General features: G+C 37.6%; 1 protein-coding gene and 2 long non-coding RNA genes across 6 annotated transcripts; all 3 read left to right on the top strand.

Moving 5' to 3' along the window:
- Nucleotides 1-85,826: 85,826 nt before the first annotated feature.
- On the top strand, nucleotides 85,827-90,251 carry LOC144253000 (uncharacterized). 2 transcript variants are annotated; one of them, XR_013343095.1, is made up of 4 exons: nucleotides 85,827-85,911; nucleotides 87,888-87,981; nucleotides 89,971-90,049; nucleotides 90,167-90,251. It is a non-coding gene; the product is annotated as an uncharacterized LOC144253000 (long non-coding RNA). The 2 variants fall into 2 exon arrangements; XR_013343096.1 differs by lacking the exon at nucleotides 85,827-85,911 and adding an exon at nucleotides 86,414-86,442.
- Nucleotides 90,252-93,993: 3,742 nt separating this feature from the next.
- On the top strand, nucleotides 93,994-99,452 carry LOC144252999 (uncharacterized). The gene is made up of 4 exons (XR_013343094.1): nucleotides 93,994-94,110; nucleotides 96,637-96,812; nucleotides 97,509-97,633; nucleotides 99,307-99,452. It is a non-coding gene; the product is annotated as an uncharacterized LOC144252999 (long non-coding RNA).
- A 186-nt stretch (nucleotides 99,453-99,638) lies between these two features.
- Nucleotides 99,639-143,766, top strand: LOC144253009 (ubiquitin-conjugating enzyme E2 E3-like). 3 transcript variants are annotated; one of them, XR_013343098.1, is made up of 9 exons: nucleotides 99,639-99,714; nucleotides 100,044-100,151; nucleotides 103,619-103,712; nucleotides 105,718-105,932; nucleotides 107,687-107,736; nucleotides 125,778-125,840; nucleotides 126,621-126,779; nucleotides 130,168-130,333; nucleotides 143,713-143,764. XR_013343098.1 is itself a non-coding variant. In XM_077794987.1 (7 exons), the coding sequence occupies exons 4-7, from the start codon at nucleotides 105,742-105,744 to the stop codon at nucleotides 143,732-143,734; spliced, it is 378 nt and encodes a 125-aa protein (XP_077651113.1). In that variant the 5' UTR covers nucleotides 99,639-99,714; nucleotides 100,044-100,151; nucleotides 103,619-103,712; nucleotides 105,718-105,741; the 3' UTR covers nucleotides 143,735-143,766. The 3 variants fall into 3 exon arrangements, 1 of the variants encoding a protein (XP_077651113.1); XR_013343097.1 differs by having other exon boundaries at nucleotides 125,726-125,840; XM_077794987.1 differs by lacking the exons at nucleotides 126,621-126,779; nucleotides 130,168-130,333 and having other exon boundaries at nucleotides 125,726-125,840; nucleotides 143,713-143,766.
- The last annotated feature ends 413 nt before the right edge of the window (nucleotides 143,767-144,179 follow it).

Genomic DNA, 144,179 nt, shown 5'->3' with positions numbered 1-144,179 from the left:
TAATAATGTATTGAACACAACTATATGAAAAGCTACAATTAAGTTTTAGCAGTGGAAAAGATGAAAACATAAAATCACTCTAGCTTACAAGTTAGTGCAAGAATAAGAGAATATAGGTAAAATATAAAATAGATAGAGATATTATAACAGCTATGGCTAAAAATTAGTGTTGTGCAGAAAATGAGAAATAACTGATAGCTCTGGAATCAGGAAGGAACTTATGAAGAAAGTGATAATAAACCTGTGTCTTGAAGGAAATTGGAAATGCAAAAAATGAAGAACTAGAATTTAAGAAGAGAAAGTCATAGGAAGACAAGGACTAGGTTGGTAAATCTTGAGTGTAAACCTGGGCAGCAGCCATTTCTTTACTTCCTGTGAGCTGGATTTCTCTGTGCTCAGCAAGCTCTCACATATTTAGCATCTAAGATATTTTCTGAAATTTTTTTGTGTGTTTTGGGATTGATTCTTATGTCTGTTTCCTCAGCTGAGAGAATACTACAGGATCAGAATACTTACAAGTTTCCTCTGGTTCAAAACTCTGACAATGTAGGTCATTTAAAAACTGACTAAATAGCCTAGCAAATAATTAAAGAATTTTTGATATCAATAAATTCTTGGAAGTCAAATTATTCATAATTTGAGGAAAAACTACATAATTGTTGTGAAGACTTCTGTTTATTTAAATTCTGAACAGCTCTGAGGCCTTATCACAACTTCCAGTTGTGATCTGATTTATATCAAAACCTGTGACCAATGTCTAAACTAAAACATCTAAGAAGAATAAATCTGCTGGAAAAAAGATTTAGAATTGCACTTCTATGCAGAATGTTATGCTCCTCTGTCAAAAAATCAGCATTTTATGATTAAATTATTACCATTTCAAAAATCTTTTTAAAGAACTCTTTTGCCCATCCTGGGGATGAAGAGGCAAGTGGGAGAAAGTGTAGAGTTAACGTTGGCATCATTCCTAGACCTTGTAAAACCTAGAAATAGAAATTAATGTGGCAATATATATGTTTTTCCTATTTCTCTTAAATCTAGGAATTTGTGACTAAGTTCCCATAATGTTGTATAGAAAAAGCAGTGAAAACCAACACACAGAGAATGTTATGAACAGTGTATCACCACAGTCAGTGAAGTACATTAACAAATGTCTTGATGCATTCATTATCAATTGGTGAATCTAGCATGATATGATCTATGCAATGAGTACATACTTAACAGTAAAAAGGACATTCATCATCAATTGGTGAATCTAGCATGATATGATCTATGCAATGAGTACAGACTTAACAGTAAAAAGGAACAAAATAATAACATACTCTGTACAACATGAACAGAGCTCAAAGATACTAAGTGAACAGGTTTTTTTAGGAAACCAGACAAAAAAAGATGACATATGTATTGTATAGTTCCACTAACTTGAATTTTTGTGAAATGGCAAACCTACCAAAACAAAAGCTAAGTTGGTTACTTGAGGCTAGTTGTAGGATAATTGGATTGTAAATGAACATAAGAAAATTTGAGAGTGACAGACACCCTTTTCTAAAAGATGAGTATTATGATGGACCTATAACTCTATAAGTTTACTAATACTGATGAAATAAAAACATTTTATGTGCTAAATTTAATCATATATAAATTATGTTTCCAAAATTGTTAAGAATTCAGGGTCCTTCCAATTGATAGAAAATCTAATGTGGAAATCTAATCTTTTGTAAGTCTTCCAAATAAAAATAATTTCAAATTTGGCTAGAAAAAGTTGGGTGTGCTTAATTATAGGAGTCTTTGGCATGAGCTCTCATTTTTCCTTCTACAAAAACAGGAAACCATCATAAATTTGTTTTCTCATTTAATATCCAATTGCAGTTCTTCAGAAATTAATGATATATTAAAGTAAATTCTCTACAGTAGTTATCACTGGGGTCTGAAATTTAACTGGAGGCATTAATTTGAAGGTTTTACAATACCTACTTCTGTATAGGTTGAATTTTACTTTGGGAAATTATGACTCAATGAAATTTTACTTAACTAAAATGTTTAAAAGTATAGCTCTACAATTCAATACAAGAAATATTTATTCAGAGTCTACTTTATGATCAAAGAATTAATTTGAATAAACTTTAAACCATTGTTCAATTCTTGATGGCATATACCTAACCATTTTAAGGCTCCATGTGATAACAGATTTGTAAACATCTACATGAGGTTGTTTTAATTTGGGCTTTACTAAACATAGCTCTGTGTTGCCTGAGCTCAAGTAGGTGCTCTCCCTTAGGAAGTGTATATACTGATTTTGTGGCATGGTTATAATAAAGAGATGAGATTTTTTTAATGTCAAGTATAAAACCTTGTCTCTTCATGTTATTATCTAAACTACAATGTTGGGGTTACTGTCCAATTCCTTCCTCTTCAACCTTTTCTACCCAGGTCAAATTCAATCAGCCACTTAAAGAAAAAATTTAAGATATCGGGAGCTAGCATTTTCATCCAAATTGGTGATAGTAGTGCTGAGTGGTTGCTCAAAATGCCAACTTCTTCAGCTTTCAATTAAGTGGCTGCTTCTAAGTAAGAATCTTAGATAACAGCTCTATTTTGCTGACCAAATAGGGATTATTGTCTCTGCAGTCATCTATTAATACTTTTCAACTTTCTCCAGGATCCTTTGGATATATTCATCTTTTTCTTCAATGTAAATGGAACTTGTATTTAATTTGGGAGTAAGGCATTCATAACCTAGTCAAATATATGATTTTTGCAATAAAAATATACAATTACTAATTGTGTTAGATATTATTTAATAGAGATTAAACAAGCAACGGACCTTCACTTAGTCCTCTCTTAGAATTCACCAACTCAGTTTATAATACATGATGAATGTTAAGTAATGTATTCCTGACAACCATAAAAATATTGATGGACTTTTATATCCCACTCAGAAAAGAAAGGTAAGTACCATATATTATTAAGGGTATATACAGTATAGAATACATTATAGTATAGAATACATATCATACATATATAAAAGTGTGCTTATATAATAAAAGGGATTAGAGAGAACTTAAGAACTAGAATGACTCAAATTTATATCTTGGAAGACATTGTGACTATCAAAAAGAAAAATATCATTAATGACACAGAACAGAGGCTGAAGCATACACTTGGCTGGAGATGAGAGCAAGCAGTTTTGGTGGATCTTCTTAGTTTCATACCATTTTAATCGGGGAACAGTAGGACAATGAATTAAATTGATGGCATTGATAGAAGAAAAGTTATTGAAAACAGAACAGAAATTTGGATGAAACCAGAGTGTTTTAATCAAGGAAAAGTTACTGAGCCACAGAAACTGCTGCCCCAAGTTGAGCACTAAACAACACAAACGTCACAGCTCACATCTTTTTTATATTTGTAAAGTTCAAGAAATTCTTAACCCATTTATGAGTTAACCCACACATTGAAAAAAGAAAACATTACTTTGTATGTAGGTAGGTGGCAAAGAAATCTCACAATGCCAAAGAGCCGACGTGCAGTTTGTTAAGTAACCAAAATCAGTTGCACAACTCATAAGGTGTATGTTTTAGATATTTACCTATTGTGGTGGGTACGTGTTCTAAGAAGAATGTGCATACTGTTATCTCTTTAATCTACAAACCCAATCTCTCTTCAATAATCACATACATTCATTATTTAAATTGTAAGCGTTTTAATTCAACATCAAAGTTTTTTCAAGAAAAATTTAGAACTGCCTCCCCGCCTTCTTAAAAGCAATGTTTCGAACACAATCCAAGTATGCCTGATAACTCACTGTAGGTGACCATAAAGAACACAAATAATTATATCCCTTAGCAAATGATGATGTCCTTTGAACTTCTGAGTGTATAGAGTCATTTTTCCACTCTTAATCTCTTGATTTTCTTCCTTGTCTTACAATTATATTTGTTATGATTTTTCTGTTTCATCTATTGCAACCAGCTGATATTCGTCTCAGCTCTCACTGTTTTTACCTACAAATGATAATCTTCTTACACATCTATTAATTTACAGTTTCATGTGAGTATGGAGTTTGAAATCTTATGTAGTCATGGAAAGAAAGGTGTACATTAGCTATAGACACTACTGGAATGATAAAGCGTGTATAATTTCTCTCAATGACTCTGTTAATTTTAGTGGCACAGTAACCTCCTTATTTACTTCCTTATTTATTCTCTGTTCTAGATGCATGAGCTTACCAGATATTTTTAAAATACCATTCTATTTAGAAATAAAATTATATATTAAATTTGTAACACTATGATTAGTTTCAGCAAACAGACATTTGTAACATGATACAATCTGAACTGATAATATTCAAATAACTTTAAATCTAAATTCATGCATCTGTTTTTTTTAATATTTGACAACCAATAGCTGAAAGAATGAATTCAATTGCCTCCTCTTCATGCTCTAGCCAAAATACACATAGCCCTATTGATGTTTGTTTTCATTCAAATGAATAATAAGCTTTTGGTATTAAAAAAGAACACAAACACACATTTATTAATTTAGAAAGATGTAAAATAAAAGAGGAAAGTCCCTGGTTCCTTACCCACTCATTTCCATTTTTTTTAAATTAAATACTCTTAACACAAACTTATTTTTAAAAAGATATTGACACATAAATTGTTATGCAATTTTCATATGATGACTGAGATATTTTGCAAAAAGGAAAAGTTTTAAAACTCTGGTTGGTAATTATGGAGTTAGTTTATTTATCAAATATAGTTTAGGACTAGCAATAGCAGCTCAGTGTTGAGATGGTGGATAAAAATTCTTCCAAATTTTGAGGTGGAAAGCTGCTATTCTATTGAGAGTATGCGTGACCCAGTTTAAAATGTCTTCATTTTGAATTCTAGTAAGGAACTGAATTTCTATTAAGGAAGAATGACATACACAGTTTGCTTTTTATTTGCAAAAGGGCTTTCAATTGAAGTTCATTGAAAACTAACATATTAGCCTATGAGGCTAAAAGCATTTGGTATATATTCGTTCATTTGTTCATTCATTCATTTATTCCTTTGATAAATATTTATTGTGTACTTCACATGCGCTGGGCGGCATTCTAGGCACTTGGAAAACAGCAGGGAATAAACTACAAAATAATTCCTGCTGTCAAATACCTCATATCCTAGTGGGAAGAGAAAACAGAAAAGATAAGTAAATATGTAATATATTTGATAGTAATAAGAAAAAGGAAAAGTAAAATGTAAAAATAAGGCTAGGTAGTGTCAAGGACAGTATACTTTTTATCATATGATAAAAATAAGGCCTATCATATGGTCAAAATAAGGCCTTGTTTAGAGGACATTTGAGAAACTATACATAGAAAGTAAGAGAGAAGCCAATCAGACATCTGAGGAAATACAGAGGCAGAAGAAAAAACAAATGCTGGCATCCTGAGGAAGGTGTGTGCCTAACCTGTTTTAGTTATAAAATAAAGGAACACTGTTTCAGGAGAAAAGCAAGCAAGGGGGAATGGTAGGAGAGGTTAGAGAGGTGAGAGGTATACCATCAGCGCAGTTCCTTGTAGGTCCATTTGTTGATTTTTATTTGGAGATAAAGGAAGCTGTGGAAATTTTTGAGCAGAATGACATAGTATGACTTGCATTTTAATATTTTAGATATTTTTATTAATAATGGACTGAAGATGGTCAAGAATAGAAGCAAGGAGACACAACAGAAGACTATTACAGTAATCCAAGAACTAGAAAAGGATAGTTTGTACAAAAGTGGTGACAGTAGGGGAATTAACTCTAGCTATGTTTTAAAGGCAGAATCTCAGAATGTTTGGTATTTCGATGTGGACTGTGATGTAAAGAAGGCGGGATAACTCCCAGATGTTTGACTTGAGCAACTGGGAGAATCAAATTGTGAACTATCGAAATGAGAAATAAATTTAAGTGTCATCAGTACATGACATTAAAAAATTGCAAGGCTGGATATGATTATAAATAAAAAAATATGAAAATTATGTCCTAAAACCAAGTTTTCTGCGGCATACCAACATTTAGAGTTTTAAGAGGTAAAGACCAATGAACAGAAGAGACAGAAAACCAAAAATACAGAAGGAATTTGGGGGTTAGAAAAACCATGATAAGAAAGTGTTCCCAGAGAAAGAATGATCCTCTATATTGGATGCTGCTGACAAAATAAAAAAAAAGATGAAAACTAAAATCTGAGCATGCAACATTGCATGCATTTTTTTTTCACTTTTTTCCTCGATAAAAACCATTATGCTAAGTGGTAAGGTCAAATGTCTGACTGTAGTGACTTCAAGAAAAGATGGAGGAGAACAATTGAAGATAGTAAAATTAAGCCATATAAGAAGTGTTTCTTCTTAGAAAAGAAAGAAATACAGGGGACTACCTGATAGAAAAGCAGTATGCAAAAAAGAATTCTTGAAGAGGGGAAAAATAAAATATCTTTGTAGGTAGATGATACTTCATAGGGAAGAGAATTATGAAGCTAATGTCTATGAGAAAATAAAAAGCAATGACATGGACTATTGGATGATTGACAAAGGTCAAAAAATGGAAAAGCCATCTATGACTGCAGAGAAGATGACACATAGGGGTACAGATGGCAGTAAGGATATAGCTGTGGTGGTGCGATGGTGGAAGATTCTAGTCCATTATAGATATATGTAGTATAGAACTCAAAAAGTTGAAAAGCACCACATTTCCTTATGGTATCAGCTACAGTAATGAAATACTCAGACATGTAATCAAAAAATACATTAATACAAGTAAGCATCTGTAAGACAATTTGCATAATAGTATTTGCATTTTTTCTAATACTCATGACAGTTTGACATCTACATCCTATGTTTACATTGGGAAAAGTCTTCAGTTGTATATTACATGTTTCATCAGCTTACTTTTCTTAGAATCAAAATGTCTGCAAATTTATCCTATTTAATGTGAGTAAATATCATGAGTTGAAGTTTCCGAAGTGACACCACATAATTTTATGGAGTTCTGGAGCCCACTTACTAATATGTTAAATTAAAACTTAATATAGGGTTCCCATTAGGTATCTCATTTAATATCTAGATTCAAAAAACACTTTAAACATAAGTGGGATTCGACCTAAACCTTTAAATAAAAATGAAATACTTAACAATGCCAAAGTAAATAAATTTCAAATGAACATCTCCAAATTCTGCTCAGATAATTATGATATTACCATATTCTAGTGAATTCTGCATCTCATTAGTTCTATTCTTTCCCATTGATTAAAAAAAAGACTTAAAATAGGTGAATTTGCTTCACTTCTCTATAAAAACTAGTGCTTCCTTCTCATATTTCTGTGTGCATAGAATCACCTAAATCTTGTTAAAATGCAAATTCTAATTCAAAAGTTCTGGAGTGGGTCTGTACCTCTGTATTTCTAGCGAGATCTCAGGTTAGCACAACATGCTTGGAGAAACAAGAACCTAAACCATTTTGCCTTTGTCATTTGCACAGCAATTGAGATAATAAATTAACTATTTCAAGCTTAATTGATAGGATTACTTTTGGGTCTCATTTTAAAAAATAAAGTGGGAGTATAAAACCATATTTTGTTTGTTGATATGTATATTTCAATAAGAATATATCAATATAGTATATTCAGACAGTTTCAAAGCCCCCTTAAAATATGTTACAGGCTTTAATTAAAAACAAATAAATAAAATTATTACAATTCTTCAATGCAAAAGGATTTGCTCCTTCTTTTATTTACCAGATTATTACCTGCTGCACAGAGCCTAATTTCACACCAATCCGCTCATTAAATAACAACATCAAAGAATAGAAATTAAGTTAAAATGTGGACATCTATGTTGGATCTGACACACTGATCACACCACAGAGAAAACAAACAAACCAAATAGCATTATTTAAAATTACAATCCTGTAAGTGGCAATAAATGTTTAGTTGAGACTCTGCTGTGCTGTTTTCCCACACCTGCTCCCACTTGCCAGGTTAGACTGGCTCAATCTGCTTTGCTGTGGGATTGCAATCATTTGAACAAACCCCCTCAGGGCAGCAATATCCAGGCAGCGAGTGCTGTCTCAGAAGAGCTCCTGACATGATTCCCCATGAATCTGTAATTTTGTTTATGTATATTAAAAGTGTGGCATGGGGAAATGATAGCATGCTACCAACTGGTGGGGAACTTCCTAACTTGCTTTCACAAAGATATATCTTTGAAATATGTGAAAATTCAGTCAGTGTTTATGCACTAAAGAGGATCAGGGGCATACTGTCAAGGTATGATTTCACAAGCATTGTCATTCAGAGGTCTAGTTCCTACAAAGCACCCTTGGAGTATATGACCTAAAGAAAGATTATATAATGAACTTTTGTCATATTTTGTTAAGACGAGGTACTTTGAGAAAGTTTCACTTTATTTCTATACTCAGATGCTATGTAAGGTCCCAGAAATTGTAGTTCATTCTACTTTAGATCATTTCATAGTGACAGGGATAAATCTCTAATTCACCTTTACAAACATACACACACATATCCATCACCATTGCTCAGCCTTTAATTGGGGTAGAAGAGATATTTCAATGTTTTATAATATTGCATTATGTCATGGCATCCTTCTTGTTGTATTGCAATGAGTATACTCAGGAAAATATTCATGTCACTAATTACTATTATTAAGAGGAAAGGAAATAAGATTAATGTTTTACTACACTGACCAGAAAGATCACTCTGCAGAAGATTAGAGAGAGAGAGAGAGAGAGAGAGAGAGAGAGAGAGAGAGAGAGAGAGAGACTGTGAGAGAGAAAGAGTCAGAAAAGGAGGAAGGGTACATATGAAAGTCAATCAGTCTGCTGGGGGTAAAGAAAAGCATCATTTACCTCTTAACTAGGTGACTAATTCAGCAAATTTTCATTTTGTAACTAATGCAACTTCAGTTTCCCAACCAAAATATTAGAGTGCAAAGGGTACATGCAATTCACTTAAACTGTCTTTCATTCTGCTGTATAAATAAGAAACCCAGAGAAAATACATGAATAAAATAATTACATATTTTTAAGACAAAATAGACTATAATCTCTTGGTATAAGAAATGTTTAAGAACATATAAACTCTTCAAATCAATGGGTCTGTACACATAGAGCATCTTGTGTCATTCATTTATTACAGATTGAATTTATGTACCAAGGAGCACTGGTTTCTTTCCCATACACTACTTCACTTGATTCTCAAAGTCATCTTAATACAATGATGAATTAAAAATTGCTTTGTTCACTAGCAATTTCAACTAAAATAAATAGCATTACTTGTTTTGGTTTCCTGAGTCAAACAATTTGTCTTCATCTTCTCCTTCTCCTCTTCCTCTTCATCAACATCATTATTGTATTTCTTAAGAATATGTCAGCTGCCTCTTATAGGACAGCAGAGCAGTGAGTTTGCTCAAGAAAATGAGTTTGAAAGTCAGAACTCAAGGATTGTAGGACAGAGTTATCAAAATAGGAAGGGGAAAGATAATAAAATTAGGTGCATTACTTTGGATATCTCATTGAAGGACATAAGGAGATGATGTGATTGAGGACCTACACTTACTAAATACTATATGTGCTTCATTTATACCTAATAATGATCTGAGGTCACCATACTTTTCCTCATGTTGTCCTCGGCTAGTGAGGAACAAACAGAAAGGAGACTCCAACCTTGATCTACATATTTCTAAAATAAGAATTTTTCAAAATTGGAAGAAATGTGTAAACTAATAAAAAATTAGCAAATTTCCCAGATAAAATCCTTCTTGCTTGTCATAGCCTGAAAAAATATCACAAATTTTAATATTTGAGTATAGATGGAAGAAGAACTCTATAGGAATCACTGTTCTAAATTTTAAATTGAAAACCTGTGGATTCTAGATTGGGGTTTAAACCAGAAGACTAAAACAGAAGAATCAACTAAAGATCTGGATCCATTTTTGTTATCCTTACAACGATAAAGAAACAGATAAGCTTGGAGTTCTGATTGTTTGGCCCACAGTTTCAGAATCCTGAAGTAATTAAGGTTTGCTTTTTCCTAGTCAAGATGAAGAATTTTTAATAGTTAATGAAAATTTAACCAACAATCCTTAACAGTCAGCAACCAATCTCTTTTATTATCTTGCATTTCATTTTTTACACTTTTGTTTTTATGATTATAAAAACCAAGCTTTACCTCCCATCTTCAGGGTCTTCAAAAGTATCTATTTCTATAACCCTAAAATGAGAGCTTTATTCCAAGAAATAAAATTTACTAAAACCTCAGTACTATAATTACTACAACCAAAAAAGTTAAACCACCTTGCTCAATGTTGCATAAATAATCAAGGAATTGTTAGGAATTCACTCTAAATGCGATGTCATGCTTCAAACATAAAATCCAATTCTCTTAATGAAGCAAACAAACAAACTTCTTTGTACTTTTTAATATGTATATGTTATATATTGTGGTAATCTAAGGAGAAATAAATTAAGTTCCCACTTGTAAACAGAATCTCATTAAATGCATGGATATGCGGAAGAAATGTGAAGAAATAATGGTCTAGTGGCTAAGGAACAATGATGGTCAGTCAATAAAAATGGTTCCCAATATGTCACTGACTCAAGTATTTGTCCTTGAGAAAATATCCTCACCATTCGGAAAGCTCTCAATTCATCCTGTTTATAAGATATTAACAAAAAATTTTGGCATTTAAATTTTACTTAACAATATTTCAAAACTCCAGTATATGAATCATATGTACAAAACTGTACAAACATATGTATAAAAATGTTATAAGGATGTCATTTTCAACATGATTAAAAATTAAATGGACAATTATGATACTCTCCTTATTTAATTATAAATTAGATTTAAAAAACAAAGCATTCTCAATACCATAAATTTTGGATAATTTCATATATTATCTGTATTTTTTTAAAAATGTGTAGTGCTCAGTATGGAGCCAGGGTCTCACACATGCCAGGGAACGGCTCCACCACTGAGTTAATCTCTCAGTCCCAATAAAACAATATTTGATATATTTTACTATTTTGAAAACTTTTTTATTAGAGGCTATTATTTAGATACATTACAAAAGCCAAAGGAAATAATTTGAATCTACAAATATCTACTGGAAGATGGAAACTGGGTTTTTAAATATAGATTATATATATATATATATAATATATATATATACATACATATATATACCTTTATTCTATTTATTTATTTATTTTTAATATTTATTTTTTTAGTTGTAGTTGTACATAATATCTTTATTTTATTTTTATGTGGTGCTGAGGATCGTACTCAGGGCCTTACACATGCTAGCGTGAACACTCCACCCCTGAGCCACAACCCCAGCCCCTCAAACTGTTTTCTTTATGGAAAGAAAAGTGACTCAGAATTTGAACACTAACAACAAATACCCTGCACTGTCTCAGGAAGAAATGAGAATCAAACAATACCTTATACTTTATGGGGATAAAAATAAATCTTTATTTCTCATCTTCATATTGTACATGTTTTTAGACAAATTGGCAGCTAGTATCCAATTCCCATTTATTTCTATCCTTGAATTCTATCACTCTTCTAAAATTTTCAAATAGAAGAAATACATAGATGTAGCTGCAAACAGTAAATAAATCAAGTTGTTAGCCCCAAAGTAGTTGTTCTAAGATATTATATCCTTAAATTATATGTTGATTATAAAAATAGCATAAACAGGTTTTTATTCTAACAAGATAGGGGAAATACTTGCCTTTTTCTCTTCATAAATAACTGGGTCTGCATAATAGTGTAGTGCCTAAATAAAATCTAGTTCCAAAAGTGCGCTTATGGTTATTACTTCATTTTAACTACTGTTTTGTTTAAGCGAATGTGGAACTCACCAATTGCATGTATGATTTAGGTAAGTAGTAAAAGCTTTTGTATTTTATGTTCAATTTCTTATACATCTTCCAAATGCCTCAAGCAATGATTATCTGAGAGGAAAGTCATAAGGGACATCATCATTAAAATCAAGAAACAAAATGGACTCAAATGAATGCTACTGGTATATTTACCATATTGTGAAACACATTGTTAAAAAGTAGATAATGAACTTGTACGTGGATATTAAAAGCCAATCATAGGAGAGCTGATCTCTAGAGATGCTTATAACATTCTGTCAAATTTAAGTATTTATTTATTCAAAGAAATTTTGAAAAAAAATTAATGCTCTTTATTGGGTCACTATGTAGTAAATGAATGTCAATATTACCTTTACTGTTATCATTTACCTTGAACATGCAATATGAATATAAACTAATGAAAGGATTTCTATTAACCAACACTTCCTCTTTCCACCTCACAAATTATACTTTAAAATCTATTCTGGGACAACTGCTTAGAAAGCCAGAGGGCCTCCTCCCAATACACACATACACTTTAAAGTGAGAAATTCCAGGTTAAGCCCATTAAATGCTCTGACCCAAACCTAAGAAAGCAGCACTTGTTTAAACAATGACTTTTGTTCCTATCCCTGAAAAGTAATAAGTCAACCATGAGAACATATTCATTAGCAGGAAGAAATGAGGACACAGTTTGGGTATGGTGTTTTAAAAATGCAATAGGTAGTGTAAGTGAAGCAAAAGAAAATTAAAATGTTTTCATTGAATAACAATCTAAACATTTAATCAGTTTAACAATTTTACTTATGAAACTATCTGCAAAAGTGGAGTGCGGGGGATATGGCATGCTGGGACAGCTAGAAAATTAGGAGACCAAAGGAATTTTTGTGCAGCAGTCAAAAAGAAACAATAGAGTTAGAAAAAATAAAATGGGTCCTGCTATTTACAATTTGTGAAGTTTTACACTTGAAAGAATTACTATTAGACATAGGATAAAGATCCAAATAAAGTTGGAATCTACCTCCTCTACAGAATCACAGAGAATAAAATTCAGACTCTCAGCACAAGACGGCTTTTAACATGTTCACAATGACATGGAGCAGATTGGTAGTGGTGACAAAATAGCTTCATGGCTTTACATGCTTTTATAATGGCTTTAAGTTGTTAAATAAAAGGGTGACAGAAAAACGAGACATTTTTATTTTAGAAGAAATGGGAGTTGTGCATATAGATCGAGATATGGACACAACTATACCCAGGTATATGGAATGAAAATAGAAATTAACTCAATCTGTATCCAGAGTGAGAAAACCTGGATTCTAATCCTGATTTTGTCTTTAAAAAAATCACATTTCCTCTTTGAAGTTTCTTTCCAATCCTGTAAAATTAGTAGCTCTATCCGAATGTTAATAAAGAGACTTTCTATAAAATTAATGTTCCTCTGACATCCAATAGCATAAACAATTTTTCTTATGGAAGAAAATAAGCAACAGGAAATCTGATGGAGAGAAAATGAGCTATTCTCCATGGATCAAAACCAAGAGGATAATGAGCAATTGATGAAGAGAATTGTTAGGTAGGATATAGAAAAGAAAATGTGAACAGAAAGATAAGAATGTAAAAACAAGCTAATAACTGTATCATCTTTGTATACCTAAAAAAAAATGTGGGGTGGGAGTGTGTGTGTGTGTGTGTGTGTGTGTGTGTGTGTGTGTGTCTGTATCTACAAAAACATAAAGATTTGGCAATAAATTGATATTATCTTTTAGAAAAAAGCAATCCCAAAATGGGATTCAAATCAACACCCTGTTTTTATTATAAAAATTAAAATAATATCTAATAATTCTGATCAAAGTCTACTGAAGGAAAAGAAGAAATAAGAGAAAGGCCAAGACAATCCTCATGTGATGACTGAATTCATGAGGGATAAAAAGGCTTCACTATTGAGATATTTTAATGACCTAAAGAAGTTAAGATGGGTAATAATAAAAGCACATCTTTGTAAAAGCTTTCTTTTTAATCTTATTTTGCAAAAGAAAAAAAAGAATCAAAATCTCTAAGTGGAATCTTTGTTTTACTTTGTTTTGTCTTACATAAGAAAAGATAAAAGCAGAATCAAATTCTGGTTTTATGGGATTTTAAGCTGATAAACTGTGGGGGACCTTTTTAATTAAAAATAATATAAAATTAATATTAAAAATTAGCTAGAAATCTAAGTATTCAGTTTTAATGAGAAAGTAAATTACAACAGATTATTTTGTGAATCTAACACGGACACATCACATTCCACAAAAATAGCATATCTTGAACAATTAACTGACTGATATAGTGTTATAATATTTTCCTTTTTTATGTGTAATCTGATCACTTGTTCATATGATCAAGTTTCCAAAATAATTTTCTACACAGAGAATAAAGAGAAAATTCTAATTTTCCTTCCTCATGCAAATAGTTTTTGTTTGCTTCTACTTCACAACTTGCTTTTGGTAATGCCCTGTAAATTGTCAGAATTGCTGTCAAACTTGAATAAATGAATAAACATCTCTCAAGGTTATTTCTATAATTTCTTGTTTTACACATTGCAAGCTTGCTTGTTTGTACCCTATTACCCACATAAATCCATAGCAGGTCCCACTGCATATGAATAACACTAACAAAACTGTCCCTGTGCTTTTGAATTATAAAGGTAAGTGTTTCAGAGGAAAAACCAGAATGGAAAGAGTCAGCAATGTTAATTAAATTTTGTTTAAAATATCTTTATGTCACAAACTTTACAAAACCTTATTTTTACAAAACCAGTTATGTGAGCCAAATGTTATGGCACTTTCAAGGGCTTTGAAAAATAGAAAGTGGCCTGCATGGATTAATCTCACAATCAGCATAACTCTGTGTGCAAAGAGTGATAGGCAGGATGAAAAGTAGAAAGAGTAAGGAACGAACTCATTTTAGAGACATATAACAGTGAGTATGAAATACAGTGGGCTTAAACAGTTGGATCCATAGACTCAAATATTTTGGCATCCAATTTTCTGTCTGTAACTCTATGGAACACATAAAACAAGAGGATTATTAGTCATTATTTACATGTAAAAGCAAGTCTGGAACTGTGTGTGTTTATCAAACAAGCAAAAAATTGATAATCCAGGAATATCCCAGTATGTTCATATTTTATTTGCAATTACCATCTATAGTGGGTTGAATAGTGTCTACCTTGAATTCATATGGTTTCATTTGGAATGAAGAAATCTGCAGATATAATTAAACATTAAGATAAGTCCATAGTGGATTAGGATGGACCCTAAATTCAAAGAGAGTCCTTATATGAAAGAAAAAAGAAGACACAGGAAAGGAGATATAAAGATAGACGCAGAGATTGAAATGATGTGTCTACAAGCCAAGGAAAACCAAGGATTCCCACAACCTCCAGAAGGTAGGAAGCATGGAACAGATTCCACTTGGGAGCTTCCTGAGGAGCCAACTATTATGGTTTGGATATGATGTGTCTCTGGAAAACACAATACAATAGTGTTGGAAAGGAGGTGAAATGATCAGATTATGAGAATTATATCTAATTAGTGGGTTAATCCATTTGATAGATTTATGATTTAAATGGATTACTGGGGCATGAGTGGCATGGCTAAAGGAAGTAGGTCACTGGGTGCATGCCCTTGGGAATAATATCTTGTCCAAGGTGATCTTCTCTCTCCCTATTCATCCCTCTTTCCTGGATGCCAGGAAGAGCTCTTCTCTGCCAATATATTCTGCCTCACCTAAGGCACAAACAATGGAGCCACACAATCATGGATTCAATCTCTGAAACCATGAGTCAAATAAAAGTCTCCTCTTCCAAATTGTTCTTATCAGGCATTAATCACAGCCACAGAAAGCTGACAGAACACCAACTCAGCTGACACCTTAATTTGGAGGCCTCTCACTTCCAAAACTGGTAGAGAATAAATTTGTATTGTTTTAAGTCACTTAGTTTGTGTAGTTTATTACAGTTTCAGCAGGAAATTAATAACACTATCTTCACAAGGAAATACCCCTGAATTGGTTAGCATACTAGTGGATGTGTAGAGCCAATGTTTATATGTATGCCTAAAGATCCACAGAAAAAAGGAGTTCCTCTTAAAACAGAAAAAGTTTCTCAGAGAATTGCCCTACGCCAAATGACTTCTGTGCAGTCACCTAAAGCTAAGAGTGTGTTAAATGTTTAAGCAACTGTGGAATTAAAAAGGGAAAATAAATTATGTATAATTTATGGGGAAAGCTAACAATTCCATGAAGTAAGTTCCTATTTTATGAACAATACCTCAAAAACATAATATAATCTTACATTTAATTTGAAATTTTCTCTAATTTTCAATGTATGTAATATTCCATAATAAATAAGTTCCAAAGACAATTTTAACTGCCTTTCCTGGGGAGAGGAACCAATAAAAATAATACATGATTACCAGAATCAAATCTCCATTTTTCCTTTTTCCTCTAATTATATTCCCTCATCCTCACTGTTTCTATTTTGAATTTTACAAATTAATTATAATACTAAGTGTTATTTAATAATCTTAATAACAGTACTTAATATTTATTATAATCACCTCTCGGATGCCACTGTGATTATTAGATCTTTTATGGCTTCACAAGTATCTATGGTCTATCTGCCCTACTAAATTTTAAGATTCTAGACTGCAAGTGCATGTTCTGAGCAAATTTTAGTTCACTCACAATGCTTGGAATAGTGCTAGAAATCTCTTAGATATATGTTGGATGTGTGTTACTTGAGGTGAATTTGTTACATGGACAAAAATGTTGACATCTCCATATGAAAGGACTCAGTTTCAGAATGTCCTCAAGAAAAAAAAAAGACTATGCAGCAATTCATCTGAGAATTGTTGCATTTCTGCTAGTTAGAAATTAAATCCAAATGCAATTTATTTATACAGGGAGCTATAGCAATGTTGGTAGCTTTCCTTTCACCATGGTAAAGTGATCATTGGCCATATTTTACTGAGCTGGTGGAAGGCCAAGGAAAAGCTCTTCATTAACATATACTCAGTAATTACCAAAAGCACATAGACACATCTCATTTCTACCCTGCCATTATGCTCACTGGCCTGGAAAATGGGACTGGGCCAAGTGGAACTGTCCCAAGCACATGCACTGCATATTCCTGGAAGGAGAATCACAGTGTGCCTTATAGACAAGGAGCCTGTCAGTGTCCGTTAGCAACCTCCTGTAGACAGGGCAAGGGCTTTTCTTTGTTTTCCTGAGCTAAATGTAATGAGCTCAGGACAATGAATACAGAGGTTTTGGTAAAATGATCAAGATAGGTTTACCTCTATGCATTGTCACTCTGTTTTAAAATATCATGATCACAGTTGGAATGTTATGTCAATATTTTTTTTTGTACCAGAGATTGAACTCAGGGGCAGTCAACCACTGAACCACATCCAGAGCCATATTTTGTATTTTGTTTAGAGACAGGATCTCACTTTTTCCTTAGCATCTCACTTTTGCGGAGGCTGGCTTTGAACTTGTGATCTTCCTGCCTCAGTCCCCGAGCTGCTGGGATTACAGGTATGTACCACCACACCCAACAAAAGAATTATTTTAAATTATTTATTTCATACTTATTGTGAGATAGAAATTACCATTCTCTCTCATATTATAGTTTATGCATGAATCTGAGATAATAAAAAAACCCTGAGTACTATCTGTAGAAACTTTTCACATTCATACCTTTAGTCCACTAAAATGAAAACCTGCAGTGGAGAAGTAGCTCGGTAAATTACCATGTAAATGAGCAAAAAGGTGTCTACAGGACATCTTTGTAAAATTTTTTATAAATTTTTCATTTATAAATTCCTTGTTTCAAATGAAAATTTGGGTAACAACCAGTTGTAAACTTTTCCTTTGCCATGTTTCCACTTGGTGAGAAAGTAAAAGGAGTGTCATGATCTGCCTCTTAATGGCTCCATGCTTCCTCTGGAGGATCAGTCATGTGGAGAGGTCCTGCTCAAGTCATTGTTAGCAGGAACGAAAGAAGCACAGAATAAAAATATGCTATCATTGTTCATTCAATGCTCATTACATTTAGCCCTTTCCCTGAGAAGTTCATAGTCTATAGGACAACACATAATACATAGCATACTTATTTTCAATGTGTCTCAGGGCCATGGTACATGTATCTACATGGCACCATGAGAACATGAAAAGATGAACAAATAAGTCAAGGCAATCATTGTATATTTTCTGAAAAGTTCATGAAAACCTATACAAAGGAACTGACCTATTACACATATGTGGATATCTCATTATGTCTAATTTACACTTTTAAATGTAAAATATGTACAATAACGATGTACATACTAACAGGCCTAAGCCAGTTGGTAACATCAATTCAAAATTTTTTTCAATACAAAAGAGTTTATGAGGGGCTGAGGCTGAGCCTGGGGCTCAGCGATAGAGCGTTCACCTAGCATGTGCGAGGTGCTGGGTTTGATCTTCAGCACCACATAAAAATAAATAAAATAAAGGTATTGTGTCCAACTACAATGAATACATATATAATGGAGTTTATGACATATTAGTGTAACGGATTCACATATATTTTGGTAAATAATTTAAGGAAGTTTTTTGTGTATTTCAGATAACAGATATATGCCCTGAAACATGGCTTCCTCTTGTCTTCCCACTTTAAACACCAAGATTCAAGATATAAGGAAGTGGCTTCAGTATGAAAGAGGCTGGGGCAGGGACCCTGGCCTCATGGCCTCTTCAACTAGCCTGGATAATGAAACACAGGATTTTCTGCTGAACTCCCGAGACTTATGTTAGTCAAAAGACTTGTGTGTGGAAAATTCAACCCAGTGTTCATATATGACAATGTTTTTGATGTTGTTCCAAGTAGAGGGTTCAACCAGAGGACATAGCCAACTGAAACATGTTTTCCCTCTTAAATGGCTATGTGTTCAAAAACTGTACAATATACATTTGCCTTATATAACAGTTTAGCAGTTCATTTACTTATTTTCATTTTAAAATTCTTTAAACTATCACTGTTAAGTAGATTTACAATTGTAGACACTTTTCCACAAAGAAGACTACTACCAAAAATCAAATCGATGAAGTAATCAATAAAGTCTTCGGGATCCTAATGAAAGCAATCCCAATGGGTACTAAGATATCAATTATTGGATTTCTTTCTTTCTAGATTTAACTTCATTGTAAAACAGAAGACTCCTTTCTAAAGCAATATATATTGTAAGCACTGACCACTAGAGTAAAACCGAAGTGGAATCTCCCATCAGTTGTGAGATCTCTAGTGTTTAAAATATAATTACATATTTCAGTTTCTCTCTTCATTGTTCAAATATGACACTGTCCTCTGAGTCCCATTCAGCATAAAAATGATAATTAATAGGTCCCAAAACTTATTAATGTAACTTAAAAGACAGGAAAAGCGAGACTGGAAACTCAATTTGCAAAACATATTCCACCATGCAAGAAAACCCACCTCTGTTTCCATTGTAAACCAATAGACTGCATCTAACCCATCAATTACTTTGTCTTTGTGAATTAGTTTAAAGTAGGTGGTGAATGATCAAACACATTTTAAGTATAATGCCAGCAGAGAATCACTAGTACTGATCTTAGTTATCCTTGTCTCACATGTCAATTAGAGTTAATAGATACAGTCTGTGAGACTAATAACAGTTTCACCATTTCCACAGGGCTTTCTTATACATTATCTTGTTTAATTCTGCCCCAAATCTTGAAAGGTGAGAAAGGTGATATTGTGATTCTGTTTTAAAAGATTCCCCTGTCCAATGTTACTCAGCTAGGAAATGATAGACTCTTTTCCTTTCTTTCTTTTTTTTTTTTTGGTGGTGCTGGGGATTCAACCTAGAGCCTTGTGCATGCTAGGTAAGCACTCAACCAACTGAGCTATATCCCCAGCCCCCTAGGAAATGATAGATATGGAATCAGAACCAGTTCTCTTGGTCCCAAATTTTGTGCTACTTATACAAAGCTATGATTCTATCTTGGGAAAAAAAAGGAATGTGGCTCTTTGAAAGTGGCTGAAATCATCCATTTTCAGTAGGGATGAACAGTGGAATTTTATCTTCTTTTAGAGCACTGGTTCTTATCCTTGGTTGCACATTAAAATCATCTAGGGAGCTTTTAAAGAATACCTTTGCTAGAATTTCACCCCAAACCAATTAAATCCAAATCTCTGGGGGTAGGCCTAGGCATCTGGATTTTTCAAAAGCTCCCTAGATGATTCTAATGCATAGCTAGGGTTAAGATCTGCTACTTTAAAGTAATAATCAACAAAACACTGATTGCATTTTCCCAGTTTTAAATCACTTTAGGAATATAGTAATGAAAATCCTAATAGCTACTTTGCTGATAGCCTCAGAAGATCAGCCCTAGCCTTGGTCCTTAGTAGGGACTCAAGTTTATCTAGTGATTGACTGACAGATGAAGGAAATACTGTGCTTTCACTGCCTTGACCTCTAACAACAGTGCAGCTGTCAATCTAGAAACTTTGTGGAGTAAATCAATTACATTCTGATCCCTTCACACCTTTTCATTTTGTTCTCTTAATAGTTTTACTACTGATGACCAGAAAATTAACTGCTATCATGAATAGTGCTATCAGCATCTAACAATTGTTTGTGTTTATTAAACAGTGAGTGGTTAGTTTTCCTTTGCTTTTTATTACTCCAAATAATTATGGATAACTGTATTCATTTCAAGATTATCTTAGGACTTCGCTTTTGAGTACATACAATAGGAAAATGTTATGAGTTAAAACTTCATAGAAACTAGGATATGTAACTGGCATGTCTTTATATGTCTTTAAAAATTAATCTATTACTGACAAATTTGTTCTAGGTATTTATCGGAAAATTTTCCATCCATTATTTCTTTTGCATAGAACTTTTTAAAACATGAATTGGCAAATGCACTTTTCATGTATCAATTATGAAAGGGTTCTGGGTTCACAAATAGGCATATACAATGGACCATCTCCTCTGAGAAATCCCATGACTCAGATATCAAATTGGAGGGATGGAAAAGGCAGGAAGATTTAGGGAAGAATTGATTTTTTTTATCGAGTCTGATTAAGCCATTTCCTTAAAAACACACTTTTTGTCTTGAATCTGTGAAATACCATATTTATTGAGTTCTAAGGCAAAGTTTTCCATATTTTATGTAAAATAAAAAGGGAATGTTTTAGAATGGAATCTTTATTCCTTTCAGAGCACTATGTTAAATGTGTTTTGTAATTGAAGGTATTTTACAGACAATAAAATATGCCCTATGTTTGCTGAATTAGATTTCCTTCCTGAAGTTTACCAAATACCCAAAAAACAGATCAACAATGCCTTTAACCAATCTCCCTTACTTGGTACTACAATTTGGAACACCTTTCCAAATCCCTGTACTTTATTTTCTATATGAATAAAACAGTGGAAAATACCTGATTTAATTTTCTCATATTTTTTGGAGAGAGCAAGTATGAATATCAACTATTCTGAATCTTTTTTTAAATAACAGATCTACAGGGCTAGTAGAAATATCAGACTCTTATAACACATAGGAATGCTATTCTAGTAAGGCCACTGAAGTCATTTCAGAGAATTGAATTAAAAATGTGACAGGTGGCCCATAACTTTACATAACTATCAATTAAATGGACTCTGTGTGCCCACTTACTAAGCCTGTCCTCAAATGTCAGATAGTGCCCGGTGGCCTTAATGCATTATAACCTAGTGGCCTGAAATAATTAATGTACCTCCCTAAGCAATCTACTCTCCATCAGAGCATGGCTGGGGCACCAAGCAGAATAGAGTCCAGTGAGTTAGAGGATCATTTTTCATTAATTTTGATTTTTTTCATTGTTGCAGGTGCCTTGAATATTAACGATTGTCCTGATCAGCAACTCACGCTGTTATGATTTAGGCATTTTTCACCTTTCCCCCTCATGACATATAAAAATGGAAAAATGTGACATTTAAGTGTATATACTTTTCTGGCTTTAGAATCAGACAATTTGGAATTGTTGTTTTACATTTCCTATATCATATTCAAAAGACGTTTGCTGAGAGCAGTCTTTGTGATGTGAACCATGCACATACTTGCAGCACTATTAATAGATTATATTATTAGAAAAATATGGAAAAACCTTAGACACAAAGACCTTCATAAGGCTAAGCAGCACCCTCAGCAAAAACTTTGTCTTTTAAGTGGCTTCATATTTCTGTATCATTTTAAGATGCAACAATCTTTAAAATGATGCTGTTTCACCCTGTACACAAAAGCCACCACTTCAAAAGACTTTGATTAATTTGAGCACAATCAAGGGCATATGAGATAGCTGCCATTTAGTGAGCCAAAGCAATCCAATGCCAACTGTAATAAACCTATCAAGCTGTCATCGAGTCAAGCTGTGAGAAAGACGACGGCGATTACAAGCAATAGTTTCCTTCAGTGGTTTCATAATTTCATTTTTTTTGTTACATTTCCAGATCTCCAATAGTTATAGTAAGAATGCCTTAGTAGAGAAATATTTTCCCCAGGGGTTACTATCAACAACTTAGCGTATTGGTTTTTTTTCCCCATCATTGATTCCAGTATAGAAGCTCATCAGGCAAGAAATATTGTGATTACAGTCATATATAAATTATTTAAAGGGCTTCAGCCAATCAAAACAGAGATCTAAGTGACTCTTTTTTTTTTTTTTTTTTTTTTTTTTGTCTTGATGCCTTTGGAACTCCTACTCAAAAAGCAAATTCCTGATTGACAGGAAAGTGCTGAAGTTACTTTAAAAAGGCCACTCTTTGGGATGGGAGGAGGCTCTGGATATGAATGGTTCATGTACTTCTACAATAGCTCTTTCTGACAACTTTACAGAGAAGGAAAGAGAAAGAGACCACAGAAACAATAAGCAGGGGAATAGGGAGTGGAGGGCACAGTGATAGAAGTCAAGGCAGGTAATTAAGGTCTATTCTAGAAAAAAAGATTCATGTATCCCATGCTTTCTCACTGATCCCTGCTCTGGCTAAAGATAGTAATGGCTGCTGAATAATGTTACCCATGCAACCCCCATTCGGTAGCCAGTTTTCACTCATGTCTTCCAGTGGAAACATTTGACACTCTGCAGACAGCTACTATCATGCTTGACTTCATACTTTGAATATCACCTGTAAGAAATAAAATGCTAATCGCTTCTCCCCTGTCTCAGTTAAACCCTTCAATGCTTCTTGAAATTTTTCTTTTTTTTTCTCTTTTTTGAGATAGAAAACTCATTGCCTCACTATTTACATGTAATTGTATGTCAGCTCTCTAATTAAAGCTAATAGCCATAGAAGAACTCATTTGAGATAAGAAAAATATCATTGCTTGACTTATGTAGGAGAATCATTAGTACAGCCTCTTTTTCCCCCCCACCCTAAAATTAAAACCTGGAAAACCTAGAACTTCCTAAGAGCTGGCAAAGATATTCTCCAAAGTTGCCCAAAGTAGATGACTTAAATTTGGAAATGCATTTTAAAGCATTATTACTTTCTCCTCAAAGGACATTCGGTGAGTGTCACCCATGCATTCCACACAGTTAAGTGAAGAAAGAAAAATGAATCTCTTGACTTGTGGTGTGATTGAAACAGTGAAAGAATACAGTATGCAACCATTCTGAACAATGTGGAGAAGGAATGGAGAAGTCTGGTAGACAAAGCTCCTATTTATACTTTAGTATAAATAAAAAGGGCCAATTCAGCAACTTCATGGAGTCTCAAAATTTAAAATATGGAATATAAGTAGGCATTACTACAATTAACAACACTGAATCTCTTCCCTTAAATAAATCTCTTCCCTATAAAAACTTATAATGGAGTATAACAATTCCCTTTTATTAAATGATCCTAACTCTGAATTCTTCACCAAAAAAAAAATGACACACACACAAAAACCTACCCACCAATCAATTATGCCATATTACAAAGTTTGAGAACTTTAAAGTATAAAAAAGAAACACAAGGTAATAAACTCACTATTGAAGCATTTAGGTTGGCAAGTGATTTATCTCTTTTCCTTTATCTGCTTAGGGTTTTTATTTCACTGTGTGAGCAATTTTTACTGACAAGTAATTTTTGGAGAATAGCCAGAAGTTTGGTGAGTAAGGGAGGGAGAAAGAACTCCTAAGATATCAAAAACCAGAAAAAAAAAGGAAAGAAAACACTGGTGAAGTGACATTTATTATTTCAAAAATATCACACCTTCTCTAGTCTCCTATCAATTGGTCAAAAAAAGCTCTTTGGTTCTTCAGCTCTCATTATGTAATGTGATGTATAAAATCATTCTGCACAAAATAATCCTGAACTCCCCAAATCCACTTAAGCAGCAGAGACATTATCTTGTGTTGTGGCCTTGTACTTTCAAAGATTCTCCTGGAGACACTACTACTGTGTAACTGGGTAGGAACAGAACCAAAAAGAACTTGCTTTTTAGAGTAGCCTATGTGGGAATGAAATGCTATACATGCATGAGTTGCTAATGTGTGGCTCAAATCTTCTGGGTAACTTGCAAATAGTAGGCCCTGCAGAGGTGGATTTCATTGAACTGACCTTCCGTGACAGTTCCTATGTCTCTGGTGTTTCAACACACTGATGCCACCCCACGGAAGCTTCCTATCCAGCAGCTGTATAAGTATCTCTTATGCAGAAACCACTTGTTGGCAAACATAACAAGACTGCTGCGAACAGCTAAATTGTGCCATAAATTCATTTAGTCTTTCAATTTATCAAAATTTACTTGGCGTTCACTAGTACTAAGTACTCTGCTAGGTGCTGTGGAATTTTAAAGAGCAATTAAGCCAGAGTTGTGTCTTCAAGGAGTCTAATTATAGACAAAGGATTATAATGCATGGTATGAAATGGGAACTGTGACAAAATGGTGAAGGGGACTCCAAGGAAGAAGAGAGGATTTCCTTCTAGAGTAATCTTGGAGGGCTCTATGGAGCAAGAGGCATTTCAGTTTATTGGAGGAACACGCAGGTAGGGGCTGGGGGGAGAGAGATGGGAATTCTTGGATAGCAGCCAGTTGAGATGTGAGAAAAGCCACTGAAGAGAGAAAGCCCAGAATCTGTTTCAAGAACAGAGAAGTCCAGTTTGGGGAGCATGCGGGACCAGGGAAGGAAAGCTGTATGGAGCATCTCCATGACAAGGACTATAATCACTCTAGAGGTAGCTGGAGTGATTTGTCCAAAATCCTCAGGGAATATTCCACTCGAATAAAAAGTAGAACTACCTAGCTGAGAAAACTGAAATAAAGACAACACTGTGGATATTTATGTTCCACTTCTCTTTAAATTTTAAATGATACGTGCATATCTGGCTGTCTTTGGAATTTAGGTTGTATTGAATAAGGTAAGTAATTCTACAGAGGGGAAAACACACACACACACACACACAAAAGAAGGGCAAAGATAGGAAATGCATAAGGGGGAAAAACCCCCATGATCCACGGAGCCAGATGTGCTGACACTGACATTCGAGAAAAACGTGAACAATAATAATCATAAGGCTCCAAATCCCTGTTCTCTATCTCTAGCATATAAGAAAGGGATATTGTTTTGTAGAACAACACTCCAAGGTCCCCATTAGAACGTGAAAATATTTACAGCGGTGATGCTTTCACTGTGGGATCGCATGTTTTCCTTGCAAATATTGAACTTATGCTTTTGTGAGCAATGGCACATGCTGTAAAAAAAGCAGTATGATCCAAGCTGATGTTGAGGGGTGAATGCATTTTAGTCCCAAACTACTATTGTTGTTTTAGCACATTTCTAATTCAATGTGCCTATCATCACAAATCACTGAGACCAAGAAAATTTTAACATTTTTTAGTACTTAATCTACTGTGAAAGCATAGGCTGAAATTAAAGTCACCCAGATTATTAGAGTTTTTAGTTCCTAATAAGTTTCTTTTTACACTACTTATTAGCTGGATTCTGGGAAATAAATCCCTTGAATGGTGGTGAACGCTTTCCCTGCCCAGTCTATCTGGAAGATAGAGCCAAACATAGGTGTCCTCGTCGTTGCAGATTACAAGAGGTTCTGAGCCTTCTACCCCTGGTGCCTCATACCCTCTGACAACTTCCAAGGATCTCAGCTCTGGACATAACACATTGGCAGAAGGATGTTGAGTTATGATGGTTTGACTTTTAATTTTTCAAGCTTACAATGATGCAAAAGTGACATGCGTTCATAAAATCTGTACTTTAAATTCTGATCTTTTCCTAGGCTAACAATATGTAGTAAGATACTCTCTGGAGAAGCTGGACAATGACAGCAAGCCACAGTTCCCAACTGACCCCACAGCTGTGGAACAACTTACAGTGTTCTGTCTTGCTAAACTGTGATGCTCACCAGTTACTATTGTCTGTAGGTGGTTTATCTCCAAGAGCATGAGTGTTGGAAGGCTGCTCTACAGGTGTCTTGCTGCTAACAGGAAGGGCCTAGTGGGGGGTGGTGCTTCAGATCATTGGTGGTGCTGCCAATGAAGGGATTAAGATAGTTCTATTGGGACTGTGGTTAGTTCTGCAGAGAGACCTGTTATAAAAGAATAAGTCTTTCTCCTCCACAGTCCTGCTGGCTTCCTGTCTTACCCTGTGGTCTCTCTGTCTCTCACCCATGCTCTTCTCTTTGTGATGTCATCTTCCATGAGTCCTCACCAGAGCTGCACTTATTATGCCAGCCATCATGCCCTTGAACCTGCAGAACTATGAGATAAATGAATCTCTTTTACTTATAAAGTTCCCAACCTCGGGTGTTTTGTTATAGAAACAGCAGACTAATACAGTATTCGGTATATTAAATAACTTTATGTAATGATATTTTCAATTTATAATGGTTTTACCTAGACATAACCCTGTGGTAAATCAAAAAGCTACTGTACTGAGTACAGATTCCAGTACAAATGAAACTCATTTTAATAAATGTGCTTTATATAGAAAGTAATTTGCTAAGTCATTGTGTTTATTAAGGGACATTTTCCAGTATTACTATTAGTAGAGGCTGGGATATTAAAAAGGCAATATTATTTCAAATTCTTTTTTTTGTTGATTAAGAATTCCAAGAACAATACTTGTTTCTATATGGACTATATAATTCTCTGGGGAAAACTATCAACAATCCTAATAAAGTGTTGATGGGATTATATCATATGTATTCTCTACAGTTAGAGGATAAAATTATCAAAACACAATAAACAAGCAAACAACACTAACTCCTTCTTTGCCTGTGTTATTTTTCTCTCCCAAGACTGAAACATATTGAGTAAGAAAGGGCTTTTTATTCTTTCTCTGAACTTCTAATCAATGATGTTTTTGTTCAGGTAGCACTTGTCCTTAGATCTCATTTGAAATCAGATGAGGGAGACTGAGGGTGGAAAGAACTTGAGAGTGGCCACATCCATTGTTAAGAGGGGGTGGTTTGAACAGCTCAGGAAGATAGGTATCAGAAGGCAAGGCCATTCAGTGTGCAGTTGGTATCTGGACATCTCATGGTAGATGACAAGAGGACCTGCAGGTAGGGAGGTAACTGGTTGGAGGGGTCTTTAGTGTCTACCTCTGTGAGCAAGTACAGATTCAGAGGCAGGATGGAAATAAGGAAATTCTTACAGGAAATAGCTCAGATTTAACCATGGACATGGATGATTCATGAGCAAGATTCAATTATTGGTCAGGTTCTACCAGAGAGAAGAATCTGCAGAAAATATATATTAAGAGATTTATTACAAGGAACAATATATGTGATTACACAGATTGGTTAAGCAGCTCTGACATCTATAGGTCAGGTCATCAGGAAAAGAAGGTTGGGAATCCCATACACAAGCTGAAGCTGTAGTGCACAGGTGGGATTTCTTCTGGAGGAGATCCTCAATTCTCCTTTTAAGGACCTTTAACTGATTGAATAAGACTCACCCAGATTCCCTGAAATAATCTCCCTTACTTAAAGTCAAGGATCTTGGACATTAATCACCTCTACAAAATACCTTCATAGCAACACTTAAGTGCTTTGAGTGAGTAACAGGGGATGATTTGTCTAGCCCAAATTGCCCCTCACAACTTGTATGGAGAACTGGAATATATCAGTTCTAGAGCAGTAGTGCAGCTAAGGTAAAATACCAAGTGATGAAGGAAGTAGGTCTTTTAGTAAGTCTGTTGAGTGGGGTCAAAGATACTTAAACAAGTGAATGAAGAAGATAATTTGCTAGAAGGCAATCAAAACCCATATATCAGGACCAACAAGCCCAGCAATAAACCACTCCCAACACTGGCATTCATCAACTCCTACCTAAAGGAAACTTGGACCCTGTCTTCATCTGTTTGTGCTGCTATAACAGAATACCTGACATTGGGCAACTTATAATGAACCAAAATTTATTTCTCACAGCTCTGGAGATCGGAAAGTCCAAGATCAAGGTGTATGTAGGCATGTGCAATGGCTGGTAAGAACCTTATCTCTGCCTCCCAGACGACATTTTGAACATTGCATCCTCTTGAGGGGAGGAACATTGCATTCTCACATGGCAGAAGGTGGTGGGGTAAAGAAGCAGGGAACTCCATCCTTCAAGTCCTTTATAAGGGAAACTAATCCAAATATTGTAACATTGGGGATTAAGTTGCCAATGCATGAATTTTGGGGAACATATCTAAACCACAGAAGCTCCCCCACCATCTTCATCTCTACATGTGATTTTTAAAAGCACAATCAATAGGGCTAGGATGACCTTAGGAGCAGGACAGCAGTTCTGAATCAAGAAAAATTCCATCAAAATACTTTGCAATGTCTGGAGAGATTCATTTTTGTCACAAATTTAGAGAAATGGATGTTATTGGTATTTGATGGATAGAGACTAGAGATGCTGATGAGACTTCTTACAGTGAAGAGTCTAACTCCCACAATAAAAAATTATCCATCACCAAATGTCAACATGGCCAAGGTTGAGGAACCCAGGAGTAGAGTGAAGAATGTACTCAGTACTCAGTCTAGATTGATTCCTCACCTCTATGTAACTTTAGAACCCGTGAGGAAGAAAGAAGTTGAGGAGAAGAGACAAATAAGTCCTCTTTATAAATATTTTTTCCTGGAAACAACATGCATAGTAGAAAGAGCTTGAATTTAGAATGAGAGAATGTGAAGTTCAGAGCCAACCATGACAAATATCTGCTACATGCACCTTGGGAAAGGTATTCAGCCTCTTGTAGCCTCAGTTTACTTATCTATGAAATAAAGGAAATCTCTCTCATGGGATTATGCCGAGTGTCAGTGATTGATATAGATACCTGTTAGTTTTGTTTTCCCCAAGAAAACATTTGGGTAGCTTTGGCAATATTATAGCCAAGAGAAGATAAGACCAAAAATGGAGAAATGATATTACAAATGCATAGGTTGATAAACATATTTAAAATATTTATTAGATCCTAAAAGACTTATTGGCCAGCAGATGAATAAGAAGATGGGAGAAGAAGAGCCAAGAATGACCATGACCTGAGATATAAAATGTGCAAAGAGGACTCAATTTATGGGAGACTATGAGTAACTAATATCAGACATGCAATGTCTTGGATGCCTTCAGGACAGCCACTTGGAGATATAGCAGGCATGCTTATGGTGTGCAACCCACTTTCTCATACATTGTTCCTGTTAAAATTTGATCCTCATAGTGATCTGGTCAAAGGCAAGCTTTAGTATCTATATTCTTTAGATGAGGAAATTGAGGGTCAGAGAAGCTAAGTGAATTATTCAAAGCCATAAAGGCAATAAGGGTGAAGTTTTGCCTTGACTTCAAGTCAACAGGATTAAAAAAATGGCATGTGTGGTAAGTGGCAAATAGGTATAGGGATGAAGGGTTGGCTTTTGCTGGTTCCTCTGTGAGGGTTATCACCTGCTCCTCATGGATGGTAGATTGTTGTGGAATGCAGAACAGTTAGTTTTGAGTTCCGGAGATGGGACCCTCCAGCTATGATGAGAAGTCAGGACTTAGTGGGGTAAGGATGGCGGGGTGGGAGTGGGAAAGACAGTAGAATGAATTGGACATAACTTTCCTATGTACATGTATGAATATATGACCAGTATAACTCCAGATATGTATGCTATGCCAAATCCTGTGGTCATATGTAACTAAAAAGAACAAATAAAAACAATAATAAAAAAAAGAAGTCAGGATGTGCAGTACAGTTTGTGGAGGCCATCACAGTGAAAGTGTTTTATAGTTCATTACATGAACAAAGGGGCTGAGAGAAATTTGAAACAGAAACATTATCAGGCATTATCAATTCAAAAAAAATGTAATGAGGCTAAGTCATCTGTGAAATGCTAATGCAAATGGATGGAAAGATATGAATGAACAAATTTTGATTTACCCATAAGTTTTTGGGAACACATTTACTGAGACACATTTTAATCTCTGAACACTGATGCTCTTTCCTTCCAATAGCAGTATCAGGCATGCTGCTCAGAGGAAGAGCTAGGAAAAGGCTTGGTTTTCACAGGTCTATTTTTCGCAGTTATAATGTTTCTGAAGACTTATTTTTTGGCTGTGAGACACATATTCAAAAGTGCACAAATGAGACCAATTTGATTTTTAATTTAGATTCTCTGACTCTGAGTTTCTGAAATGTTCAACCTGGCAACCTCCATCTGCTTCTGCGAGAATGACAGCCCTTGGTGCCTCAGGTGCGTGGCCAGGGCAGCAGCTCTTCCTGCACGGGGTGAAGCAGAGTTTTCAGAAGGGTCAAAGAAGAGGTGGGCTCTTCTTGAACTTAACTCAATATTTTTCTAATATTTTTTTTATATCCAAGTGTCCTTCATTGCAGTGTGTGTGGGGGGATCAATGAGGTCCTTTATCATTTTCTTCTGTTCCTTCATGAGGCTGCCATAAGTGTGTGTTGTATTCACTTAACATCATTTCATTCCAGTGTCTTCTGCACCTCTACCTATGCCTTTTAACTCATTTCTTCAAATAGACACTTCTCTCTTTCTCTATTCCAGTTTCCCTCATCAGACTCCTAAGGGGGCTTAATCTTACTTTATAGATATTTGTGAAATCTAATGATACTTTCTACTCTTCTTTTTCATTGAGTTAGCACAAGTTTTTATCAAATCTTTTAAAGACTTTTTCCTCCCCTAAATTTTGGTACTTTTTGGTTCTTTTTCATTTTTCTCTTTCTTTTCTGCTTATTCTCTGATTCTGGATATTACTAGATCTTAAATATTTGGTATGAGAATAGGGCCAAGAATTTTGGGGAGGGTCACCATTTTGTAAATTACTTTAAATTTTTAGTAGATTATAAGCTGAGAAATTTGCCTGTAAAATTTGTACTTTTAAAATTTTGCTCAGCCTATAAATTATGAATTTTTGTGTTTCATTCATACATAGATACATGTTTTAAAATTTATATGTATACACATGTTTATATATATATATATATATATATATATATATATATGTTTGCTATATGACAGGTTCTGCATATCTATTAAATGAAATTTATTGATTGTTCAGTTCTTTGTCATGACTCATGTTTTGTCTTATTTGATCTGTCCAACTCAGAAAAAGATAAATTGAAAATATCTGCAAAAAATTGCATTTTCATAAGTTTTCCTTGCATTCCTAATACGTTTTCTGTGTTTGCTAAGAGTTTTGGTCTACATTATTAAATGGCCAAAGTTTTTTTTTATTTTCTTTGCAAATTTTGTCTTTTATAATTGCCTAATTAATGGTTTATGGTTTTACTATATTCAAGTCCACAGTTCATACCCACAGGGCATTCATATCGCCACTCCTGCTTTCTTCTGTTTTACCTAAGCGTAGTACACATTGCCTTTTCTTTATGTTCAGCTTTCTTCATCACAGATTTAACAGTGTATACTGTAAGTAGCATAAAGCTGATTTTTTTCTTAACTCTCTAAGGTCTCTGTCTTTTAATGTCAGCATAAACATTTATGCATATGTTTAATAATTGAAATACCTGACTCTGTTCCTTTCGCTTGCCTTTTTGGCATTGTGTATTGGCTTCACAGGTTTTCTTTCTTATTTTCAGGTTTCATCAATTTGTTCTTCTCCATTTTTTCCCTTATTAATTGAAGTTTCTACTTTAATTTTCTATTTTTCAAAGGTTGCTTTCCCATTCCTAAAACTTATTCAGACATATATTCCTCTACTACTAATTGGAAACAAGATACTAACTATTCTTCTCCAGAAGAATAACTAACTATTCTTCTCCTTTTTCTGCCTCCAGAAGATGAGACTCTGAAGAACACTCTGTATCTCCCCCTTTATTCCTTCTCAGAAGAGACAACTGGAAGAATTCCTTCCCCCACTCCACACCCATTGTAGGTTTTATTGAAATTAAAAAAATATATTCCTTTCTCACAGAGATTCCCTTTTCCTTTCTGGAATGCCACTTACTCACATTTGGGTCTTCTGGAGCACACCTCTGATTCCTAAATTTTTCCCTCCTGTTTTCATTTGTGTACGTTGGATCTAGGTTTGAGATAAAGGCTCCTTCCTTTAAGTTCATTAATTAAGATCTCAGCAAACCTTTCTCTTCTCTTATCTATTGGATTATTAAGTCATAAAACTCATGTGTGCTTAATGTTTGGTTTGCTCTAAGTTTGTTTTGCTGTTTTTCATACTGTGCTTGATTTTTAATTGCTCACTTTGTTCTTATGTGAGAATTGTAGTCTGTTTCCTCTAAAAGTACTGTTTAGGGGACACCTTTGTTTGATCACACTCCCTGTCCTCTCTCCCTCATTTCCCATGAATGAGAATAGTAAAGTTTAAAAAGACCCCAGAGAGATCCATTGCCCTTTCCATCATGTGGGGTTATAGGGAAAGGATGACTATCAGTGATCCAGTGAGCCCTGATCTGACACTGACTGTGCTAGCACCTGGTGGAAATGCCCAGCCTCCAAAACGATGAGAAATAAATTTCTGCTAAGTAAACTCCCCAGGCTATGGTATTTTGTTACAGCTTCCTAAGTAGACAACATACTGACCTAGGTATTTAGAAGGAAACACTACCAGATGCCCTTCAAGAGATGGAAGGTAGAACATCCTTTACTTCAGTGAGCTGGCTTTGTGCTGCATGTGGTTACCACTACCCAAACTCAGGCATATCACTACTCCTTCGCCTTGGGAGTAGGTAAGCCTTAGTCTTTCCTTTTTTTTTTTTTTTTATTTTCACTGGGTTGCTGGGGCCAGAAAGACTATTTTACAGTAAATCATATGCTATAATTCTGATCATGGTGAGCCAAGCTCCTCTGCACCCTCCAAGTTCTGATGCTCAAGGAATGAATGCCCAGAGTGATATTGGCCTCTTATGTGACTACTGAAGAAGTCCCAGCTCAGCTCTCCTCTAGAGCCCCAACCTCAGTGGTACCCAGAAGTCCACTACTGCATATAGGAAAGGCAGAGAAACTGGCTTATAGAGAAGAGAGCAAGAGAAATAATAAGTACAGGCACCATTCCCAGAATCCACTAGATGTGATGCTCTTGAGAACATACACAAAAGTGGTATTTTGAAAGGTCTTTTGTTTGAGTCTCTCTCTGAAAGTATGAATAATCAACATAACTAATTTTTAGTGGAGCTGAAGTAGTATCACAAAAGTTGGAAAATATAAGTTAAAATTTTCCAAAAGTAAAAAGTAGAAGTTGAAAAAATGAATAAAAATGCTTTATTAATGTTCATTTTTTTCTTAGAACAATAATCTGAAATTCTCTACAAATACTCTAGCATATTGAAAAAGAAAAAAATAGTTTAGTGTTTCTACAGTTACTGTGATATTTCAAAGCCTAATAAAAGTCACCAGCTATATAAGAAAACTTTCAAGACACTTAAAAGTTAGCCAAAAAGACTGGCCTAATCTACATCAGTTTTGATCTAGTGGCTGGGATCGAGAGAAAAAAAAAAAGAAAGAAAGAAAAAATGTCAATTCCCGCCAGATACAAATTTTTAAGAGAAACAAGTCATCATGAAAAGGCAGTATTTGTCCTAAACATTAAACATTCATTATTAACTACCCTTGGTCTGGTTTTCCAATGATGTATAAGATCACAATCCAGATATTTAGAACAATGAAATCCAGGGTATTCTTCAGGCCTGGTTAACTCATAACACATTTTCTTGATTTTGAAAAAAAATGCTTTCAGAACTCTTTACAAGTTTATTCCAAAAGAACTGTTTGGCCAAAAAGTTGGAAACAGTCTATCTAAAAAGATAAAGCCTTAATTATCACTTCTGTGGGGCATAATTGAGAAGAGCTACATGATACATTTCAATGCTTTCTGAAACATGTATATATAACAAGTGTAACAGTAAGAGTGTGTGAAAAATTCACAGGATACATAAATAAGAATAATTAGAAAGAAAGGTATTCAACTCTTAGGGTAGAAAAATAGCCTGTCAAGTGATTATTTCAATTTTCAAGGCTGTTATCTCTAAAATATTCTGTAGTGCATATTCATATAGTTATAGGAAGGACATTTGGTTTGGCAGACAGAGCTCTTGAGTCAAAATAATCCAACCTACTCCAAATTCCTAACTGCTTGCTGCATATCCCCATATGGCACTTCTGCCAGCCTCCTAAATCAACTCACCCAAATTTGGACACATTTTCTCCTATCTCCTCTTTCCTCATAACTCATCTTTCTTCTAACAGTCTTTCTACACACTGATCTTTCCATTTAGTCATCCAACATGGATACACTGGGAAGTTACCTCACCTTTCTGCATTCCTTAGACTCCAGTCACTTTGGACCACTTGTCTGTCCCTGAACTTCCCAGGTTCTTGGCTTTGTGTAATATTTGCATAGACTTTACTGGTTGAGCATTTCTAATCTGAAATCTGAAGTGTTCAAAAATCTGAAACTTCTTGAGGATCATGTGGATGTTCAAAAAGTTTTGGATTTCAGAGCATTAGGGGTGCTCAGATTTTTGGATTAGGCATGCTCAACCTGTATGGTTTATTCAGTTTAAGCATTCCCAAGCAAATTTTGCCTGGGGAAATAAGGTTCCATCTTTAAGGCCCACTTCAAATGCCCAAATACCTGAGTAGACATCTTTGAGTTTCCTAATAGGAAACTGCTGTGCTCTCGTAGATACTTGTTTTTATATTTTATCACTTTCTTTCTATCCAAATTTTGTTCATTTTACAAGTATGTATCTCTTATTAGATCATACCCTCCTAAATTTAAGGGCTAGGTCTCAGTCTTTTCATCTTTCAAAGTCTAAGTGCAGGACCTTGAATAATTAACAAAATAATATGTACAAATGGTTGCTGATTCTAAATTTATTATAGCGCAAGCATACTCCCCCCTCTGAAATCCAGACGTCTTAACTGAGAAATCTAGTAATTTAAAATAATTTTGAATTTTTTAAACATGGAAGGAAGGAGACTCAGAGTTGTTCATTATTCACTAAATACCAGATGTGTGAGATAATGTGTTAGTGACATAAATCTGCTCTCACATTTCTTGTGCAGCATATTTGATTAGCTTTCATTGTTATTCCCACTTCACAGTTGCAGTAACTGAGGTTTAGAGGTTAAGTAACTTGCCCAAGATCAAATGACTAGTTAATAGGATTGTTGAGAAAGATGAATAACTAGAAGTGCCTGGAGAACCTCCCTCCACAACAAAGGATAAAAAGAAGAAAGACAATAGCTATCTCATGGAATGTTTGAGGCAGAGTATTAGAATGCAGTGGAGATGTGGTAAAGATGTTTTAGGGCATGAAGAGACACAATGGCCTCGTAAAGAAGAAAACTAAGCAACACAGCATCTACTGTTCCAATTTCAAGCCAAGAGGGACTTTGCTTGGAGGGAAAAGGTAAGAAGAGGCCCCTGGTAATCTCCATTCATGCCACAGATACCCAAAGCACTTACTTTTGCAGGACCCTTTGGACCTCCCCATCCCTGAACTGAGTTTGGAGAACTACTAGCTTAGCATGAGGTTTTATTGCCTTGAAGAAAGAGCCCAGACCATATTTTGCATTCTGTCACCCAGGCTTTGGCTTCATGGAGCCATCTTGAATCCCCATCCACCCAAAGTCCTCTGAGTTAGCTGGCAGCTTCCCCCAGCAGCTCTGTTGACCCAACCCTGTGAACCTGCCCAGATAAACTGCCTACCTTTCCACAGCCTTGGGAAATAAACTGTCAGCCCATATTGATCACCACAGACTGTAGAAGCCCCCAGATAAAGTATGGCAGGCTTTCCTACTCTTTTTATACCCCATAAGTAGCCATGAAGCCCTGCTAACCCATCCTAGGCTCCAGGCCCTTCCCACCTTTTTGCTGCCACAGAAACAGCTAAGTTGCCCTGCCCACACATACTTGATGCTAAAAAATAACCAGGCAGCCCACCATGCACAGCTTAGTTCACATAGGCCCATAAAGCAGAACAACAGTCCTGCCCACACATCTACAAGTGTGGAAAGCAGCTAACCAGCCTTTTGAGAATGTCTCAGCCAGAAAAAGCCCCTGGCCAACAACTGAGTAGCCATGTCCATTCTCCTGTGGGTTCTAGAAAGAGTTGAGCAGAGTCATTCTCTGGAGCTCAGTCCATTGGGGCCCTGAGAATCAGACATTTGCCCCTGCCTACCCAGTCTCAGAAAGTAGCTAAGAAGAACTTCCTGAGCAGATGGGTTCCTGAAGGTCTCAAAAATTTACCCCCAAATACTGGGCACTGATAATGCCCCATCTGGGCCTCCTGGAATGGCCTGGCTATGAGGCAGACCTCAGACACCAAAAGGTATCCTACTGCACTACTGAGAACTCTGCTCCCCACTCATCTGGGCTTACTATGTAGCCTTACTCTTATATCCCACAGAAACTAATGGGTGCTCCATCTTGTTATCTGGGCACAGCATACCCAGAGTTTCCAGTAAACCTGTACCACCCAAGAGAACAGCATTTCATCTGGTGATTCAATACCACAACCCTTGCAGCCCAGGACACAAAGATACCTGCCAACTTCACCAACATATTAACTGAAGAAACTACATGGATACTACAGTTAAGCACTTTCCTTTGAACCAAAGTCAATGTGGTATAGCCAACAGAAACACATGGACATATCTCCAGTAGAAATTATTTTACTACAAGTGCCACCTGGTAAAATTGATAGAGGAAACAGACTCACCAGATACACAAATACCAATGCAAGGATGTAAGAAGCATGAAAAAGAAGATAACATTACTCTCCAAAGGAACAAAATTCACTAGCAAATTGCATCACAAATAATTCAAAATCATGATTGCAAGGATACCTAAAATGAGATAGAAAATAATATAGACAGACAATTCAATGAAATTTGGAAGACAATTTATGATATAAATGGGAAATTTAGTGAAAAGATGGAAATAACAAAAAAAGAACCAATCAGAAATGAAGTAAAACATACAGTGGAGGGGCTCAAGACCAGAAATAACCCAGTTAGGAAAAAAGGAAGAAGAAAAATTATACAACTTAAGGACTTAGAAAAGGAAAAACAGACCAAACTACAAATTAATAGAAAGTTAAAAAAATCAAGAAAAAAATAAAATGTAGAGTACAAAACAAAAGATCAATGAAGAGTTGTGAAGTTTTGTGAAGACCAACAAAATTAATAAATCTTTAGGTAGACTAACCAAGAAATGAAAAAGATAAGACCCAAATAAATCAGAGATGAAAAAGACAATATCACAACAAACACCATTGAAATACACCAGATCATTAGGGATTATTATAAACAATTATTTGCAAATAAATTAGAAAACATAGAAGGTATGGATAAATTTCTACACAAGATAAGCTATCAAAATTGAATCATGAAGGCATAGAAAACCTAAATAGACCAACAACACATACCAAGAATGAATCAGAATTAAGTCTTCTAACAAAGAAATACCCAGGACCAGATGGCTTCAGTGCCAAATTTTTGAGAACTTCCTCTGTGGGTAAGGTTGTGTGTGTTGCTGGGGATTGAATCTAGGCAATACATATGCTAGGCAAGTGCCCTACCACTCAGTTACATCCTTGCCCAGTTTTAACAAACTTTTACAGAACCAATGTCAAATATTCTCAAACTATTGAAAAATAATGAATTGAAGAAAACCCTTCCAAACTCATGTTATGAGGCCAGCATCACTCTGATACCAATACCAGAGAAAAACACAGCAACAACAACAAAATCTGTAGACTAATACCCCAATGAACATAGATGTAAATATTTTCAACAAAATGCTAGCAAATCAGGTCCATCTCTATATAGATATAGAGATTATACACCATGACCAAATTCAATTTGTCACAGGAATAGAAAGATAGTTCAAATACAGCAAATTGGTAAAAACAATACACCACATAAACAGAATGAAGGATTAAAATCATAAAATCATGTCAGCAGATGCAGAAAAGCATTTCTTAAAACTCAACATCCTTCAATGATAAAAGTCCTCAAAGGGCTGGGGTTGTGGCTCAGTGATAGAGCAATTGCCTAGCATGTGTGAGGCACTGGGTTTCATCCTCAGCACTATATAAAAAATAAATAAACAAAATAAAGTTATTGTATCCACTTACAACTAAAAAATATTTTAAATATCCCTCAAAAATTAAGTATGGAAGGAAGATACCTTGATGTAATAAAGGCTATAGATGACAAACACCCAACCCACATCACAATGACTGGGCAAAAGCTGAAATTGTGTCATTTCAGGACAGGAACAAGACAAGAGTGTTTACTTTCACTACTTGTATTCAACATAGTATTAGAAATTTTATCCAGAGCAATAAGAGTAGAGAAAAAACAAAAGATATCCAAGTAGTAAAAGAGGTGATAAAATCATCTTTGTTTGTGGATAATATAATTTTTCCAGTAATTGAGATTGAACTAAAAAATGCTCTACCACTGAGCTACACCCCAGTCCTTTTTATTTTGAGGTAGAGTCTTGCTAAATTGTTAAGGCTGGACTTGAACTTGTGTTCCTCCTGCCTCAGCCTCCTGAGCAGTTAGGATTGCAAGCATGCGCCACTGTGTCAACTGACATGGTTTTACACATACACACACACTATATATATGTATAAAGATTCTACCAGATTTTACAAACAGATAAATAAATTTAAATAAGCTTACAGGATACAAAATTGACATATAAAATCCATAGCATTTTTATATATCTATAATGAAATTGCTGAAAAGAAATCCCACTCACAACTGCTACACAAAAATTAAAATACCTAGAACTAAATATGACCAAGGGAATGAAGAATGTGTACAACGGAAACAACAAATCATTGATTAAAAAAAACTGAAGATTACACAGAAAAATAAAGACATCCTATGTTCATGGACTGGTAGAATTAACATTGTTAAAAGTCCATATAATGGGCTGGGGATGTGGCTCAAGTGGTAGCACACTCACCTGGCATGTGGGGGGTGCTGGGTTCTATCCTCAGCACCATATAAAAATAAAATAAAGATGTTGTGTTCACCAAAAACTAAAAAATAAATATTAAAAAATTCTCTCTCTCTCTCAAAAAAAAGTCCATATAGTCCCAAATGATCTATATATACAATGAAATTCCTATGAAAATACCAGTGATATTCTTCACAGAAACCATAAAAACACTCCTAAAATTTGTATGGCATCACAAAAGACCTCAACTAGCTAAAATGATCTTTATAAAAAAAATCTAGAAGCATTACAAAACCTGACCCTAAAACATACTAAAAAGCATGAATAACCAAGAGAGCACGGTTCTGGCATGAAACAGACACATATACCAATGAAACAGAATAGAGAACCCAGAAATAAATCCATGCATTTATGTTGACTGTTTTCAACAAAGGTGGCAAGAAAATATAATGAGAAAGGGAAGTCTCTGATAAATGTTACTGGAAAAAATTGATATGCAGAAGAAAGAAACTAGGCCCTATCTTTGACCTTGCAGAAAAAAATCAACTAAAAATGGACTAAAACCTTAAATGTATGACCCCACACTATGAATCTCCAGAAGATAATATAAGGGAAATGCTTGATGATATTGGTCTGGGGAAATATTTTTTGGATATCACCCCCAAAGAAAAACGATTTTGTTTATGACACTAAAAGCAAAAGTTGACAAGCTTGATTACATCATATTAAAACACTTTTGTATGTCAAAAGAAATAATAAAGTGAAGAGACAACCTTCAGAATGGGGAAAAGCATGAAATATTCCACTGGCAATGAGTAAATTTCCAGAATATATAAGGAAGCAAAACAGCTAAATAGATAAAGAAAATTATCAGATTAAAAAAAATGAATGAGGGCTGGGGATGTGGCTCAAGCGGTAGCGCGCTCACCTGGCATGCGTACAAACAGAGATGTTGTGTCCGCCGAAAATAAACTAAAATAAATAAATAAATTCTCTCTCTCTCTCTCTCTCTCTCTCCCTCTCTCTCTCTCTCTCTCTCTCTCTCTCTCTCTCTCTCTCCCCTCTCTCTCTCAAAAAAAAAGTTAAAAAAAATGAATCAATGACCTCACTAGACATTTCTCAAAAGAGGATATACAGATGGCTAATGAGCATAATAAAATGCTCAAACCCACTAAATACCAGGGGAGTACAGATCAAAATCACAGTTAAATATCATCTCCCTCCTTTTAGAATGGTTATTATCAAAAAGACAAGAAATAACAAATGCTGTTAACAATGTAAACAAAAAGGGGTCTTTATACACTATTTGTGGGATTATAGTATAGCTATATGGAAGACAGTATGAATGGAAGGTCCTCAAACAAACAAACAAACAAAAAACCCACTACCATATGATCTAACAATCTAACTTCTAGGTATACATCTTAAGGAATTGAAATCGTAAGTTGAATAGACATTTGCACTTCCATATTTATTGCTGCACTTTTCACAACAGTCAAAACACAAAATAAATCTAGGTGTCCATCAACAGATGAATGGATAAAGGAAATGTGGTATATACACTCTATGGGATATTATGCACTCATAGAAAAGAATAGAATTCTGTCATTTGCAGCAAGCTAACTAGAACCAGAGGATATTGGGTTAAATAAAATAAATCAAACAGAAATACATATTCCACATGTTGTAACTCATATGTGGAAGCTAAAGTGTTGCTCTCAAAGAAGTAGAGAATATAATGGTGCTTACCAGAGACTGGGAAGGGTGTGGGAAGGGAGGGATGGAGAGAAGATAGTTAATGTGTACAGGGGAAAAGTTGGATACGATTAATAACTTTTCATGTTTTATGGCACAGGAGGATAACTGGATACATTTAGTTGAATATTTCAAAATAGGCAGTAGAGAGGATTTTTGAATGCTCCTGATCCAAAGACATGATATATGTCTGAGGTTATAGGCCATTTACACTGATCTGGTCATTAAATATTTTATACATGTACTGACCCTATAAATATGTGTAGTCACTATCTGGCAATTAAAATTAAAATGGTTAAAAAAAAACTAGTAAGTAACAAAAGTAATTTTGGCTTCACTTCTATCTGACTCCAAAGAGCACAGCTTCCTTACCACACTTATAGCCTTTGATCTTGGGCTTGTTGCCTTTCATATGAATTATTCTCACTTTTATTTTTACCCCCCAGGGGGGTTTCCTATGATTTATTTACCTTTTCTTCTTTCCCTTATACTACTCTTGTATCACTGTTGTAACAACTTACCATCCACTTAGTGACTTAAAACAACAAATATTTATTCTCAAAAGGTCTGGAGGTGAGAAGCCCAAAATGAGTCTTAAGGGAATAAAATCAGGGTGTTAACAAGGTGGGCTCCGTCTAGAGGATCCAGGAAAATCATTGGGTCGGGGTCACATCAGTCCAGCCCCCACCTGTCATATTACTTTGGGCTTCCACTGACTTTCTTGCCTCCTTCTTTTAAGGACCCTTGTGATTAAATTGGGCCCACCCTAGGAATCCAGGCTTGTCTTCCCATTTCAAGCTTCTTAATTTAGCTTGGCATGTAATAAATCCACAATAAAGTTTGCATTATTCTTAGTGTAAAAAAAATTCTTAATCACATATATAAAGTCTCTTTTGACTTAAAAGGTAAAATTCACAGACTCTGGGATGTGAGTGCGTGCAGACCTTTAGTGGTCTTTATTCAATTTATCCATACCCTTATGACTGAAAAATGTATCAGTAAAAAGTAAAATTTTCTTTAGTGTAGTAGTTCAGGAAGATAGTTGATCAATAGTGGATTGAATCAAGAATTTACAATTCTATAAGTAGCTCAGTGGGGCACACAATTGAACCAATCAGTCACAACCTAAGATACTTATTTAAACAGATGCCTGGACCTAGGTTAAGTGTAGTAAGTATACAAACTACTTATTTACTATAAAATTTAAAATTTACCTAATGCTATACAAAACATATAACTGGTGAATGTACCCCAATAGCTATTATGCTTTAGTGGAATATGGAATTTGTGATATTTAAACTACTTTGCTGTTCAGTTGTCCCACATTTTAAATAAATGCCCTATGTTTGAAATTCCCCATATAAATAATCATTTTTCTTATACTTAAAACTACATGTATTGTGTTTGTAACTTTTTCTCCTACCCAAATTATGGTAGAATGGCTCTCTTGAACTTCTTTGTTAGCCTCTTCAAGTGAACCTAATCATTGGAGCCACTCATGTGGCAGACTGTCAGTTAAAAAGACCCAAATGTCAAGATGTTTTTATCAGTCACATCAAAAGTAACTTTCAGATTGAATAGTTCTCTATTTTATGTCAAATATTTGGCATGGATTTTTTTTTGAAAAATAGAAATTGTTTACATGCTAATGCTAACTTTGCCCAAGTGTTCATGTCTCATCTAGAATATCCTCCACCTGTTAGTGAAAAAAAGGAGGATGGGACATATCCTGTTGCCGATAAATACCCATTAGCTTTCAGAAGCAAATACACCCCCTTGTACACATCCAGCATGTGATCATAATAGAATTACATTCTGTGGTTTGTGGAAAAAGAAGTGTTTTAGAGCCAGCCCACGTGTTTTCAAATTTCATACCAATATACATTCAGTTTCTGAGCTGCTCACTTGCTCGCTGGCATGAATCCAATTTTCACATGCAATTTCTTTATGAATTGAAGGAAATATATAGGCAGGCATCTTGCTATTTAGAAAAAAAATCAATTTATATATATTTGAACATGTGCCTTGCTGTGAATGCAGGACAAAACATATAGGTAGACATCTCAGGTCACCAGTAAGTCTTCCTTTTTAATGACGGATTATAGAAAGAAATATTCTTCTCTATGCTTTACATACCGAATGCTTTCATTAAAATGTTTTTTTTTTCTATTTAAAAACTGCTCTGCTCCATAATCACTAATATAATGACCTATCTAAAAATGCCATATGTCATCGAACTATTTGGCAGCAAAACCCTATTTGAGGCCCATTATTTAGTGACAGCAGTGTATACTTGAATAAATAAACTTCATTATCTATATGCTCGAATCCATGAACATCTGTGAATGAAGAGATACAGCATATTGATTTTGCTATGGTCCTTCATTGCAATGTAGGTGCATTACATCAGTTTACTATTTCGATGACCTGGTGCAGTTCAGAAATAAAAAATCAATACCTGGAAACCTCTCAAACCAACAGAAATGTAATCATTTTTTTATCTGTGGGTAGGCACTGGAAGTCAGTGGTAGTTTTTCTGTCCTCAACCCTCAACACTCTTGTCTTCTTGTTAAAATATTTAGGGAGCTCCCATGGGAAATACTATACCTAGATTGAACCTGTATACATAAGAAAGTAAAAAAAAAAAAAAAGTCTGCTCTGCGTTTCCTTTTAGCCACAAACATCCTCATCTCTTATAGGCACTTCCCTTAAAGAAGGTTGGGATGGGAGGTAGCTCTCCTCTAGTTCCTGAACACTCTTCTACTGATCGACGGAAGCCGCAGGGACTTAGTACTTCAACCATGATTATTATTTGAACTCAGCATACAATTTTACATCATGTAACTTAAATTCTCATTCAGATGGGAACACACTAATTAGACATCTAGCAGTTTTTTCCGATTATGTTTTTTTGCTGACTATGAAAGAAAAGAATTCTAGACAGGAAAACATGGTAGAAGTGTTCCAATGATTGATAACATGTCTTAAGGAACTGTTACATTTTTAAAAAATCATTAAAAATTTTGTTAACTCACTCATCTACATTTATAGAAGATAAGCTACTCTTTAAATATAATCTAACTGATGGAAACATGAAGAAGTTATATTCTTTACTGTGGAAGAATTTACAATTTATCTAGTAAGAAAAGAGACAGGCTTACAAATAAGTAAAATGCAGGATAAAAAATAACAGATGTTATCGTATGGAATATTAAATAGTGACTTATCGGTTATCTGAGATGGAATAACTTTCAAAAAGACAGGGAGTAGAAGAAAGCTTCATGGAATCAGAATGTTTGTGCCGAACACAAGTTAACATTGAATAATCATCAACTGGGGATCTATGTGAGTACCTGGCAGGGGTGGGCAAGAGAGATGTGGTTGAGTAGGGCAGGAAGACTTTATGGCATTATGTCCCATCGTGCTATATAGGGGTCAGCTATAAAAACTAGATTGAGCAACAAATATACCATTTATGGCAACTTTCAAATAAAAAATATGTTTTTAGAGGTCTATTTCTTCTGAGAGCATAAGTGGATTATAAATGGTAATAATCATTAATGTTATTAACAATAATGAATTATATGATAAATTTTAGATTATTATTTCCAATCAATTTTAATGAATCTGTGTTGCTTTCATTGAAATATTCACAGAATTGAAAACATGGGATTTACTGGTGTAAATAAAACTATACAAAAATAAATGAATTACGTGTATGACAAATCTATGAGGAAGTATAGGGTTTGATGAGCTCCTAGGACCAGATGCCCCAATTCAAGGATTCTCTGATAAGATGGTATTTAAGTTGGATATAGGGAAAGCTATAGTAGATGATATAGGTAGTGAAGTGGGGGAGCAAAGGATAGGCATAATTAAGACCCAGTTTGTCCCATGACATGCCTTGGGGGATGACTAATGTGACACTGATTACATAGCTCTCTGGAGCATCACCTAAACATAGGATCCATGAGTAGACATAAGAATTTATGGGTCTGGGGGTTGGGGTTATAGCCCAGTGGTAGATCATTTGCCTCACTTGTGTAGGGACCTGTGCTTAATCCTAGTACTTCAATCATCATCATCATAATAAATTTAAAAAAATAAAAGTATAGGTCTGGAAAGCTAGACTGAGATAGGAAAAAGTGAACTCTCAATTATTGATTACCAACTATAGATTAGGTGTTGTATGGTTCGTTTATTTTCACACCCATTCCTTCATTTAATTTACAAAGTTCTTGTTTTACAAATGAGGAAAATAAGGATTTAAAAAGCTAAATTGTTTCCCTAAAATAATACTGTAGGTGTGTACGCTTTCTACTGGAAAAATAAGACGGTATTTGGTACTCAGGGTGGGGTCATGGGAGCGGGTATCTGCATCTGGGTGGAATCACTTTTATTTTACTTAAAAGAGAGATGAAGAGAGATTAAGTTATTCTTCCAAATATGAAGAGCCAGATAGGCAGAGTCAGGATTAGAAACTTTATTCGGATAATTTTATGTCAATGTAAATGTCATCAATGAAAATTGGAGAAAGGAAACCAGATGTGAGAGAGTTTAAAAATGGAAACTTCTGACTCCTATATTGCTTCAAAATTAAGCCCCAACTCCATCAAACTCCACAGCAGAACTTCCCCAAGGGTCTGCTGCAAATGAATTACATGTGCACAGTGAGATATTTATCCACTCAGTCCTCAGACTGGAGGAAGCAAGTCTATTGGGAAATACAGAGATATACCATACCCGCACCCCACATGGTTTGTAAGGATTCATTGAACATTAAGAAAATAGGAACACTGAATAGAACCTTAGAAGATGAGCCAGTGGTCTGTGAATCAGGACAGTCTTCCATGAACACATGGCCTTTCAGTGGGTATTTGAATGATGGTAGAAGGATGAGGTAATAGGGGAGGGCTGTGAAGTCTTTCAAGCTGGGGGACCACAAGTAAAGCCTGAGGCAATAGGTTTCCACTGTAGGGAGGTAACATGGCCACATGGTCCACACTTTCAAAGCAGAGTGCCTCTGTTGATAGACAAGTGAAGAATGGAGTAAGTAGGGTGCGGAACAGCAGTTCTGTGTGGAAGATTGGAGGATTTGGGTCTTTATCTTAATAGCAATAGAAAACCATCCAGTCAATGAAGCTTTGTAGGTTGTGAGGGTTTTTATTAGGGAGGAAGGTTGACATTGAATTTTGATTTGCTCTCAACTCTGGAAAAAGCATCAACACAGAGGAGTTTTAGGAGGCTGCTGCAGCTCTGTGATAGCAGAATTAGAGAGAAGCATATATTTTTGAAGATACACAGGAGGCAAGAGGGTGGAGCTGGGCACACAGGGAAGGGACATATCTCCAGCAGGGTGAGGAGGGGTGAGAAGATGCTTCTCTCCGAATAGAGTCTGACCTCCATTTCTGACTTCGTTTATCTCAAGTGCAGGGAGAGTGGCCGACTTACTTTGTCAAGACTACACCTAACAGTCTCCAAGTCTCGAATTCTCCTGGTGGAGAGTTCCCACTTCCCTGGAACTACCTTTGTCTGTGTTTCAAAATTCTGTTTTTTTTTTTAATTCCAGCTCAAATGTCACCCCCCCCCACCATGAAGTCATTTCTAATTTAAAGTAATTTCTGCCTCTGTTGATTGTATACCTCAATTTGAATGACCCACACAACCCTTTTTGAATGTTTATCACATGTTCCTTAGGGTCCTTTATTTTTGTGTCTGTCTACCTCTTCCACATGGCCAGAGAGAACCAGGCCTTTATCCATCTATGTCAAAGCTTGCGGGCCAGGTAGAGTTGGATTGTAATGAGATTTTATTTCGACTCTGTTCAAATGTTTGCATTGTTTGCCAAATAACTGCAACCAGTTAAAATCTAGAGTTCCAGTTTCTCAGGGAAACAAAAGTTCAAGCCATCTGCTGGAGTCAATGTCTGTCCTCTGCCTTCCTTCTACTCTACTCCTTGTCCTTTATTAATTTACATTACTAACCTGGCCCCTTAGTTTGGAATGCTGATCTAATTCCTACTGAGTTTAATAAAGTCTAATCAACAGTGGTGTTTTGCATTAATTCAGGACTGATTGTTTAAGTCTTCCATGGTAAAATGCATCCAATATTACTTCAAGGTCATTATCTATGGTATTGGTGATGTTTTCTTTTACTTGAAGGAAGGAATCATGCCAGTATAAATTGGATACAGTTTCTTTGTCCTAAACCTCAATTTGCAATATAAAGAAATATACATGTATGTGAGGAAGGAAGAGAAAGCTGGATAAATTCTTGCTTGAATTAACATAGCTTTCTTGCTTTATGATTTTTCTGGATGTATGCGTGTACTAAGCCTGGGGAGGGGAGTTGGATTCTGACTGGGGGAGACCATTGTAGAAAATTTGGTCTAATGGAATTAGCATGGCTTATACATCTGATATTGTTTAATAGTTAGAATCTGCTGCAAGCATATATAATCACTAATTTTAGTAATGGGAACTTGACAGTTTGGAATTCTTCCTAACACATATCTGTAATGATGAAATTCTTAATTCTTCATGCTGTCAGGTAAGCTCTGTTCTGATGATATGACCATCCAAATGAATGAAATTGAGCACTGCCCATTGGTGAATGAGAGAAAGTAAAATCAAAACCTCTAACAGAGTAAAATCCCAGAAGGAATCATACTAATTTATTTGATATCACTGTGTATTAATTTCTTTTTCCTCCCTGCATAAAATGGAATTCATGGCTTATGAGTCATGTTTTTGAATCTGTGAGAATATTAGTGCTTTTTGAAAACAGAACCATAAAGAGCTCCAATGATAAAAATAGGTAGCTAAAGCACTTGCCTGCTCACAAAGGCATAAACAGATAATTACATTTGAAAGACTAAAATATCAACAAGGTGCAAGTACCTCACTGACGATGCAGAAGACAGAGGAAAAATGCATCATAATAGTCTCAAAAAATAGCAAGTTGTTTTTGAACTTTTGATCATAGAAAATTTGAGATTTTCATTCAAACCTCAAATAGTGATAAAAAAGATAGATTATTCCAATTTCTGAAATAAAAGACCTTACTTTTCTCTTCTCACACCCGTTCTTCATTTCGTAAACTATGAACACAGGAGCTGTTCTGTTAATGAAGTGTCTCCCATGGATGCAACAGGTTTTTTTGGGCTAGTGAGGATTCCAGTGAGTGTGAAGTTATGGTAAAATCTCTATATCCCATGCAGTTACATAATTTTTTCCATAACATCTCCAGCAGCAGGCATTTATAGAACTTGTCCAGCTACAGCACCATCTCCAAGTCCATCTCACAGGGACACAATGGCTCTAATGGGTACCATTATAGTTACTATTCTTCTCAGTTGTAAAGGCACAGCGAAATCTTGGGGATGAAGCTGTGCCTTGATTGGCTGTTAAGTTGTGATCAATGAAAAAATCCTTAGGCCATAATTTTACAGTCAAGCAAGAACCGGCCATCCTGGTGGTAAGTCAGCATGTTCATCCCATCAAAACTAAAGTGTCTCGCTACAATAAGTGAACTGGATCTTTCTGAAGACAACAGGGTAGAGCAGAAGTTACATTTAAAAAAAAACTGTTTGGGCATTTTTCTACCACTTGTTTAAAAAGAATAACCACACAAGAAGGACAAAATCCAAATAAGAATGGTGATTTATCCCTAAATTACACCTTAGTTGCATCAAGTTATAAAGGATAACCAGTGTTCTTCTTCCCATTTAATCTAATAGTGGGTGAAAATGACAAACACAGGGAAACCATTTTCAAGGGTCAATGAACATTTCCTATGAAAGGCCAGATAGGAAATATTTTAGGCTTTGTGAACAATATGCGGTCCATGTTGCATATTCTTTTCCTACTTCTTCTTCTTCTTCTTTAACAACCCTTTAAAATGTGTAAACCAGGCTTACAAAAAACAGGATATGGATCAACTTCATGCCCGTGGTTTGTAGATCTGATTCATATATATGCTTATGTCTCTTTGATCTCCTGTACACCGTACATCCTCATCCACCTAAGGAAGTGATCAGGAAGGTTTCCCTAGTTTTCACACTGATCCTTGAAATCAGTGCCCAGGGTTATCTGCAAAGCATAGCTGGAAAATAAACGCAGCCAACAGTAATTTTCCCATTGTGCATATCTATAAACACTTTTTGGCTTTGCGGAATCTGTCACTGTTTATCTCTGTCTCTCAGACTTGTAAAGGGTCTTAGAGAAAACAAAACAGAAAAAAAAGATCTCTTCCCAACAACCCACAGAAAAGCTGAGCGGCTTTGAGACATACACAAACACAAACACGTTACCAAATCAGCTGAATGACTGCATGCCAAGCCCGCCTATCTCTGTGACAATTACCTTGTTGTCCAAAGGAGACGATGTTTGTTTGAAGCTGTGCTTCACTGAAACCTTGAACTATTCCTTCTACCCTCTCTCTCTGCTTACCAAGTCACTCTGACATAATTACTTGATAATTCTTGATGCCATTTTCTCTCCTAATAGTTGTACTGCAGGGCCACCTTCTCAGTGTTGTTTTAGAGTGGCCACCTTTAGGAAATGTCATCTTGCCTTCAACATTGAAGAAACACATTTTATTCATAGTAAGAGTAAAAACAGGTAACATTTATGGAGTAATATTTAACATTTATGGAGTACCTAGGACATGCTAGATGTTCTTCTTAGGTCTTTATATAAATAACTCATTTAATCCTCAGAATAATCCTAAGAGGCAGGTGCTACCATTATTTGCATTTCACAGAAAAATGAATTGAGAGATAAGGAGTCAACCAGAGCTCCTGGAAGTGGTCCCTCTGTGCCATTAGTATAGGTAAGTAATTCTAAGCTCAAACCAATTTCCTATCTTCCGTAAGCTCAAAGTGTACTGTGGTTGGCTTGATGTTCTTAGTATTTAATTGTATCAGGAATGGTTTTCACCATGTTTTGTTCAACTGGTGAGCATGATACAGTCTACATAGAATATGTAGATAGACTGGTTATATCTTCATGGGGTCAACAGTGGATGAATAGGCAAATCCATTCCACATCAGTGTTAGAGTTGTTCTTGTTTTTAATAACTTAGTTACCAATACTGAAAAATATGTGTGTTTCCAGAAAAAAAATCTAAATTTCTGGCTCTGCTGAATCAGAAGCTCTGACAATCCTGGACTTGTATTTGGGGACAGAAATGATTGCCTCCATCAACTCACCTGTGTCATGGGCAAATGCTTCCCCTGTTGCCTGACTCTATAGACCTCTTCACTCACTGGCATTATCGGCCTCACTCCTGATGGCTTTTGAGTTTGCCATTCCTACTAGACAGTATGCTCCTGACTTGTTCACCCAAATAGAGCACATTGTGTTATGATTCTTCTGGAAAATGTATAGAGCTAGTCAAAGCATGTCATGCTAGAGACTTATATCCTGGTAGAATAATTTAATAACCTCCCCATCCTTTCCTTTGTCCTCATCTATTATCCCAGCCATTTGCCAGCTAAGGAAGCATTTGGCGGTATCATAATGTGCTAGACTCTTTCTGTTCCTTGGCTGTTCTGAAGAGCTGTGTCAGCTTTTACTGCTTGCATGACTTAGGTAATACGTGTCTGCAAATGTTTTTCTGGTATATTTTTAAAAATTCGATAAAAGTAATTGTCAGAAATGATCACGCTTTGATTAAATAAATATGCTACTGAGGAGTTAGGTACACAATTTAAACATGGCATGAATAATTTGTTAGCGTATCTGTCAACCTATTTCAGTAGCTTTAAATTGTGGATATATTTGTGGAAGCACCATCCTATTTTGCAAATTTGACAGCAATAGCTGTTTTCTCGATGTATTTGACATTATTTTCTACATTGTTTTATGCCAATCACATTTACTGCAAACTGCTTATTACTTTATTGCTGAAAATGGCAACATGTATTTATTTAGCTTTTTATTTTAGAATCAGCAGGCTATCACTTGCTTTATTAATCAGATCCAACCTTGAGGATTATAGCCACTGGTTTCAAGTTTATCTAATTGCTGCTGCTCAGAAACTGAGAAATCAGTAATGCAGTTATACCAGCTCCCTTGAGGAATTATGCTCAGAAGGATGTTATATTTGTTATTGGGAAAATGGAAGCTTCCAATTTGTGTGTATGTATGTATGTGTGTATGTGTATGTATATATATATGTGTGTGTGTGTATTTTATTGAAAACAGTACATGAATGGCCTTCTAGATTTTGGTTTAGGAGGTTGTTCTCATGAAGAGAGGGTGGTTGACTTTCTTTAAGCATCCCATCTTCTTCTGCTTTTTATGATTTAAAAAGGTTTTCCTTTCTCGTATTTCCAGGGATCTCCCTGGCAGGCACAGTTACATTTGCTATAAAATTAAAACTACATTTGTTAACTCATATACCATCATTTTATTAGCCCAGTAGAAAAGTCAATATTTCTAATTTGTTGTCTCTGGATTTTTGCCAATTTCAATGTATAGTAACAGCCCAACAAGGCAACATAATATACACTAACCCAAATCTATAAAGAAGGAAAATGAAAGTCTAAATAATAAGAAAAATCACTTAGGAATCAGAGATATATGAAGTGATCTGAAACAACAGAGTTATACCAACCAGCCTGACTCAATTTTTGGCTTTAGAAAAGGAAGGCCCCATAAAATGTCTAGAACTTCTGAAAAGAAAATGGATGATTGAGTCTTTTTTTTATTTTCCTGTGGAACTCACAAGGGTCTTTCCCAAACCCTGTGATATTGTCCTAGTTGGGCTGATGGAAACTCAAAGAAAATTTGGGTCCCACTCAGCTTCAGCTCTTGTCTGACTCCTGACCAAACCAAAAGGAAATGGTTGTTTCTTTTTGTCCCTCTTAAAGTTGCAAACTGTTTATCTCCTTATGTATACTACTAGGAAAGAAAGGAAGTAACATTTTCTTTGTTTCACTAGGAGGAGTAGGTAGAAGAGAAGTGGTTATTTCTTGATTTCAGAAATCATACAGGCAACAACATTAGCCAGTTTTCCCTTAGAATTTTCTTTCCAATAGCTTCATGTTCATTTACTTGCTTTTCTCCAATCTGTGAAATTAGGAGAGCCCCACCTGGTCAGTAGCAAGCTACTCAGCAACAGAGACACTCACTGAAGATTATTAGATTTTTGATACTTCATCACATATATCCCAAGAAAGGTCTCTCAGCTGTAGTTGATGAGGAGACATGACACCAGGAATCACATAATTAGACTGTTTTCCATTTAAAACAAGAATCAAGGATAAGAATCAAGGACAAGATTCCCCACCACAATGAAAAGAAATCCAAGCTATCTTGTAAACAATAGTATTGAACACATCGAGATCCAAGAAACATCAACTGACCACTGACAGTGCCCTGTATTAATGGACAGTCACCTCAATACAAAAGAAAAGTGATGGGGGGCAGCTTACTAAGGATAAAATGATTTTATGCATTCAGATTACTTAGCCACAAATGAAGCATCTCTTTAGGAATACATGTTTGAGTTAGAAGTTGCTTGGTTTCAGCCAAGAGCAATGATATAATTAATGTAAATAATCGGTATGGTTTCTGAATAGCCACTTGGACTTCCTGTATTTAGATTTAAGTCATCTAGTGTAGTGTATATATGCAAAATATTTTAGTTGATTCACACAAATCTTAATTTATCAAAGATGATTGATTCATGACTAGACCAATCTGAGTTCCTTTTCTATAATCACATTATACCAGAGATATAATTTCCTCATTTTTATGTTATTGAATAAAAATAAATTAAGGCTGCATGAAAGGAAAGATTCTTTATAATACTAGCACTTTGAAAAATTAAAAAACGTCCACAATAAAAAGAATCATGAACCAAATACTCTGCAAATAATTGAACTTGGACAGTTGGGCACAAAATTGGACTCTTTCTTTCCCCTTTAATTAGCACTAGAATAAAAAAACAATAAAAACAACTTTGTGTCTGAGATGTATGAAAAGACAATGAACTCTGTCATTCTAATTTACTGTTCCCCTAGTAATAGAAGTGTCGAAGTGACTGGCACTGAGCTGAACCTCAGATCTGAGGCGAGAGAAACCAGGAAGAACTCAGGCAAGAGACAGGTTTGCACTTGAGAGCTGACCTCCTAAAATCTAACAAAACACATGACCTTGATAATGCCTTTGTAAAGGTAATAATAATCAAGGGCAGAGAAATTCTTTGTCCCATACATATAATAATATTTTAATGGGCCAGGGGTTGCAGGTTGTATTAGCTAAGGGTCTTTACTAATTAGTTAAGGGTCTTTAGTAATAATAGAATAGAAATGTCATAAGACAGTTAGGAACTCTTTAGAATTATCCAATTCTGAAATGAAAGTCACGACTGAAGTCATGTTTACCTGCCATTCCAAGACCCTCTTGAATATAGTCCAGCTTATCTCCAGTCACCTTGTGGTCACAATCCTCATGTGCCATCAGATTGGCTTAGTAATTGTTTCTCCAGCATATTTGATACATCTCCAATATCAGTCTATGTTAATGGCACTTCCTGTTGAAATGTCCTTCATTTCCTTCTCATTAAAAAGTTGCCCATGTTTGGAAGACTGATTTCACAAACTTTCTTATCCATGAGACATTCCTTCATTTCTCACCCAACTTGATTGTTTCAATGGAGGCAGTTGAAGCACCTAGATCATGTTATTTGTACTTCACTTACAAAAATAGGGTTTTTTGTTTTGTTTTGTTTTTACTTTTTTTTTCTCTCTGTTGCATTATGAGCAACTTGAGAACAAGGACTATGTGATTCACACACACACACACACTACACACATACACATGCACGTATGTGTATACAGAGTACATATGTAAACGTGCAATACTTGTTGTCACTGGGATATAGAACACAGTGCTAGCAAGCAGGAGACACTATGGTAATTTTGTTCTTCATTACCATTGATTCCTTTATTTGATTAATACCATCACAGATACTTTCAACTTTGCTTTTGCCAAATATGCCACAGTGATTGTTGGTGTGTTTACTGGCTTAAAGATTTGTGGATACTAAATGGAAACACGACTTAAAAGATAGCTGAAATATCTACCAACATAACTATGTTCAAAAAAATGTTTTGCAGGGAGCGTGCTCGTCAATCTCACACAGTTGCCTCTTTCCCTGCATTGTTTCACTACTAAATGAATTAAGCCTCATTAAACTCCCCAATTCTATTAATTGGAGAGCTCTCTTCAGTGTTGCCTGCTGGCTGAGGAATCCCAGTCCATCATTTTGATATACACAAACTTACATAGCGCCTCCTTTGTACCTAGTACCATGTATTGGTATGACATGCAAGGAAGTCTCTAAGCCACTCTGCCATCTGCTTGTTCAGAGTAAAAACAAACAAAACTACATACAAATAATAATCAGTGCCTAAAACATTTCTTTTGAGACCTAAAATTGTGTGAAATGCCACTGATGTGACCCACACAGTATCATTTCAGCAGTCTCTTTGCTGTCAATGGCAAAGGAAGTCCTTCTGAGTAATCATTAGAGTCTAAATCTCAGAAAAATGGCTCAAGCCCAGCACCAACCTGTACAAATATTTTTTATATATTGAACACAGGATAAATCTATCTTTTTTTTTTCATTTTTGCAAAACAACTGTGGGTATTATCCAAAAATAGCTGACTGTTAACTAGACAACTAGCCAGATCTATTATGCTCCATGTGGACTCTGGCTGGTGCGTCTCCATCTGTACAGCCTGCTGCCTGCCTGTTTTGAATTATGGAGAGCTGGGAGGGAAATCCAAGAGATAAGGATCCAATGGCATAGGTTGCTTTCATGGGGGAGATATTTTTCTCTTTTATGCTTTGACAGTGGCTGCTTATATAGGATTCCAACCAACCTCCTCACTTTTAAAGTAGTTCTGTGTGAAGAACACCTGACCTATAGTTTTCTGAGTACCAGGTGCAGATCTGATTACCTTCAGGTGTCCTAATGCTATTTGTACACATGTATTTCAGTTCTTTCCTGCTCTTTGTGTCTGTTTTTTTTTTATACTTTAAAACTTGAGTAGTCTTATTTCTTTTAAACCACTATATAACACTTACTAGGTAGAGAAGTGAATTTGTAGGTGAATCTTTTTTAAATTAATTTTTAAAATTTATATATGACAGTGGAATGCATTACAATTCTTATTACATATAGAGAGCACAGTTTTTCATCTCTCTGGTTGTGTACAAACTATGTTCACACCGATTCGTGCCTTCATACATGTACATTGGATAATAATGACCATCACATTCCACCACCATTTCTAACCCCATGCCCCCTTGTAGGTGAATCTTAATCATGTACTTTCACATGATATTTGGTTTCAGCTATGAGCACTTAAATCTACAGTGTGAGTGGCAGTAGGGAAAGGTTTTAAACTCTTTCTAGCAGATGAAATAAGTCTTCTCAGGTATTAGATAGTTACTGAGTTATTTTTAGTTTCTTATATTTTTTAGTGCCCCCCTGTCCCTGGTTTTTCACATTATATGACATGGTTTTAAAAGATCTAATTTCTTTTTTTCTATTTTGGAAGCAAAAAAAAAATTGTAGCAACTGTTGACTTTTTGAAAAAATTTTCCTTTTTGTTCTGCACAGTCTATGAAGCAGAGATTTGAGAACATGAAACTGAGGGTTTGATGATAATGATTATTATTCCAAAATAGAAAATGATACTATTGGTATTGTGAGCTAATAATTATTACACTCTCTATCCTGTTCTTGATGGATACCTGCATTCCATTTTAAATCCAAATACAATAATGAGGAATTTCAACAACTTTATATTATGAATGTCCTTGTCAGAAATCAGGACTCCTGTCCTTTGTGCTATGGTAAAATCACTGGGGAACAGTCCAAGATTGAGAATACCAAAAGCAACTGCCTATACAGGATAGAAATTAGAAATGTGAGTCCAGGCTGCTGTTTTGAAGCTGAGGACTTTAAAAACACGGAATCTGGTGAAGAAAATGGAAATAATAAATAGGAATGTGATGTTAAGAAACAAGTACTAAGAATCGAGGGGATTGGAGATGTGAGGGTGTGTGTGGAGCAGCGCTCAGGCACATGCAGATAACTCTGGACACTGTCTCTATGACTCCTTTTCTCTCTGTCCTTAATTTATAGATCAGTCTTTTCCTCCTACCCATTCCACAGAGAAGATCATGATAGAGGTACTCAATCAAAAACCAACCCCTATCACACACTGTGTGACAGCCACTGAAATACACAAAATAAAATTTAAGCATGGTAAAGGAAAGGGAGAGCTCTGCTCTGGGTTTCTGATCATGGGACCATTTCTGTAGAAATGACTGTTGGTTCTTTGAGATGACAAAGGTCTGTGCTCCTGCCTGTTACTCCAGGGTTTCTTTTCTCCTATCGTACTTAGGAAAATGTGCAATTGTTTCTGGAGCAGGAGGCATCAAACAACCCTGAAAAGAAAGTTCCCAGAGTTGGCAATGGAAGGAAATAAATAGTCCTGGATCAAAAATTGGGAAAATTGCAGTTGTGTTTTTTCTTTGGAAGGCCTTGGTCCTAGCTCAATTCAATTAAAAAAAATTCTGCCTCTAATTTCAGCAGGAAACAATACATGGTTCACTGAAAATAATTTTGGCCTTCAAATCATATTCTGTGTTAATAGATTGGACCCATTACCTCACTCTTCAATCCTACATTATTGTTAACATTCATAAGATCATGATGGTAAATCTCAAGCATTGAGATTTTTACAAACCAAGTGCTGATAATAATCCTAATAAACACAAATTTACAAAAAACAATGCTGTTCATCCTTCTGTGTGATACGATTAGCTGAAACTGTGTTGCCAGTTTAAATAAGAAACCTACTACTGAAACAACTGGCTTTTGTAAATGATGGTATACTGAGATGTTTTAAAATAGTTATATCTCTGTAGAAGTAATATAGCTTAAGTCAAGTGCATGCTAGTATAGAAATTAAAGCAAAGCAATGATTGCCCTTTCTAAAATACAGAGGTGCTCTTCACATAATGACCCTTACTGCAAGTGTATAGCATAATTTTATATCATGGTCCCCTAAAGATAATTTGACAGGTGTTATATTTTGAAAAAAATCACCCACATGTAGGTGGTCCAAGACTGATCCAATAAACCCTAGGCAGAGTTGTGATCTCTTCAACTTACTTGAATAGCTACCTACTATGTAATATTTGGTGGGAAGTCTGTCTGAATATCTGCTGGATGTTACTCAAGGAAAATCTCAGGCTAGTTCACATTTTGAATTTAATTATAACAAGTGTTGTCTTAATATAACATAATTATAACAAGTGTTGGTGGACTTGACATAACCAAAATTTTCAAATAAAATCCTAGTGAGATGCACATGGAGAAAAGGAGCAATTGGAGTCACTGTGTAGAGAAATCCATCCTGCCTAGTTGAACTAAATAGCAACTAGGAAAAATGCTGATAGTGGCTTTATTTTAGTGTTTTTAAAATTATTATTATTATTATTGTTATGATTATGATTATTATTATTATTATTGTGTTTGTGTATGTGTGTGTGTGTTGATGAGGATTGAACCCAGGGCCTTAGGAATGCTATGCAAGTGTTTTGCCAGCTGAGCTATATCCTTAGCCCTTATTTTCATGTTGTCCTACACCTATGCAAGTGAGTTTATAAAACCATTCCAAGATAAAATTTTCTCTTTTTTAAAAAATCTTTTTCATCATTTTTCATCATTTAGGACACATGCCTGTCTGAAAAGTTTGTAGTTCTGTTCCTTTCTCTGGAGGGACTTCTACCCCTTAGCCATGAACAGAGTGTGCTTTTGAGCCACCTTCCAGTAGCTAAGGATCTGTCACTTCCAGGGATGCTTCACCCAAGTTTCATAGCTGGAAACTTTCTCTTTTCCTGTCTTTTCCCATATCCCTCTTTCCTCTCTGCTTCCTGTATAGACTAAAGCAAACAGATAAACTAATCATTAATAGCTGATAACCAGATTCTAGGTCATTGACTTGGGAGGGATGTTATTTTAATAAGGGATGTTTAGAGACACAAATATTAATTTGGAAGAATAAATAATTAATGCTCAAACTTATCTGTGGTAAGATACTAAGAGACATATTTTGGGGGCAGGGTATGTTTCTGAAGCCCCTTGAAAAGCACCTTGTTAAAGACCATTTGATCTGTATATCAAGCTACCTCTAATTATCACACTTAGAGGAAGAGGTCAAATTTGATGATACAGTACATTAATTTAAAGGAGAGACCCTGAAACAAAATGAATGGTTTGAGGTTGTAATATAACTTTCATCCTGCAAATTCACAAAAGAATCTGAACTTGTTAACACATAAACCATCCAAAAAGTATACAATATTGGCAATAAAAGCACGAAAGTATAATAACTTTAAAAAGAAACCGTCTTTTCAAACACTGCTAGCCAGAGTGCTCTGCAGATGAAAAGCAGGGAGCGACTTTCTCTTTATTATAGTCACATACTCGCCTCAAACATTTTTCTTTTGAATGGGCAGAAATGAGTTTTCTTTTTTAAAAAGCCATATTTCAAACAATGTGTTTTCTTGTGATAAGAGATCTGTTTTAATGTCTTTACAAAAGAGAACCTTCAAAATGGCATGTTACAGGGGGAAAAAAAAGTTAGGATTACAAACCACACTGATTTTTTAAAAGAACCCAAAATTCTGTAAAAATTGTTCCACCCCCTCAAGGAAAGTTTTTTTTTCAGGGATATTTTCTTTCCCCCCTCAAGGAGATTTACATTAGAGTTACTTGTTAGTTAGTACTGCTTTGTGAATAAGAACCCCCAAAGGATACCTTTTAAAATTTCTCAAAACTTAGCTCTCACTATCTTTTTCTGTTCATACAGGGAAAAGTCAAATTAATGTGTTTTCTTCATAGGAATCTCCTCTACATCAATATTGCTTGGGGAATAATCAATTACCAAGTCAACTTTACTATATTTTCTTGGTGCATTTTCTCCCTGGGGTAAATGCTTTTCTTCAGCATCTTGATCTTACACCATCATAGTAGATGTCCTCTCACTTAAAATTTAAGAACTGTATTTAACCTATGTTTCTCACTTAGCAAAACCACTTGAACAATATTTTAGAGTTATTCTGTAATGTTCTAGATTTAAATTACAGTGTAATAATTTATGCATGGTGTATGTAGTGACACCTGGCCCTCGGTCTCTTGTCTAACAATATACTAGACAAGAACTATTACTTCATAATTCACACCTTGTCATGTCTTATTGCTTAATTAAAGCACAACCTTCCTCTACATGACAAGCAATTGGACTGTTAACATTATAGATGATTATCCAACCTAACATATTTTATTTTTACAGCTTACTCTTTTTATATGAATAGGATACTCATTTCAGGTATACTTACCCCTGAAAACATGAAAAATTTCTTTTGTCACTTGCTTTGTGTATATTGTACGAATTCATTTGTGTTATGTGTTAGGAATTAGTAATTTAGATATAGAAATAATAGTTCCTTATCCATAAAGCAATATAATCCATGTGGGATGGCACCTCAGTGTTAATATTGTTTCTGTTCTATAATTGACTAAATTAACATTCAGTAATATGCTTATGTGCATGCACTTGTAAAATAAATGTAAACTAAAAAGTGCATGGGTCCCATATAATAAAACTTGAGAACTACTGAATATCTCAAAAGAGAATACATAAATGATAAAATCTACAACATACTTGCATAAGAATATTGTGCAGTGCAAATATATTTAACTTTCTCAAATTCATCAATGAATTTAATAATAATTTAATTCAAATTTAAAAATCAACAGAACTTTTTAAACTTAAAGTTATACTAAAAGTTTTAGGTTAACATATTTTCAAAAAAGGCTAGAAGGATCTCTGGGGTGCAGAGAAGAAAACAAAGAGGATCATGTAATACTATCATGAAAAAAATAGATTAGAAAGGTAGAATAAAATTATAAGAGGACATGATAAGAGAAATCACTGGGAGTATGGAAATAAACACTAATGCATATGAAAATTTGGTTATTATATAAGTAATATTTGAAATAAATTGAATAAACACAACTGGTTAGCTATTTGAAGGAAAAAAATCTGGGCTCTTACTAATTATTTCTACCAAAATAAATTTCAAGTAGATCAAAATTTTAAAGTGAAAAATGAAACTATAAAAGTTCTAGAAGGCAAATTTATTAATAAAGTTGATAAGACTTTTCCCATCAGGATGCAAATCCCAGAAATAACAAAGCAAAGATTGAAAACAATTAGGTAAGGATACCGTAAATAACATCAAAAGGAAAAAAAAAATCTGACAAAAAATTACATAGCATGCATTCTTAATTTTCAAAGAAAACATTCAGTTTATCAATTTTAAAACATGATTGCCACAATCAAAAAATGAGTGAAAAATCTAGAAAACTATTTTCTTAGGAAAACTTATATTGATGTTGATATCCTGGTTGTGATATTGTAATATAGTTTTGCCACTGGGCAAATCAGAGTAGAAGATGCACAGGATTCTTGCATTTTTTAAAAAACTACATGAGAATTTGTAATGACCTCAAAATTAAAAGTTTAATTTAATTTTAAAAAGCAGAAAAAATTAGGAAAGGCAATTTATCGAAAAAGAAATTTCTAATGCCCAATAGAGGAAAATATATTTAAGCCAATACACCAGTGAAAAGGGATGAAAAATATTTTTCCTCTCCTACCAATTTAATAAAACTTTAAAATGCTTAATACCTAGTGCTGATAAGGGTGAGAGTGTTAGGAAAGATCGCTAATTCACTACTGTTGGACACATACATTTTGTACAAATAGGCTACATACATAAACAAATTTTAAATGCATATGCTCTTGGCACACTGAGGTAATTTATTTGATGAGTACCCCAGTAAAATTTTTCAAATATAGGTCATATATTCCTTACCCCAAATGCTTGGGACCAAAGCAATTTTGAATTTTGGAATATTTTATATAATTAAATATCTTTGGGAGGACAATCAAGTCTAAACACTATTTCATTTATATTTCATATGTAGCTTAAACACATACCTGGAAGTAATTTATACAATATTTTCAGTATCCCAGTGTTTTGACTGACATATCACATGAGGTCAGGTATGAAATTTTCTACTTGTAGCATCATTTGGGCCCCTAAAGAGTTCCAGATTTGGAGCATTTCAGATTTTAAGAGTGGGGATATTCAACTTATATACATATATACAGAGACTTATAACAGCACTGTAATAATGAAAAATTGGAAACAACAGAAGGGCACATTAATGGGAAAATATAGACTAAAGGAATGTTGGCAGTTATTAAAAAGAATGCATCAAATATTTTGTGCTAATAGTATACATCATCAAAAGTAAGAGAAGGGCTGCGGCCATAGTTCAGTAGTGGAGCACTTGCCTAGCCCATGGGAGATCCTGGGTTTGAGACCCAGCACAGCCAAGAAAAAAAGTAAGGGGAAGAAACACACATATAAACAAAAACAAAAGCAATGTGTCTAAATATCTTTTTTGAATTTTCTTTTAGGTAGGTTTTAAATTTTTTGAATAAATGAAAGGGAGAGTGCTACCTAAGTAAGTAGAGTTCCCCCCCCACCCCCGCGCGGTCCTCGCCCCCCTCCCCCCGCACGGTCCTCGTCCTCGCCCCCACCCCCCTCCTCGCTCTCGCCCCCCCTGCTGGGTCCTCGCCCTCGCCCCCCCTGCTATGTCCTCGCCCTCGCCCCCCCCTGCTGGGTCCTCGCCCTCGCCCCCCCCTCAGTCCTCGCCCTCGCCCCCCCTGCTGGGTCCTCGCCCTCGCGCCCCCCCGTCCTCGCCCTCGCCACCCCCCCCACAGTCCTCGCCCTCGCCACCCCCCCACGGTCCTCGCCCTCCGGGCCCCGCCCCCCCGTCCTCGCCCTCGACACCCCCCCCCCGCGGTCCTCGCCCTCGCCACCCCCCCACGGTCCTCGCCCTCGGGGCCCCGCCCCCCCTGCGCGGTCCTCGCCCTCGGCCCCCCCCTGGGTCCTCACCCCACCCCACCCCCCCCGTCCTCGCCCCCCCTCCCCCCCTGGGTCCTCGCCCTCCGCCCCCCCCTCGGTCCTCGCCTTCGCGGTCCACCCCCGTCCTTGCCCCCCCCCCCCCCCCCCCCGCGCAATCCCCGCCCTGCCCCCGCTATCCCCAGTGCGCAGGCCCGGCCGCCCCAGTGCGCATGCCCTGGGCTCCAGAACCTGTTAGCCACTGCCCAGCCCGGCCTCTGCTGGCTGCTGGGCTTGGACTTCTTACAGGCCCAGCGGTGAGTTTCCCCCCCTCCCCCCACCCCCGCGCGGTCCTCGCCCTCGGCCCCCTCCCCCCCCTGCGCGGTCCTCGCCCTCGGCCCCCTCCCCCCTCTGCGCGGTCCTCGCCCTCCGCCCCCCCCTCGGTCCTTGCCTTCGCGGTCCACCCCCGTCCTTGCCCTCCGGCCCCACCCCCGGCCTCGCCCTCGGGGGACCCCGTCCTCGCTCTAGCCCCCCCCCTGCGCGATCCCAGCCCTGCCCCCGCTATCCCCAGTGCGCAGGCCCAGCCGCCCCAGTGCGCATGCCCTGGGCTCCGGATCCTGTTAGCCGCTGCCCAGCCCGGCCTCTGCTGGCTGCTCGGATTGGAATTCTTACGGACTTCTTATGGCCCAGCGGTGAGTTTCCCGCCCCCCACCCCAGCGCGGTCCTCGCCCTCGGCCCCCCCCCCGCGGTCCTCGCCCTCGGGGCCCCCCGCGCGGTCCTCGCACTCGGCCCCCCCCTGGGTCCTCGCCTTCGCGGTCCACCACCGTCCTCGCCCTCCGCGACCTCCGCCCCCCCCGTCCTCGCCCTCAGGGGGCCCGTCCTTGCCCTCCGCCCCCCCCTGTCCTCGTTCTCTGCCCCCCCCCGCCCTCCCGTCCTCGGCCCCCCGTCCTCGCCCTCGGCCGCCCCGCCCCCCACGCGATCCCCGCCCTGCCCCCGCTATCCCCAGTGCGCAGGCCCAGCCGCTCCAGTGCGCATGCCCTGGGCTCTGGATCCTGTTAGCCGCTGCCCAGCCAGGCCTCTGCTGGCTGCTCGGCTTGGACTTCTTACAGGCCCAGGCCCGGCGGTGAGTTTCCCCCCCCACCCCCGCGCGGTCCTCGCCCTCGGCCCGCCCCCCCCCCCCCGCGGTCCTCGCCCTCGGCCCCCCCCCCGCAGTCCTCGCCCTCCGCCGCCCCCTGGGTCCTCGCCTTCGCGGTCCACCACCGTCCTCGCCCTCCGCGACCTCCGCCCCCCGTCCTCGCCCTCGGGCCCCCCCTGTCCTCGCACTCGGGGGCCCCCCCTGTCCTCGCCCTCGGCCCCCCCCTGTCCTCGCCCTCGGCCCCCCCCCCCGCGATCCCCGCCCCGTCCTCGCCCTCGACCCCCCTCCCGTTGGGTCCTCTCCCTCGCCCCCCCCCCTGGGTCCTCGCCTTCTGCCCCCCCCCTCGGTCCTCGCCTTCGCGGTCCACCCCCGTCCTCGCCCCCCGCCCCCCTCCGGTCCTCACCCTCCGCCCCCCCTCCTCGCCCTCGGCCCCCCGCCCCCCCCCGCGATCCCCGCCCTGCCCCCGCTATCCCCAGTGCGCAGGCCCGGCCGCTCCAGTGCGCATGCCCTGGGCTCTGGATCCTGTTAGCCGCTGCCCAGCCAGGCCTCTGCTGGCTGCTCGGCTTGGACTTCTTACAGCCCGGCGGTGAGTTCCCCCACCCACCCCCGCGGGGTCCTCGCCCTCGGCCCCCTCCCCCCCTGCGCGGTCCTCGCCCTCCGCCCCCCCCTCGGTCCTTGCCTTCGCGGTCCAACCCCGTCCTTGCCCTCCGGCCCCACCCCCGGCCTCGCCCTCGGGGGCCCCGTCCTCGCTCTAGCCCCACCCCCTGCGCGATCCCAGCCCTGCCCCCGCTATCCCCAGTGCGCAGGCCCGGCCGCCCCAGTGCGCATGCCCTGGGCTCCGGATCCTGTTAGCCGCTGCCCAGCCCGGCCTCTGCTGGCTGCTCGGATTGGACTTCTTACGGACTTCTTATGGCCCAGCGGTGAGTTTCCCCCCCCCACCCCAGCGCGGTCCTCGCCCTCGGCCCCCCCCCCGCGCGGTCCTCGCACTCGGCCCCCCCTGGGTCCTCGCCTTCGCGGTCCACCACCGGTCCACCACCGTCCTCGCCCTCCGCGACCTCCGCCCCCCCTGTCCTCGCCCTCCGCCCCCCCCCCGTCCTCGCCCTCGGGGGGCCCGTCCTTGCCCTCGGGGCCCCCCCTGTCCTCGCCCTCGGCCCCCCCTCCCGCTGGGTCCTCGCCCTCACCCCCCACCCGCTGGGTCCTCGCCTTCTGCCCCCCCCCTCGGTCCTCGCCTTCGTGTTCCACCCCCGTCCTGCCCTCCACCCCCCCCTGTCCTCGTTCTCTGCCCCCCCCCGCCCTCCCGTCCTCGGCCCCCCCCGCCCTCCCGTCCTCGGCCCCCCGTCCTCGCCCTCGGCCGCCCCCTCCACGCGATCCCCGCCCTGCCCCCGCTATCCCCAGTGCGCAGGCCAAGCCGCTCCAGTGCGCATGCCCTGGGCTCTGGATCCTGTTAGCCGCTACCCAGCCTGGCCTCTGCTGGCTGCTCGGCTTGGACTTCTTACAGGCCCGGCGGTGAGTTTCCCCCCCCCCACCCCCGCGCGGTCCTCGCCCTCGGCCCCCTCCCCCCCTGCGCGGTCCTCGCCCTCCGACCCCCCTCGGTCCTTGCCTTCGCGGTCCACCCCCGTCCTTGCCCTCCGGTCCCCCGTCCTCGCCCTCGGGGGCCCCGTCCTCGCTCTCGCCCCCCCGTGCGCGATCCCAGCCCTGCCCCCGCTATCCCCAGTGCGCATGCCCTGGGCTCCGGATCCTGTTAGCCGCTGCCCAGCCAGGCCTCTGCTGGCTGCTCGAATTGGACTTCTTACGGCCCAGCGGTGAGTTTCCCCCCCCCACCCCCGCGCGGTCCTCGCCCTCGGCCCCCGCACCGCGGTCCTCGCCCTCGGCCCCACCCCGCGCGGTCCTCGCCCTCGGCCCCCCCCTGGGTCCTCGCCTTAGCGGTCCACCACCGTCCTCGCCCTCCGCGACCTCCGCCCCCCGTCCTCGCCCTCGGGGGGCCGTCCTCGCCCTCGGGGCCCCCCATGTCCTCGCACTCGGGGGCCCCCCCTGTCCTCGCCCTCGGGCCCCCCCCCGCGATCCCCGCCCCGTCCTCGCCATCGGCCCCCCCTCCCGTTGGGTCCTCTCCCTCGCCCCCCCCGCTGGGTCCTCGCCTTCTGCCCCCCCCTCGGTCCTCGCCTTCGCGGTCCACCCCCCGTCCTCGCCCCCCGCCCCCCTCCCGTCCTCAACCTCTGCCCCCCCCTCCTCGCCCTCGGCCCCCCGCCCCCCCCCCGCGATCCCCGCCCTGCCCCCGCTATCCCCAGTGCGCAGGCCCGGCCGCTCCAGTGCGCATGCCCTGGGCTCTGGATCCTGTTAGCCGCTGCCCAGCCAGGCCTCTGCTGGCTGCTCGGCTTGGACTTCTTACGGCCCGGCGGAGAGTTCCCCCCCCCACCCCCGCGGGGTCCTCGCCCTCGGCCCCCTCCCCCCCGCGCGGTCCTCGCCCTCCGCCCCCCCCTCGGTCCTTGCCTTCCCGGTCCACCCCCGTCCTTGCCCTCCGGCCCCACCCCCGGCCTCGCCCTCGGGGGACCCCGTCCTCGCTCTAGCCCCCCCCCCTGCGCGATCCCAGCCCTGCCCCCGCTATCCCCAGTGCGCATGCCCTGGGCTCCGGATCCTGTTAGCCGCTGCCCAGCCCGGCCTCTGCTGGCTGCTCGGATTGGACTTCTTACGGACTTCTTACGGCCCAGCGGTGAGTTTCCCCGCCCCACCCCAGCGCGGTCCTCGCCCTCGGCCCCCCCCCCGCGGTCCTCGCCCTCGGCCCCCCCCCGCGTGGTCCTCGCCCTCGGCCCCCCCCCGGTCCTCGCCCTCGGCCCCCCCCGGTCCTCGCCTTAGCGGTCCACCACCGTCCTCGCCCTCCGCGACCTCCGCTCCCCGTCCTCGCCCTCCGGGGGCCCGTCCTCGCACTCGGGGCCGACCCTGTCCTCGCACTCGGGGCCCCCCCTGTCCTCGCCCTCGGGCCCCCCGCGATCCCCGCCCCGTCCTCTCCCTCGCCCCCCCCTCCCGTTGGGTCCTCTCCCTCGCCCCCCCGCTGGGTCCTCGCCTTCTGCCCCCCCCCTCGGTCCTCGCCTTCGCGGTCCACCCCCGTCCTCGCCCCCCGCCCCCCTCCCGTCCTCGCCCTCCGCCCCCCTCCCGTCCTCGCCCTCCGCCCCCCTCCCGTCCTCGCCCTCCGCCCCCCCCTCCTCGCCCTCGGCCCCCCCGCCCCCCCCGCGATCCCCGCCCTGCCCCCGCTATCCCCAGTGCGCAGACCCGGCCGCTCCAGTGCACATGCCCTGGGCTCTGGATCCTGTTAGCCGCTGCCCAGCCAGGCCTCTGCTGGCTGCTCGGCTTGGACTTCTTACGGCCCAGCGGTGAGTTTCCCCCCCCCACCCCCGCGGGGTCCTCGCCCTCGGCCCCCTCCCCCCCCTGCGCGGTCCTCGCCCTCCGCCCCCCCCTCGGTCCTTGCCTTCGCGGTCCACCCCCGTCCTTGCCCTCCGGCCCCACCCCCGGCCTCGCCCTCGGGGGACCCCGTCCTCGCTCTAGCCCCCCCGCGCGATCCCAGCCCTGCCCCCGCTATCCCCAGTGCGCAGTCCCGGCCGCCCCAGTGCGCATGCCCTGGGCTCCGGATCCTGTTAGCCGCTGCCCAGCCCGGCCTCTGCTGGCTGCTCGGATTGGACTTCTTACGGCCCAGCGGTGAGTTTCCCCCCCCCACCCCCGCGCGGTCCTCGCCCTCGGCCCCCCCGCGCGGTCCTCGCCCTCGGCCCCCCCGCGCGGTCCTCGCCCTCGGCCCCCCCCCTGGGTCCTCGCCTTCCCGGTCCACCACAGTCCTCGCCCTCCGCGACCTCCGCCCGCCGTCCTCGCCCTGGGGGGCCGTCCTCGCACTCGGGGCCCCCCCTGTCCTCGCACTCGGGGCCCCCCCTGTCCTCGCACTCGGGGCCCCCCCTGTCCTCGCCCTCGGCCCCCCCCCCGCGATCCCCGCCCCGTCCTCGCCCTCGGGCCCCCCTCCCGTTGGGTCCTCTCCCTCGCCCCCCCGCTGGGTCCTCGCCTTCTGCCCCCCCCCTCGGTCCTCGCCTTCGCGGTCCACCCCCGTCCTCGCCCCCCGCCCCCCTCCCATCCTCGCCCCCCGCCCCCCTCCCGTCCTCGCCCTCCGCCCCCCTCCCGTCCTCGCCCTCCGCCCCCCTCCCGTCCTCGCCCTCCGCCCCCCCCTCCTCGCCCTCGGCCCCCCCGCCCCCCCCCCCGCGATCCCCGCCCTGCACCCGCTATCCCCAGTGCGCAGGCCCGGCCGCTCCAGTGCGCATGCCCTGGGCTCTGGATCCTGTTAGCCGCTGCCCAGCCAGGCCTCTGCTGGCTGCTCGGCTTGGACTTCTTACGGCCCGGCGGTGAGTTTCCCCCCCCCCCACCCCCGCGGGGTCCTCGCCCTCTGCCCCCTCCCCCCCTGCGCGGTCCTCGCCCTCCGCCCCCCCTCGGTCCTTGCCTTCGCGGTCCACCCCCGTCCTTGCCCTCCGGCCCCACCCCCGGCCTCGCCCTCGGGGGACCCCGTCCTCGCTCTAGCCCCCCCCCCCGCGCGATCCCAGCCCTGCCCCCGCTATCCCCAGTGCGCAGGCCTGGCCGCCCCAGTGTGCATGCCCTGGGCTCCGGATCCTGTTAGCCGCTGCCCAGCCCGGCCTCTGCTGGCTGCTCGGATTGGACTTCTTACGGCCCAGCGGTGAGTTCCCCCCCCACACCCCCGCGCGGTCCTCGCCCTCGGCCCCCCCCCTGGGTCCTCGCCTTCCCGGTCCACCACAGTCCTCGCCCTCCGTGACCTACGCCCCCCGTCCTCGCCCTCCGGGGGCCCGTCCTCGCCCTCGGGGGCCCCCCCTGTCCTCGCACTCGGCCCCCCCCCCGCGATCCCCGCCCGTCCTCGCCCTCGGCCCCCCCTCCCGTTGGGTCCTCTCCCGCGCCCCCCCCGGGTTCTCGCCTTCTGCCCCACCCCTCGGTCCTCGCCTTCGCGGTCCACCCACCGTCCTCGCCCCCCGCCCCCCTCCCCTCCTCGCCCTCGGCCCCCCCCCCGCTATCCCCAGTGCGCATGCCCTGGGCTCCGGATCCTGTTAGCCGCTGCCCAGCCAGGCCTCTGCTGGCTGCTCGGCTTGGACTTCTTACGGCCCGGCCGTGAGTTTCCCCCCCCCCACCCCCGCGGGGTCCTCGCCCTCGGCCCCCTCCCCCCCCTGCGCGGTCCTCGCCCTCCGCCCCCCCCTCGGTCCTTGCCTTCGCGGTCCACCCCTGTCCTTGCCCTCCGGCCCCACCCCGGCCTCGCCCTCGGGGGACCCCGTCCTCGCTCTCGCCCCCCCCCGCGCAATCCCAGCCCTGCCCCCGCTATCCCCAGTGCGCATGTCCTGGGCTCCGGATCCTGTTAGCCGCTGCCCAGCCCGGCCTCTGCTGGCTGCTCGGATTGGACTTCTTACGGACTTCTTACGGCCCAGCGGTGAGTTCCCCCCCCCACCCCAGCGCGGTCCTCGCCCTCGGCCCCCCCCGCGGTCCTCACCCTTGGCCCCCCCTGGGTCCTCGCCTTCGCGGTCCACCACTGTCCTCGCCCTCCGCGACCTCCGCCCCCCCCTGTCCTCGCCCTCCGCCCCCCGTCGTCGCCCTGGGGGGCCCGTCCTTGCCCTCGGGCCCCCCCCTGTCCTCGCACTCGGGCCCCCCCTGTCTTTGCCCTCGGCCCCCCCCCCGCGCTATCCCCGCCCCGTCCTCGCCCTCGGCCCCCCCTCCCGCTGGGTCCTCGCCCTCGCTCCCCCCCCCTGGGTCCTCGCCTTCTGCCCCCCCCCTCGGTCCTCGCCTTCGCGGTCCACCCCCGTCCTCGCCCTCCGCCCCCCCCTGTCCTCCTTCTCTGCCCCCCCCCCGCCCTCCCGTCCTCGGCCCCCCGTCCTCGCCCTCGGCCGCCCCCCCCACGCGATCCCCGCCCTGCCCCCGCTATCCCCAGTGCGCAGGCCCAGCCGCTCCAGTGCGCATGCCCTGGGCTCTGGATCCTGTTAGCCGCTGCCCAGCCAGGCCTCTGCTGGCTGCTCGGCTTGGACTTCTTACAGGCCCGGCGGTGAGTTTCCCCCCCCCCCCCCGCGCGGTCCTCGCCCTCGGCCCTCTCCCCCCCCTGCGCGGTCCTCGCCCTCTGACCCCCCTCGGTCCTTGCCTTCGCGGTCCACCCCCGTCCTTGCCCTCCGGCCCCCGTCCTCGCCATCGGGGGCCCGTCCTCGCTCTCGCCCCCCCCCCTGCGCGATCCCAGCCCTGCCCCCGCTATCCCCAGTGCGCAGGCCCGGCCGCCCCAGTGTGCATGCCCTGGGCTCCGGATCCTGTTAGCCGCTGCCCAGCCAGGCCTCTGCTGGCTGCTCGAATTGGACTTCTTACGGCCCAGCGGTGAGTTTCCCCCCCCCACCCCCGCGCGGTCCTCGCCCTCGCCCCCCGTCCTCGCCCTCGGCCCCCCCCGCGCGGTCTTCGCCCTCGGCCCCCCCTGGGTCCTCGCCTTCGCGGTCCACCACCGTCCTTGCCCTCCGCGACCTCCGCCCCCCGTCCTCGCCCTCGGGGCCCCCGTCCTCGCACTCGGGGGCCCCCCCTGTCCTCGCCCTCGGCCCCCCCCCCGCGATCCCCGCCCCGTCCTCGCCCTCGGCACCCCTCCCGTTGGGTCCTCTCCCTCGCCCCCCCCGCTGGGTCCTCGCCTTCTGCCCCCCCCCTCGGTCCTCGCCTTCGCCCCCCGTCCTCGCTCTCTGGCCCCCCAGTCCTCGCCCTTGGCCGGCCCCCCCCCCACGCGATCCCCGCCCTGCCCCCGCTATCCCCAGTGCTCAGGCCCGGCCGCTCCAGTGCGCATGCCCTGGGGTCCGGATCCTGTTAGCTGCTGCCCAGCCCGGCCTCTGCTGGCTGCTCGGCTTGGACTTCTTACCCCCCGGCGGTGAGTCTCTCCCCTCCGTCCTTGCCCTCGGCCCCCTCCCCTCCTGCGCAGTCCTCGCCTTCGCGGTCCACCCCCGTCTTCGCCCTCCGCCCCCCCTTCCCCTGTCCTCGCCCTCGGCCCCCCGTCCTCGCTCTCGCCCCCCCCCTGCGCGATCCCCGCCCTGCCCCCGCTATCCCCAGTGCGCAGGCCCCGCCGCCCCAGTGCGCATGCCCTGGGCTCCGGATCCTGTTAGCCGCTGCCCAGCCCGGCCTCTGCTGGCTGCTCGGCTTGGACTTCTTACAGCCGGGCGGTGAGTTTCCTGCGTGAGCAGCGGCGGGGGCGTTCTCCCGCGCCAGTGCGGGTGAAGTTCCACGCCCCCACTTTGCTGTGACCTTTGCGGGCTCGCCGGCGGGTGCGGGCGGCTAGCGTCTGCGCGGGGCGGAGCGACTTCGTGCTGCGGGAGGGAGAGCTCCTTGTCAATTTTTTTGTGCAACCGACCGTGCCAGGAGCCTGTGGCGCGCGGGCAGCGGGCGCGGGGACCCTGGCGAGGGAGAGCTATGGATGGACCGGATCGGGGCCTTGGACTGCTCAAAAAGCTGCGGTCACGGTCGCAGCGAGACCGGGAGATGCGCTCCCGGGTCCGTCTGGGGGCCTGCTGGACTCGGGCGCCCTGGCTCACTTCGTCGTGGGCTCGGACAAGGAATACAGTGGGAAGCCCAGGTCCTCCTCTGGGTCCTGCCCAGACCCCCAGCGGAGGAAGCGGAGCGAGTCCACCTTGGCCAAAGAGGACATCATCGATGGGTTTGCCAGGACCAGCTTTGTCCCTTTTGAAGCGCTGGAGGTAAGCGACCCCTCCCCCCTGTCTGCCTTTACACACAAAAATTGGAAAAAAAATGGTTTCTGTGTTCTTTCCAGAAACAGCACTGTTACTTGCACTTGGCTTCTGCTCCTAACTTTGCCACTCTGTATGTATTTAACACTAAGCAAATTTCATAATCCTTTGTACCTCATTTAAAGGTGTTGAATGTATAGGTTGCTACTATACCTTCCAGCAGTGGAAGTCTGTGATTTTACAGATGATTGAGTGCTCTGAATAAGATTAAGAAAGCTTTTTTTTTACAGTGTCTACAGGTCAATCCAAAGTGCTGTAAGTGTCCTCAGCTTTTAGGTTGTTTGGTATCATTGGAAACTATAGTATGGAGTTGTTTTTTAAAATAGGCTCAAATTTTCACTTGTCTTACTGTTTCACTTTGACTTGTAGTGATACCTACATAGAACTTTAGGGAAGATGGGTTAACTAGTGCAGAGGATGACAAGATGTCTGGAAAAATCATTATTTGAAATACTCTCCAGATAAATAAATAAATATTCTCCCAGTATTAGGGATTGAACTTAAGGGTGCTCTTCACTGAGCTACATCCCCAGCCCTTGTAAGAATTGCTTTATTTTGAGGCATGGTCTTGCTACATTGCCCAAGTTGGCCTTGAACTTGTGATCCTCCTGCCTCAGCCTCCTCCATAGCTAGGATTGCAGGCATGTGCCACCATGCTTGGCACTCTGGTTATATTGTTTATTGTGCTGCCATATGAATTTTCTACCTGTTCTTCTAACTAAACTTAATTGTGTGTATGTATATATTTATTTATTAGGGGATTCTATCTTAAAATGAAATAGCGGTATAAAAAAGAAAAACCACAAGTATTACAGAAAGTCTTTAAATAGATATTGGTTTTAGTTTTACCATGTATAACCTGTGTATCTTTGTGCAAGTTATTCAAATCTCTGATCACCTGGCTCCTTGGATGTGAATTCGAGTGATAACATTGCTTATATTTCTTTATATCTATAGAGCAAATGCTGGCATTACTCAAATAAGAAGGGCTTAGAATTATAACTGTTGATAACTCCTTCAAAAAGATGTTCTAAAAAGTAAAATGGGCCTATGAAAAATTCTTTAAACATAAAGTCCTATCCACCTGTTCATCATTATTAATTGTTACTATTGTTAGGCTTTTCATGCAGAATGCATGCTACTTAATTAATATTTGGATTATCAGATATGAGTTTTCATTTGTGGAATACAGTTTTTCTTTAATGTTATCAAGACATATTGCATTAATATTTATTGGTACTATCTTTGCCTTCCTAGAGAAGTCCCTACATTATCATGATTCATTTCATTTATTGAACGTTTATTTTAAATAAACATTTAAGAATGTATATTTACTATGCTCTGCTTTAGCTATATCAAATTTTGACACACAGTGCTTTCTTTGTTTTCAATGTCATTGAAATTACATTGTGATTTGCTATAAAACCCTTGTTTTTTTGTAAAAGAATGCTTTTGAAATTTATTCCTGTCCTAATTTTTTTTTTATTTGCAATTGGTTTGTTGACAAAACAAGTACTTTGTTGCTAAGCCATAACTCCAGCCCCTTTATATTCTTTTTTGTTGTATCCATGGATATCTGTTTTTATGTCTACACCAGGTTTTTTTAATTAAAATAGCTCTGTAGTATACTTTATTTATTTGCTTGTTTAGTCATTTGTTTATTTATTTTTTGCATTACAATTCTTAATACACCTTTATACCACAATTTATCATATCTTTAATTGTATATAAGGTATGTTGACACCAAATTCACATCTTCATATTTTGTATACTGATGAGGGTCTCTATAGTATATTTTAAAATAAAGGATTACAATGCCTACATCCTTAGTCCTTTTGCTCAGAATGATTTTGATTATTTGTGGTCTTTGTTCATTCCAGATGAATTTTAGGATTTTTTTTTCTATTTCTGTGAAGAAATGTGAAAGATGTCATTGGTATTTTGATTGTGATTGCATTGAATCCATAGATCACTTTCAGTACTATGGCTGTCTTAACAATATTAATTCTTCCAATCCATGAACATGGAGGATCTTTACATCTTCTTCTCTCTAATCTCTTTCTTCACTACTTTCCAATTTTCACTGTAGCAATCTTTCGACTCCTTGTTCAAGAAACACTGATTTCTTTCTCAGTCCATTCATTATTGATATATAGAAAAGCTATTGATTTTTGTATATTGATATTGTATCCCTACTACTTTGCTGAATTTATTTATCAGTTTTGAGTTCTTTGGTGGAATCTTCAGGATTTTCTCAGAATATAATTGTATTATCTGCAAATAGGGATAATTCAACTTCCTCCTCTCATATTTATATCACTTTATATATTTTTCTTACCTAATTGCTCTGGCTAAAATTTCAAGCAATGTACTGAATGAAAAGGTTGAGAATAGATACTCTATTTCCTGATTTTAGAGGAAATGCTTTCAGTTTTTCCCCATTCAGAATGATGATGGATATAGGTTTATCATATATAGCTTTTATTATAATAAAGTATCTTCTTTCTATATCTAATTATTCAGAACTTAATCATGAAGGACTGTTGAATTTTACCAAGGACTTTTTCTGCATCTATTGAGATGATCATGTGATGTTTATTCTTGATTCTATTTATGTGCTGTATGCTGTATTACATTTATTGATTCATATATATTGAGCAATCATTGCATCCTAGGAATGAAACCAACTTGATCATGATATATGCTCTTTTTAATGTGCTGTTGAATTCCATTTGAAAGTATTTTATTGAGGATATATATCATCTATGTTCATCAGGGACATTGGTCTATAGTTTTTTTGTTGTTGTTGTATCCTCATCAAGTTTTGGTAACAGGGTGATACATTGCAGAATGAGTTTGAAAGGGTTTCTTTCCATTTTAATTCATGGAATAGTTTGAGGAGCATTGGTGGTAGTTCTTTAAAAATCTGGTAAAAATTCATCAATGAATCTGGTTCTTATACTTTTTTGTTGGGAAACTCTTTATTACTGCTTCAGTCTCATTGCTTATTATTGATCTATTTAGATTTTTTATGTCCTATTGGTTCGATTGTGGTAGGTCATCTGGGCCCAGAAATTTGTTAATTTCTTCTAGAATTTCCAGTGTATTGGTATATAGTTTTACTCAATATTGCTAATGATCCCATGAATTTCAGTGATATGTGTCATATTATCCTTTTTTCATATCTTTATTTGTTTGGGTTTTCTTTTTTTTTTTTTTTTTGGTTTGTTTAGCTAAGTATTTGTCAATTTTGTTTATCTTTTCAAAGAACCACCTTTTAGTTTAATTGATCCTTTCTATTCTTTCTATTCATTTATTTCCTGTTCTGATATTTATGATTTATTTCCTGCTACTGATTTTGGATTTGGTTTGCTCCTGTTTTTGTAATGCCCTGAGAAATATCATTAGATTATTTGTGTTTGCTGTGGTGATTTTTTTTTTAATGTATGTACTCATAGTTATAAAATTCCATCTTAGTACTGCTTTCATTATACTTCTGAAATGTTGGTAATTATGCAACACTGGCTGAGTCATAAAGAATTGAGTGTATGTCTTAGTTGTGATTATTGATCCTGAGTATATCTTAGTTTAAGTTTCCTATGTTGTGAAACAGGAATATTTGTTTCTTTGAGAATTTGATAAAAGTAGTCCTGAGTGATTCATTTCAGATTATAATGACAACGTTTATTACTGCTTAAGTTTTTGTTTTTATTTATTTTTAAAGTTTTTGGTACTAGGGATTGAACCTAGGAGTGCTTTACCACTGAGTTACCTTCCCTATTACCCCCTCTTTTTTAAAACAAATTTTTGAGATTATTTTGCTTAGTTGCTGAAACTGGCCTTAAATTTGGAATCCTTTTGTCTCAGCCTCCTGAGTTACTGGGATTCTACGCTTATACCTCCATGCCTAGTGTATTAGATAGGGTTTTAGAGGGAAAGTAAGAGAAGAAAAACTTGGAAGTGAATATTCAACTCTCTGTACCAAAGTAAGATGACTTTATTCTTTTTTTCAATCCTCCCAAATATCACAAAACCTGGACATTATGAAGGAAAAAGACAAAAGGTTTTTTTAGTTTTTTTCAATGTAGTAAGAAAAAGTGGGAGCAAGTAAGTATTTTATTATGCAATATCTTAGAAGAGTCTTCAAATCTTGTATAAAATAAGTGTTTTTTATCTTGAAATTGCATATAGACACTGTCTTTTTCTTATTAGACTGCAAGTGCTCCTGCAACCCCTCTAATAAATAAGCACCGCCCAACTTTTTTGAGGTCCAATACTATTTCCAAACCATATGTTTCAAACATCCTGCCATCAGATGCACCCAAGAAGAGGCGTGCTCCATTGCCTCCAAAGGCAGCATCTCAGAGTGCCCCTCAGGACCTTACAAACATACAGGAGAGGCCAGGTTCTTGTGTGGTGAGATCCACAAGTGTGGAGGAGACTGATAAGGTGGGTAGGTTTGTTTTGTTTTACAGGATGAGACAAGGTCACGTAACTTAGAACCCCAAGAAAGTTAGTAACAGTTATTAATATGTAATAACATGAATAAGTACTTAACTAAAATTGGTACTGGGAAAAGATTATATGTAGTTTGATGCAATGAAGAATAAGTTGCTATTTTAAGGAGATTTTTTTTCAAGCAAATATCTGGTCTATAAACATTAAGTCTTAATGCATATATTACAGATGAAAATGCTTATTTTCAAATTAAAATGTTTTTAAATAACAGTCTTTGTGCTAATTCATGGGCTTCTAATTTGTATGTCTTCTTTACCTAATTTTGAGATTCTGCAGAGGAAATACTGGTGTCTACCTAAAACCACAGATGCAGTATTTGCTTTTAGGTTGCTCACTGGTGCCCTATCTACTACTGGGGTCCTAGATCAAATTGCAAAGCAAATTACTAGGCCCCTCTGGCCATCCTGCCTCCCTTTGAATTTATTTTCTGCCTGCTTCCCACAGTGCTCTACATCCTAGAAGTTGGTACTTGACATTGTCTAATTACCCAAAGACTTATCTTATTCATGCTGGTTCTTTTACTCAGTATTTGTCATCCATTTCCTGCCCCTGTCCCATTCTGCCATTTTGATCTCAATTCCCTATGTGCTTCTGGTTATTCAGGGAGGTGTTAGGTTGAATACCTGATTAAAAATTTTCCACAATAATGCCAGAATGAGAATGAGACCCCATTGTCTTTAAAGGAACTGTTCTTAGATATAAAATGCTTTTAAAGCTTATTCTCTACTTAGGTCATTGTTCTTTAAAGACCAGGAAATAAAGCTATGATTCTTTGAAATAATTTTACCCTTTAACTTTTTAGTAATTCAGAATGTTCTTTTCTACACATTAATGAATATTTTTGGTGCTTTATGTGTAAAAAAATATATAGATGAACAAAGAAAATTTGATTTTAATGGTGTTAATATTGCCCCAAATACTGAGCTATTATAATGAACTCACATTATTTTTTACTTCACTTTTTAAGGTATAGATTATTTGGGGCCTTTTTGAGTTCTCTACATTGGTGATTTTCTTAACTTTGGTTTTTAATTCCATTAATATTTTTTTTATAGGTGAAACCAAAAAGACAGCCATTTTAACCATTCTGGATGATTCTGATCCAGAGGATGATGAAAGCATCATAGTTAGTTTGGTGTACACTGAAGGAGGAAGTAGAATTTTGCCCAGTTCCGACACTGTGAGAGTGAACATTTTGGCCAATGACAATGTGGTGGGAATTGTTAGCTTTCAGACTGCTTCCAAATCTGTCATTGGTCATGAAGGTGGGTTCTTTTTTCTGAGCACATTCATTTTCTTTTCTATGGGTATCATTTTTTTGCCTAGTGTTTTAAAGCTTGTGATTTTTTTCCTTTAATTATTTTGTTGAACTGTGTGTTTTCATCCAAGCGGGACATGTTTGGGAGGAGGCTTAGTGAACTGCTTAACTAGATGTAGGAGGCTTATAGAATGATACTGTGTTCCAGCTTGCCACTCTCCACTGGTGTGGGATGTCCAGGTTTTTCATCTGTTAAATGGCAAAATATTACTTATTTCATAGGTTTCTTCATGAGGATTAAGTGAGCTAATAAGTATAAGGTGCTTGGCACAGTTCTTGGCAAATATACTATATGCTTTTTAGTAGCTATTACTATGAAACAGTGAACTAGTGGCTCCCTGTTAAAAACAAGTACTAGATTAAAATCAGTGAACATTTTAGCCTTGATTTTATATTATTTTTGTATGTTTTATAAAGAGTGCCAAACTGGAAAATCTTATGTAATATGTATTTTTTTTTGTCTTGAAACACTGTAATTTTCTTGAATCTTTATTTTTTATTGCATATCATATATAGGCTAATTTTTGTGTTTTAGATATTACAACTGTTTTGTTTGTCTTTGAATAAGCCTCTTTTGAGATTCAAAAAAATTTACAGATTGTTTCAGCACATAGTTTGTATTTGGAATTAAATAATTTTATCTTAAAGAATTAAGAAATAAAAAGGATATAGATCATGTATATGGATCTCTACATATGAGAAAACAAAGCTGAGAAGTTAAATGACTTGACAAGGTCAAATAACTAATTTGTGACTGTGCTGGAAACTGAATGTATTTCAGTGTTTACCATCCATCTCCTTAGTATATTCTCCCAACTTGCAAGTTTATTGAACTTATCTGTGCAAATGTTTGAGCCATTTTCTGACACTCTTTACTATTGTTAATGGTTTAGAATTGCATGTTGTCTTAGCAACAATGATTAAGAGTGACTAACAAATTGCCATAAACCCAATCTAAAGACAAATCGCTATCAAAAATTTTTTTGTAACATAGTAGAAATAAAATGTCACTGCTGGGATAGTTAATATTAATGACAACAAGAATATTTATGAGGTATTTTCTGTGTGATAGTTGCTCCACATCAGTTATTTCACTTCATTTTAGCAGCAGTCCTATGAACTGGGTATAATTGAATACACAACATTTTTACATAAGGAAATTGAATTGGAGATAAGAGGTGGAGCTTTAAACCCAGCTACACTGGATCCAAAGCCCACACTACAGTGCACCTTGTGAGGAGAGACTGTTTTGTTTGAATTTGTATTTGCTGCAGAACCTGATAATGCAAGGATTTTTGATAAATATATTAAGTGATTTTAATTGAAAGAGTAATGAATGTGAGTAGTAATGTCCATGTGAAAGGAAGAATTTGGTAAGAGACTTTATTTCTAACTCAGAGATAGAAGTTGAATTTTCAAATAGTTGAAATCAGGAAAATACAATCTTTGGGAACATAGGAGAAAACAAGTTATCAAGGACGTCATCATGTAGAACAGCAAGCTAAGATACTGGGAAAGTAATCGCTCAGAGGACTAAGAGAGTCAGAAGAAACTAAGGAGAAATGTTCATCAATTACCAGAATAAGGAAGTAATCAATGGGTCTCATACTAATGTAACCAACAAGTAAGATTTTCAAGTGGGCTAGAGAAAATAGTAGCAGCTCTGGATGGATTATAAAGAAAAATTGGGGATAGAAAGATGATATCTAAGGATAAACTAAAGGATGTAGTGGCCTTTGGGGAGTGCCCTCAAAGCAGGGTCCTCGGACTGGGGTTGTGGCTCAGTGGTAGAATGATTGCCTAACATGTGTGAGGCACTGGGTTCGATCCTCAGCACTATATAAAAATAAATAAATAAAATAAAGGGATTGTGTCCATCTACAGCTAAAAAAAAAAAAAAAAAAAGCAGTGTCCTCATGTCCTCAGGCCTATTTGCATTCACAGAGTGCTAATGGTCTATGATGAGATAAACTTTTACACCAGTTTCACTTTGCTTTGACATCCAGAAGCATTATCTATGGGCTTGTATTCCATGTGTTCTCTTTTTAAAAATACCTTTATTTTGTTTATTTATTTATTTTTATGTGGTGCTGGAGATGGAACCTAGTGCCTCACACATGCTAGACAAGCGCTCTGCCACTGAGCTACAACCCCAGCCTTTTTATAGTATAAAATTTTGAGAATCACTGCTCTTTGGCCATGAGAACAAGGAAAGGAGAAACATTGGAGAAAATAAGTTAAAGAGGAGTATATTGAATTTGCTTTTGCTTTGTTGAAGAAACTTGGGCAGGGAATACTGTATAAATACAGAATTTAAGTGTTGATGGTATGGAGGCTACAAATAAAGCTAAGGCCAGGGAAGGTTAGATGAAACAAGGAATTTAGAGCTAGACTAGACATGTGCTTTGCTGTGATATGATGGAATTTTTCATTTTTTTAAGAAAATATTTTTTTAGTTGTTGATGGACCTTTATTTTATTCACTTATTTATATGTGGTGCTGAGAGTTGAACTCAGTGCCTCACACATATGAGGCAAGTGCTCTACTACTGAGCCACAACCCCAGCTCTGGAATTTCATTTTTAAAAAATTCAAAAAATATTAATGTCCAGCATTAACATAAGGAGTTTTAACTGTAAGATACCTAGTATTGTGCACGTGCATCCTGTGAGTGTCTAGTGGTGATGATAGTAATGCATAGTTTCTAAAGAAACCAAGGCTCTCCTTCTGGGCACCAAATATCTTGGAGAAATTTCAGACACCAGCACCTGTATTCTCTTTGGGTTGGATGAACTTCACCTGAAAACCATATTCTGGTATCTTCATTTATCAACAGCTGGGTACTGCAGGAGACACAAAGAGGAAAATGGATTTGTAATTAAAATACATGGTTCAAGTGGGTTATTGGTTAAAAATTTGCATCAGCATACTAGTCTATGATTATGTGTTTGGTATGGGAAAGAAAACACTGAATTGTTTTTATTGCTTGCATGAGCACTCCATAGCTATTTTACATCTTTCAAATAAAAGTGAAGGGTAATTTTTATTTTTTTACTCCCCCCCTTTATTCCTAAGCCATTTCTGACAGCCTAAATTAATTTTATTTTTTCAAAATCATAATGAACCTCAAGAATTCAGTATTTTATGTATGTATTCTTTATAATACTACTACAAAAACTTCATAGAGAGATGTGTATTAAGATGAGTTTACTAAAGTGAACTAATAAAAACCTCATGGTGATTCTTCAAGGATAACTGCTATAAAATAGAGTAAAAAATCGTGTTCTGTGGGCTCTCAACAATGTTAACATTGCTTCTGGCTAGTGTTGGAACTTCATCTGTGTGATTAGATTTAAAATGTGGATGATACTGGACTTTGGGCTCTAGAATTCCATTTGTGATTTACAGGAAGGAATTGCTATGTATTGAATTCTGAGGAATCCTATTTCTATGTTTTGTCCTAAAGCAATTAGAGAGATGACCAGTGGTAAATATTACTTTTTCCAAATGTAATGGACAGAATTTAGAAATATGGGACAATGGACTTTACTGTGATTGCAAATTGTGCATAAATGTACTTTTTATAAACCTGTGTTAGATTTTTCACTCACCCAACTCAGCAGCATCATAATCATCATGTTATGTTCAATAGATTTAATTTTTTTTCTTTTCTTAAAGACAGCATTAAGCTTTTTTACATAAAGATTTGAATAAGAAATGTAATTATTTTTAAAATTACCAATATTGGCATGCTATATTAGAAATTGTTTTTTTCAAAGTGTTCTCATTGACAGTCTATGATTCAAATTATTCATATTTCCTATAATATTTAACCATTTTCTTTTCATTGTAGAGTCAGTAAATTTGGGTGATCCATATATATCATGTATCATTTATTGACTAAGCTATTTTTCTGTATTTTGTTTTCTATTATTTTATGTACCTCTTAGTTGCCATTTACCTTTATAAAAAGAATCTTGGTTTGAGGAATGAGTGGATGAAACATTTTTGTTTTATTTTCTTTATCTGTATTAGGCTAGGTCTAGACACTATTTGATAGATCTTTTGCCTGAAGCTTGAAATGTGTTGTCCACTTTGGGTGGACTTCGTGAATTTTATATCAAGATGATTTTCAAGTAATGTGGTCAGACTTTGATATTTGAGGGTGTTCCTCCAACTTTCATTCTTGGGAAAAACCAGAAGGCAGTATAGCACCTAGGAAAATGTTTCTTATGGGATAACTTGAACATACACTCTCAAGAATTTTCCTACTGTCTTTCATCTTAGATTTTGAAGACTAAGCACTTGTTTCTGAGTCTTTCTGTTTTCCCTTAACTTTGTTAGTCAACTCTGTGTTTTGGTAGAAGGTGACCCTGTGGTATATCCACTGCTTTTTTCTCAGATACATTTTAAATAGGCCTAGCTTCTAGGTGTCTGTGTTAGGAAGAAGAATCAATTTCAACATTTTATGGTTTAGAAAAATTTTCACACTATTCTTACTTTTGGCATGATAAATTTGCAATAGGTTTATAAGATTATGTGTTTAAGAAATATTTTGTTTACTTTTAACTTATCTAGATGTGTGTGTATGTGTGTGTGCCCCATTGTACCCATACTTCGAATTTTGTTTCTTGCAATGTTTTCTTGAAAGTTATTTTTATGGCAACTTGTTAAATTTTCAGAAGTGAAATTTTTAAAGTAGTGTTATACTGCATATTTTTCCACATAGTAAGTTTGTGGGAATACTTTTTTTTCTTCTCTTCAACATTTCACTTTTATTTTAACCTCAGAATGGAATATTGATTCCCAAATCTTCATATACAAATTTCAGCCATAATTTTTTTTATTATTTTAAGTCCCCCTTCAACATGGATCTTTATTGACCCACATTTTATTTTCTTGCTATTCGTGGGGATTTTTTTGCCTTTTTTGCATTTAATCAAACTATCATAATTTTATTTTTGAACTATTATCAGACTTTGATTCATAAATATTTGAAAACTATGACTTTAGGACCTTTTTATTTGTGTAAGCAGACAACATTGCAGGTGAAACATCTTAACTTCAAGGATTTTCCTATAGTTTTCAGTAACAAACTTATTTTTAAACACTAAGTTGCTCTATAAGAAATTTGTACAATAGAGAAACTCCAGAGTTTGATAGTACTGTCTGTCTATATTTTATTCAAATGAGTTATACAAATAAAAAAATTAAATAGTATGCTGGCAATTATGGCTGATTGTACATTTTTTTCTGTTATACCTAATATTTTAGAGAATTTGATTCTTCACTTGCAATATTTATGTGCTAAGAAAAAAAAGAAAAGAAAAGGAAAAGCCAATACTTAGATTACTAATGTTTGTATTGAAATACTTAAAATGAAACAAAAATGAAACATTTTTTTAATGCTTTTCTCTTTTTTATATGTATTCTCTACTCTCCAAAAATGATTCATTACATTAAATTTATGTGTTAAAATTTAGTATGAAAAATTATTTTGTTTTTAGCAATTAATATAATAGTTTCTAAATTAATAAATCAATGATGTTTATTTAAGAAATTTCTATTAGAAATATGTATTAATTTTATTATCTTTAGAAATATAAACAGTAGTAGTTTGATAAAATATTACATTTTATTGTTTTGTCTTTACTCCCTTGTTTTAAAAATGTTGGAGTTCTTGCTAAAGCTATTTGGATAACTGAGTAAAAGTGACTTTTTAAGTGCATACTTGTGGATTTCAATTATATGTCTGTGTTATAAAATTTGAATAAGGATGTGTTCTTTTAAACCTTTTAAGCATTGTTCTGTTTATCTTTCTATAACAGTATTCTTTATTTTTCATTAGAATACATTCACATGTATTCATCATCATATAAAACGAGTGAATTGAGTATTTTTTCAGCAAGTCACATAGTCATCAGCTTATTTTTCTTAGCAATTTTCTTTCCACTTCTAGCAATATGAAAAAGAAATTCTTATGATTTTCTCCCATTTGATAAAATGATACATAGAGATAAAAACCAGGAATGTGAAGTATCTAAAATACTTGTTATCTGGGCCAAATGACTGTGACTTTGATGAAGTTACAGACATTGATATATAGATTTGACACCTTTCCTTTGTATTTCTTTCTATAAAACAAAATCATTGATGGTATATGTAAGTTACAATCTAAAGAAATGTGATTTTCAGGTATTTGCAAGCATTTTTATGCATGCATTGTGTAAAATCACATTGCATATCGGTGTAAGGAATTTGTTTCCTTTTGAAAAACAAAGAAAGAATTTGCTCATGTTATAGTTTTGATCATGAGGACTTTATTATTTTCTTTGACTTGCAGAACATTCATGTTCTGGTGCATGTTTTGGAGTGTATACTAGTTTGTGTTTCCCATTTTAGCATGTGCTCTTATAAATTTTATATACTGAATTTCCTGAATGAAAGTATTTAGAAGTGGAATTTCAGTGTTAATGAGCAATAAGCATGAATAAGGCTTCTAGAGAATATAAAACAGATCAGCTTTGTAATGTTCTTGGAAAAGTTGCTGCAGTAGCTGCATGCTTGAGATTTGGGTTTTGTTGAGTTCAAATGTAAATGCTCATTTTCCATTAAGTACTTATCAATGAGGACATTTCACTTGCAGAAGAAATGTTGCAATTCCATGTGATAAGAAAACCTCCTGGTAGAGGAAATGTTACTGTTAACTGGAAAATTATTGGACAAAATATAGAATTCAATATTGCTAACTTTACTGGACAACTCTTCTTTCCTGAGGTAATACCACAAAGAAAAGTTTCACCATAAATTTCTAGGAAAAAACAGTGTTGAGGAAAATGGGATAGAAATCAACATCACTGTATTGTAGTTATCATCAGTCTCTCTTTTCACACCTATTGGTATAAATTCTTCTTTGATGATGTATGCATTCTTTTTCTTTTCATTTTCACTTTCTGAGTATTAAGTCAAATAGTTATTACCTCTGCCTGTGCACTACAGTGGACTTTGTGTAACTGACATCTCTACAACATTGGTATCTTCTTTCCCTTTCTTCATTTTTTTTCCTATTCACCACTGTTGTAAAAATCTCCCCAACTTACTGCTTTGTGTGAAGGTTTTAATAGTGCTCATGAGATTATATTTACATTAATTAACTCAGCCTTCAGAATCTTCCACACTTAGCTCCTTTCTGCTTTAAGCCTTGTTTCTCATGTCAATATTTATTATTTAATTAATTTCATTAATTCACAGACATGTTTTTTAAATGAAAATATGTTTGAATGCATGATTTATAAGATTAATATAATGAGGAGATCGTTTATGTTCAGTAACAAAACAAAGATGGATTTCTTTCTTTTTGACATAGGGGACAATGAATCAAACAATATTGGTGCATTTGTTGGATGATAACATTCCTGAGGAAAAAGAAGTGTATCGAGTCATTCTGTACCATGTCAGTACACAAGGTAGTTCAGAATTCAGATTTGAACTTTTTCTTTTCAAAAAAGAAACGGTATTGCTTTCTGTATTTCTAACAATTAAATATCAATTTTAAAAATGTTACTTTAAATATTGTCTGTTCCATAGAAATGTTAGATCCAAAAAACACTAGCACAGGATTGGGAATACTTTGTGGACAAGTGAAAAAAACTCTAAAATGTTTTGCTAAATAGTTATTTATGGAATGAAATACATTTCAAGGGTAGACAATTTTGAAATTAATTTTATGTCAACAAACTCATTTGGATTTTAGACCAAGTATAGTATATAACAATTCAAATTTAGTCATTTTTGAGTAGACATCTAGGTACTTTCCTTAGATTTTACTCCATTTCTGAAATTCAGATAACAAATACAATCAATAATGACAATAACATATGCCAAGTGAAAACTTCATGATTTACTCTCTGGAAGGGTGGATGGAATGCAGGATCTTTGTCACCTGGAGATTTCTGTAGAGATGTGACAAAGGAGAACCCTTTCTGGTGACTTTAAAATGCTTTAGAGTGGGGATATGTTTTACATATTTAGATGTTAATGCCAAATTGCTGTTAGGTTTCCTAATGGGGTCCCTGATATTTTTAGGAGTTCCACCAGCAGGAATTGCTCTGCTTGATACTCAAGGATACTCAGCTGTCTTGATTGGGAAGCCAGTGATGAACCACATGGAGTTTTAAATTTTGCTCTTTCATCAAGATTTGTCTTACTGCAGGAGGCTAACATAACAATTCAGCTTTTCATCAACAGAGAATTTGGATCTCTGGGTTTGTATTGCTCTAGAATGAATGGGGTTTCTGGCAAGGGCTTTCTAAGTATTCTACTTGTGTGGATAAAGCCATTACTAAACTAAATCAGCGAAGGAAAAATAATATTTATTAGTTTGGTTTAGTACTTAATAACTTCTTTAATTTTAAAAAGATTCCAAGGGAATTATCTATTTGCACAGAAATGATGTGTTACAAATCTCAGTAGCATGTGGTAGGAGGTGGCATGTGGGTTCACTGATAACACTGGGCTTGGCTGGGCTGGCTGTTCTCCATGTTTTTTATTCTTCTCCTGGACAAGTAGAAGCACAAGAAAGCAAGTGAAAACCTTAGGTCTAGGCTCATGACTAGCACATCATCAATTTTATTACACAAACTCAGAGTCCCCAGGTGGGGTTTGTATGCCTTACCCAGAAAGGGCCATCGCTGATCCTCACATGGTAAAGACTGTGGAAATAGGAAAGGCCAAGGAATTGAGGTCAACATTAGAAGTTACTGCAGTTGCTAAAGGAAAAGCCAAGGACACAGTGAGACTTATTTAGAAGTTTAAATAACTACAAAACCTTTTTGAACCAATTCAATTAGGAGCTATCAATGTTACCTATACCACCGTTCCTGGAATGTTGAGTCTGAAGAATCAAACTGAGGGAAATCTTGCAGAAGCAGAAGTTGATTTTGTCCCAGTAATTGGCTTTCTGATTTTAGAAGAAGGGGAAGCAGCAGCAGCCATCAACATCACTATACTTGAGGTAAAACTCTCTTGTTATTTTCCTGTTATTATAATAAACCTGAAGTAACCCCAAAGTAGAACCTGAGAGGATATCCTAAAACATATTAATATTCCAGGAAGAGATTTCTACCAAACAGTAGAAGTACAAGTCAGCAAGCAAAACATGCAAGCCCTTTTTAAGTAATGAATTTCATGAAAGCTAAGATAATGTGATAATTTTTAATTCTCTCTATATTAAAACATTACTCTGCCTTTAATATAAAGTTGGTATAGTTTACAACTATAATCTCCAGAAACTCTTGAATTCATTTCTGTTTCATTCCCTCTTCTGGTTCAGCTTATTATTTTTCATGAATTTTTTTTTCAAATCACACAGAAGTTTCTCCTCCTGTTTAGATGGGCTATCCTGCTTTTGTGCTTTTGCTTATAGAAACATCTTGTGAAAAAGAGAATTTCCTCAGGGAAGTTCCCTATAGGAAGAAACTGGCCTAAGAGGTTCCAAAGGAGCATTTTGATTACTCCAAACAATTTATTGGACCAGCATATCCATGTAGGTCACAGTCTTTGTGAGTAGAACCTATTAAGTTAGAGACAGCAGGAACCTCACTAGAGACTGATACCATAAAATGTGATTATGGTCAAGCTTAAAGTAATCATTGGTGGCCGAAATTGTACTTTAAATAATTTTTCATATTGTGAACTCCCATGTTGATTTAGGGCTTGGTGTTTCAGCTACTAAAATACATTTCCAAGAGGTTTATAAAAATAGTATTATAGTGAGGTTAGGGGATGGTATGTAGTGGAGTATGAATATTTCATTTGAAAAAATATTTTTCAATTTACTATGTATTTTGGGGGTTCCAGTTTTAAGAGCTTCTATTCTCTCAGGGTCTTTTATTTTTATTAATTTAAAAGTAGGATAAGCCATCTGAAGTGAGTAGCTTTTTTGATTTCTGTGGCACTATGAGCTAAGGTAGTATTATGAGAATTCCAAATCTATAAAATAAAAGGTAATATTATATCAGTATGTAACAGGTAACACAGGATTTGACAAAAATCACAGGCAAGTCATCTTTCAAATGTCTCATCTGTTAATGTAACTGAATTTAAGTAAGTGGATTATTCCTTAGTTATGTTAGTTTTAAAAACAGAAAATATATAGCCATTCTTTTCTTCCCCCTATAGTCTAAATTTTTAAACCTGGGTTTTCCGTTTCACTTTTCTTTCTCTGTAGCTCTTTACAACATTTTCTGCTCTTTGAGTAGCACTAGATTAAAACACTGCAGGTTTGTTAAACAAAAGCAATAGTTACACAGTGTGTAACTATTAGTGGTTGGCTGGTTCCTCCTGACATGGATTTTGCTTAGGCACCAGCCTTGTTTTTCATTGGTATTATGTGGTCTAATGATTACTAATAATAACTATCACTTAAAAAGTATTGTCTGTAGATCATGTACTCCACAAACATTATTTTAAATTATTATTACAATCTCACCCCAAAGTAGCTATTATTTCTTCCATTATAAATATGATTGAATTGGAGCCTTAATATTTAAGCAACTTACCTAAAATTATAGAATTTTGAAGATCTCTTTCATTGCAAAGCATATATGTAATGTGTGTGTGTGTGTGTGTATTATAATGATATCATTCTATCCCTCATTCTAAATATTGTATATTATGGAATTTAAAATGTTTTGTTCATGTTATAGTTGAAATAACCAGGTTTATATATTTATATAATTGGTTTGTGTATTATGTAGGTCTAGGCTGAAAATATATTATTAAGTGGTTTCATACTGTTCAATCTATATAGCTAGGTATAAGTTTAATACTTCTATTTTTTTCCAATTTAGATATTTTCTGCTGCAATTTCATTTTGATACTTTCTGTATCTTTGATGCATATATTTGTAAGACAACTTAAAAATAGCTTTTGATTTGTAATTCTTTTGAAAGCATAATTAAAGGAATTTAATGGATATAATTTTTGTAGGATGATACACCTGAACTAGAAGAATATTTCCTGGTGAATTTAACCTATGTGGAACTTATCATGGCCCCTGTAACCTCTTTTCCTCCAAGACTAGGTATGATGGCTCTTTTGTTTGCTTGTTTCATTTTACTTCCTTCCAGTGAAGTAAAGTAACTTCATTTTTAATCAGAAGTGTGTTTGTTCATTTCAACTATGTGAGCTTTTTACATTTATTTTAGAGAGCAGCATTATTGTGGTTTTGGGCATTGGATAGTATAGACACATTTAGAATTACTATGTGGTGGTCTTTACATTTTACAACTATTTTATAAGCAAATTTGTAATCCTCAAAATAGAATTAGTTCTATTTGGGAAGGCATTTTATTTTCATGTTCTTCAAACATTTTAATTAGCTATTTTCATTTGTTCTCCAACTTTCAGGTGATTTTATTTTCTTTTTGGTAAGAGATCTTTTGTTTGTTTGTTGTGTTCTCTGATTCTTTTTTGACTTTTGATCTTTTTCTTTTCATGCTTTAGAAAAGACTCAGTTAATTCATTACAGACTAAAAGGTAAAATTTGAACTTTGGTATAGATTTATGTAGATTCCTTTAAAAAGATGACTTCCCATGTTGGAGCAAAAACTCCTGTTTGCAGTTTGAATGTTTTAGTATTAAAGAATTTTGTCTGAAGCCTGTGTGTGTGTGTGTGTGTGTGTGTGTGTGTGTGTGTGATGGCCCACTAGGGGGTGGGGGTGAGTAGCACAGAGGGTGCCCAGCTCCATGGCCCCATCATGAGGGTAGAAAGAATATTGCACCCAGGGGACATTAACCTGGTGAAGAAGAAGCCTGGGCAAGCCCAGTGGCTTGAGGAACAGCATTCCTTATTCACATCAGAGACTCATTGTGACAAGTTTGAGAACACTGAAAGGAAGTAATTAGTTTCCTACATATTATTGTTTGACAAATTTCAGATCTTTTGCAAAAAAATAGAAAAGTGCAATGACTTGGCTGTTCCATAGAGTCTGATTACATGATAAACATTTTTCATACTAAGAAAACTAATAAAATAGTTCCTGTTTCTGTGATATTCGTATTAGAGGTGGGTTGAGTAGGGGAGTGATGTTCAATGCATTATGATGCTCCTATTTCATATGTTTTCAGTGACAAACTGCTGTTACTTACATCTTCTCATTTTAATATGACCAAAATCACACAGCTATGAAATGGCAGGGCTGGGATACTCTGATGGGCACAAATCCTAGTTTTATATTCTCTCTTGGTTTTATATTCTCTCAGTATTGCTCTCTTCAATCTAGAGAGAAGTGCATAAACCCCTACTCCTTTCTCTACCTGTGCAGCTGTCACAGGCAACCTAGACTAAGGAAAAGAGCAAATATTAAAAAAAAAAAACAACCAACAAACATAAGTAACAGGGTTAATTAATATTTCAAGACTGAATAGCAGGTATTGGTAACATATTAAGCTTGATGGACAGAGTACAAATTAAAAATGATAAGAGAAATTCACTTCAATCTTAGTCTCTTTTTTCATTCTACAAAGTCTTCTTCTTCTTCTCCTTCTTTTTCTCCTTAATAGAAACCTCATATTTCTTGCTTTCTGATTTGTGTATCCCTGTCCTTGTGTCTCTTTACCAGACCTGTCTCTGTCTCTGTGCCAATCCTGGTCTGCCCTTCTCTTCTCATTTCTTTTACCTCTTTTTTCTTCCTCTCTACTCCTTCCCATCTGAAACAGTTCTATTACAGAACAGAGGTGCCAAGTTTTAAATTTTATTAAAATAATAGGAGAAGCTCCATAACCTTAGTTGCTTATTATTTCATGCTGTTCGTGGTTGATTTAAGTTTTATAAGTCAGTGGCTCTTGTTAGCAAAGTGGTCTTTTTCAGATGTTAATAGCATTGGTGCCTTTGTAGTCTTAAAATCGTTTGAGTAATATCAGCAATATTCATATTAGGAATTATATAATCTCATAGGGACTATCTTTAAATTCTAGATCAAGCATAATAAAAATTTAAAGTTTAATAATAAAACTTTATACAAAATTTATAGTAATAAATTTGTATTAAATACGTCTGCATATTTTTCAGATTCAGAAGGCTTGACTGCACAAATCATTATTGATGCTAACAATGGTGCCCGAGGGATGATTCAATGGCAGCACAGCAGGTGATCCCAAGGCTCTGTGAGCCCTTCTCCAAGCTTCAGATCTTTTACCATCTACCAAATAGAAGTTCAAAATAGGAAAAAAAATACTTTCTTTACTTTCTCTTTCTGTTCTTACAGATTTGAAGTAAATGAAACCCTTGAAAGTGTAATATTGGTAGCTCACAGGAGTGAAGAGGCTCTTGGCCATGTGTCCTTGTTTGTGTATGCCCAGAATTTGGAAGCACAACTGGGGCTGGATTACATCTTCACCCCAGTGGTAGGTCTTGACATCTATCCCAGACGACCTTTATGCATTATTTTAAAATTACTGTTCCCTGAGAATTATAGTGACTTATGTCCTACGTAAATTGGTACACTATTATATAACCCAATTCACAGTAAATTAGAACAGATATTCATGTGGCAAAATAATTTTAGTATTTTAGTAAGTAATATAAATTTAGTCTTATTGTAACAATTATTCTGTGCAGATTAATTTTTCTATTGTAACAATTGGTATTGGAGAATACAGATCTTGTGTTAAGGAACTCATATCATTAGATGACCTTCTCAAAGTGTTTCTTATCTTGAAATTTTTATCCTTTATTTCATTGTGTTTAACTTACTGAAACACTTTGTGTTTTAAAAACTTTTTACTTTGTTTCTTAGTAACTTTTTCCCCTTAATCAGATGTTCAGCTTCTTCTTTTCCTCCATAAATTTTACTTTTAAAATAAAACACTGTCAATTTAAATAAATTAAGATAGCTAATTCTTTGTGTTCGAAACTATATTGTTTCATCCCAAACATTTTATTAAAAAATGTTTTTTTTAAATGATATTATTCCTTTTAACTTTTAACCAGAGTCTTCATTTTTCTGATGGAGAAAGACATAAAAATATAGAAATCATGATTCTTGATGATGACATTCCAGAAGGAGATGAAAAATTTCAGCTCATTTTAACAAATCCTTCTCCTGGACTGGAACTGGGGCAACAGACAATAGGTATTTGACAATTTCTTCTCCATAGCCACCTCTTTCTCATGCTTGTTTCCCTAATTTGGGGGAGAGACAGATTAGAGAGACTTCATGATTTCTACTTAGAATAAAAAAAACATTTTAAATTAGGCATCTTGGAATTCTATGTCAGTGTTATTGAATGGGTATATTTATGTAAAGAACAAAAAAAGAGTTAGTTGGTACTAAAGATACTATTGAGTCATTTCCACAATTTAGAATGTTCAAAACATGAACAGAGAGAATGCAGAAAATATGTCTCAAGTGATGGCTATAAAGGAGGAGGAGAAAAATAGGTAAAACAAAATAAAGGGAAAGAAAAAGAATGTATAAGAGAATTTGACTGTGAGAAGAAAAAAAAGGAGAGAAAGAGAAACAAGTAAAAAAAGAAACAAAACAAAACCAAAATTAACAAGACAAAAACACAGACCCTTAAGGGTCAATTCAAGGAAAAATAAACATGTTTAAAAAATGCTAAAACTGAGATAAAAAAAAAAAACAAATGTATGTATGTATGTATGTCTACCAACGAATCACTCCAGCAAGAATACATACACACATGCACACTTAAAGAATCATCTCCACTTAGGTGTTTCAAAGTGTTGATAAAGGTGGATGTCGGTGCCTATCCTCAACTGTCATTCTGTTTCTTCTTGGGCTATGTATTGAGAGTAAGAGACACAACCTTGGTTGGGGGTTAACTCCTTCCTCTTTTTGTGTTGTTCACTAAACTGCCTACTGGGTTGGCCTAACATTGAAGTTGTTTGAAATAGCTTTCAGCTTCCCTGCTTACCATTATAAGACAGGAAGGAACGGGAAGTACTATCAACTGCAGTTTTGTGCAGACAGATAACATTGATGCACTCCGAGTGTGGAGCTTCTGCACAGTCCTAGTAGTGATGTTCTGGTGGCTAGGGCTTAGGTCTAATCAGAGCTTAAGGACTTTGTTGAGTATTATCTTCCCTGGAGAACACACATTCCTAGTGCCAGGCTGATGGCAATTGCTGCCAGGATCTCAGGAATCTCCCTAGAATTCTATTTGTAGGACAGGAAAGCCAGTCCTCTCCACGTGTTTCACGTCTCTATAAGTCTTACACACTCTGTTGCCCACAAACATGGCCTTCCCACACTTAGTCCCTAAGTGTATTCATACCCACTTGTTCAGTTTCATGACCTCTTCAGCTGGTTATGTGAGCCACCAGACTCAAAGGGTTAGTGAGTTGCACTCCCCTCTGTATTTCTTACTTGAATCACCATGGGTACAATATTCTCCATAACTCTTGCATTTGTGTTCTACTAGGTACACGTTGGGCCACATGATGGGACATTATGGCAGTTCTTGTTTGATCTTACAGGCTTCTGCAGCAGCAAACTGCAAGGTGGCCTCCTCAAGATGACTTCCATGTCAGGTTGAGAGAAACAGATTTCACAACAAGCACATTTCAAACAAGAGCCTGTTGTGCAGCCTCTGGATAGCTAAATTATGACTTTTTATCATCCATAGGTTTTTCCATGCCAATAGGTTGTGTCTCTCTCTATATATATTACCCCCCCCCTCTGTGGCCAATCAGTGCTGCTGCTGCTGCTGCTACCAAGTTGACTCCAATGTACTCTTTCTTGTTCTTTGTTCAATGCATCTTCATTTCTATGTTTCTAAGAGACCATGATTGTCTAAAATTGAATTTCAGTTCCCTTTTTTTACCCACCTTGCTGAGAAGCAGTTCTCCTGCTGCTTGAGTGTGGAGTCATGGAGCAACTGGAAATGCAACCTTCCTCTATTCCACTATCTTGAATCTCTTCTAAATTTATATTTCAAACTCTTATCATAAGATAAGTTTTTTTCTTGTATCTTGTTAGTAGACAAGCATTTCATTTAAGGATGAAAGTTCTGGACCTTCTTTTCCATTACCTTTGCCTGACGGATAGCTCCAGGACATGTTGAGCAGTAGCAGTGCTGGCAGTCATCATTATCTTGTTTCTTTCTTTTTTTATTGTTATTATTAGTTGTTCAAAACATTACAAAGCTCTTGACATATCATATTTTATACATTTGATTCAAGTGGATTATGAACTCCCAATTTTACCCCATATACATATTGCAGATTCACATCGGTTACACATCCACTTTTTTACCTACTGCCATACTAGTGTATGTGGTATTCTGCTCCCTTTCCTATCCTCTACTATCCCCCCTCCCCTCCCCTCCCATCTTTTCTCTCTACCCCATCTACTGTAATTCATTTCTCTCTCTTGTTTTTTTCCCCTTTCCCCTCACTTCCTCTTACATGTAATTTTGTATAACAATGAGGGTCTCCTTTCTTTACCATGCAATTTCCCTTCTCTCTCTCTTTCCCTCCACCCTCTCGTCCCTGTTTAGTGGTGATCTTCTTCTCATGCTCTTCCTCCCTATTCTGTTCTTAGTTGCTCTCCTTATATCAAAGATGACATTTGGCATTTGTGTTTTAGGGATTGGTTAACTTCTGTTTTTACTGGGAATGTTTTCACTGTTTCATCATTAAATTTGGTCTCTGCTGTTGACTTCTGAGAGGTAGCATCACATCAGGTTGACAAACCTACCTTCCATTCTAAGATTGCAGAGTATTTTCATATAATAAAGGAATATGAAATTTTATGTAATGCTTTAAAAATGACCTCTCTTTAAAAAAAAGGAAAAGGTACTCTTAAAATGATCACTTGAGGTCGAGAGTTGACCTTCTTTCCAATGAAATATCCACACTCATTTCAGCATTTATAACAGCCCTTCTTATTTTCACTTATCATTGAATATTTTTGTTTTGACAGCTGTAATTACCATCCTTGCTAATGATGATGGCCCTGGAGTTCTATCATTTAACAACAGTGAGCACTTTTTCCTGAGAGAGCCAGCAGCTCTCTATGTTCAGGAAAGCGTTGCGGTCTTGTACTTTGTTCAGGAACCTGCACGAGGACTGTTTGGAACTGTGACAGTTCAGTTCATTGTCACGGAAGTGAATTCTTCAACAGAATCCAAGGACCTGACTCCTTCCAAAGGCTATATTGTATTAGAAGAAGGTGTTCGACTCAAGGTACAGTATGCAACTTTAATGAGGATGAAGCTTATAATTCTAATATTTACAAAATATTTTTTCCTGCATCCTCAAAAGAAGAAAAAGATATTTCCAACTTAGGTGAGAAATAAAGACACGATTAGATTATTATGTGACAAGTGCTAATGTACTATATAATATGTATAGAGGGCAACTGAAGGAATTTACTATTAATAGAGAAATATGGAAATAATAAAAATACACATTTTTTTATTTTAAATTCCAAACTTATTTAAATGGTATACTTCACTTTATATGTAAAGCATAAGCCAAAAAAGCTCCCAGCCTCAGTCAGTCATTTCTTTTTGCTATATTTTAATTAAGCAGCATGTAACTGCTGCTTCAAACTGTTTGAGAATAGGAATAGTGTTTTAAAGAGAAAAATCCTGGATTTGAGATTAATTATGAATGTGATCTATCCTTACATAAGTTTAGTTTCCCAACTTATTTTTCTATATATTTTCCATTCCTGTATATTGATTTTCTGTTCCTACTAAACTTTATTTTTAAAAATATAGTTGAAGTTTAAATTAGTTCATCGAATTATCTTTAGACATTTTTCAAGCTAGCTAAAATACTGCTTTAAAGAAATACATTTGGGGCTCGCCTGGCATGCGTGCGGCCCGGGTTCGATCCTCAGCACCACATACCAACAAAGATGTTGTGTCCGCCGAGAACCAAAAAATAAATATTAAAAATTCTCTCTCTCTCTGTCTCTCTCTCTCTCTCTCCCTCTCTCCCTCTCTCCCTCTCTCCCTCTCTCCCTCTCTCTCTCCTCTCACTCTCTCTTTAAAAAAAGAAATACATTTGCAGCCCTTTCCTCTAAACTAATTCATCTAACAATCAAATAACTTTCTCAATTTTAAGTTTTTGTAAAGTTCAACATATTTTTTGTTCATTTTTTAAACGTTCTTCCAAATTTAAAATCTTTGATTTCTTCAAAGACACACTTAAATTGTGAAAAATACAAAAGTTCAAATTTGAAGTATATTAAAATTTGTCATTGCTTTATTCACATTTTTCTCTTAATAATTTTTTTGTAATTTAAAATGTTTAAAATTTTTTTACTGTAATATTTTGTGTCTTTTTCTCGGCGTGTATTTAAGTAAAACTTTTGTTCATTTGGTAAATTAAACATTAGAGAAAATTAGATTAAATATTTTTGGCTCACACAACTGTTTTTGCTCCATGTTTTTATTTTGACATATAAATAGTAAAATGCACCAATTCCAAGCATATGGATTAATGATTTTAAACATAGTATACACACATATAATGACCTGTATTAGTCAGCTTTTCATCACTATGAACAAAATACTGATAAGAACAACTTAGTGGGGAAAGATTTATTTTGGCTTAGCGTTTCAGAGGATTCAGTCTGTGTCATCGGGCTCCAAGGTAGAATCATCTTGGTGGAAGGGTGGAGTTGAGGAAAGCTGCTCAGCTTATTGCACCCGGGGAAAACAGAAAGCAAGAGGAAAGTGCCAGAGAGAACCCAGACCTTTCCAGGAAAACCTCTATCCCTTGTGACCCACTTAATACAAGTAATCCATTCAGCCATCAGTGGATTAATCTACTGATGAGATCAGAGCCATCATGATTTATCACTTTCCAAAAAGTCTACCTCTGAGCAGATGAGACTTTGGACAACATTTCATATCCAAAACATAATACCTCCACTCAGATTAAAGATATTAACACTACTATTACCCAGATGGTTCTCTTGGCATCTTGCCTTTTCAAGAGGAAACCACTTTGTAATGTTTTAATTGACTCATTTTTGCTGATTCTTGAGCTTTGTATAAATAGGGCCTTATAGTATCTATTATTTTGTGTTTAGCTTCTTTCATGCTTCTTTCATGCTTCTTTTGTGTGGTTGCGGACATCCGTAGCTGATCCTTTTTTATTGTTGAATAGAGTTTTGTGGAACAGATCACCATTTATTTATCCATTTTCCTGTTGATGAACATTTGGGTTGTTTTCTAATTTGTTCCTACTATGGCTTTTTTGTAATATATATATTTTAATTGTCAATGGACCTTTATTTATTTATATGTGGTGCTGAGAATTCAACCCAGTGCCTCACACATGCTAGGGAAGTGCTACCCCTGAGCCAGAACCCCAGCCCCTCTACCATGGCTTTTTAATGGTGAATCCTAGACTACAAAGACATTAATGAAGTTATATAGCCAGAGCAGGATAAAAAAGTATCCCAAAAAAGGACATGAATTTAATATTTTAATATTTTATTCTGTGTTATTTAAAAATGTCATTTATTTTTTAGACACTTCCATGTAGTGTACCACAGTGTTGAAAATCCCAAAAGTAATAACATGAAAATCCCAAAAGTAGCTATCACATTATGGGGACCATTATTAAATAAAAAAGAGGTGCTGTTTTTTGAAAGACATTATTTTGGTTTCTAAAATGTTTAGTAAATTTCTCTGTATGTGTTTTGCAAATATATTCTATTCTAGTAACTTTACTTTTTTATTTTGTTTTCAGGCCCTGCACATTTCTGCTGTATTAGACACAGAACCAGAAATGGATGAGCATTTTGTTTGCACCTTGTTTAATCCGACGGGAGGTGCTAGACTAGGGGCTCAGGTTCAAACCTTGATAACAGTATTACAAAATCAGGCCCCTTTGGGGCTGTTCAGTATTTCTGCTATTGAAAATAGGTATAATTTATTTATAAGAAAATGTCACTTCTGAAAATAAGGAAGAAATAATTTTTGACATAAGAAAATGCAAAAGAAAATTGAGGTGTGATTATGTAAAGTGGACTTTTAAAATGAATTCCAGACTTAACCATGGCCTGCTTAATGGTGTCATCAGAATTCTTATTTTCTCATACTTCACACTTCTAGGAAAAGGCCTGCATTATTTTGTGATTTTAGAAATAAAAAGCAAGAAAAAATATAAAATATACTTGGTCACTGAATCCAAATACATGACTCTTTAAACATATTAAAATGATTATAATTATAAAATTTCCTTTGGAAACTGACAGATATTTATATACAGTATATTAAGAGATTTAGTTTTATTCTTATACTAAGAATTTCCTGTTTTTTCCTGTCAGATGTTTTTGATTTATGTGTGAAAAAATTCAAAAAAGACAGTTTTAAAATGTGTAATGTTAAATTACTGATCTTCAGTATTTTCTGATTATAAGTGTTGCATTTGTACTTAAAAAAAACTCCATAAATGAATATTTTCAAGCACACATTTGTCTTGAAAATATTCATGTATCAAATTTGTGCATGTCATTTGGGTTGTATAAATGTAGAAGCATATTAAGCATATGCTGGTAATGTGACATATATTTTAAATATGTAGAAATTATATTCTTTTTCTGTTTTCCACAATTTCAGAGCCACTTCTATAGATATTGAAGAAACCAACAGAATGGTATACTTAAATGTGTCGTGTACTAATGGCATTGATTTAGCTGTGAGTGTGCAGTGGGAGACGATATCTGAAACAGCCCTTGGCATGAGTATGTTTAGTTTTTTTATGAGAAAAAAATGCTGTAAATCAGAAATGTTGCATGTATAAGATTTACATTATTTCCATGAATTATAATTTATGGGTTTATTAAAAATGGGAAACAGATATTTAATTTTATTACTATATCCAAGAATATTTATTGAGTGCCTAGGAATGTTACTGAGCTCATGGAGCTTAGAATTTAAGGTGTACCAAAATAATAAGTAAAAATCAATGTGGAGGAATCAATTATGCAAAGAACTGGGTTGGAGGAACCTGGGAGACACGAGGGGGAAGCTTTAGAGGCAGGAAACTCAGGCATAAAAGGACATGTCATAATTGAAGAACCTCAGTGAATAGGGAGTACAGAAATAGGGGAGATGCAGAGATCATTGAAGAACTTGAGAAATATTTTATGGATGTCAATCTTTTATCCCAGAGTTAATGGAAAACCTTTGAGTGGTTTAGGCATGGGGAAGATGGTATGGTATGATCATGTTTGCATTTTTAAGTGTTATTCATAGGACCGTGTAAAGAATTGGTTGGTATAGCAGAGAAGAGAGGATGCATGGAGATGAGCAAAAGGGCAACAGATGATGGAAGTTTAGAGCAGGTGATGAACTGGGTGCAAGGGTGAGGGTGAGACCCAGATGACTCCTAGTTCCTCAGCTTGTGTGGTAGGATAGAGTGTCTTGCCACTGACTAAGAGATGTGTGAAAGAAGGCTAGGTGTTGTTTTGGCGAGGGAATTAAAATAAATCTGTTTTAGCACATTTTAAGTTTGAGTTCCTTTTGAGAAGGCGTTTATACTCAAAGGAAGGTCTCTGCTGCAAGATAGACTTAGGGATCTGACATGTGTTACTGTTTTTAAAGTCATGGACATTGATTTAACAATCTGAGAAGAGGAGCTCTAGACAGAGAAGGGAAGAAGACCCAGCCTGAAAATTGAAAAGCATCAGATTGAATGGCTAGGGATAGCAGAGTGATCTCACGAAGGGAATTTGGAGACCTGGTGAGAAATACAGGAGAAAACAGTAGATTGCAGATACTAGAAGAGTGTGTTAAAGGGTGGGAGACGGGCTGGGGCTATTGCTCAATGTCAGAGTGCTTGCCTAGCATGCCCAGGGTCCTGAGTCCAAACCCCAGTGCTGGAAAAAAGAAAAGAAAGAAATAAAACATGTTTTAGCATATTTCCCTTTAAAATTACAGTTAGCAAGTATTTATATTTAAATAGACCTTGGGAAAGTTCATATGGCTATAGAGTGAAGTATTAGTACTCCTTTTGTTATCCATAATTGTTATTTTAAGTTACTATTTTTAAGTTTTCTAGCCTCTTTCTCTCTCTCTCTCTCTCTCTCTCTCTCTCTCTCTCTCTGTCCCTCTCTCTCTCTCTCTCTCTCTCTCTCTCCCTGTCTCTCTCTCTCTCTCTCTCTCTCTCTCTCTCTCTCTCTCTCTCTCTCCCTGTCTCTCTCTCTCTCTGTCCCTGTCTCTCTCTCTCTCTCTCTCTCTCTCTCTCTCTCTCTCTCTCTCTCTCTCTCACACACACACACACACACACACACACACACACCATGGGGAATTCATTTGTATTGAAGTCATTAGTCTCAATGTTTAAATAACAAATTAGAGCAGATAAGTTTGAGAAGGAATTATGCACTGGTAAATAATGATTTATGTTTTTTAGGGGGAATGGATGTTGTCTTTTCCATATTTCAAAGTTTTTTTGGACAAGCCAGTTTCTGGCTGGTGTTTCTTTACTTTGGAAGATTCAGTATATGGTATAATGTTAAGAAAATCATCATTTACTATTTACCGATGGCAAGGGATTTTTATTCCAGTAAAGGTAAACATTGCTTATTTTTTTCCACAGTGCACAAAATAAAATATACAAGTAAATGTGAGATACATTATGAGTTAACTGTTTTTTGTAATTCTCATTTTCTAGGATTTAATGAAACAAAATCCTAAAACTTGTGAGGCCGTTAAGATTGGTCTTTCCCCCTACTTTGTAATTACTCATAAAGAAAGAAATGAAGAGAAGTTTTCTGTTAACAGTGTGTATACCTTCACATCTGGATTCCAGTTATTCCTGGTAAAAACAAAATCTTCATTTTATATTGCTTTACCTAAAAGAAATTCAGATTTGTAAGACTGATCTAAATGGATGACAATGTATATTCTATGTTAATGAGTAACAGAACTTTTTGCAAGTTGATACAAATTGTAGCATGTATCTTAAACGGGGGCTATTTTTGTTGGCTTGAAATGATGTATGCTTATGATATATGCATACCTAGTGATCAGAATAGTTTTAAACATCGAGTCTTAAACATCAAATACTAACTCATTAGTATAATATTTAGTGCCTTTCTGAGTTAAACTCTTTAAATTTTTATTCCCACTTTTCTGTCTTCCTTGCAGGTGCAAACAATCATTATTTCTGAGAGTTCCCAAGTAAGATATTTTACTTCAGACAGTCAAGATTATTTAATTGTTGCAAGTCAAAGAGAGGATTCCGAATTAACTCAGGTTTGAATCTTTGAAAATGAAGATCTCCCCAACTTTTAAAAAAATACTGTAATTGAAAGTTATGAGGTAGGGTCTAGAGATTTGGTATAAAAGAAAACCATAGTTTGTGGTAAAGTAGTAAAGGAGAATATGAATATTTATTGGTCCCAATTAACTTTTAAACAACAGTTATGAATATTATATGTTCTTCAAGAGCCAAAGCAAATGTAATCATAAACATGAACATTTAATAAGAATTTAATTGAGTTGGAAAACATTATGGAGGAAAATCACACAGCTAGATAGATGGTATCACTAAAAATTCATGATTAACATTACCAATTGGGCACTCAGCATCACCCCAGAAATTTCACATTTTTCTAGCACACTACATCTTATAATCTCCTTAATGCTTAATTGATAATTTTTGTCTCTGGTGCTTCTGTACATGCTTCTTATCGCCTCATTTTCAACTAATGACCTCAGTGAAATGAAAGTCACTAGAGGGAGATTACTTATTTTCCCAACACCAAATTCAAAATTCCACTTAAAAGCCAGTGTTGCCCCTCCCTCCTGCTGCAGCGGAGGAGTGTCCTTCTGGAGAAGCCCTTCCTTTCACATGGCTGCCCCTCAGCCTTCATAAGGTTTAGTTATTCCCTCCATAGCTGGCATTTCTTTCTCCACGAAATTATTACAGTTGGCATAAATAGTTGAGAATTGTTCAGTTTACAACGAAATCCCTTGATCTCTTCCCTTTCTGATTTCTTTTTTTTTTTCATTTATTTTCTCTCCTTTTCGGTAGGACGTTGTGAGAGAAGTGTCAGCTAGCTTTATCTACTTCTCATGCTCACCCATGGCGACTGGGTTGCCAAATCTAGTGGATATGTTTATCACTGTCATATACAACTTCCCACCAGCATGAGACTTAGTCATACCCAAATCTCATCCTCCTCTACTCTTGCTTTGTGATACCACAAGGCTTTCCTTCTTAAGAACTCTGTCTGCTCAGTCTCCATTGCTGGATCCTCCTCCCTTTTCTGAATCAATATGTCTTAGAGTATTCCATAATTCAGTTTTAGTTCATATTTCTTCTTTCTTTTCACCTACTATGGGAAATTTCATCAGTTCTGTAGCTCTTCGTAGGAACATTAGGCTAGCTTTACATATCAGCTGTAGGCTAATGTCTTTCAAATCATATCTGCAACCTTTCCTCTGTAGTCCAGACTTGAATGTCTAACTGCCTATTGATGCATCCACTTAAATATATTTTAGGAGTGTGTTATAATGTATATCAAGCTGAACTGTAATTAATTTTCTCTATGAAACTGTGCTTGAGTATTTGCTTTTATCTCGGGAAGTAGTAACCTCAGAAATGCAAGTGCTCAAGGGAGAATTCTGTGATATATTTTGTTGAATTACCCCCTTTTTTTTCTTTCACATCTAATTGATCATTAAGTGTTTTTGAATCTGTGTCTCCATAATATTTTTGAGTGTAGACATTTCTTTCCACCTCAGCTCATCTCCATCTAAGCGTAGTTCTTATCTTTTCTTACCTGAACTGCTAGTCTCCAAGCAAGTCTCTGAAGTTCTCTGATCTCCTCAGATTCATTCTCTATTGGTAGCGAGAGTAATCTTTTAAAAATATTGATTCATGTTACTCATTTAAAAAATTTAGTGATTCCCAATGATAATAAATTTAGCATTAGTTAGTATACTATATATGTAGGATAACCATATTTCTTCTAGCCCAGGATAGCACTGGATCATGCCATGTCCTTGTATAATTATTATTAATATTTCAATCTCTAAAGAACCCCTACATGAATGGTAATTGTATGGTCACCCAAGAAAGGATACTTCATGACCTCCCCTTTCCTGTCTTGACTGTTCAACCCCTTAGCACTGTCAGCTTTCTGGGCTAGTTTTTATTCAGAGCACCATAACCATCTGTATCTTAGAAACTGTCATGTCATTCCTTCTAACTTCATTCCCCTAATACATACATTTCTTTCATCATATCATCCTGACTTTTGGCTTCAGTACCAGTTTTAATTTATGGTCATCATTTGTTCAGTTATTGCTATGTGAGTTTTTGCCTTTTCCTCATCGTTAATAAGAGTGATAAAGGAGGAGGTCAGTGTACCCAGGCTCCTAGCTTAATGCTTGTCTCAAAAGTCCTAACTGTTGACTGCATAATTATTAATTTTTCTTTTTTAAATTAGAGCTTTATAGTTATACATAGTAGTTGCATTCATCCTGAAAAACTCATACATGCATGGAAATCTATTTTAGTTCATGATATCCATTTTTCCCTCCTCTTTTTCCCTTCCATCCTCCTTCCCCTCTCCATCCCTTTCCTCCACTCTGCTAGACTTCCTTTCACTTGTCTATTATTTAATATTTGATTCATTTGTATTATCCTTTCCTTACCTCCTCCTTTCCTTATTTTACTCTAGCTTCTGCATATAAACTTTGAGTTTCTGAGTTTGGCTAATTTCACTTAACATGATATTTTCCATTTTCATCCATTTACCAGCAAGTACCATCATTTCATTCTTTTTTATGGCTGAGTAAAACTCCATTGTGTGTGTGTGTGTATGTATCATAATTGTGATACATATTAAGAATATATATATGTATATGTATATATGTGTGTGTGTGTATATATATATATATATATATATATATATATATATATATATATATATATCCCTGCAGTGTGTCAATCTTATGTCTCTCTGGAAAAATACCAAGGAGTGGGATAGCTAGGTCATAGGGTGGTTCCATCTCTAGGTTTTTGAGGAATTTCCATACTGCTCTTCAGAGTGGTTTAGTAGTCACACCAACCATGTTCAAGTGTACCTTTCCCCCCCCCCAACATCGCCAGCAATTATTATTCATATTCTTGAGCAGTGCCATTCTGACTGGGTTGAGATTACATTGTATTGTAATTTTGATTTATATTTTCCTGATTGCTGTTGAACATTTCTTTCGTATATTTGTTGGCCATTTGTGTTTCATCTTTTGAGAAGTTTCTGTTTAGATCTTTTGCCCATTTATTGATTGCATCATTATTATTATTATTATATTATATTTGGTGCTAAGCTTTTTTTAATCTTCTGGATATTAATCCCCTATCAGAAGAATAGGTGGCCAAGATTCTTTCCCTTTCTGTCATCTCTCTCTTCATGTTCTTAATTGTTTCCTTTGCTGTAGACAAGCTTTTTAGTTTTATGGCATTCATTTATTCTTCATTTTATTTCTTGCACTTTGGGGGTCTTGTCAGTATCTATATGATGGACTATGGAGCCTATGTTTTCTTCTAGTAGTTGTAAAGTTTTTGGTCTAATTCCCGAGTCTTTGATCCATGTTGATTGGGGTTTGTATAGGGTGAAATAGAGGGGTCTGTTTTATTTTTGTATACATAGCTATCCAGTTTCCTAGCACCATTTGTTAAAAAGGCTGTCTTTTGTCTGTCTAAAATATAGTTTTGACAGATTTTTCAAATGTCAGATGGCTGTAAGTATGTGGATTTGTCTCTGCATCTTCTCGCTGTGGCTGCTGCTTCCTTCTTGCTGCGAGGTAAGGAAGAGGGAGGGTGTGGGTCTTCGTGGGGGTGGCAGCCAGGGGGGCGGGGGCGACTTCAGCGGCCTGCCAGGACCACCACCGCCTCGGGGTCTCGGTCCTGCCGCCTCCTCCTGCCGCCACCTCGCTGCGGCGGCGGCTGCTTCCTTCTTTCCTCAAGGTAAGGAAGAGGGAGGGTGGGGGTCGGCGTGGGGGGTCAGCTTGGGGGTGGCAGCCAGGGGGGCGGGGAGGGGACGACTTCAGTGGCCTCGCCTTCCTGCCGCCTCCGCCTCCTTCCTGCCTCCGCCTCCTTCCTGCCTCCGCCTCGTTCCTGCCGCCTCCGCCACCTCGTTCCCGTTCCTGCCGGCGCCGCCGCCTCGTTCTCGTTCCTGCCGCCACGATTGAGGTCGGCTTTGGGGGCAGCTAGGGCTGTGGTAGCGGCGGCGGCAGCTTCCTTCCCGCCGGGAAGTAGGGCAGCGGGGATGGGAACCTTGTTAACTTTAGCCAGGGCGGTGGCGGCGGCAGCTTCTTTCCCGCTGCAGGTAAGGCGGCGGGGCTGGGGTCCACGTGCGGGGCAGTAGGGGCGGCGGCAGCTTCCTTCCGGCGGCAAGGTAGGGCGATGGGGCTGGGGTCCTGGGGGGTGGGCAGTTAGGGCGGCGGTGGCGGCAGTTACCTTGACGCCAGGAAGTAGGGCAGCGGGGATGGTGTCCCCGTGGGCTTTGGCTGGGGCGGTGGCGGCGGCAGCTATTCCCGCTGCAGGTAAGGCGGCGGGGCTGGGGTCCACGTGGGGGGCAGTAGGGGTGGCGGCAGCTTCCTTCCAGCGGCAAGGTAGGGCGGCGGGGCTGGGGTCCTGGGGGGTGGGCAGTTAGGGCAGCGGCGGCCATAGTTACATTCACGCCAGGAAGTAGGGCAGCGGGGATGGTGTCCCCATGGGCTTAGGCTGGGGAGGTGGCGGCGGCAGCTTCATTCCCGCCACGAGGTAAGGCGGCGGGGCTGGGGTCCGCATCGGGGCAGTAGGGGCGGCGGCAACTTCCTTCAGGCGGCAAGGTAGGGCGGCGGGGCGGGGGTCCTGGGGGGTGGGCAGTTAGGGCGGCGGCAGCAGCTAGGTTCACGCCAGGCGTCCACGCCACCGGTGTCCCCGAGCTGCGGGGCCTTTTGGCTGCTCCTATTACTTGCCCGCTGGGTCTGCGAGCTGTCGGTGGGTGACCTTCCCCACAAAGGGCCGCGGAGCTGCGTGGACGCTGGCAGCAGCAGCGACAGCGGCAGTGGCTCGCCTATGAGGGCGCAGACATTTGTTGCAGTTCTTGGGGCTTTGTTGTTTTCCTTGGGCTTTTACCCTTCTTTTGGTTAATTTTGGATAAAATGTCCCCCGTGATGTAAATATTGAGCAAGGAACCTTGGTGACGTGGGGAGCTTTGCCGAAAGTGCAGTTTGGATTCTGCTTTTCCCATGGTGGCGGCTGGATGAATCTTCACTGCTGGCTGTGGAAAAGGCTAGGGAGGCTTGTTAGTTGAGTTTTAAATTTCCCAGTGTTGTGTTTAAAGGTTTTACGTGCATAGAAGAGGAATGTTCACCTTAAATAAGCATATGAGCGGTTGACAGGGAATGTTTTCCTCTGGGAAAGGGAATTTGGTAGCTCTGACCCATGTTAGTCTGTGAATATTTAGACGTGTAGTGACTTTTTAACATTTTTCATAAAAACCTGTTATTTACAGTTATGTTGTTAATACTCCTTGCCTTAAGTTCCCCGGCAAATCTTTTTCATGCCTTCTGAGAAAGTAGACAATTCATAGATTATCCAAGGAATGGAAAAAAATGTGAGTGGGTGATTTCGGACAATCCCTGAGAGCTGGCATTGTAAGATTCATCCTATCCCCAGTAACATTTTCATACAATAAATGTGAACACTTTTGAAGCCTTTTTATAAAGATACAATTTGGGAATGATATTAAGATAAGGAAAAGCTGTTGATTGATTTCTTAGATTAACATTTCTTCCCTCTTCTCTTTCCTCTTTAAAAAAGTTTTTCAAGTGATAACTTCATCAAATGGCCAGTGATAAGCAAATGTCCGATGATGACAGCCCCAGCACCAGCAGTGGCAGTTCAGATTCGACCAGCAACACCCTGCTGCTCCAGAGCCTGAAGATCATGAAGAAAGAACCTTCTGCCACCCAGGGGAAGAAGAGCACCAAACTCTCTCGCAAAACCACTGCTAAGTTATCCACTAGTGCTAAAAGGTAACATTGTCAGGTTGTCTTTCAAGCAATTGGATGCTTTTATTTTTACATCAAGAACAATACTCCAGAAATACTTCATGACCAATTTTATTTGTACTTGAATGAATTGTCATCCTTTAGGGAGCATGAAAATATCCTCACTAAAATTATGCTTCTAAGCAAACTTATTCTGTACTTTGGTAATTTCAGCAAGAGTCCTAGAGACTGAATTCTCATCCTGACAGTTTAAGGAGTTGGCAAGGAAAATTTGTGAAACTGAATTAGATGGTACATTGGGGATGTTTCCTTTTGTGAGTTATACTCTTGAGTGAAATTAGCGTGTGTCCATGTGGGTGTCAGTCCAGGCATCTGTGGTGGCAACTTCATAAAAGGAAATATGTCACTTTTCATGAAAGGAAATGATCAAAAAAGTTTATATTTGCTAAAAAATGTTGAATGTCAGGCCTTGGCTTTTTTTGAAAGCAGATTTTAAATTTGCTTAGTTTTACAAACAAGTCTTTAAATCCTACATAATAGGTATAATTTTTTTTGTAGTTATAGTTATCCCTGTTTGTTCTTGTGAGAACAAATAAAATGGAAAAGTAGCCATTAACAATCTCAGGTGTCACTTTGCTGTTAAAACTTTGCACATCTTTAAAACTCCTGGATGTTCTTGACATAGTAGTGAAAATCAACAGCAGGAAAAAAAAACATTTTGTTGGTTATAAGTGAAAGATTATTTGTTTCCTGCTGACTTTTATTTTCTATTATGGCAAAAAAAATCCATCAATGGGACTCCATCAGTGATAGTGGTTGTGTTGAGTAGAACTCTTGTATCAAACATAAAGTGTACCTATAGCATTACCTAATGTTGATGTTTTGTGGTTTTTCATTGATCACAACTAAAAGAAAAAGGAAATATAAAAACTGATCAATTATTGCATTTTATAGTGATTCATGTTCTTATTTTTCTATACATTTTCACAGTCATTGCACCATTAATCAAACACTAATGAACTTGAGAATATTGTATTGAATAGCAGCAGTCTTTGAAATAATTTAAAATTCTTCTCAGTATGTTGTAATCTTGTGGAGAGAACATTAAACAACTTTTGAAAACATTTTAAATTTCAAGAAAATCAGAGAAATGCTCTTTTTCCCCTTACCTTAAGGCCCTCTTTCCTCCAAGAGTATGAAATTTAAATTTGCGTGCTGTACCTAAGATCAGAGAAAAGAAATGGTTAAGTAAGATTGCTAAAATAGTCCTTGGAAGTTTTTCATTGGTAAAGGTATTTGTAAATTTTAAACTTTTTTTAAACAGATAAAATATTGACAAAACTATTAATGTGCTCTTGCAATAGCTTTCTAATTTTTACCACAGTAAAAGTGGATTGAAGTCATTGTCAAAAATATTCTAGTGCTTTTCCTCCTTCTGTTTTGTCTCATTTGCATATAAGCTTGAAAAGAGAATTTCTTTGGTAAAAAGAGTTTTAAAATAGATTTTACATCGTTTTGTTGAGTAGTAGTGGAGGACTTTCTCAAATCAGGTGTAAATGACTTACCTATTTACAGTACCAAGTGAGAAAAAAGCTGCAATTTTCTGTTAAGGAGTTTGGGTTATGCCTCTGAGAACAAAGAGGAAGCAGCCATGTTAGCATTACTGAAGGCAAAACCAGCCTTGCAGTTACCTGCATGATGGTAGAGGGCATTCTGATTTTCTGGTTAGTCTGTAGACTGTCTCAAATCCTTTTTGTCTGTTCCCATTTCACTAATAGAATTCAGAAGGAGCTAGCTGAAATAACCCTTAACCCTCTCCTAACTACAGGTAAGAAACAAATTTTGTTATTTTGATTTCTAAATTGTGGAATGATATCAGGAGATGAATGTATTATCCTTGTATGTATGTGCAGCAGAAGAGGCTAGCTAGCTATGTTTGCTTCCTTAAAACTTTGCAAGTGCTTTAAACAAAAATTTCCTAGGTGAATTAAATTAAATTAGGGGAAAAACACTGTTTAGCATGTATCATATATTCTGTACTTATGAATATACTGATCTTGTGCTTCTTGCTGAGATTTGTTTGAGTGGTGTTGATTTTTCTGTTGTTTTTCTGTGGAATACATTTATTCACAAGTATTTTGTAGAAACCTGTAAGGTTTTAAGTTTTAAAGTTAATGTTTGAGTGCAATCTGAACTGATTTTCCAAATTTAGAAATTGTTGAATATGGTGTTACAAAATGTGAAAGCATTAAACAGGAGTATAGTTGTTTTTGTTTGATTTATTCAGTAACTTGCCTAAAGGACAAATTTTATGTGCTAAGCTATGGTTGTAGTTGTTATTTTCTAGAAAACACATTGTTGGAATTATTTACATTTTAAACAAATATCCTAATGACTTGGGAAAATTCTTAGAAGTAAATTAATTGGAATTGTGAGAAGAATCAAATTCAGTGGAACTCAGACTTTAAGATTGGTTGACAAATTGTATTAAAAGTAGCTGGTTGATTTTTTTCATTTGTGTCTTATATAGTGTTCTGTTTATTTTTGAATGGTGACTGTATGGTTTACAAAATTTATCAAATTTAGAGAGCAATATTATAAATAAATTGCATAGAAATATGTGCTCAAGAATGAGAGGGGAAGGGATGCTAGAATTAAGGCAGTGTTATGATTTGATATAAAAATGTTTTGGTGTTTAACCTGTGTTTTTGCTACAAATTGTGTTTGCTCATGTTGATCAGCACCATCTCTGAAGTCTACTTGAGACATAATAAAGAAAAATCCATTTGCTACTTATTGTGTGTGTTAACCAGATTCCCAGATAAGGGGGATCTGATCCTGATTTATCCAGTGAATTAACAGTTTTGCTTATATTTGTAGTCACAGCCATTTCAGTTTAAAAAGCAGACATGAATGTGAACTAATTATAAACAGAGTGGTATGTCAGATCTCAAAATATTACTTAAAAAGTATACTCCTCAATAGTGTAGCCACTAGCCACATTCTGACTATGGACCAGGTTGTTGTGGTTAGTTGAAAATGTGATATGCTGTAAGTGTGAAATGCATACTGGATTTTTACATCTTGAAATAATATTTGGCATGTTTAGTAAGTGTTTTAAAAATTGTATTTTTATCATCTTCGCATAGTTATTAGAAAATTCAAAATTACATGTGTAACTTGTATTATAATTTTGTTGAACAGTATTGCTTTAGAGAAGAAGTAAATCAGTATTTCTTTTACCCTTCTAAATGGTGTGTCAAATCTGTACCATTTAGGAGGTCAAGTTAAATTTGCTCTGTGGAAGAATCACTTAACTTTCAGAATATATTCTGATAATTTCTGTTGATTTTCTGCAAATGGCTTAAACCAGTGTATGAATTTACATCTAGAGAACATAGTAGACATATTGAATACTTTCAGAGCAGTAATTTACTAGTACATTTGGTAAAGGAATGTACTTTAAGTGTTTAACCCAGGACTGTTTCCACAAGGTCACAGGATTATTTTAGATGAAGTAAAATAATCTAAAATAATAATAATATTTCTGTGAAATAGAAAGTAAGTTTCACTTATCGCATATTTTTTTCTCTTTATATACCAGATTTCATTTAGGTTCATGAAATAATGCTTAACATTTAGTGATTTAACTATTGAAGCAGTAAAACTTTGGGCTTGCTTGTGCACAGTAACATGGAATACTTATATCTATTTTCTTTTGTCACAGTCTTTGGTGACTGTTGGCTATTGAAAAGGACATCTTTTAACTTCTCTAGTTCTTTAATATCTGAGTTTCTTTGTGGCTGTGTAAGTGATTCAGGAAAAAAAAAACAAATGTAAAATACAAGTTTCTTAGGAAATTAGAAGTTGTTTCTTACTACTTTGGGGAGAGACTTTTTTCCATACACCTCATATGTAAAATAATGCAGATGCTTTTGTGTGTCTTTGGATTCTTCTGGGTAGAAGGTTAGTTCTTGTAATTTTGATAGAAAAGCCTACATTTGTATTGTGTTTTTGCTTTCATGCCAGAAAATGCAATAGATTGTGGTATTATATTTCTTTTAACTCATAGCTGCATAAATGAGAATTTTAGCTTTATGGTAATTGTATTATTTAGATTTGTTAATTTATGTTGTAATTAAAAATGGGATTCCACAGTCATAAGTATATTTAGAATTTGTGTGTTAATATTGCATGAGACCTTTGAAACCTTATGCTTGCTACTTCCAGGTGCAATTATTTAATTATGGCTTTTGGTAAGGTGTGTGTGTGTGTGTGTGTGTGTGTGTGTGTGTGTGTGTGTAAACTTGTCAAAGTATGTGGCAGTTAATTATCCCTCAGGGAAGAAATGTTAAGTGTATCTGGGTACATTCAGGAAAATGTTGAATGAGATATAGGAAAACCAGAATTACTTGTACTAGGGAGATTTGTCTTAAATCCCATCTTTTGTTTTAATTAATAAGTTATTATTTAGTTACATAATTAGGTCTAATATACACATCCAGGATGGCCTTTGAAAGATATCATTGTCAAATTAAATGCATGACTTTAAAAGTGTTTGATTATATGTCAATAGGAATACTTCTTTTTCTTTTAGTAAACAAGGTTGATAAAGATTTAATTTCTAATGATTTGATGGTATTTTAGGTTTTAAGTATTGAAGGCCTGTGGGCCAATGCATTTTAAACACAGGGAAATAATATATGTTTTTTGGTTTACTTTTATACTTTTTACATTCTATATTTTAGATTATGGTATAAAAATCAATTCACCAGTGAGCATGAAGGGAAATTATTATGAACATCCCTTTGTTTTACAGAAAGTTATGGACGAGAGTTGTTTAGTAATGTGTTGACATTTACGTTCTGTTTATCAAAGGATGTGCTTCCTTTTCCACTTAGAGTTAGCACTTGTGTAAACAGCAAAAGTTTGGAAAGGTGCTGGATTTCTAAGTTAACCTTGAATTTCTTTTCCTGTATAGAGGGTACAAACATGTACTCCTAAATATTAATGGGTTTGGACTGAATCTATGTTAAAGAAGATATTTAAGAGTAATTGTAAATCCTTTTTGGATGAATGGAAGGCCTTATGGGGGGTAGATATTACAGTTTCAAGTTTATATTAATCATATGTTGACTATCAAAACCTGAAATTAGCTACTATAATACTTGTAAATACTATAATACTTGCAAATTTTGTTAACTTCCCTTTTTTAAAGAGAGAGAGAGAGAAAGAGAGAGAGAATTTTTTAATATTTATTTTTTAGTTATCGGCGGACACAACATCTTTGTTTGTATGTGGTGCTGAGGATCGAACCGGGGCGCACGCATGCCAGGCGAGCGCACTACCACTTGAGCCACATCCCCAGCCCTTAACTTCCCTTTTTAAAAGAAAGAAAAAGAAGTAGCATAAGTTCTAAATCAGAAGTTGGCAATTTGCACGTAAGAGTAATTTTCTGAGTATAAACTGTGTTTCTGATGGTTGCCATATCTCTCACTATTGTCCAGTGTAGATTAGAACTTTGCTAATTAAAGGGTGATCTTCAGACTAGCAACATCTGTATCACAGGTGTGATTGTTAAAAATCAGAATATTGTTTTCCCCTAACCAGAAGTACTGAGTCCGAATCTGAATTTAATAAGATTGCTAACTGAATTGTGTGTCTATTGAGGTTGGAAAAATCCTGCTACTGAAGCCAGACTGTTCAGATCCATGCTGTGCCACTATTGGCATGCCACTTTATATAAGTTACGGGATATTTTTGTTCTTCAGTTTTCCAAGTTGTAAAATGAAGATTAAGTTGATCTCCCCATTGTATAATTATTGTGAGGATGAAATGAATTTGTTGAAAGTTTTGTTTACCACATAAATTGGATCCCTAAAGTGGATACAGCATGATAAAAGTAGGTGAGACAGTTTAGCAGCATGCCCTCACTCTTGCTGGTGTTTGCTCCAGTGCATCCACATCCTACTTATTGGAAAAATTACATCTTAATTCATCATCTAATTATTGAGTACATATCAAGCAGTTTGTTTTTAATGTGAATAAAAGCAGGTTTTTTTTTAAAACTTGAGTTAAAACAGAAAATTAGCCTAAAAGTGTTGATCATAGATGAACAAATACTCAATCCCTTCCAAAAAATATGTGTAAACTTAATGATACTTTAAAAGAATGCCTGGGATTGGGGCTGAAGCTACTGGCAGAATGCTTGCCTAACATGTGTGAGGCACTGGGTTTGATCCTGAGCACCATATAAAAAAACATAAAATATATGCATTCTGTCCATCTACAACTACAAAAAAATGTTTTAAAAAATATTTATAAGAATGCCATGACTATGACTGCCCAGTAAAGTATAATAAATTTTTTAGATAGTTGTATTAGTTACTATTTTCCCCTCTTTAAATATCCCATTTTAAGAGTTTGTGATTTTATTCAGAATGCAGTAATTTCAATATTTGTAAAATTTACACTCATAATAGTATAGTTTACCAATTACTTCAACATAATGTAGTGTAATTCCAGGCAAAACAGTGAGTTGGAATTTGAAAGAAAATATTAAATAACTCATATTCTTTACTTTTTTCATAATTGTGATATTTAATATTATTCACTTAAAGATTATTTAGCTATCATTTCTATTTGCTTATAGAAAGTAGTTGATAATTACAGTAATTCTAATTGTGTCCAACTACAACTAAAAATTAAATTTTAAAAAAAGAATTCTGTTTGGGCATTTCATTAGAATTTAAAAGATGAAATATCTTTAACATTTAATGTTTCTTTTGCATCTGGATCACGGAAGTTTTTGCCTCTTCCCCATATTCATAGTCTAGGAGATAGTTGACAATACCTGGAGACATTTTGCTTTTCAAAACTTGGGGAAAAAGGCTCTAGCATACAACAAAGAATTGTCTCCCTTCAGGAGATCTTAATGAAATAAAACATATATATGTTTCTGTTATGTTTTACTAGGAATATTGAAGTAACTTGTGACTACAGAATGGGAGTCACCTTTGTATTGTCTTAGTGATGAAAATAAAAACCAAATGAAGAGCATGGCTTTCTCACCAGTGTGTAATTTAGTGTCAAAATCTAATATAATGTAATCATAACTTTCTGCAATCATAGAAAGTAATGTAATTGCCTCTTCGGAAAAATGTGAGAAGAGAGTATCAATATCAAATTTTGAGAAATGTTAAGAATAAGGGAAGCATCTGGAAGAGATGGGAAGGATCAGTCTCTAACCACAAATTTTGCACACCTCTAGTTCTCCCACCTCCTACCACATATCTGGCTTTGTAAAACTTTACTTTTTATTTTTTGCCTTAGATAACTTAGCTAAAAATTATTCCAAAATTATGTAAAATAAATGTAATTTTCCATTATTAAACTTTTGTTTTCCATAACACATTAAAAGGAAAATTAAATAATAAAAACAGACATAATAAATTCTTGTTTGATATAATCATTTAAATATCTTTTTTAGACAGCAGTAATTCAAACAAAAAATACTTCCCTTACTTAAAATGTAACATTTTATATTAATGAATCAGGAGGCTAAAACACTAAAATTGTCAGACTCAGTAAATCCTTCAAATATTTCATCTATAGAGGCACAGTAAACACTTAGTGTAAATTATAGAAGGTTTTTTAAAATATATAAATTCCAGGTCAAAATATATCAAATCAAACATATATCAACTTTACTTCTCAATTTACTTCTCTATGTAATCATATTTTGTTGACTCTAAATAACATTGTCTGGTAACTGATAATGACATTAAAATTTGTATCATCTCTCTGCTAAAATATAGTAAACTCTACTCTGAGCCCCTCATTCATAGGTCTTACATCTGTTATCCCATCGTCAGCAATAAAGCCAATGAGATTATTCTAAAATATAAATGTCCCCATGTTATTCTTGTCTTTGCTTTTTAAAGGACCAAGCAATGTACTCTCTAATTTCTCTTTTGCCTATTTTCCCTTTGTTGTAGAATTATATTGTGCATTTCAATCAAATTAAAGTCTTTCAGTTCCCTTAACTGTCTAATATATTTCTAGTTAGGCAGATGATGATGCACCTCCTGAAATCCTATTTTCTTTTCACAGACCTCTCAGTCTCACTCTTCTCCATCTGGAAATATCCAACTCCTCTTTGGGATCCTTATAAAATCTCCCTTTTGTGAACATACACTTTATACAGTCTCCTTGATGACTTGCTGCTTCCCGTCAGTTCTATTTTGGAAATATTTGCAAAACTGCATTTATTACCTCATATCACAGTTATTCATTCACATCACTATTTCCATTTGCTGACTATGAAAGAAAACCTTTCTGGTTTTGGCATCTGCCTTGGCAGCAGCAGTCGGAGAAGACAGCCTGGAAGACCTCCTCTTAGGCTTCTTCTTAGCCTCACTTTCTTCAGAGCTGACCTTCCTCTGGAGCTTCCTGGCTGAGAGCACAAGGCTCATGCAGGTGCTGCAGGCAGTGGCTCTCAGGAACCTTCTGAAACTGTGCTGCCTGGCCACTGCTGCTGTTCCCACCACATGAGTTGCTGTGACACACCAAGTATTCAATTATTTTAATTCAGTTTTTACCATAATTGAGACATAACTATAGGCAATTTTAAATCTCTAAATTTTGTGATTTTAGCTACAACAAACCAAATAAAAATCAAATCCTTACTATTATGTTTTGTTTATTCTGCTTTCTAAATAAGTTCTCATTTTGTCATTATTGCCAGTGCTTACAACCCTCCTTTCTCTTATCTCTGGCCTAGAGAACAGTGACCTGCCCCTGGTTACTCTTCCTGTCATGAGCCTCTCTCAAGTGTGCCATTCTCCCCTCTCACAAGCATTAGTTTCTAAAATAAACATTTAACCATGCCATACCCACAAAAGTAAGAAAGTATTCTATTATTTATGCAATAAACTCAATATTTATTCATATGTCCCCCAGCTCTTCCAAGCATGATCACAAATAGTCTTCCAAATTCCCTGTAGGAACAAACTCAGCCCCACTAATACTTGTTCACATCATTCCTTCGCTTCACACAATTCCTACCTCTTCTGATTTTTATTGCTTCTCTGTCTCTATTTATGCTTAACATTTGCCAACATAGCCTCCATTGCCTCTAGCTCCTTAAGTTCCACATTGAATTCTCTTTTTTTCATGCCCCAAAGAATTTCTGCTGCACCATCATTACTTTCCCATCCTAATAGAAGTGAGAGCTTATTAATCTAATTTCCATATACTTTTTCAAAAGCTTTAATCATAACATTAAGTGTGCTTTGTCTGTTTTTACAAATAAATATCTTCTCCATTATGATGCAAATTCTTTCAGGATTGATATTATATTGTATCATTTTTTATATCATCAACATCTAGTATATAAAAGGAAGAATGAAAGAATAATCTAAATATAAAATATATCTAAAGTTTCTAGTTACTGTGTATTATATCCAATATTCAGAGCTATAATATTAATTCTATATTTTGTGACAAGGAACTTCTTGTAATAATTCTACAGTGCAGGTGGACATAAACTTTAAAGCCCAAATGAAAGCCCCACACCACTTACTTTCCCCAGTAATAAATGCTACTTTTGGATTATGCTAATAAAATCTAACCTCCATTAGATAGATGATTTCTGAATATTCTTGAATAAATTACCTCTTAAACAGAATAAAATTAGAATGGCATTCACTTTATTAATTAGCAATTTTTAAGACAGGCAGAGATACAATTTACATACTTAAATATGCCCATCTATTATACATATATATTATATATACATATATTTTTGTCAGGCCTACTATTTCTCTATCCTCTAATAGATAATGAAACAAAGGTACTTGTGTTTATCAAGTGTAAAATAATGCTTCTGTGGATGTGGGGAGTAGTTTTTAATTGCCTGCTATTACCTATGGAATAAATTTAAGAGTTAAGTTTGATCACTTAGAAATGCTTGGTTTTAATGCTTATAAAAATTGAACTTACACATATTCTGAAAAATACATTTTTTAAATCAAACTTAAGCTCATTTCACTTTCTCTCTTTAATATGTCATCAACACAAAAGCTTTTATCTCTTCCAATCTAAAAAAGAGTATGTTATTGTGGATAAGTGAAGGAAACAGCAAAAATATAAAAATTAAATATTTTGTGTCACAAGTCTTTTATGAGGAATAACATTTGTTTGATTTTTATTTTTTGAAAGCTAAATATGTAAATGCTAATTCTTTAAAATTGGAATGGAACTTATTGATGTCTATTACCAGTATCCTTTTTTTCACTGTGTCACAAAGGGGAAATTGGGCGCATCAGGCCAAGAAACTACTCCAACATATTACACAGGAGAACTTTAAAAAATCTAAGGGAAATTGGACAGTGGCATTTGCAAAATCAAGCAGCATGATACAAAAATTTGAGATCTATCTAAGTCAATAGGATGATTTTATTCAAAGAGAAAAAGTCTCCACTGTCTCTCAGATTGGCAAAATCAGTTTCCTTTGTCATAAAATTGCTTAAAATTCCAAAAGGTAACATTTCATATGTCAGTGACTTGTTCAAATGGCTATCCCCTACCTTACCTAAGCCAATTAACATCACTATAAATTTTGTTCATATTGATTTGCCTTTCTTAAAGTATAAGCAGGAAAAATTCCTCACTGTCTCAAAACCTGCTATTTTTTCTCAATTATTTTGTGACTTCCTGGCTATTAAGTAGATGGAATAATATTTAATGCTCACACAACTGGGGCATCTGAAAATGAAGGGAAGTCCATCTTCCTTAGCCACTCTGTCCTGGGGGATGACTCCAGGTTCCAGTGCCAAAACAAATCAGGAGAAAAACTTTGTCTCAGAAGTATTTTATTGTGTGTTAAAATGGCAAAAATAACAAACTGAGGTGGGTGTTTGTTTTTTAGAATCCAACTCAATTATAAAATGTACTAAATTAATTTTCCAAAATAGTCTAATAATCTCTCTCAGAAATTACAGTGATGCAGTGGTTATTTGCATTTTCCTGATTATATTCTATTTTTTCCTCAGAGGGGGACCTATGTCCAAAGGGAACAAGTCCTATCAATTGAGTGTCATAGCAATCATGCAGAAGCTTCAGCATATCAAAATGTCAGAAATCAGACAACAGAGAGAGAAGATGAACGTTTAAATAATAGAAAACTCTTCAGTAGCGCTGAAGTTTGGTAAAGAAAGAAAAAGGGAGGTGGGAAGAAACTAAAGAGTTAATGAGGAAATAATTTATGAAGAATTTTATAATGCTTTCCATCCCTTGTACTAAGTAATTGAAGTTTTAAGTATAAAATACAGGCTCTTTTTACATTTTGGACAGACTGGCTCTGCTATAGTGTGGAAATTTGTCTTGGATGGGAGCCAGAGCAACAGTGAGAGATCATTCATTCATCCTGTTGTTTCAGGTATCTACTTACCAGTTAATGATGTCTTGATCTCAGGCAGTTTCTGGACCTCAGCATTATGATGGTTCTGCATTGCAGAATTCTGTGCTGTTGGGGGTTTTGCTGTAAAAATGTAGTAGTTTATCAGTAACCAAGGCTTCTACTCACTAGATGTCAGTAATATTTCCCTCACCTCCAGTATAACAATATCTCAATATCTTTAGGCATTTTCAGATGTTCTCAGGGGAGTCTCCCACCCCAGAACACTGATTTGTGGTAATAACAAAGAGGATAGAAGAAGGAGAATTGGAGAATATTTAACTTGTTAACAACAAAATGATGATGTATTGAAAGTAACATTTGAGGGAAAGGGGTAAATTGTAGATGCAAAATTTAAAGTGTGTCTGCTTTTGCTTTTTACTGGGAACAGTTACGGTGCTTATATAGGGAGGTGCTGATATCAGACATATGAGCTTAAAGAGTAAATTGAAAAATACACACACACACACACACACACACACAGGAGAGTCAGAATATTATTATAGTATTCCAACATAAAATTAAGGGGAACTCAACTAAAAATGATAATTAAAGTAGAAGAAACCAAGGCGAACAATTTTCAACCCCTACTCAATCTCTCCAGTTTGAACACCTATGCCCATCATATTAGCTATTTTAGAATATGAAAATACAAAGAAGTAATAGTAGCTATTTTAGAATATGAGAATATAAAGAAGTACCAGATTTTAACATTCAGAGTTCAGAAAATATTTATCTTAGCTACTTATTATTTGGAATGTTCATAAAACACAATGTAATGTCTTTTCGAAGTGTCTGTGATTTTAGGGATATAATATGGAAAATCAAAGACAACAATATTCTATTACAAAAATGTGTTTCATATTTGATGTTAGAATACAACACATTTGTTTTCTAAGTTAGATTCAATAAAGATGAGGAGCTTAAAGTTATCTGGACAGAAGAAGAGAAAGGAATCAGTCATCAGTTAGAATGAAAGAAACCCATGATTGCACTTGAAAGGGTGTTAGCAGAAGCTGTCCAATAAATTCACAGAAGATGCTTCTGCTTTAATAAATTGTTGTGCTATCAGCCAGGCACGGTGGTGCACAACTGTAATCCCAGTGGCTTAGAGGCGCATGAGTTCAAAGGCAGCCTTAGCAACAGCAAGGCGCTAGGCAACTCAGTGAGACCATCTCTAAATAAGAATACAAAATATGAGGGCTGGGGTTGTGGCTCATAATATAGTGTTTGCCTAGCATGTGTGAGGCCCTGTGTTTTATTCTCAGCACCACATATAAATAAATAATAAATAAAGGTCCATCAACAACTAAAAAATATCTAAAAAATGCAAAATAGAGCTGGGATGTGGCTCAGTAGTCCAGGGCCTCTGAGTTCAATCACTGGTACCAAAACAAACAAAGAAACAAACTGTTGTACTATCAAATCCTTTTGTAGCACTTGAGCTTCACTTTCTCTACTTGTACTGACGGATCAAGGTTTTGTTTGTCCCAAATCTATAATTTGGTGCCAATTGTCTGTTTATCTTCTGAGCATGAAAGGGAAATCTCAGCCTTGAAAAATTTTTTATTATTAGTGTTATTATTATTGGCCTGGTAAGAACCACAATAGTGCTTTTATGAAGCATAAGAAAATTTAGGGGTTCTAAAACTTTATTCTGAAAAAAAGTAATTTTATAAATATTATTTCATGTTCAAAGTATATTCATATACAGCCTTACATTTTCAAATGACCAAAGAATGAGGAACACTTAAAAATAATGTGTTTCATTATTCACATAGGTGGAAATAAAGTTGTAGGTTAAATTTTAGCATTAGTACTCATTCTCTGATTTTGTGTTATTTCTACCTATTGTCAAACATCTAACAATACTTTAGGAATAGGATGTCAATTTTTTATGTTCATAAAGTTCAGTGTAAAATAAAAAAGAATTATCTTGATTATGGCTAATATTTTCTGTATAATCTTATGAATCATTACTACTGGATTAGCATTTTTCAAAACCAGGATCAAACATGTGTTTTTCAACTTTATTACCTTTTTATACCTATTATTAGAGTAAATAAATTGGCATCATAATTTTAAGTTAATAATTTTTTTTCACATAATGGATATGCTAAAATTAAATCCATTCCTTTATATAGACTTGTAGAATCTACACCCAATTTTCAGATGCTATAAAAAATGTCACAGTAATCTTCATATATAAGTAGATATATATATATATATATATATATATATATGATACTTGTTATATTTTGGAAGAATATTCATGAGCTAAAAGGTGTTCATATTTTTTAGTATTTTTTAAAATCAGAAAATACATTAATTTGCTCTTTGATTAGTCCAAATGCAGCTTAAACTTTTCCCATTGTCCTCCATCTTTTACAACACAGTTGTTTTCAGCTATTTAATTGTGGAAACAATAAAGACATTACTCTGAAACAACTCTTAGTAGGCAAAAAATTTTAAAAAAATGTTATCACTAAGAGATAATCTATTAATCTCTTTGTGACACTTGGTTTAATTCTCAGCTTCAAACTCAATAAAATTCCAGGCATTTGCATAAGTTGTATATTATCTAATAAAGTAACACTGTTCTTCATTTTTCTAATCTAAGGTAATATATTACCTTTGTAATATATGGTGGTAATAAATTTATCTTTTTTCACCATAAGTAGTGGACTTTAAATCCAGTAAATTTGATCATTCTGTTGCACATTGGTGTTTTTTATTTGGGTTTTTTTTTTTTTTTTTTTTTTGGTTTTTCATTGCATTGACTGATTTGAGTGATTTTCATATTGATTACTCTTCCTTTTCCTTTTTTTCTCTCTTCCTTTCAACATATTTAAAACCTGGAATTCCCTTTTCTTTCTTTCAAAGCAATTTTTTTCTTTTACAAATATTTTTAGATTTTTTAGAAAAATCTTGCCCATCTCCAAATTCTAAAATGATTTTTCACCTTAAAAATTTTACATATTATTTAGTATGTATTTCAGCATTTCTTATATGTTAATGCTGCCTCTGTATTTCTTATTTAGTAAGGTATGTGCCCTGTCTCTTCCTAATTGTAGAAGCATTATTTTTTTTTCAATTGATAATATCACTTTTTCATGTAAATTTTTACTATTTGATAGATATAATACTAATTTTATCTGCAATTTATGGATTCTTTTTTTGTGAAGTCATTTAAAATAATTTTGCAGTCAAATCTCTCATTACCTTTTCTTACGTTAGCCTTTTCTACATAAAGCCAATTCAATGTAAAATTAAAAATTGTCTCATTAAATTTTTCACACAGTTATGATTTTGTATTTAATATTTTAAACAATAATATATTTGGTTTTCAGCCTGAGAAGAACTGGGTTAAAATGCCCATTTTCTCCATTAATATTTCAAAACTTGGAAAAGTCAGGGATCTTTGAGCATCTTTAAATGGAGCCTATTAGGAACCATAGGGGTTAAATTAGATAATGTGTGTAAACTCTTAACAGATGTCTTGCTGGTAGTAAATAATAAATGATGCAGAAAGTTATTTATGGCTTTATACATAATGAGGTGTTTTAATTTATTATTTACCAAATACATATTTATCGTAGAAGTTTAGGCTAAATATGTCTTTGGTAAATAATAAATTATTTTTATTAGTTTTGACTTATCTCTTGAAGTTGGGACATTCAAAAGATAAGTCAAAACTTAATGAATATAGACCTGAAAGTAATATGAGAGTTTTTCCAATTATAGTTGAAATATAATGAAAAATTAAAAAGTAGTCATGGATATAGGACACATAGAGAAACTTCCTGTTCAGGAACATCACTTTGGTCTTTGGAGATTTATGTCTTCATTATCTGACTCTTTAAATGGAACAGTACAATAAATAGTTAATGTCTTAAGAGTGATTGCAGATCAACAAGCAAAGATAAATACAAAAATGTTACAGGACACAGTGTTCCTATTCAATATCCTTGAAGTAGTTTCAGATTTAGATTGATTCTAGGCACCCAGGCCTCTTAGACATCATCAGGAACATCTAAATTGCTTTCTCACAACTTCTACAATGTTGGGGACCACAAATCAAGTCAAGATGGCATCTGGCAGTTTGCCAGGAGGAGTGGTTTGTGAGGCAAGGCCACTGAGCCATTAAGATGATAAGGATTCCTTATTGGCTGACTGCTGTATCTAGATAATGCTAATTGAGTCAAGCTGTGTGTAATCAGTTAGGTATATATTCCTCTGCTGTTCCGCAATAAAGTGGTGCCTGCTACCTTGGGTACCCACTACCTTGAGTTCGTGCTCAGTTCCCTCTGAGTTTCTCCTCAATAAAGCAGTTCCTGCTTCAACCTTCAAGTTGTTTATCACCTCCCGGTTATTTTACCCAGCCGGACTGCAGCACTACAAAGCCTTCTTATCACCTCAATTTAGAAGGTACCTCATTAAATTGCTTTTAGCCAATTCGCTTTCTAAAATACTCACATTTCACATACAATAAAAAAATTTCTTTAGCTCTACTCTTTTAACTTGCACTTGATAGCATACAGGCATTCATTAAGTTTTACTGTCAGCAGAACAGCACAAATTTAACAGTTTTGTGATCCATTTTTACTAAATAACAGAAGAGAAAGTGTTATGTTAAGGGCAGTGTGAGTTTAATTTTCTGTATCATTTAAAATTACTTAAGTGCATCCCCAAAGAAAACTAATATATTGATCAGATATAATTCACTTCAATGTTAATAAAACCTTAGCATGAATTGTTTGCATATACTAGCAAAAGATATATAAGTGAAAATAATCTACGAAGGTTCATAATGCTTATATAGCACACAAGAAATCTATGGGATAATAATAACAAGAGACAAAATTTGATGTGTATAAGAAGAAATATATTTTAGTGAAAAAAGTTTGATATTTAATTGTGGCTTTAAAATACTCTTCTATATTAGATTATATAAATACACAAAGAGAAATATTGCATTCTGGTCACTCTCCAGTAATCTGCCCATGTCACAGACGGGTGGACGGACAGCACTCTGACTCACCCTGTGCAGGCAAGCAAGGAGCTTCCTGTCCCAGCCACATCAGAGGAAGATACAAGACAAGCACCAGTTCACCTGCCATGGTATGAGGGAGGATCTAGGGACCAATGCCCAGAGACACATTATTTTTAACAAATGCAACACTCACTTTCTCAGCCACTGGAAGTGGAGCATAGGTCTACAGGGGGGAGTGGCCATTCTGACCTATGGCCTCTCACCCACCTACCAGCACCACTCACCAGGGTGCTAGGAGGTGCTGTCATTGGCTGACTGCACCAGGCATGCTGGGTCACAGTGATTACTACATCCTTCTTTCAGCACTCAGGGACCCCTCAGTTCCACTGGACCTGGGAGAGACTGGAGGGGGATGGGAGGATTTGAGGATATACTTTAATATGTGTATATATAAGTATTTACTTATTATATCTTTATATGTATATATGTATATATTTTACATATTTATCGTGTCTTTATATGTGTGTATATATTTTATGTGTGTATATACATACATGCTTATGAACTTTATACTTCCATGTGTATATTGATACTTAATTGAGAGTAGAGCTTCTATTTATCATCTTTATTTTTTTTGCATACTGTTTCTTCCATATTGATAACTCTGGTTTGGAAGCATAGAGGGAATAATTTAATTTTCATGTCTCATAAATGCTCATTTCTTTTGTCCCATAATACATATCAGTCAAAGAATAAAATTGCAATACTTCTACAGTATGATTACTGGAAGCATTCTGGGGTTTTATTGTTAGTTTTGGTTTTGGTTTTTAGCATATACTCTCTCATTTCTTTTTTTCTTTCTTTCATTTTTATTTTTTGCATTTTCTGTTTCTTTTTTGCCAGTGTTTTTTAAATTGATTTTTAAAAAAATTAATGACAGCAGAATGCATTACAATTTTTATGACACATATACAGCACATATTTTCATATCTCTGGTTGTATATAAATTATGTTGACACCAGTTCGTGTCTTCATATATTTACTTTGGATAATGTCTATCACATTCCAACATCCTTGCTAGTCCCCTTACCCTTCTTTTTCCTCCCACCCCTCTGCCCTATCTAGATTTCATCTATTCCTCCCATGTTTCCCATCCCTACCCCTCTATCAGTTAGCCTCCTTATATCAGAGAGAATATTCAGCATTTGTTGTTTTGGGATTTGCTAACTTCACTTAGCATTATGTTCTCCAACGCCATACATTTACCTGCAAATGCCATGATTTTATTCTCTTTTATTGATGAGTAAAATTCCATTGTGTATACGTGACACATTTCTTTTACCCATTCATCCACTGAAGAGCATCTAGATTGGCTTCATAGTTCAGTTATTGTGAATTGTGCTTGAGCCACATCCCCAGCCCAAGAAAGATAATTCTTATGGAACACAAACACATTTTCAAATGAGATGACTGCCTCGATAGTTAGCACACAGTGGATAAAAAGGTTGTGGAGCCTGGCACAGTAGTGCATGCCTACAGTCCCAGCTACTCAGGAGGCTGAAGCAGGAGGATGACTTGAGCCCAGGAGTTCAAGGCCGGCCTGGGCAACACTGTGAGACCCTGTCTCTGTCCCAGGAGTAATGACCTCAGATTCTGGAATATGGGATGGAATCCTGACTGTTTTATCTTCTAGTGGTGCAACTTCAAATAAATCCCTTAATCTAGCTGTTTCCATTTCAGCATCTGCAAAATGAGAATAGTGCTAGCAAGGACATAGGGTTGTTGTGATAGTTAAAAGAGTCAATGCATGTAAAGTGCCATGAGCAGTGCTTGGCAGTAGTAAAGTAGAAGTGTAGCTCTTATTATTGGGTATAACTTAGCCTTTCTCCGTATTCAGTCATTAGTATTTCTTTATTCCAACTTTGATTTTATAGGAAGACTTCAATGAGAATGTTCCTGCCTGGCTTGTCTTACATCCAGCCGGGAGTTAGTAGTCCTTGTGGAAAGGAACCCTTCATTCAGTTCTTGGAACAAGCCCTTTTAGGCCTGTTTTAGCAATGAGCTCCAACGACCGTGGCTAGAGTGTGTTCTGTACAGTTTCCACATTTATCAAAGAGAAGCCTGTAGTTTGCTTCTTAGTACTCTAAATTCCTGAACCCAAAGTGCTCTTTTGGCCTTTTCCTGCACCATTGGAGAAAGAGCAGAGAGTTGTTGCATTGAGTGTTCTTGTCTTGAACTGATTTTATGACATCTTCTTTGATTAGTGTGGAAACCAGTACAGGAAGACACTCTCAGGTTTTCTCCACTCAGAGGCAGGTATCATCTGCTCTAATCATAGCTAGCGTCAGGTCTTCCTACCTTGTTGAAGCTGCAAGTGTGGTCATGTGTGTTTCTTACTGCCCACTGCAGACCTCTCATTGTTTTAAGATACATTTTTAGTTGTAGATGGGCACTGTTTTAGTCAGCTTTTTCACCTCTGTGACCAGAACCAACTGTGGAGGAGGAATGTTTATTGGAGGGCTCATGGTTTCAGAGGTCTTAGTCCATAGAAGGCCGACTCCATTCCTTGGAGCTCCAGGGGAGGCAGCATCATGGCAGGAGTGTGTGACTGAGGGTAGCAGCTCACATCATGATCAGAAAGCAGAGAGAGAGAGACTCCACTGTCCAGATACAAAATATATACCCCTTAGCCATGTGCCTGATGAACCCGTTCCTCCAGCCACACCCACCTGCCCCAGTTACCACTCAGTTAATCCCATTAGGGATTCATTCACTGATTAGGTTAAAGCCATATCCCAGTCATTTCTCCTCCAAACCTTCTTGCATTGTCTCACATGTGAGCTTTTGGAGGACACCACATCTAAACCATAACAGATGATACCTTTATTTTATTTATTTTTATGTGGTGATGAGGAAGGAACCCAGTGCCTCACGTGTTCTATCACTTGTGTTCTATCACTGAGCTACAACTGCAGCCCCCAGACCTCTTATTTTTGGAGCTGTTTTCTGAAAGAACTTGTGTCCTTATTCACAGACTGTTTGAAGCAAAATCCAATCAAGGTTTTCAAACAAATATTAAATGTCTTCACGCAATTAACTTAAGCATCCTTTTCTTCTGCTTACCTCTCATTCTGTTATATTTGATAATTAAATTTTCCCAGTTCATGCAATGGAAGGTGAGGTAGCACTTTTGACCACTGTAGGGTGGTCAAACCTGAAGTCTGGGGCAGAAATGTCAGTTTGAAGGATGAAACCAGTCAGTTGGACTGATTTCTGATTTTCACTAGGACCTAGTCCTGCCTTGTGTATTTTCTAGTTCCCTATTTGTGTGTTGCTCATCATGTTCCTTTTTTTTATGGTTTTCAGGTGGAGTTGGCATGAACTTAAAAGCAGCAGATACTGTTATTTTTTTTGACAGTGATTTTAATCCTCAAAATGACTTGCGGGCAGCTGCCAGAGCTCACCAAATTGGCCAGAACAAGTGAGTTAGACATTGGCACCTTTCTGCTCTGTTGGCTTGCAGCTGTGGATTGGGGAGGAAGGTGGACCGTGTAGTCCTGACAACAGTGCCACGTTGGAGTTAGAGACCACTGGGTTTGAACCCCGTTGTGCTGCTGGCTTGTAGAGTCATGTTGGGGGATCAGTGGTCACATGATCAGTTCAGACTCACTTTGTTGAAAAGAACAGTTAAATTCCAAAATGATTAGAAGAAACTTAGAATTTATTTAGTTCATGTTTCTCACATTAGATCCTAATTCAGTTTAAAAATGAAGTTAAAGCCAGTGGGTGCACATGCCTGTAATCATTATCAGCATGGGAGACAAGCAGGAAGATCAAGTTTAAAGCCAACCTTGCAACTTACCTAAACCCTGTCTCAAAACTTTTTTTTTTTTTAAGGCTAGGATTATAACTTCATGGTAAAGCTCCCCTGGGTTGGGTTCCCAGTACCACAAAGAGGAAACAAAGTTGTGTTCAGCTACCCTTTGACTTGAGGTAACATGCCTGCCAGGGGTTATCCTGGCTACAGATGAAGGCCCAATAGTGGTCACTTCGTCTTCCTTCCTCTTCCTCTTTTGGGGAAAAGTTCAGGAAGAAGTTGAGGCCAGATTTCTCTAACAAATGCTCAGGTCCCAATGAGCAGTGTCTTTTTCCTTTTTCCCTCAATGTGGCATTTGGTTCTGCTTCCTTTTGGGTGTATTTTCCTGGCATGCTTTTTTCCCCAGCTTTGCAGACTCCTAACACTGCTCTCATTTGACTCCAGTACAGGGCTGGGAAAGTGATCCGGCTGATTGGCCGAGACACTGTGGAAGAAATAGTTTATAGGAAAGCAGCCTCCAAACTGCAGCTCACCAACACGATCATAGAAAGAGACCATTTTACTCTGGGAGCCCAGAAACCTTTGGCTGATCCTGACCTCCAGGTAAAATGTGTTCTTTTTAGAGTCTCATGATTTATAACCAGTACTCTCTGTGGATGAGAATGCAAATAAAAAGGACCAGCATTAACCACCCATTGTTGCAAATTACCCATTTTTTCATTGGCCTAATTCTTACCCTCTCAGTACCTAACTACATGCAAGGTGCCATACAAGCTAAAAATGAGGGTGGCATTTAAAGGCAGAGAAAATAGAATAAAGAAAATGAGCTTTGAACCATCTAACTTGGATTGAAATTCACATCTTATCCCTTATTGGATGTATGACTTTGAGCATGTAACTGAACATCATGGATCTAATCTCTTCATGGCTTCTAAAGATGAGTGTGCCACGAGTTACCTCAGAGAGAATTTGTTTAAGTTCTTTTTTTTTCTTTAAATCAGTGATGATTAGTTTCATACCTCCTCCTTAATCCCAGACCCTTTGAGTAGTGACTTACAGTACTCATTCCATACTCAGAGATGAGTGAACAAGATTAGGAATTCAAAATTATGCCATAGGATATAGGGATGAAAGCACTAGAGTTAATTTGTTGAAGAAGGAAAAATTAGATGGGAGTCAAATGCTGTCTTAGAATATCCTAGAGAGCTCTCTTTTGGTAAGAGGTTTGGAGTTATTCCTTAGCAGCAGCCTTTGAGATAAAATTGAACCTATATTATAATATACCCCAGGTCGTTTTGAGGGATTAGATGCAGAGAGATCAACCCCTAGTATCTAGTATGATTCAGGCATGAAGAGAGTAATAAATGTCTGAGAAAAGGTAGTAGCTGTGGGAAGATCTGCTGTAGGAAACTGCAGAGAAATGACAGGAGATGGCTCTTGTTTTGAGGCAGGCAGTGAGAGAGAGCAAGTTCAAAGATGGCTTTAAGCCTGAAAGATGAGAGTAGAAAGTAGGAAGATAGGGATAGAAATTAGAAGGATGAAGATAATGTAGGCTTTAGTCAACAGAGTTTGTAGTAAAAATCAATATACATTATTGTTAGAAGGAGACTCAGAAAAGAAAGGAATTAGAAAAGTTTGCAAGAAAAACCAGGCTTTAAAAGGATCAGCTTATCAAACAAAAAATTTAAGAGGTATGTGAAAGGGAAAAAATTACACAGTATTACAAGCAGAATCATCAAATTTACAACTAGCCCAAGCATGAGTTTAAAAATGGCAGTTTTCTCACATCTGTATCTTTACACATCAGCATTGCAGACAGGGAAGGTGCTGTTTTTGTTAGGGAGTCACTGACCTGCAGGAAAGGTTCACAGATTTGGGGGTACTAGAACCTGAAAGAAGAACTCTAGGTTTTGTTTGTTTGCTTGACGTTTGTATATCTTAGAGAGTAACTGGAGTCTTTGGCCTTTTGTGTTTTGAGTCTTCTGCATGCTCATCTGTCATGGTGGCTGGGCAGGCTGTGCATTTTATTTTCACACTATTGAAGAGGCAATTTCAAATGGAAGGTGAAAGCTTGAGAGAGAGGTGCATGTACACTGTAGGTGTCTAAATACACTTCTTCACAGGATCTTGGGAGAGGAGCTCATCATGGGCTGTTGTGAAGGCACAGGTGTCAGGAGTTAGAGGAGACAAATTCTCAGATGCTCGATGCTTCCCCAGTGGAGGGAGCTCCAGGCATTCAGTCAGGGGTTTCTCTATGACATTGGCTGCTAGCACATCATTGTGAAATGCACAGGCACAAACTCTGCCATGGGACCAGATCTTGGGGCCAGTACAAACTATGGGCTGGTGGAGAGGACCTCGGTGGGACTTCCTGCACAAGCCATGGCAAGAAATCATACTCTGGTTCTGTCTTGATTCTTTCCTCCCCACCAGACTGTGAGTTATTTATGGTTGCCAGGGACAAGGGTGATAACTCACTGCCTTGTCTCAAAATACAGCAGGACATTTTTTTAAGTTATTAAAAGAATCTAATAGTAAAAGACGTGGTTCTGGTTTGATAAATCTAAGCAGTATAGAGCAGTGAAGTCCTGAAAAAGGAGAGCAGGTTCCTTGTCTTAGAAGGAGAACACAACAGAAACAGAGAACAGATAAAGATGCGGTGAACACTTATTGAATGCTTACTGTGTGCTAAGCATTGTGTGACGTGCACTTTTTCCAGTTGTTTCAGAAGAAGAATAACAAAAAAATGAGATAGACGTTGTCTTTACCTCCATCTTAAGAAATTTTCCAAACATCAGATTCATGACTCTAATCCGAGCACTCTTTAACTTCCAACTACATGCTCTTAGTTACTATAATAAAGTGGTTTTCATTTAAAAAATGGGTAGTTCCTTAAAGACACGTTGTGAGTGAGCAGTAGCGAGGGAAGCCAGGAGACATAGTCCAAGGAGTGGACGAGTGAAGGGTCCCAGTATGGACTGAGCCTCATCATAAATACTTGGCTTTCTTCTGTTTTGGGTACTAAATGCCAAAGCCATTTGGCTTGGTTTTATATATATATACACATACATATATATATATATGTACACCAAGGTTAAATATAAATATAACAGTTATGGTTTTGCTTAGTTTTTGTCATAGTTTTTATCTTGGATATTTTCAAGCTAAAGTTTCCAAGTTACAGAATAGGCAATATAGAGATAACTAACCAAATCTAAAAGGGCAAAATGAAAATGAAGTCCCATGATGTGGATCCCAATTGGTTCAGAATTCCTAAGAGATAGTACTTAGGGAGGTGGAGAGTTGCAAGTAGCAAATGAAAGCCAGGTAACACTATCTAAGATTCTGGTTCCTATAGCCGTAGGAAGTAGGCTGAGTATATCCCCTAGGTGGAGCAAGAGGGCAGGATGGGGAGTGCCGCAGGACTATCCAGGGAGATTGAAATTGAGAAAGGGCTTTTGGGTCTGGTGATCAGGGTGGTTATGGTTTTGCCAAAGTGGGTCCCATAAAGCACTGTAGTAGCAAAGCGGCTTGGCAAGGACAGGTGGCAGCTCATGGTGAGATGAGGTATTCAGTGGCACCTTTTCTTTATAAGAGTTTGGCAGTGGGAGAGGTAAGAAGGTAGCCAACAGGGTCTCTGACTTCTCTGGGGACTGCTGGAAGTGCCTGTAAAAATTGCTGGTGAGAAGTGCTATAGAAGATGCTGGGAATCATTTTATCTGCCCCCACTCCTCAAAAAAATTGGAGGCCAAAAAATTTTTTTGGTATTGTAAATAATTGTCAAAGTCAACATCTCTGATCATCATTTATCACCTCTCTGCTTATTCCTCATCCAACTCCAAAACAGCCTGGCAGGTGTCATTTGTGATGGAAGAGAAGAAAGTCCATCAGGGAAAGAATTACCTGGTGTCATTTAGACACTTAGCAAGTCACACATCCTCATCTGTGTTTTCATGAGAACTAACTGGATCTCTCATTTTCTTCATTCAAGTTGAGTGACATACTGAAATTTGGCTTGGATAAACTGCTGTCTTCTGAGGGGAGCATCCTGGAGGACGTAGACCTGGAGTCCATCCTGGGAGAGACAGAGAACAGCCAGTGGGCCTCTGATGCCCTGCCTGCAGCTGGAGGAGGGATCAGAGAGCGGGAGGAAGGAAGTGAGTTGGGGTTAGGTGAGCCAGTGACTCCATCACCTCAAGCTAGGGTGTGAGTGAGATGCGTCCCCACGGGTAGTCCTGTGTCCTGCTCTGGCACCTCTCTTTCCTACCCAGCCCTATAGTCATCTGTTGACATTCTTAAGGCTTCCTGGTCCAAGAACTGCCAGAGTAATCCTTGTTCCCTTGAAGCTGGACTTTGAATCCAAGTGATGATATTAATGTTTATGGTCCTGTCAGTCTCAAGGATTAAATTTGAACCTTTTCTCTCTTGACACAGACTTCTTCTCTGGAGTTTATTTGGTAAACCTGCTATCTTTATGATGGTGCTTTGCACAGTGATACCTCTTCTCAATAGTAGAATGTTTTTTAAATTGCAAATGATATTTATGGACATTTATTGTGTTCATCAACAGTGCTGACTATGTCATGTGCTTTAGGTCTTTTAAGACCCATGAGGTGGGGGGCTGGGGTGGTGGGTCAGCGGTAGAGCACTCACCTCACACGTGCAAGGGCCTGGGTTCAATCCTCAGCACCACATAAAAACAGAAGTAAAAATGAAGGCATTGTGTCCAACTTCAACTAAAAAAATACATATTAAAAAAAAAGACCCATGAGGTGTAGGAGATCATTTTGTCTTCCTTTTTCTTTTTTCCCAGATTTGGTGTCTGTCTGTCTCTCTCTCTCTCTCTCTCTCTCTCTCTCTCTCTATATATATATATATATATATATATATATATATATATATTTATATATTTATATATTTATATATTTTTTTTTTTAGTTGTAGATAGACAGCATGCCCTTATTTTATTTTTTTAATGTGGTGGCTAAGGATCGAGCCCAGTGCCTCACACATGCTGAGCAAGCACTCTGCCACTGAACTACAGCCCTAGCCCCACTATTTATCTTTTTGTCCGTTTTCTGTTCTGAAATATTTGAATTTCAGACTTGAAAGGGGTTTTGTTTTGTTTTGTTTTTTTCCTCATGATTATTTTTAAAATGACTGTTTTCCTGTATCAGCAATAGGGAGTCAATCTGGGCTGGTGTGAGAGGGTTTTACTGACCTTTTTTAGAATTTTTTATTCATATATGACAGCAGAATGCATTGTAATTCTTATTATACATATAGAGCACAATTTTTCATATCTCTGATTGTATACACAGTATATTCACACCCAGTTCCTGTATTCATACCTGTACTTTGGATAATAATTATCACATTCCACCATCATTAATAACCTCATGCCTCCTCCCTTCCCCTCCAACCCCTCTGCCCTATCTAGAGCTTGTTGTTCCTCCCATCTCCCACTCTCTATCCCACTATGAATCAGCCTCCTTATATCAAAGAAAACATTCAGCATTTGGTTTTTTGGGATTGGCTAACTTAGCATTATCTTTTCTAATTCCATCCATTTACCTACAAATGCTATGATTTTATTTTCTTTTATTGCTGAATAATATTCCATTGTATGTGTGTGTGTACACACACACACACCACAGTTTTTAATCCATTCATCTATTGAAGGGCATCTAGGTTGGTCCCACAGTTTAGCTATTGTGAATTGTGCTGCTGTAAACATTGATGCAGCTGTGTCCTGTAGTATGCTGTTTTTAAGTCCTTTGGGTATAGATTGAGGAGAGGGACAGCTGGGTCAGATGGTGGTTCCACTCCCAATTTTCCAAGTAATCTCCATACTGCTTTCCATATTGGCTGCACCAATTTGCAGTCCTATCAGCAGTGTATGAGTGTGCCTTTTTCTCCCACATCCTCGCCAACACTTATTGTGGTTTGTATCCATAATAGCTGCCATTCTGATGAGTGAGATGAAATCTTAGAGTGGTTTTGATTTGCATTTCTCTAATTGCTAGTAATGATGAACATTTTTTCATGTATTTGTTGACTGATTGTATATTATTTTCTGAGAAGTGTCTGTTCAGGTCCTTGGCCTATTTATTGATTGGGTTTTTTTTGGTGTTTAGCTTTTGAGGTTCTTTATATACCTAGAGATTAGTGCTATATCTGATGTGTGAGGGGTAAAGATTTGCTCCCAAGATGTAGGCTTGCTATTCACCTCACAGATTTGCTTCTTTTGCAGAGAAGAAAGAAACTTTTTAGTTTGAGTCCATCCCATTTATTGATTCTTGATTTTAATTCTGGCACCAAAAGAGTCTTATTAAGGAAGTTGGAGCCTAATCCCACATGATGGAGATTAGGGTCTACTTTTTCTTCTATTAAACGCAGAGTCTCTGGTTTTATTCCCAGGTCCTTGATCCATTTTGAGTTGAGTTTTGTGCATGGTGAGAGATAGGGATTTAATTTCATTTTGTTGCATATGGATTTCCAGTTCTCCCAGCACCATTTGTTGAAGATGCTATCTTTTCTCTAGTGCATGTTTTTGGTACCTTTTCTAACATAAGATAATTGTAGTTTTGTGGGTTAGTCTCTGTATCCTCTCTCTGTTCTGTACCATTGGTCTACCAGTCTGTTTTGGTGCCAATACCATGCTGTTTTTGTTACTGTTGCTCTGTAGTATAGTTTAAGGTCTGGTATAGTGATGCCACCTGCTTCACTCTTCCTGATAAGGATTGCTTTAGCTATTCTGGGTCTCTTATTTTTCCAGATGAATTTCATGATTGTTTTTCTATTTATATGAGGAATGTCATTGGGATTTTGATTGGAATTGCATTAAATCTGTATAGCGCTTTTAGAAGTGTGGTCATTTTGATAATATTAATTCTGCCTATCCAAGAGCAAGGTAAATCTTTCTATCTTCTAAGGTCTTTTTTTGATTTCTTTCTTTAAGGTTCTGTAATTTTCACTATATAGATCTTTCACCCTTACTGAGCTTCTTAATTCAAGAGTTCTTTCTAGCCTGGCACAGTGGTGCACACCTGTAATCCTGGTGACTCCAGAAGCTGAGGATCATGAGTTCAAAGCCAGCCTCAGCAAAAGCGAGGCACTCAGTGAGAACCTGTCTCTATTAAATACAAAATAGGGCTGAGGTGGCTCAGTGGTTCATGCCTCTGAGTTCAATTCCCAGTACTAAAAAATAAATATTTAAAAATCTCTCTCCTCTCTCCTCTCCCCTCTCTCTCTCTCTCTCTCTCTCTCTCTCTCTCTCTTAAAAAAAAGACACAACTGATGTGACTATGTGTACAACCAGAGATATGAAAAATTGTGTACCATATGTGTAATATGAATTATAATGCATTATCCTGTCATATATAACAAGTTAGGATTAAAAATAAATAAATTTTTTAAAAAGATAAAAAAAAGTGGGAAAATCAGAAAGTAATATCGTTCCATGCTGTACATATCACTTCCCTTTCTCAAGTACAATCTGGCACAAAATGTGTTGAGAAGAGATTCCCCTCCAAAAAAACAAATCCACTGGGGCTGGGGATATAGCTTAGTTGGAAGAGTACTTGCCTCACACGCACAAGGCTCTGGGTTCAATCCCCAGCACCACCAGAAAAAAAAATCTGATATTATATCCAATGGCATGAACAAGATTTAAAAAGCCACATAACCATAATGAGAGCACAAAGCACACAAAAGGCTTTCTAGATTCCAATCTAGAAAAAAAACAAACATATCCCAAGGGAGGAGAACAATGTTCTTGCAATTACTTTTTTCTAAGGAGTATCTTAGTATGGTGATGAATGACCTTTTTCCCCCCCAGCACTGAGGATTGAACTGAGGAGTGCTCTACCACTGAGCTACATCTGCAGTCATTTAATGTTTGTTTTGTTTTTGTTTTCCTTGAGACAGAGTCTCACCAAGTTGCCCAGGCTCTCCTCAAACTTACCATTCTCCTACTTGTCAACCTCCTGAGTAGCTAGGATTATAGGCATGCACTATTGTACTGGCTACAAATTATATGTTTTTAAATCAGGAAATTGTCATTTAGAGAATATTATTCCCATGAGTCCTTTCTATATAAATTATTATAGAGCAAGCTTCACACAACCAATTGAAGAGACATTATCGTTAATAGATTATCCTATATTGTAGTTAATTGTATGGAAAAGAAACAATGTAGCAAAAATGAAATCATAAAAACAAAGACATTTCACATAGTAATGTAGATTAAAATGTCATCCAACTATAAATTCCCTCAAAATGCATGGACCAAGATCCTACCCAAGATTGAGACTTGAGGAAGGACTGACTGTATCCTTTAAAGGCACAAACTCGTTTTTTCTTCTCTTTGGTACCCTGTGCCACACTGTAAAGAAGCCCAGGCTATCTTGCTAGAGGGAGAGTCCATTTGAAGAAAGCCCCTGACATTTGAAAGACCACATGGAAAGGGAGACTACATAAAGCCAACAGTCAGCACCTTAGTTCCAGACATACAAAGCCATCTCAGACCTTGTAGTCTAAATCAGGCGTTTGCTGTATGGGTGAGCCTAGGTGACACTGGAGCAGAACCTTGGTTAAAGTCTTGACTTACAAAATTATGAGAAATAAAATGGTTGTTTGTTTGGTAGTGGGGATTGAATTCAGAGGCTCTCGGCCACTGAGCCACATCCCGAGCCCTATTTTGTGTTTTATTTAGAGACAGGGTGTCACTGAGTTGCTTAGTGCCTCGCCATTACTGAGGCTGGCTTTGAACTCTCGATCCTCCTACCTCAGCCTCCTGAGCCACTGGAATTACAGGTGTGCACCACCACTCCTGGCAAATGGTTATTTTTTAAAGCCACTAAATTTTGGAATTTTAAAAAATATAGCAATAGATAACTAAAACACTGTTTATTGATGATTTGCAGGGCTTTTATTTAATGACCAGTTTTATTAAAGAATACCCCATTTATTTCTACTGTGATCAGCAAACAAACTGATATTCAATATTTAAAATTTTTTGAAACTGATTAGTTTGCCAAGAATATAACCTATCTTGCAAATTTTCATGAGGACTAGAAAAGAATATATATTCTGGAGTTGTTGGGCATTGTCAGTCAATGTCAATAAGGTTAAGGTGGTTGATAGTTTTGTTCAGACTCTTGTGTATCATTAGTGATTTTTTATACTGTTACTATCAGTTGTTAAAAGGCTGTTAAAAATTCAAAGTATGGATTTATCTCTTCAGTTTTGTCAGCTTTCATATATTTGGGGCATATAAATGTTTGGTTGTATGGTGTCATGTTTCTGTGTTCTTAAAAAACACATTATGGTATTATGAAATGTCTTTCTTATCTCTTATAAAACTCTTTATCTTGAATTTAAATTCATCTGATGTTAGTATAGCCTCTGCATTCTTCTTGGCTTACTATTAATGATGTATTTTTATTTAATGTAATTAAATAAAATTACATTAAATAAAAATTAAATTTTATTTAATTTATCCACTAGCTTTTAGCTGTATTGCTTTACATTATTGTTTTAGCAATGTTTCCAGGAATTATGAAATGCATTCTTTAATTTATCACAGTTTTCATAGTTTAAATTGTGATACTTTCTCACATTTCCCCAAGTCTTTTGTGCTTTGTCGTCATACATATTACAGCTGTATACCCTATGTTTTTTACCTTAGTCATGTTTCCAAGAAATTAAAAGAATAAATATGTATACATATTGCCTTTTATATTTACCTACATTTTACTATTTCTAGTACTTTTCATTTCTGTTTATGGTGCATTGTCTTTAAAAATATCTACCCCAAATTCTCCACATTCCTGTATCATGTTGCTTCTCTCATTATGAAGTAATATCTATTTTCCCACCCACTGAGTCTGGGCTGGTCTTTTGTCTTGTTTTAATGAACAAAATATATTTTTGGTGAAAGTGATTCCATGCCAATCCTAGACATAACACCCTGGGAAGGTGTATACATTCTACTATTATCCTCTAGAAATCTAATCAACAAATAAAAAATTTTAGAATGACTGAATGACTAAAAGCATTTGAAGAGATAAGCCTGACCCAACCAGTTGAGCTAGCAGACATGTAAACGAAGCTATTTTGTCAGTTCTACCTTTGGTTAAACAATTCCTGCTAAAGGAAACCACGTAAGCAGTAATAAATACCTAGAGCAAAGGACCCATCAGGTTATGTAAAGCCAAATCATAGAATAAGGAGAAATAACAAAGAATTTTTATATTAAACCATTAAGTTTATTACACAGTGAACTAAAGCACACAGTGCATCTGTTTCTACCTGATGGATCATCTCCTTTTATCCTGAAGAGGTTCTTTTAGCATTAATAGTAGAGATCTATTGGTATTGAATTTTCTTTTTATTTATTTGAAAAAGTCTATTCTGCTTTCAGTTTTGAAGAGTATTTATCCTGGATTAGCAGTTTTTGTCTTCTAGCACCTTAAACCTTTCCATTAACTTTAACCTCTCATTTCTGATAAGAAGTCAGCTATCATTTTAGTCATTTTTACCAATGTAAAACACACCACTTTTTTCTAATTGCCTTCAAGACCTTTTTCCTCCTAATTGATTATTTACAGTTGACTCTGATGCATCTAGGTGTGATTTGCTTTGTAACTAACCTTAGTATTCACTGAGTTTCCTAAATCTGTTAACATCTTTTTTGTTAATTTGGGATAATTTTAGCCATCGTTGTCTTAAATATTTTTTTCTGTACAATTTATGCGTCTATTCTTCTAGAAATCTAATTATATGTATGTTAGGTCACTTTGTACTGATAGTAACCAAGTCTCTATTTTTTTCTTTCTGATTTTTAGAACAGATAATTTTTATTGGTCTATCTCCAAGTTAACTTTTTGCTGTTTTTGCACTATACAATCTGATGATAGATTTGTTTCATGAATTTTTCATTTCAAATACTATACTTTTTATTTCTTTTAAAAGAATTTTTTCATTTATATGTTGACACCCATATCTACTTATTCATTATGATTAAGCTTTTCTTTAACTCCTTGAAATTAGTTATTAAAACTATTTAAATTTTTTTTCGGCTAATCCTAACATCTGGGTCAGCTCATGGAACTTTTTTTATATGTGATATTTTCTCTTGTGGTTCTCATTTTTCTATCTTCTTTGCATTCTGGCAAAATTTAATGATATTCTACATGCCTATAATCCCAGCGACTCAGGAGGCTAAGGCGGGAGGATCAAAGCTAGCCTCTGCAACTAAGGGATGCACTTAGCAACTCAGTGAGACCCTGTATCTAAATAAAATGCAAAAAAGTGCTGAGGTTGTGGCTCAATGGTTAAGCACCCCTGGGTTCAATCCCTGGTACCAAAAAAAATTTTTTTAATTATATTCTGGTCATTTATAGATGATACATCATAGGAAGTCTGGATTATGTTGTCTTCCTATAAAGGATATTCTGTTTTATTTGTCATGCAGGCTAATTACTGGTGAATTGTTTTGATCATATTAGATTTGGTATTACTATTATTATTATTATTTGGTTCCAGAGATTGAACTCAGGGTACTCAATTACTGAGCCACATCCCCAGACCTATTTTGTATTTTATTGAGAGACAGGGTCTTGCTGAGCTGCTTTAGCACCTCGATTTACTAAGGCTGGCTTTGAGCTCGTGATCCTCTTGCTTCATGCACCTGAGTCACTGGGATTATAGGCATATTCCACCGCGCCTCACTAGGTTTGGTATTTTTCTTTATTTCCATATTTCATGGTGCATTATACTTGTACATAATGGTGGGATTTGTTGTTATGTTTGCATGCATATGTACAATACAGTGATAAAACTTAGCCAATATCGTTCTCGAGTATTTCTCTTTCACCTGCTTTCCTCTCTCCCCTGATCCCTTTCCTCTACTGATCTCCCTTTGATTGTCATCAGATTCCTTTCACACACACACACCTTTCTTTTTCTTTTTCCTTTCTGGCTGCCACATACATTTTCAGCATGAATCAATTTTGGTTTCAAATTTAGGTCTACCTTTTTCCCTTTACTCTTTTGTGTGTGGTTCTTTTTGCTAAGGCTTATTTCTGAACTCTTAATTAAGTACCTGATATATTAGTGAAGCTGCTGCAACCTGACTCTGCTGGAAACCTAATTTCTTCCAACATTGCCATTTAGCATCATCTTCAGTCTCCTTTATAGCAGTCAAACTCTGCTAAGCCTTAAAGAGTCTCATCTGGTACATTCATATGAAAAATGAATTTCCTCCAGGCTTTTAGTATTCTCTCTCTAACACACACACATAATCACATTGCACCCACCATAAATAGCTCAGACATTCTTGTCCACAAAATTCCAACCACTATGATAATCTTGCACTTTGATAATTTTCTCCTTAACTCAGTATGACCTCCATCTTACTTGAGCTTCATCTCCCTAATTGTGTTTTGTGCACCAGGCCTACAGTCATGTCTGAAATTAATACCTGAAAATGTTTAGTTTTCCTAGTTTTATACACTTTTGTGTCAGGAAAACAAATCCAGTACAGTAGATCTATAACAGTTTCAAGTAAAAGTACTAAATTACTTATATCCTTGCCCATCAATAGTGGTAGAGGCACTTAGGTGAACTTACATAGAAACTGCAACATCTTACATACTCAACAACAATTTCATTGCCCATGGAACCCAAAATTAATTGAAAGAGTAAACCCCAAAATGGATATCTGAAAAATAAACTGGTCAAAATTAGTAAGGCAATCAGACTTAAATAATCATATATTTTACCAATAGCACTAGCTTAAAAGTATGGGTCTACAATAACTAGAAAAATACAAGTTAATGGCTAGAGTCATAAAAGTTTCTATTATGATAGGCAGTCTCTTATGATGCTTTAATATTATATGATAGTTGTGAAATGATTACAAACTAATAATGAACATAATCTATTTGCAGATTACAATATTCTTCCCTGTATTATCTACAAAGTTTAGATACACCTCAAAATGCCCTGGAAAAGAAATTTCTTAAGTCTCATCAAAATGAACTGCCAGGTTTTTTTCCTACATTTGACATGACACAGTGCCAAGATTTCTAGTCCTGAATACACACTTTCTATAGGGAAGGGACATTTATCTTGGCAATTAATAGATCATTTATCTCATTTCATACAGCCAATTTTAGTCGTAAGAAAAGAAATGTTTATGTATTTATTCTGCTGACTTTAATCTATAATCTAATCAGGGATCAACAAACTTTTCCTGAAAAGAGACTGATAATAAATATATTAGACTTTGTAGGCAAGTCTTCATTGCCACTCAAGTGCCAATGTAGCACAAAAACAGCCTAGACTGTGGGTAAATAATATAAGCTTCTGTATTCTAATAAAACTTTGTTTACAAACGCAAGTGTTATTGTTGGACACCGTGAAAGAAAGAAAGAAAGAAGGGAGGGAGGGAGGGAGGGAGAGAGAAGGTGGGGGGAAAGAATGAAAGAAAGAAAGAAAGAAAGAAAGAAAGAGAAAAAAGGAATAAAGAGAACAATTTAAAAAAAAACAGTGTCAGGCTGACAGGTATGATTTGCTCATCACTGTTCCAGAGTATTAATGTTTATGCTCACAATAGATGTTTGGCTAGGCTGTATACATACATACATACATATATACATGAAAGCAATTTTGTTCTTTTGTTTGCTTTCTTTTATTTTTTCCATTTTTTTGTTGATACATTATAGTCGTAAATCATGGCAGTATTTGTCGTAACATATTTCCACATGCACAATATAACACTATAGTTTGGCCAATATCATTCCCCAGTATTTTCCATTCACTCCTCCCTCTCCTGGTCCCTTTCCTACACTCTACTGATCTCCTTTTGATTTTCACTTTTCTTTTCCTTTTTCCTCTCTTGCTTCCACATCCGAGAGAAAACATATGCTCCCTTGATTTTATGAGTTTAGCTTATTTTGTGTAACAGAATGTTCTAAAGTTTCATCCGTTTTCCAGCAAATGACATAATTCACATTTATGGCTGAATAAAGCTCCATTGTGTGTATATGCCACATTTTCTTTATTTATTCATCCTTGATAAGCACCTAGTTTGGTTCCAAAGTTTGGCAACTGTGAATTGTGCTGCTATAAACATGGGTATGCATGTACTACTCTAGTATTATGACTTTAATTCTTTAGGATAAACATTGAGTAGTTGTATACCTGGGTTATATGGTGGTTTCCTGCCTAGTCATTTGAGGAACCTCCATACTGATTTCAATAGTGGTTATATTCATTTACAATCCTATCAACAGAGAAAAAAGTGTCCCTTCTCCACATTCTCTCTAGCATTTATTATTGTTCATATTCTTTTTTTAAGTAGTTGGACACAATACCTTTATTTTTATTTATTTATTTTTAATGTGGTGCTGAGGATCGAACCCAGGGCCTTGCACGTGCTAGACAAGCAATCTGCTGTTGAGCCACAACCCCAGCCCCATATCATTCATATTTTTGATGGCTGCTATTCTGACTAGAGTGAGATGAAAGCTCACTGTAGTTTTGATTTGCATTTCCCTAATTGCTATTGATGTTGAACATTTTCATAGATTTGTTGTCCATTTTTATTTCTTCTTTTGAGAAGTATCTGTTTAATTCATTTGCCCAATTAAGCTAGGATATTTGAGGTTTTGGTGTTAAGTTTTTTAAAGTTTCTTATATAGTCTGGATATTAATCCTGTGTCAAAAGAGTAGTTAGCAGGGCTGGGGATGTGGCTCAAGCGGTAGCACGCTCGCCTTGCATGCATGCAGTCCAGGTTCGATCCTCAGTACCACATTACAAACAAAGATGTTGTGTCCACCAAAAACTAAAAAATAAATATTAAAAAATTCTCTCTCGCTTTCTTTAAAAAAAGAAAAAAAGAGTAGTTAGCAAATATATTTTCTCCCATTCCATAGGTTCTTTCTTCATGTTACCAATTGTTTCCTTTGTGTGCAGAAGCTTTTTAATTTGATGCCATTCTGTTTATTAACTTTTGTCATTATTTTCTGAGCTTTAGGAGTTCTAATAAGAAAGTCATTGCCTGTACCTATATGCTGGAGTCTCAAACCTATATTTTCTTCCAAGGATTTGCATAGTTTCTGGTCTAATTCCTGGGCTTTTGATCTCTTTCAAGTTTGTACAGGGTCTAGTCTTATTTGTCTACATATGGGTAATCAATTTTTCTGGCACCATTTGTTTAAAGCCTGTCTTTTCTCCCAATGTGTTTTTGGCATCTTTGTCAAGAATCAGATGACTGTTAACTGTGTTGGATCTTTTTCCGTGTCTTCTCTTCTTTCCCATTGGTCTATGAATCTGGTTTTATGACAGAGCCATGCAGTGGTTATTTCAATAGCTTTGTAGTATAATTTGAAGTCAGGTATTGTGATGATGCCTCCAGCTTGCTTTATTGACTTAGAATTGTTTTGGCTATTCTGAATATTTTATTCTTCCAAATGGATTTCAGGACTGTTTTTTCTAGTTCTGGAAAAATGATATTTATTATTATTATTATTATTATTATTATTATTTTAAATTTATATGACAACAGAATGCATTACAATTCATATTACATATATAGAGCACAATTTTTCATATCTCTCGTTGTATACAAAGTATATTCACACCAATTTGTGGGTATTTTGATGGGAATTGCATCAAATCTGTATGTTGCTCATAAAACCAATTTCAAACATATACAATCATATTAGTAGTGATTTTAGTGTCCAAAAAGAGATCTACTAAACAGTAATTACTGGGCTGGTTTGGTGACTTGTAGTCCTAACTACTCAGAAGGCCAAGCCAGGAGGATTGCTTGAGTCCAGGAGTTGGAGATCAGGTTAGGCGACATAGCAAGACCCCCATCTTAAAAATAATAATAATTACTGATGTCAAAACACATCTCAATCATTATGATAGTCACTAACTCTTCGTTGTTTTCCTTGAAACTCTAATATACAATTAGTGAATGTCAATTTAGGACTAATTGTGCTGTTTTATAGAGGAGAAAGCTGATTATAATAGTAAATGAAATCAGCTATCATGAACTGATTTGTGTTTATTTAATTACAATTATCATGCTGATGACTCTAATATGTAAAGTCTCCACCTATAGTCCCCTAGGTGCTAATTTTAAAAACGTGAGTTTTCACTAAAAATAAGAAAAGAAACCCCTCCATATGCATTTCAATAATTCAAATTGTATCATAATTTGACTATTAACACAATGCAACTAGTTCAGATTTAAATTCAAGATTACACAGTGCAAAAGAGGGAATAGTCTTGGAAAGGAAAGTAGAAAAATGTAAGATCCCTCTTAGAGGTCAGAAAAAATAAATTCAAAAATGTGATTTTTTTAAAGGTAGTGTTAACTTGAAGTGGAAAACAAAAGGCAAAAAGACCTTTGAAGCAAATTCACTTGTGTTTACAAGGGCCTTTGAGTTTCTTTGATGTTTTAGTGATTCTGGTTTTTAAAATGTTGATTTGTGGAGGATGGGCACAGGGGATTGAATCTAGGTGCTTAACCACTGATCCACATCACCAGCCCTTTTTTACATTTTTTTATTTTGAGATAGGAAATCCATAAATTACTTAAGGCCTTGCTAAATTGCTGATGGTGACTTTGAACTCAAGATCCTCCTGCCTCAGCCTCCAGAGCCACTGGGATTACAGTGTGCATCATGAAGCCCAGCCTTAAATGTTGATTTTATAATCCTTTCTTTTTAGCTGATAAGAGAAATTACAAAATACAGAATACTTGCAAACTACAAAATATAGGATACTTACAACTAAAGGTGCTTTGTTAAATGATCAGAGTTTAACTAACATTTCAAGCAGTGACTCTCAAACTGGGAGAGTGATACTAGTCTTTTCAAGAGAAGTTTAGAAATGCCTGGGGGCATTTTGTTGTTGTTTCACCATGACTGAGGAAACTACTAACATTTTTTGGCCAGGCCCATAGATAGTATATAACCTTCAGCTAGTAGGAATAGTCCAAACCAAAGTACCAATAGAGTTCTATCAAGAAACCCTGGTGCAAAGAAGTAATCTACCAAGGAAAACACAGTTGCAGTTAAGTAAGAGAACAGAGCAGGTGCCGGGTGCAGTGCTTCATGCCTGTAATCCCAGTGGCTCTGGAGGCTGAGGCAGGAGGATCGTGAGTTCAAAGCCAGCCTCAGCAAAAGTAAGGCCCTAAACAATTCAGTGAGACCTTATCTCTAAATAAAATACAAAATAGGGCTGGAGATGTGATTCAGTGGTCTAGAGCCCTTGAGTTCAATCCCTGTTACCAAAGAAAAATAGACCACCCAAGTGATTTGTTTGTACCAGTAGGTCTACCTAAAACGAAAAGGGATTTTATGCAGTCAAATTTTTTTATTATCCATTTAAATATAATTCTTTATTTCTTTATGTTTGTCAAGAAGTAAATATATTTAAGATAACAATGAAAAATAATAAAAGAATGACAAGTGTAGGAACCTAATGATGACTTACACTTTTTGATTACAGACTTGACATTCATCTGAAATGACAATGCAATCCCTAGCTACTGCAACAGAAATCCTAAGCTCTGAGTGAAAAAAAAGAGGGATGTTGAGATACCTTCAATCATCTTTTCTCACTTCTGAGTAAGTACCAAGAGAGGTTGGCCAAAAATATTTTAAAACCTAAAACATACTATTAAACTTGGCTTTTCTTTAAAATAAGTGCAAGTATATGATATGGCCTAGTGTTAATTTACAATCCCTACTTTCTTATGCTTTGACTGTCTTTAAATGTGCCCAGTTTGAACTGAGATGTGCCATAAGTCAGATATCAAAGACTTATTATGAAGAATGTAAAATAACAGTTATATTTTTATTATGATTACAAGTTAAAAGGATGTCATTTTGAATATATTGAATTATGTAAAATGTATTATTAAATGAAGCTCATCTGTCTTACTTTTTAAAATATGACTTCTAGAAAATTTAATT

This window comes from Urocitellus parryii, unplaced genomic scaffold (genome assembly GCF_045843805.1).
Source record: "Urocitellus parryii isolate mUroPar1 unplaced genomic scaffold, mUroPar1.hap1 Scaffold_83, whole genome shotgun sequence".
NCBI lineage: Eukaryota > Metazoa > Chordata > Mammalia > Rodentia > Sciuridae > Urocitellus > Urocitellus parryii.
Note: the sequence above shows the minus strand (reverse complement) of the source record. Positions and strands in the feature narration are given on the sequence as shown.

Coding starts and splice junctions, on each gene's coding strand:
- LOC144253009 (XM_077794987.1), top strand. CDS start 105,742: ATGGCCAGTGATAAGCAAATGTCCGATGATGACAGCCCCAGCACCAGC. Junction 105,933..107,686: donor TTATCCACTAGTGCTAAAAG/GTAACATTGTCA, acceptor TTTCACTAATAG/AATTCAGAAGGAGCTAGCTG. Junction 107,737..125,725: donor TAACCCTCTCCTAACTACAG/GTAAGAAACAAA, acceptor TATGGTTTTCAG/GTGGAGTTGGCATGAACTTA.